Source organism: Vicia villosa, linkage group LG4 (genome assembly GCF_029867415.1).
Source record: "Vicia villosa cultivar HV-30 ecotype Madison, WI linkage group LG4, Vvil1.0, whole genome shotgun sequence".
Taxonomy (NCBI): Eukaryota; Viridiplantae; Streptophyta; class Magnoliopsida; order Fabales; family Fabaceae; genus Vicia; species Vicia villosa.
In genome coordinates this window covers 142,713,997-142,858,175 of record NC_081183.1, presented here as the reverse complement: position 1 = coordinate 142,858,175, position 144,179 = coordinate 142,713,997, and the positions used below count along the sequence as shown (strand labels likewise).

At 35.4% G+C, this 144,179-nt stretch overlaps 7 protein-coding genes across 10 annotated transcripts; 1 reads left to right on the top strand and 6 right to left on the bottom strand.

The window, feature by feature from the left end:
* Window positions 1-25,211: 25,211 nt before the first annotated feature.
* LOC131599822 (uncharacterized protein At3g52155, chloroplastic-like) lies at window positions 25,212-28,850 on the bottom strand. The gene is made up of 5 exons (XM_058872076.1): window positions 28,546-28,850; window positions 28,319-28,418; window positions 28,024-28,203; window positions 27,082-27,199; window positions 25,212-25,653 (listed from the first exon to the last, which is right to left on the bottom strand). The coding sequence occupies exons 1-5, from the start codon at window positions 28,778-28,780 to the stop codon at window positions 25,591-25,593; spliced, it is 696 nt and encodes a 231-aa protein (XP_058728059.1). The 5' UTR covers window positions 28,781-28,850; the 3' UTR covers window positions 25,212-25,590.
* Window positions 28,851-62,352: 33,502 nt separating this feature from the next.
* LOC131595351 (uncharacterized WD repeat-containing protein C2A9.03-like) lies at window positions 62,353-67,316 on the top strand. The gene is made up of 10 exons (XM_058867686.1): window positions 62,353-62,511; window positions 62,789-62,968; window positions 63,248-63,415; window positions 63,506-63,592; window positions 63,848-63,982; window positions 64,069-64,179; window positions 64,563-64,654; window positions 64,801-64,906; window positions 66,465-66,551; window positions 66,674-67,316. Exons 2-10 carry the CDS (start codon window positions 62,825-62,827, stop codon window positions 67,082-67,084), a joined length of 1,341 nt encoding a protein of 446 aa, XP_058723669.1. The 5' UTR covers window positions 62,353-62,511; window positions 62,789-62,824; the 3' UTR covers window positions 67,085-67,316.
* Window positions 67,317-67,462: 146 nt separating this feature from the next.
* Window positions 67,463-69,466, bottom strand: LOC131595352 (uncharacterized). Of its 3 annotated transcripts, none has more exons than XM_058867688.1 (4): window positions 69,238-69,466; window positions 69,000-69,030; window positions 68,329-68,814; window positions 67,463-68,172 (listed from the first exon to the last, which is right to left on the bottom strand). In XM_058867688.1, exons 3-4 carry the CDS (start codon window positions 68,782-68,784, stop codon window positions 67,729-67,731), a joined length of 900 nt encoding a protein of 299 aa, XP_058723671.1. In that variant the 5' UTR covers window positions 68,785-68,814; window positions 69,000-69,030; window positions 69,238-69,466; the 3' UTR covers window positions 67,463-67,728. The 3 variants fall into 3 exon arrangements, with proteins under 3 accessions (XP_058723671.1, XP_058723672.1, XP_058723670.1); XM_058867689.1 differs by having other exon boundaries at window positions 69,259-69,466; XM_058867687.1 differs by lacking the exon at window positions 69,238-69,466 and having other exon boundaries at window positions 67,464-68,172; window positions 69,000-69,220.
* A 6,580-nt stretch (window positions 69,467-76,046) lies between these two features.
* Window positions 76,047-77,941, bottom strand: LOC131595350 (aspartyl protease family protein At5g10770-like). The gene is made up of 2 exons (XM_058867685.1): window positions 77,781-77,941; window positions 76,047-77,594 (listed from the first exon to the last, which is right to left on the bottom strand). The coding sequence occupies exons 1-2, from the start codon at window positions 77,852-77,854 to the stop codon at window positions 76,295-76,297; spliced, it is 1,374 nt and encodes a 457-aa protein (XP_058723668.1). The 5' UTR covers window positions 77,855-77,941; the 3' UTR covers window positions 76,047-76,294.
* A 22,988-nt stretch (window positions 77,942-100,929) lies between these two features.
* Window positions 100,930-105,835, bottom strand: LOC131595349 (uncharacterized). Of its 2 annotated transcripts, none has more exons than XM_058867684.1 (4): window positions 105,517-105,835; window positions 105,249-105,378; window positions 104,988-105,152; window positions 100,930-102,314 (listed from the first exon to the last, which is right to left on the bottom strand). In XM_058867684.1, exons 1-4 carry the CDS (start codon window positions 105,702-105,704, stop codon window positions 101,151-101,153), a joined length of 1,647 nt encoding a protein of 548 aa, XP_058723667.1. In that variant the 5' UTR covers window positions 105,705-105,835; the 3' UTR covers window positions 100,930-101,150. The 2 variants fall into 2 exon arrangements, with proteins under 2 accessions (XP_058723667.1, XP_058723666.1); XM_058867683.1 differs by having other exon boundaries at window positions 104,988-105,155; window positions 105,517-105,833.
* Window positions 105,836-119,399: 13,564 nt separating this feature from the next.
* On the bottom strand, window positions 119,400-122,974 carry LOC131599820 (protein ENDOSPERM DEFECTIVE 1-like). The gene is made up of 6 exons (XM_058872075.1): window positions 121,909-122,974; window positions 121,102-121,221; window positions 120,710-120,826; window positions 120,522-120,611; window positions 120,280-120,387; window positions 119,400-120,182 (listed from the first exon to the last, which is right to left on the bottom strand). The coding sequence occupies exons 1-6, from the start codon at window positions 122,788-122,790 to the stop codon at window positions 120,108-120,110; spliced, it is 1,392 nt and encodes a 463-aa protein (XP_058728058.1). The 5' UTR covers window positions 122,791-122,974; the 3' UTR covers window positions 119,400-120,107.
* A 1,255-nt stretch (window positions 122,975-124,229) lies between these two features.
* Window positions 124,230-131,692, bottom strand: LOC131595348 (sodium/hydrogen exchanger 6). Its single transcript, XM_058867682.1, has 22 exons — window positions 131,318-131,692; window positions 131,168-131,219; window positions 131,029-131,088; window positions 130,866-130,890; window positions 130,686-130,771; window positions 130,451-130,562; window positions 129,507-129,569; window positions 129,339-129,358; window positions 129,156-129,250; window positions 128,948-128,976; window positions 128,815-128,846; window positions 128,671-128,718; window positions 128,508-128,568; window positions 128,327-128,424; window positions 128,166-128,241; window positions 128,041-128,060; window positions 127,500-127,597; window positions 127,260-127,369; window positions 126,594-126,698; window positions 125,192-125,292; window positions 124,973-125,052; window positions 124,230-124,753 (listed from the first exon to the last, which is right to left on the bottom strand). The coding sequence occupies exons 1-22, from the start codon at window positions 131,499-131,501 to the stop codon at window positions 124,674-124,676; spliced, it is 1,635 nt and encodes a 544-aa protein (XP_058723665.1). The 5' UTR covers window positions 131,502-131,692; the 3' UTR covers window positions 124,230-124,673.
* Between the last annotated feature and the right edge of the window lie 12,487 nt (window positions 131,693-144,179).

The window sequence follows — 144,179 nt, the reverse complement described above, 5'->3', positions numbered from 1 at the left end:
TTGCCATCTCTTCGACGTCAGATTCTTCACACTCCTCAACTTCAGTTTCTTGATTAAACTCGTGAGGGAGGACTGACACTACGTTGCATATCAAGTTGAGGGATGATACTCCATCCGAATCGAAATCATTTGTCATTCTATCTTATTCCTTCCAGGAATTGGACCACATCTTTTCTTCTTCTTCTAAAATATTTTCAGCTTCGAAGAGTCTGCGTTCTACCGGAGGTTTGCTTATCTTTGTCCCCTGGTGTTGGACTTGGTTGCTGCTAGACTCTCCAATCTCCCTTGGCTTGTATTCTCTTTGGGCCTTCTTCATTCTCTGGTGCCTCCTCCATTGGGATCTGGACATAGGATTTCTGCCTTTGTAATTCTCGAGCCTATGCATCTCTCGATTTGAGGTCTGGAATTGCTTCCTATAAGCCATTGCAGTTCTTCCTCCTTGTTCCCAACTTCGCCATTTATTGGTTCTTGCGCCAGCTTGCACCCATCTGTCCCTAGGTGTATCTGCAGGGACTTTGAATGTGACCCTTCGTGCTTTAGGGTGAGGACTGTCAGGCCTCTTATACGTAGTTCGATTGTCGAACATATATAAATTAGGACGGAGACCTTGGGTTTCCCGATTCATGATAAAATAACTCCTCTCGAGGGAACGCGCTAGGAGTTCATCATAGACAGCTCCACATCTGGGACATAACACCACTTCCGTATTTGCTTTGTGGCATCTGACCAAGAAACTCACCAAACTTTCCGCAGTTCTTGGGTATATCCTTAGCAGTAAGTTTCCACCTCTCCAAGGCTGTTCCAATCTCTCTCTTAAGGTCCTCTCGAAGTCAGCTTGGATTCTCCGATTCAGCATTATAGAACATCTTGGGCACATCAGCATTTTTCCTCCATTCTTCTCGTGGCAGTTCCAAAGGTAATCTTTCAAGGTTTCCCCCTTTGGCGAAATATCCACATTTCCCTGTTGCCTTGTCAACCATTCCTCCAACTCTTCGATTTCAGACAAAGGTCGTCTGGCATTTACCATGTTGACAACTGCTGGAGGGGCCTCAGAAATTTGAATCTGCTGGAGTTTCATCCTGAGGTCTTTAGTGGCCTCACTAGTTTTTTCTTCCGGATTGTCGATCATTTCTTGATTGAGGGACCTTTCAACTTCAGTATTGAAAGCCGCGTCATCATTTAGGCTATCAGTAGCCTGCTTTCCCTTTGACCTTGTTTCTGGTTCAGCAAATTCGACTTCAGATACTTCCACCATGTTGATGTCACATGGCTCACACAGGTTGGTATCAGTAATGTTCAAAGGGTTGGTATCGACCTTCATATGGCTCTTAGCCTTGTCAGCGAACTTCAAACGACCATCCTTGAGAGCATTCTGAATTAGATCCCTGAAAAGAAAACATTGTGAGGTCTTATGGCCTAAAAAACCATGATATTTACAAAAACCTCGCTTCTTCCGTTGTTCTAACGGAGGAATTTTAGAGTTAGGAGGTACTATCATTTGGCCATCTTTTACTAACAAATTGAATATTTCGTCACACTTGGTGACATCAAATGTATAAGTTTTCTTAGGGAATCTATCGCTTTTATCATTTTCTATTGGATTCTTCCCGTTAGCAGGGGTAAGTAATTTGCAAGCATAAGGCGGCGCTTCTTTTAATTCAGCTAGGTCTATCTCGACCTCCTCTATGCCATATGGGTCATCAAAGTTTTCGCTATCAGTGTCTTCGACTTCAACGTAGGATATTCTTTCTTTTTTGTAACTTTTGTTTACTTTAGCCTTCTCTGCTTTCAGTCGTTCGACCTGTCGAACCCTATCTGCCAATTGGGCCATGTCTCTTAAATATTGGGTATCTAATTTCTTTCTAATCGAATAGTCTAAACCACCAGCGGCTATTTCGACTAATTCGTGTTCTGGGACGACTGTGAAACATCTCGATTTCAGCAAACGGAACCTGTTTAGGTAATCATCAATAGCTCTGTAAACTTCCTTTTAATACTAGCCAATTCTTTCAAACTTATCTTTGTTTGACCCATGTAAAATTGTTCGTGGAACAATCTTTCTAGTTGTGTCCATGTATCTATGGAATTTGGGGGTAGGGTAGTAAACCAGACGAAAGCGTTCTTGGTTAATGAACTAGGGAAATACTTGATCCTTAGATCCTCGTTTCCTGCTAACGTTCCTGCCTCCGTCAAATATCTGGCTATATGCTCCACCGTTGATTCATTAGTATCCCCTGCAAACTTGGTGAATTTGGGCACCTTAATGCCCCTTGGCAACTCACTTTGCATGATGTATTCAGGTATGGGAGATGTATAATTTGGACGTCGAAATCCAGTATTTAAACCGTTATTAGCCATTATTCTTTCTATCATGGCAGTAAGATTATTTTCTGTTGCCAAATCATTTCTCCTGACTCTGTGGATAACTGCGTCAGGATGTTCGTCTCTCCCTACGAAAACTACTCTGGGCTGTTGTCGAGGGATAGCCTGTTGGCCAGTCTCCGTTGTTTCGATTTGAGTTCCCATTTCGACCATTGGGTTCTGTCCCATTGGATTTGGCCTTGATGGGGGTTCTATATTTCGAATTTGTCGGACAATTGGATCTTCTTCTTGGTGGGTTGATTGGTTATTCCTTCGTCTTTCTTGTGGGACTCCCAAAAAATCCGCCATTCGTCCCAATTGCGATGATAACCTTTGGTATGTTTCTGCGCTATCCTGGCTAGATCTAGTAATGCTTGTTACTATTGGATCGAAGATGGTTCCTAATTCTCTAGCAAGGAGTCCTACCATGTCCTGGTTACTTGCATCCATTTCTTGTCGGAATGCTGCTTGAGTACTCGTGGTCATAGGGGGAATCTGAGTCGACGCACCAATATTGTGTGCGCTTCGACCTACTGAACCCACGTTCGGTGAAAACGCCGCTGGGTTGGTTGTAGTGTATGTAGGTCCTGCTCCTCGTAGTCCTGCCATATACGAATATGGCATCCCGTATTGCATATTTGGTCTCCAACCATCTACAGTGAATGAAGGCCCTGGGGTGGAAAAATGATTTGCAGCGTTCGTCGATACGGGTGGTATCTCGCTTGCACTTACAGACAGAGGAGCGGTAGTCGATACTGAAATGGGGATAGTCCCAGTTGATGTGGAAGTATTTCCGACCATGGTTTGCGAACTACCCGCTGGCTCAGATCCTGTCGAAACCGGTATGGCCTGCGCTCCTTGAGTGGATGTCGAAACATTTGTCGCGTTTGACGCTGCTGTTCCTGATCCTTGTGGGGGATTCTCTTCGCCCCCTGCACTGGTCGTTACGACCATTTTCTTGTTGTACCTTCGTTTAGGAACTGGTTTTGCACTGTTGGTTAATTTACCGTTCCTAAGGTTCATACAAGGTCTTGACAATTTCTAGACAAAACAAAACAATCAATTAATAACACTTAGTTTGACACCGTCCCACTGGGCGTGCCAATTTGTTTACGGTGATTTCCGGTAAACAACCGCTAGTCTTCCAAACTATAATAAATATGATTTGGTTACTCGCAGGATCGACTAGATTGATCCTAGGACATAGTCAAACAAAAGGTTTATTGATGTGATTTGGTTCATACCTGTTTGTTTTGATTTCAAGAAACTTATGTTCAAATGGTTAATCGTTCGATACAACGCTAATTGCATAAGTTAGTGTAATTTCGAAACATCAATCGTAATAAGAGAAAACATGTAAATTGCGAAATTGTAAATTGCAAGAAAATTAAAGTACATGGAAATTAAATGACTTTAAAAGTAAAGGCATAAACAGGGAAAGAGAAGTAAAGAAATTAAAAGACATTTGATAAAAGTAAATACACATGTATTCAAATTGATGGTGTCATACGTACATTTCTCAGCGAACTCTTTCTCTTAACACTTGATACTTGAGCGATATGTGAGTAATTTGTACAAAATGAACACACGAAATCCTATCATTAAGACTCCTATTTATACTAAATTCGACCCTAACGGTCGTACAATAATCTAATGCCACGTTATCCACGAGAACCCTGGGGACGCCATCTGTCGATGTGCAGTTTATGGAAACTGTTTCGCAATTCAAATCTTCCCGCTCGAGTCCTTTTCGACGCGTGGGAGTATAGCTATATTCGAAATTGATGCGGAAATACACTAAGCTTCAGTACTTCATGCAATTTTCCGCGAATTGTCTAAGTCTCGGCAAAAAGTGCCTCTTGTGCTAGCATTAACACTCCTCTCTTAAAACATGGCCGTCAGTAGCCATTCTTAAATCTTCAAAGATGGTCTTCAGTAACCATCATTCTTTGAACTCAAGCTTTCGAAGGTTAATCTTCCCAAATGAAATCTCCAGCCAACAGGTATAAGGGCCAAATTTTATTCTCCCAATTGATTTACAACATATCCCGATCGGGTTTGAATTTTTTGTTTCATGAAGCGAAGCGGTCGGAGACCACGGGGCCGGATAGTTCTTTATGTGGGTGTACCATTAGAAAGACATACGGCCTTCCATGTGCTTGTATACTTGTAAAAAAGAAGAAGTTGAATTCACCAATACGCATGGATGAGGTAGCCGACCATTGGAAGAAGCTTCGTTTTGATGATTTTGACCCACCGAAAGAAAATGACTCCAAAATCACCATCTCCGACAAGTTGGAAGTGATAATGGAGAAGTTTGCTAATGCGGATGACACAACGAAAATGCACATTAAAGAACAATTACGAAAAATTGCATTTCCGGAGACCACCGACTTGAAACCGCCATCTCAACCGGTTAAAACGAAAGGTGCACCGAAAAAGTCCAAAATTACACAAGATGACACGTCAACAAAACGGTCTCCTTCCTACTTTGAACATGTTGATGCATCGTTCCCGGATTCACCGACGCCGAAGTCCAAGTGTAGTGGTAACAAAGGAGCCCGTATTTCAAAGCCACCTCGCACACCACCGATCAAAAAATCACCCATTGTCTACATTGATGAAATGCCACTTTTTATGCACAAATATATCGATAACATCGTTGATGTTGGAGGCGACGGTAATTGTGGATATCGGGCCGTTGCGGGTTTGCTCGGTAAAGGGGAAAATAATCACACTTTAGTCCGACGGGAACTTATTGCGGAGTTGACTTCGTATCGGGACATCTACGGTCGACTATATGAAAATCAAGAAAAGTTTGCGAAAATTCATGATTCACTTGTTTCATCACTTACCGGTATCGCTCCGGTTTCGAAGTGGATGTCATTCCCCGATATGGGTCATCTAATAGCAAGTGCATATGATATGGTATGTGTCGATTTGACGAGGTTTGGACTAAGTGAGACTTTCTTTCCACTTCATTGTCGACCGCCATTGGACGCGTCGAGTCGGATCATATGCATCGGGTATCTACGATCGCGGCACTTCGTCCAAGTGTTTTTGAAACCGGGATGTCCTATACCGGCTACTTCTTGTCAATGGACGGCGCATCATTCAAATGAGGCGAAGACTTGGCCGGATCCTTTCGTTTCAAGAATGGCGGAGTTTGAAGAAATGATGCGCCAAGAGTGCGAGCAAAATAGAGAGCGGTCGAAGAACATACCTATTTTGGACTTAGGATCCACCGATTGGTTCGGTGAATTTTAGTTTGTTCCGGATCGTTTTTTGTTTGTAATGACCATTTTTGTATGTATTGTTGATTATCATGTAAAATCGGACCGATTCAATACATATATAATATAAGTATGTTTTATGTCATCATTGGCTAATTTATGTGTATTTTGAATTCCTTTTGTATTTCTTACACAAAACACTAAGCAATCAACAAAATGCAAAATTTAGTTCTGTTTTCTGCATAATTCAGAAATGAACTTCCGAAATATGCTAGTCTGCCTCCAATTTTCGGAAGTTCATTTCCGAGAAGTCCACTGAAGCAGGATAAGGTTTGTTGGGCCATCATTGCTCCAATAAGTCTATAAATACAACACACTCTTCTTCATCCTCTTCACACCACAAAACACAAATGACACAAACCTACCCACACCTAGCATTCGTCTACTTTGAAACCGGCTATCCGATGTCGTTCCAATTTCGCTTCTCGCGCGACACGCCGTTTGCGGAGTTGATAACGTCGCTCAACACGCTTTTGCACTATCCCGAGAATCGAAAGGTTGTCAAGCTCGAGTACCGCTCGCCATCGCTTAACGACGAGGGAGACATTAAGTTCACACCTTTTGAGATCAAGAACGACGAAGATTTAGCGGTTCTATGGACAACGTTCGACCGATTTTCTTCGAAGGGCCCGATCGAGTTGGACGCGAAACTTCAAAGATCGGGGGACGACGTTATCAAAATGTTGACTCATCCCCACCTACCCGTGTTTAACAATATGTAACTTTAATCTTATGTAATGTGATCGATGTAATCTTCATCCGATTAAATAAAGCTGTCATACCCCAAAATTTGCCTATACTATTTCTCCTATTCAAACTCAAATACACACTCTCCTAAGCAAAGATCAGAAAATTAGGGTTTTGCATAGGAAAAGTCAACTGAACTTTGACCAATCATAACTCTCACATGGAACATCCAAAATTTTCCATCCAAAGCTCATTTTGAAGGAAATTTGATTCTCTACAAAATTGTGTCTCACATGCCAAGTCTAAAAATGCTTCATTTGAGAGATATGGACCAAGACATTATAGGTCCTTTTCAAAAGTCAACAAAAAGACATTTTTTTCAAAAGGACATAAAATGAGCATGGAAAATAATTTTGACATGAGACCAAAGACACTGGTTAGAGGACTCTCTAAGGTTTCTAAAAAGTCCTAGAATTCCTCCATACCTCAAAAATTGAGGGAGGTAGGTCTTGTTAAAGTTGGACTATTTTGGAGGGAAAAATGTGAAAGAATTTGAATATTTTTGCAAATGGGCCCAAGATATTTTCATTCAAACTTGATCCACAAGTCATCTAAAGCCTCAAACCCAATTCCCACGAAATTTTGGCTTTTATTTGATTTTATATGAATTTTTTATCATTTAAATGTGATAAATAACTTATAAAAATCATGAAAATCAAAATATTCAATTAAAAGGCCAATTCCAATCAAATCTAATCATCATAATATCCCATAATCATATAAATTTCGTGCCAAGTGGAATTGGGATGATTGAATCATATATTGGCCAAAATTGGAAAGAGTGAAAATCATATTTTCTCAAAATTTCAATTATAGATTTAAAGAGATTTTGGCCAAGTTTGTTAACCTATTTCTCCTCTCTATAAGTACTTGAAGCAATCCTAAAGCCAGGGGACGATTTTTTTCGCAAGGTTTTGCAGCCAAAAGCATCAAGAATAAAGCTTGTTGTTCTTCATAAAAACTCACTTCGGTTTCAAATATTAGGGTGGATTCAACGAGTTTCAAGCATTGATATGTGTTCCTAAGGCAATTCAGAAGCTTCTCCAATCATTCTCAGAAGCCACACGCATCCAGAACCATCACTATCGCACTCACGGTTTGCAATTTCTTGATTAACTCGATTCCATCCGTTCAAGCGTTTTAAACATGATTTGATTATGCAATTGCTCTTGTATTGATGTTTAGAACATTCATGTATAATTTAATTTGAGTTTCGCTGCGAATTGAGGATGTTGCCATTGTTAGGGTTCATTAGTTTTTGAATTAGGGGCTCTGTGTTAGGGGCGAAATTGATTCCAATTGATGACCCCAACATGTTCATACGATCATCCCGAGTGCAACCATGCTTTTATCTTGAATTTATTCTGCGTTTTCGTGAGTGTGATATATGCAGGTGTTTGGCTACGCTCTGGACCGCAGCAAAACCGCACCTAATTCGTAGCAAAACGCCCAGGCTGAAGGAGGAAGATGACTCCCATTCTGGCGCGCGCGTCCCTTTTGAATTTTTGAGTTAAATTGAATTTATTTATTTTCAGTGTGAGGTGCATCATTGACAGCGAATGAAGCATGACCTGGTGGTTGGAACGAAGCGTTTCAGCCTTTAGAGAACATGTTCGATCCTTGGCTTCGACAGGTATTTTTACTATTTTATTTGAGATAACTTGCTACAAGATCCAGCACGTCTCGCCTCCGTACACCTACGATGTACCCTCACACAGCAGCGGCTAGATCTGGCTATAATGTTAATCCAAGAGCCAGAACTTGCTATTCCACCATGTGGCCTCAGTCATGCGCAGCATCGAAGCAAAAGCTAAGATTTTTACTTTTTTTTTAATTGCATAATGCTCCATTTAATTTATTTTCCTTTCTAGTTTTATTTATTAAATATCTATCTTTTAAAAAACCTTTTTTTATTTTACTAAAACTTTATATTTTTATATTATTGACTATTTTCTTTTTTTATCAAAAGTCCGTTTTTTTTAATAATTTTATTAATAATAGTTTTATTCGATTAAATGATTAAATTGATAATTCAAACATTTAATTAGGTTAAAATCTATTGATTAAAATATATATTAGGGTTAGATATTTAATCGAAACTTGGTTTTCACCAACTTAATTAATTAGGTTAAAAAAACTAATAATTAATTAATCTGGTTTTATTTATTTTATTAACCATGGTTAATTTGTGCCCTAATTAGAGTTTACGAGAACATACCCTACACTGATGAACTTTCCTTTTTCATGCTTTTTTTTTCCAGGGTCGACTCTTCAAAGATCTTCCGACTGTGCGCCTGATCAAATTCAAAGTTAAGTACACCCTTTTAATTTAAAGACTATTTTATTTGCCTTTTTGATATTTAGGGTTTGCCCTTATATTTCTGAACAGTGCATGCATTCACTTTCTATTATTTTGCCTTTGCCCTTGTTTCAGGGTTTACCTCCGAGGCAACCTCCGACTCTAACCATATCAGATCAAATCCGAAAGCTAAGTATTATTTCGTGTTTAGTTTAAATAATCATTTATATTTCATTTTGTTTTCTTAACAAATTAGGATTAAATTCAAATATCTATGAACTGCCTATACGCTCACGCCTCGTTGTTTCTTCTTTCAGTTCTCAATGGTCAGAGTCAACGCTTCTGGCAAACCCTTGCCCTCAACCCTGTCAGGCAAAGCTAAGTACTTTCTCTCTATTCTATTTTTAATTTATTATTCTATTTTCTTTTGTGGTTAGTGAAGTTTGCCCTCGAACTTGATAATGCACTCACTCTCTGCTTTTTGCCTCTTCTTTCTCCTTTTCAGGCTTTGTCAATTGCCAAAGCTACGTCATTGGTAACCCTAAACCTCATTTTATTTTATGCCTTTTATTATTATTACTTGTGTCAAACCCCATTGGGGATCCGCTGGTTTCATTGTCCCCTTCCTCTTTATTACTTTATAACTGCGTGGTTAGTAATCTTAGGGAGTGCAAGCCTTAAACTGAATTAGAATAACTAATTAAAAGATAAATATCTGAATATAATCACGTGATTGTTGCACACACGCACCCTTTGGGGTAACCCCTCTGTTGCCTTGTTGCCTTGTTGCCTTGTTGCCTTGTTGCATGTTGCCTTCGTGTTTTTGCAGAATAAGCCACGTCCCTCGAATTCGAAGATACCTCAGCCATGTTGCCTCGATCAAAAGGTCACGACCCTAAATGATGCTGCCTTCGATACACAAATGACCTCGACCCTCGGAAGTTGCCTACGGAAAAAGGCTGAGGTATCTTCTGGCTGCCTACGAAAATGGCTTATTCTGATCCTTGCCTTAGAATACCTGCCCTTCTATGGCATGGGACAGTCTTATGGCAAAGGATGCTTCGATGACCCTTCAACCTCCAAACGAAAGGCTTCCTGCCCTCTTATGGCAAGGATAGACCCTTTCATTCTGAAAGGCAAAAAGAGACCTAACATCTGAGTTTAAGGTAATTGCCCCTAATTGCCTTGCAATGCTCAAACCTTTTTTATATTCTTTCTCATAATTTTTCAAAAGGGCAACGCTTATTCACAAGCTAAAGTCCCTATCTCTTTCATCTACTTTTTTTTCTAAACAAACGAGCAAGCAAAGCAATTAAGAGCCCATGGAAAACCATGGATGCAAAGGGTGCCTTACACCTTCCCTTTGCATAAATTACCCCCCGAACTCAGATTTTCTTAAAAGGTTTTTTTCTGTTTCTTTTTGCCTTTCCGAATTTGTTTGGATAAAATAAAAGTCGGTGGCGACTCTTGCTTACCGCGACATTTCGATCGATAAAAAGTCAGTTCACCGTATTATAGAACTGGCGACTCTGCTGGGGATGAATTTCGATAAAAGAGGGGTTACCTTAAAAGCTTAGGATTCACTTAAATGTTTTCTATTGTTTGTTTTGTTTGTTTTATTTTTCAGGGGCGTTTTGGGAAAATTGAAGGACGAATCCTATTCCCGGATTCAAGAACACTTAAGATTAGGAGTGGCATAGTCATGGAGACCCCCCTTGTGCATGCTTGGGGTTGGTCAAAATGAAGTTCACACTTGAGTTAGGCCTCCACTGGTTATTGTGTACCTCTTTTGCATGAGAGAGGTTTATGCATGTATCTTTGGGTGCGTCGGAGCTCAAGGACCTTTAGTTACCCTTAACCCATCCTGGCTTTTAGGAACGTAGTGGGAGGGCTATTCTTGGTGCATGCCAAGTTATGGTCGCTACCCGATACTACAGCTCAGATAGGTTTCTTCCTAAAGTATCATTGCGTGGTATGCATTTACCATGTTCGAGGGTGCTTTAGAGGGGGCTGACAATTCTGAGTCACTTGGTAGAACCTGTTGCTAAAATCTCCTTATCCATAGAAATACCCTTGGGAAGGACACCTGATCAGACTCCATGCAAGCCTTAAGCCAAAAATTGTGTGACTTGTGTGACTTGTTTGTGTTTACTACTAACCTTCATTTCCTCGCAGGTTTTGTTGAAAGGATTTGTTTGTCCTTACCGTCTCGCACTAAGTCTAACGAATTGCATTCGCATAACATTCATGACATCATAAGCATAACATGTTTGCTAACCCTTTCAAGGATCTTAGGAATTTAGGGCGCACAATCCCAGGTGCTTTTATCAAGGACTGAACTCTTATCAAGGGGCGAGAGGGTTTACTTTCCTCTCGCCACATACCTTCCAATTCAGAGACGCTGTACCTATCAAGGGGCAAGAGGATTTATTTTCCTCTAGCCATGTACCTTCAAATTCAGAAGTTCTCGAATCAGAGGCGATGACCCACTCGATATGGTGAGCTTGATTCTCAAAGAAAGACGTTCAAAGACAAAGTTCAGATTTCTTCAGACAAAGACGCGACAAAATCATTTTCTAATGTTGCTAACTAAAAGCCTAAAGATCCTTGAAAAGATTGCATTTGCATTCATAACATCACATAAAACTAATCTCACCTTTCAGGTCGACCAACCGGTCATGCAACTATCATCAACAAAATTAAATGCACCCTAAAGTATGTCTCTTTCAGATATGGTCTAATATATGACTCGTTCTGACATCCTTCATCAGATATGGTCTAACGTATGGCTCGTTCTGATTGTTCTCCTTCAGATATGGTTTAATGAATAGCTCGTTCTGATTTCCTACTTCCAGATATGGTCTAATGTACGACTCGTTCTGGTATCCTTCATCAAATATGGTCTAATGTATGGCTCGTTCTGATTGTTCTCCTTCAGATATGGTTTAATGAATAGCTCGTTCTGATTTCCTACTTCCAGATATGGTCTAATGTACGACTCGTTCTGGTATCCTTCATCAAATATGGTCTAATATATGGTTTAATGAATAACTCGTTCTGATGTCCTACGCCAGATACATTCCGGAAGCTCGAACCCCGGACATTCTGAAACACTCTTATCAGACGCACATTCCGGAAGCTTGAACCCCAGATACTCTGAATCTCTACAACGACGCAAGCCAGATGCACATAAGCGTCAATTCACCAAAATCAATATGTCGTCGGCTCAAACATTACAACATCTGTTGAAGATCAGATTGATTACTCCGAGGGATGCTCCTAAGAATTCTAACACCTCTAGCTATCAACCCAATGCGAGGTGCGCGTACCTTTCCAACATTCCTGAACATTACACCAACGATTGCTGGACATTGAAGAATAAGATTCAAGATCTGATCAATGACGGAGAAACAAAATTCAATCCTCTTGAAACTCTTGTGGTGATCGCCAATCATATGCCTATTCATGCCAAGACTGATTGATGTCTAGACGGACGAACTTTTGGATCATTAGATCTACTTTCATTTGCATGTTTCTTTTCTGTTTGTTTAAACACTCAAATTATGATAGACATTATCTGTTTTAATAATCATCATCAGTACATTGCATATGTTTGTCTTGAATAAATTATTTCGCTATCACTCATCTAAAATGCATCTTTACTTTGCATATGTTTTATGATACTCAACTCCTGCTAAAGCTGTATACCTTTTGAGGGAGGATGACGAAAACGATACCGCAACCTCATACGGTATGCTTTTGAGCGGACTATGCTGACGATGTACAGGCATTGTTTCAATTCCTAAACAGTGGAGATATAAGGATGTTAATCCCTAGTCAACCCCTTTGAGCCTAAGAAGTAGAAGTTTCTTTCTTATACTGATTAAAACCCTTGATCATAACCTGGGGCAGGGTAGTTCTCAGTTAATTTGGCTGTGCATTCTATTTTAAGAGAATCATTCAGTACATCTTTCAACAAAGGTTTCAATCACAAGCGTTCATCCGCACACATCAAAGAAGTGTTGGAGATGTCAATCAAAAGCCAATGGTTCGTCAATCATTAAGCGAGGCAGTCAATATCTTTCAAAAAGAAAAAAAATGAAAAAAAACATATATACAAAGAAAAGCCTGCTAAGTCAAAAATAAAAAAGATGACTTAGGCAAAAATCAAGGCATCCCGCTGACTGTAAGCTCAAAAAAGACAGTTCAAGCAAAGTTAGGGATATCAAAAATATGAAAAAAGAGAAGTCAACAAATCCCTGAACAACACAATATTGTGACTACCAAAAGGAAGAAGTGACTGCCATCTCAAAAGTTCTCTTTGCTTGTGAACCGTCATCATTATCAAAGGTGCAAATCCAAAAGTCTCGTGGAACCTGAATGCACAAGTTGAATTAACCGAGCTTAGGATCGAAGATCATCATGAAGAGGGGTGGGTACAATTAAATTTTGAGCCTTTATCCCTTGTTTCTTAAACCGTGAACCAAGCCACATTACAACCCTTGAAAGTCCTAATTGAGGCATGGTTAGTTCGGAAGCATACTGTCACCAAAAAGGTATCCCGACTCCTTAAGGTTTACTACAAATGTTAAGTTGATATCCTGTTTTACAAACATCACATTTTTACAAATAGCATGTTTTTACAAATATCACGCTCTTACATCTTTTGTTTTAATGTTTTCCAAAAAAAAAAACTCAAGACAGACGTATGCATTGCATCTCATGAATTCATTATTAAACATATTCTGCTACATAATTTCAAATGTTAGCATCAGAAAGAACTTGCACAGGGTACAACTAATGACTGAAAGTTATCCCGACAGACAATATTACTCCAAGAAGCAATGTCTCCTACGTATCCAAGGGGCATGACACGTTTTTCCCAATCAATATGGGGCAATCAAGTCAAGATTCGAAGAACCTCTCAAAAGCCAAACAGTCAGGGGCATCATCCTAAGTTTACGATTACTAGGGGCATGTCACCTACAATATACATTTCATAAAGTCCTCGCGAGGCGAATCTTTCCAAAGTTCCTACTAACTGGGGCAAATCTATGCAAGTCCAGTTTGACATCTTGATCAACATTCAGTGGCGTGTCCTAATTAAATCCAGGAATGGTAGCTACTATAATACTGGGGGCAACTTTCACCCATGTCTCCCCACAGAGTCGGGTTCACAAGATCATATCCCCACAGAGTAATCCTTAAGAAGATATTTTCAAATCCTCTCAACAGAAGACATAGCTCCCCAACACAGAGGTACATCTTCAACAATACCGGTTCTCCAACACTTCGCTCTTCTCCAACACGGTTTGTTAATATCTCTAATCCCCAATCAGGGAACATCAAGTTACTGGTCATCCCCAAGCAGAAATTATAAACCCCCAGCTTGAGCATCTTCAAAACAAGATCAGATTTAGTTTCTCAATCAAGACAACATAAATCATAGTCATACGTCATAAATCATAAACATATTCATACATCGCATACATTACCTCATAATGAACTCATGCATAACATACAAAGTTTCTCATTTATTTTGAGGGACTCATTACATAACACATGCATCACGACATTATATAAATTGCTACACATATTGCAGAATACAGGTACAAATAAATGAACGAAATCTCCAACTTTCCAAGATCTAATTCATTCACCACGAACGGTGATGACACGATCATTCTCAAAGATCTAATTCAGCTACTACGAACAGTACTGACACGGTCATCTTCCAAGATCTAATTCATTTACCACGAACGGTAATGACACGATCATTTTCAAAGATTTAATTCAGTTACTACGAACGGTACTGACACGATCAACTATTTCCTAAGTCTAATTCAGTTATTACGAACGATACTGACACGACAAAAAGATCTAATTCAGTTACTACGAACGGTGCTGACACGATCAACCTTCAAAGATCTAATTCTATCATCACGAACGATGTAGACACGATCATCTTCCAAAGTCTAATTCAGCTACTACGAACGGTACTGACACGACAGAAGATCTAATTCAGATACTACGAACGGTACTGACACGGTCAACTCTCAGAGATCTAATTCTATCATCACGAACGGTGTAGACACGGTCACTGGCCTTCCCAGTCTAATTCAGTCACTACGAACGGTGCTGACACGACAAGAGAATCTAATTCTATCATCACGAACGATGAAGACACGATTATCTCCTCAGATCTAATTCTATCATCACGAACGATGAAGACACGATCATCTTTCCAAGATCTAATTCAAGTATCACGAACGATACTGACACGATCAATTCCAAAGGATCTAATTCATCTACCACGAACGGTAATGACACGGCCAACGCGCAAACAACATCTTCTCAAAATTCAACTACCAGATGGCATCCACAAGCCCATCTCCGACAAAAGTCCCTACTTCAAATAGGGCAAATTTCTTGGTATTCTTATGTTCAATCATCTTCCACCTTCAGATACCGACTGGCGCGCAGACCACTCTACATCTTCAGGTTTAAGATAATTGAACAGGGGCAGCTGTCATACCCCAAAATTTGCCTATACTATTTCTCCTATTCAAACTCAAATACACACTCTCCTAAGCAAAGATCAGAAAATTAGGGTTTTGCATAGGAAAAGTCAACTGAACTTTGACCAATCATAACTCTCACATGGAACATCCAAAATTTTCCATCCAAAGCTCATTTTGAAGGAAATTTGATTCTCTACAAAATTGTGTCTCACATGCCAAGTCTAAAAATGCTTCATTTGAGAGATATGGACCAAGACATTATAGGTCCTTTTCAAAAGTCAACAAAAAGACATTTTTTTCAAAAGGACATAAAATGAGCATGGAAAATAATTTTGACATGAGACCAAAGACACTGGTTAGAGGACTCTCTAAGGTTTCTAAAAAGTCCTAGAATTCCTCCATACCTCAAAAATTGAGGGAGGTAGGTCTTGTTAAAGTTGGACTATTTTGGAGGGAAAAATGTGAAAGAATTTGAATATTTTTGCAAATGGGCCCAAGATATTTTCATTCAAACTTGATCCACAAGTCATCTAAAGCCTCAAACCCAATTCCCACGAAATTTTGGCTTTTATTTGATTTTATATGAATTTTTTATCATTTAAATGTGATAAATAACTTATAAAAATCATGAAAATCAAAATATTCAATTAAAAGGCCAATTCCAATCAAATCTAATCATCATAATATCCCATAATCATATAAATTTCGTGCCAAGTGGAATTGGGATGATTGAATCATATATTGGCCAAAATTGGAAAGAGTGAAAATCATATTTTCTCAAAATTTCAATTATAGATTTAAAGAGATTTTGGCCAAGTTTGTTAACCTATTTCTCCTCTCTATAAGTACTTGAAGCAATCCTAAAGCCAGGGGACGATTTTTTTCGCAAGGTTTTGCAGCCAAAAGCATCAAGAATAAAGCTTGTTGTTCTTCATAAAAACTCACTTCGGTTTCAAATATTAGGGTGGATTCAACGAGTTTCAAGCATTGATATGTGTTCCTAAGGCAATTCAGAAGCTTCTCCAATCATTCTCAGAAGCCACACGCATCCAGAACCATCACTATCGCACTCACGGTTTGCAATTTCTTGATTAACTCGATTCCATCCGTTCAAGCGTTTTAAACATGATTTGATTATGCAATTGCTCTTGTATTGATGTTTAGAACATTCATGTATAATTTAATTTGAGTTTCGCTGCGAATTGAGGATGTTGCCATTGTTAGGGTTCATTAGTTTTTGAATTAGGGGCTCTGTGTTAGGGGCGAAATTGATTCCAATTGATGACCCCAACATGTTCATACGATCATCCCGAGTGCAACCATGCTTTTATCTTGAATTTATTCTGCGTTTTCGTGAGTGTGATATATGCAGGTGTTTGGCTACGCTCTGGACCGCAGCAAAACCGCACCTAATTCGTAGCAAAACGCCCAGGCTGAAGGAGGAAGATGACTCCCATTCTGGCGCGCGCGTCCCTTTTGAATTTTTGAGTTAAATTGAATTTATTTATTTTCAGTGTGAGGTGCATCATTGACAGCGAATGAAGCATGACCTGGTGGTTGGAACGAAGCGTTTCAGCCTTTAGAGAACATGTTCGATCCTTGGCTTCGACAGGTATTTTTACTATTTTATTTGAGATAACTTGCTACAAGATCCAGCACGTCTCGCCTCCGTACACCTACGATGTACCCTCACACAGCAGCGGCTAGATCTGGCTATAATGTTAATCCAAGAGCCAGAACTTGCTATTCCACCATGTGGCCTCAGTCATGCGCAGCATCGAAGCAAAAGCTAAGATTTTTACTTTTTTTTTAATTGCATAATGCTCCATTTAATTTATTTTCCTTTCTAGTTTTATTTATTAAATATCTATCTTTTAAAAAACCTTTTTTTATTTTACTAAAACTTTATATTTTTATATTATTGACTATTTTCTTTTTTTATCAAAAGTCCGTTTTTTTTAATAATTTTATTAATAATAGTTTTATTCGATTAAATGATTAAATTGATAATTCAAACATTTAATTAGGTTAAAATCTATTGATTAAAATATATATTAGGGTTAGATATTTAATCGAAACTTGGTTTTCACCAACTTAATTAATTAGGTTAAAAAAACTAATAATTAATTAATCTGGTTTTATTTATTTTATTAACCATGGTTAATTTGTGCCCTAATTAGAGTTTACGAGAACATACCCTACACTGATGAACTTTCCTTTTTCATGCTTTTTTTTTCCAGGGTCGACTCTTCAAAGATCTTCCGACTGTGCGCCTGATCAAATTCAAAGTTAAGTACACCCTTTTAATTTAAAGACTATTTTATTTGCCTTTTTGATATTTAGGGTTTGCCCTTATATTTCTGAACAGTGCATGCATTCACTTTCTATTATTTTGCCTTTGCCCTTGTTTCAGGGTTTACCTCCGAGGCAACCTCCGACTCTAACCATATCAGATCAAATCCGAAAGCTAAGTATTATTTCGTGTTTAGTTTAAATAATCATTTATATTTCATTTTGTTTTCTTAACAAATTAGGATTAAATTCAAATATCTATGAACTGCCTATACGCTCACGCCTCGTTGTTTCTTCTTTCAGTTCTCAATGGTCAGAGTCAACGCTTCTGGCAAACCCTTGCCCTCAACCCTGTCAGGCAAAGCTAAGTACTTTCTCTCTATTCTATTTTTAATTTATTATTCTATTTTCTTTTGTGGTTAGTGAAGTTTGCCCTCGAACTTGATAATGCACTCACTCTCTGCTTTTTGCCTCTTCTTTCTCCTTTTCAGGCTTTGTCAATTGCCAAAGCTACGTCATTGGTAACCCTAAACCTCATTTTATTTTATGCCTTTTATTATTATTACTTGTGTCAAACCCCATTGGGGATCCGCTGGTTTCATTGTCCCCTTCCTCTTTATTACTTTATAACTGCGTGGTTAGTAATCTTAGGGAGTGCAAGCCTTAAACTGAATTAGAATAACTAATTAAAAGATAAATATCTGAATATAATCACGTGATTGTTGCACACACGCACCCTTTGGGGTAACCCCTCTGTTGCCTTGTTGCCTTGTTGCCTTGTTGCCTGTTGCCTTCGTGTTTTTGCAGAATAAGCCACGTCCCTCGAATTCGAAGATACCTCAGCCATGTTGCCTCGATCAAAAGGTCACGACCCTAAATGATGCTGCCTTCGATACACAAATGACCTCGACCCTCGGAAGTTGCCTACGGAAAAAGGCTGAGGTATCTTCTGGCTGCCTACGAAAATGGCTTATTCTGATCCTTGCCTTAGAATACCTGCCCTTCTATGGCATGGGACAGTCTTATGGCAAAGGATGCTTCGATGACCCTTCAACCTCCAAACGAAAGGCTTCCTGCCCTCTTATGGCAAGGATAGACCCTTTCATTCTGAAAGGCAAAAAGAGACCTAACATCTGAGTTTAAGGTAATTGCCCCTAATTGCCTTGCAATGCTCAAACCTTTTTTATATTCTTTCTCATAATTTTTCAAAAGGGCAACGCTTATTCACAAGCTAAAGTCCCTATCTCTTTCATCTACTTTTTTTTCTAAACAAACGAGCAAGCAAAGCAATTAAGAGCCCATGGAAAACCATGGATGCAAAGGGTGCCTTACACCTTCCCTTTGCATAAATTACCCCCCGAACTCAGATTTTCTTAAAAGGTTTTTTTCTGTTTCTTTTTGCCTTTCCGAATTTGTTTGGATAAAATAAAAGTCGGTGGCGACTCTTGCTTACCGCGACATTTCGATCGATAAAAAGTCAGTTCACCGTATTACAAAAGCGAATCGTTATTGTTTGTTATTTTTCTTCTGTCCAAACCTTATTTCGGAAGTACATTTCCGAATTTCTCCAAGGGGGGTGAATTCGGAGATGAACTTCCGAATACACCAATTTTCTGAAAAACAACTTTATTTCGGAGATGCATCTCCGAAATCAATATTTTATAATAAAAAAACACCTTTTCGGAGATACATTTCCGAAAACACCTTTTTTTCAAAAAAAGTACGTTTTCGGAAATGAACTTCCAAAACTAGGGGTATTTTAATAAATTCACCGGAGGTGACCAAGAAAGTTAGGAGGTGGGTGGAGAAATTTCCTTTTTATTTTTCTACAAACACGCGGATTCATATCTAATTGGTTATATGATCTAAGCGTTTAGTAATCTCATTTAAAGTTTTGAATTGTCTCGATTTACCACTTATTTGCATATTTACTTTTCTTTGCTGAAAGAAAGTTCAACCATATGTATAGTTACATTTTATGTAAGACGGTGAGATTTCACCAAATTTTATACATAGTATTGTGTATGAGAGGGAAATTCAGCACATATCACATTAAATATTTGTAAGGTTAGAAAGTTCCTCATTGTTTATATTTAATATTTTTTGCATTGCAGAGAGATGTTCAACCATGTTGTATATTTAATTTTTTTTTCTTCATTGCTGTGAAATTGTGAAAGTTTAACCAAAATTCAACAAATAGTTCTAAGTAGTTATTTCTTTCTCAAAAAGTGATTACACTAATGAAAGGTATATGTCTCAACTTTGAACTCCTTAACTACTTCAAAGAACAGTAAATATAAGTTGAATTATTAGTCTAAATAACACATAAAAATAAAAATAAAATTCAAAGATAAAATGCGCAAAATAGTTTGATGATTGATTTAATTGAGAATAATTTACTAAGTGCGAGGAAACTATCAAAATGACTAGGGTATTTTGAGTTATAGAAAATATTGTCTCATTTGACTATTTACGTGGATATTGCATGAGTGTTCCATCCAATTCGAAATATCGAAATATGTGGCTTCCAACATTGAGTTTGTTGTCTTCTATTTCTCAACATGTTTTGTTGACTCTATTTATGTGTGTCTAACTTTCTTAAATCGTGATTCCATAACTTTTTTCAATTAGTGACACTATTTTAATATGAAAGATGCCCTTACATCACAATTTTCCAGTATTCTTGCGCTTTGATTAAGTCTATAGTCTAGACAACTATGATAGACCATAGTAAACTAGAGAAAAAATTGGTTAACTCATGCTCAGTAGTGTTTGTATTCTATTAACATTGTCTCGACTAAAACTAAATTAATTTTAGGTGTTAACAAATTCCCACATGTGTTGCATTATCGGTTAACCATGAGCATGAGATAATGCGGAGTAACCACTAATTATCTTGTGTTAATATTGTTATTACACTGTAAACAAAAAACTAGTTGTTAGAAAGCCTATCTCGACCTGCAAAATTGTCAAGTGCCTCTTTGATTCCTACCTATCTAGTTTTCCCAATAGTGGTTTTGTCATTCCAACTTCATGTATTGATTGTTCTGCTTGATTAGTTGGTTGTTTCATCAATAAATAATTATGATCCAATTGGTGAAATCTTATATATTATCTCATATCCATATTATTCTATGTTCATTCATATGAAACGTCTTTCTCTTACCATTGAGGAACATGTATTTTCGTTAAGCATTGTGGACTTCAAGTGTCTTCTTACTCTAAGTCCTTGTACTCCCACCAATGAAGGTTCTAGAAAGATAAAGAAAGGTTCTAGTAAGATAAAGAAAGTCCAGTTGTGGTTTTCTTCCTATTGGAAAACCCTAGAAGTTTATGCTCTATAGAATAGGAGATTGATTGTGAAGGTAGACCTTTTCTTAACTTGTTATAGGTCATCTATGGAGTTTTCAAGAAAGATTGTAAAAGATTAAATATCATCCATGGAGTTTTCAAGAAACTTCCATCAACTTCAAAGGACTATACCTTATTCATTTTTCAACATTTTTAAGTGCATCTTTTTGCTATAAACTCATCTTGATGTCTACTCCATATCATCTTCAAGGACCAAGAGCTAAATTATTATGGAAGGCATTGAAATTATGCAAGACATTATAAGTCATTTTGGAGCTCTATACTTAGAAATCTTTCTAAGTACAAAAAACAGTTGGTTTTTCCTGATTCCAAACTTGAATAACTTGAGTCAAACATCCAAGGAGAACCTTTCTCGGCACATTGTAAAGTTTGTGACCTCATCTATCCATTGCAAAAATAATGAGATCATAAAGCTTCCTACATTGCTTGCACCATGGTTGTAAAGTTGGCACCTTGAAAATGTGATTTTCACTTGAAGTCATAAGTGAATTTGATTAATATGACTTCTAATCACAAAATTGATGTGTGTTCTCCACTTAAACATGATTAGCAAAGTTACCTGAACTATTTAGAGCATAAAAACACATCATTTGGCTAAGTTTTAAGGAATGGAAAGTCACACTTTTAGCATTATGCAGGATGGCACGATTTCAATCAAAGTATCACCATCTCACATGCTTGGCACTCTATTACTCTCCCAATAAAAAGAGCAACCTATTTCATTCATTAGACAAACTTTCGAGAACCATAAAAGCCTGTCAAGATCCCATTTGAACTCTTTGACTTGTAATTCGATTTCTCTTTTTCTCACCCTAAATCACTAAAAGCTTCATTCAGTTAGCTTCACCAACATTCACTGAAGCTAACTAGATCAAAAACAAGAAGAATTATGCACTAAATCGAAAAAGTCAAGTCTGATTTCATAGCTTCTAAGGTGAACTTTGTTTAGGTGAAATTTTTAACCAAATTGGTTAAAATTTGTTGCTACAATGTAGTCTTTGGTTCACTAATGCTCATAGCATCATTAGTTTTCAACTGTATATGCATTTGGTTAACCTATTTTTGAGAATTTTAGTCTTAAACTTGTTTGGTTTTCTTCAAATTGAGTGAGTTACACTTTGAATAATTTTTTAGCGAGGATGTGGTTGAGATCATCCAGATGAGACGAATTCAATGATACCACTAGCATTTGATTTTGTTACTCTTTGATTGATCTTCGTATTTCTACATAAAGTCTTCGAGAATTTTGGTTGGAGATTGAAAATGACCTACGTGTTCATCTTCAACCAATGACATTGAGTTAATTGTTTTAATTTGATTGGTTTGGCTTTTATGCGCTTGGTGTGTTGCTTCAGTGAGGGTTCATGGTGTTCAGCGCTATCCAGATCGATTGGATTAACCACATCATTTAATGAAATGAGATCCAACGTGCCTTTTTTTTTATTATTTTATTTCTTTTCTATTTTATTTTCTTTATTTTATTTTAAAAATTCATAACTCCTTCATTTTAACTCCAAAAATTATAAGAAAGCACACAAAAATAATTTGAATTATTTCTGATTTTATAAATATTTTTCCATATTTTTATTTTATCATTCTATATTTTTATATTTTTTCGCATTTTCTTTGTGTTTTTATTGGTTAAAAAATGTTCTTAAGTGTCTTAAAATTCTGGAAAAATTTGGAGATGATCCTATGATCGTCATTGACCTATGGTAATATTTGGTTTGAATTTATTTCATATTTAGATATTTGATTTGAATTTTATTTCTTATTTTTCTTTTTTAAAGTCATTTTAAAAAAATTAATTTCTTTTTTTATGTGAGGCTTAATGATCCATTTGGTGAGAGTTCTTGTTCCATTCCCATCCCTCTTCATCTCAGTTATCTTCTTCTTTTGTTTTGTATCTTGACTTTGTCTTGATCAATCTTTTGTGTGTTTTACATGTGTTGCAAGTTTTAGGAGGGTGATTTTCTATATCATTTCTCTAACTTGTTCTTAAACACGTAGATTGTTATTGACCGGCCTCCGATAGGTGCAACTTATATATAAGTTCACTTACGACTACTTAACATAGCGCTAAATTTGTCTGTATGGTTGATTATTTAACTAATGGTCCAACACCTATGAAACTTGTTGTTAGGAAGCACTGCTTTTATCATTCCTCCAATGAGTTTTCATTAATTTTGTCCTAAGTTCATGATTCAACCATCATTGATCATTCATTCTAATCATTAACTTCTAATCACTAACTTCTAACTTCTAACTTTATCTTTATGTTTCTTTTATTACCTTATGCTCTATTTTATCTTATGCTTTATTTTTCATCTTTAGCATTCATTCTCATATTTTGATTGTGCTATTTTCTTTTTGTCCACTTGGACATTTACTTATGCTTGTACTTTCCTTTGTCTATTTGGACTTTTATTTTGCTCTTAAGACATTAATAATCAATTTGAACATTAAAAGACTTAAGGCTCTATATGGACTATGGTTACTATCCCTTGACATTTTGGAGTTTTGGACTTTTTGGACTTTTTAGACCTAGCATTAGGAGTCTTGTTATCTTGAGACCTCTGGACCCTGTGTTACCTTGTTGTGATTTGAGTGGCGCTCTCCGGGTTGCAAAGAAGGAGTCTAGGATCCTCGTCGGATGTGCCTTCGTGAGGGAGATCTTGAATGGCGTACTCTTTCCAACACCTCATTCTCTCGCTTTGTTGGAGGATCAAGGAGTTTGTCTTATTGAGTGTCTCGACCAAGACTGTTAGGATATGGTCAACCTTGACCGGCTCAGGAATCTGCTAGGAGGTTTCATGGGCATTCTCTGAAACTTTCTTGATCTTTCCAGTGTCAGCGTACTAGGCGCCAAGGTCGTGCGCATCGTCCAAGGAGGGAGATGTGGTGGCTCCGTCCGTTTTTCGGGAGACTACGTCCTCTAGAAAGGGATTCATGCTGCCGAGACTGGTCTTGTGCTTGGGTGAGATAACACTAGGTTGAACATTGTTGGCGTCGTCGTGACTGACAATGATAGGATTCTTAAAAGTCATCTTGATCTTTGGTCCCTAGGGAGAGAAAGACGGGGAGAACATAGTTTACCACAAACAGTGTCACTGATCTTACCGGTTGATCAGAACCTGAAGTGGGCCAGAGACTTCGCGTTGATGATGAGGAGGAGGGGGTGTACCTGCAAGGCACTCTGAAGATGAAGTCAATAAGGGTGCAGAGATACGTGAGTGTTTAGGATAAGATTGAATACCTGACTCTCTCAAATGAGAGGGTATTTATAATATCTCCAATGCATGTCCATTGGTCCCTATTTTGGGCTGGGCGTTAGTGACCAAGGCCCAAAATAGGTGGCTGCCAAGAATTTCTGCGTGAAAGCAATGTCAGGCAGGTAGTGTCGGACGTCTTGGATGAGCTGCCCGGGCAGGGAGAAACTAATCGTTTGTGCAGGCAGGAGAGGAGTTTTGAGGGCAATGGCAACCTGGGCGTCCAGGTGAGGCAACCAACGACGTGTTCCATGCGGAGGGGCAAAGGGAGAAATGCCTTCTACTGCCCCTTGCTGATTAGGCCAACTCTATTAGAGTGTTTTGAACTCAGTGGTGGATTGGGCCATGCCCAGCCATTAAATCAGTCCAGAACATATATCTGTTTAGCATTCAAAAAATACATATTTTTTAAAATGGATATCTCTTAAAAACAATTTTTTTTGAAAAATTAATTGAAATAGTTACTATTTTAAATATTTTTTGAAATTTTAGCATCTAAAACAAGTCATAGCAAAAAAAAAGAATAAATATTTGAAATAATTATTAATGAGCAGCAACTTAATCTAATTGTTTAGTTTAAAGTTTCTTAAAAAGTCTGGCTGTCCCTGGCTGATTGGGCCAACTATGTTGGAGTGTTTTGAACTCAGTGGTTGATTGGGTCATGCTCAGCCATTGGACCAGTCCAAAACATAAATTTTTAACATTCAAAAACTACATATTTTTTAAAATAGGTATCTCTTAAAAACAATATTTTTTGAAAAATTAATTGAAATAGTTACTATTTAAAATATTTTTTGAAATTTTAGCATCTAAAACAAGTCATAGCAAAAAAAAGAAGAAATATTTGAAATAATTATTAATGAGCAGCAACTTAAACTAATTTTTTACTTTTTTAAAAAGTCTCCTTCAAAAAGTTTTAACAAAAAGATTTTATACTTTAAAAAATAAAATAAAAAAAACTCCTTTTTTTAAAGCAGCAAACGTGCATATTATCATGGAGAAGAGAAGGGTTAAATGGAGTAAAGTAGCAAATAACAACATCTACATGATTTACATATGCAAAAAAAAAAAATTCTTTTGAAACATGAAGTTGTGTTTGTTAAACAGCAACAACTGAGCAGAGCATGAGTTCAATTCAATGAACTAATATGCTTGATATACTATACTACGCAGTAAATGAAGGATTGTACTACACATTATCCTCAGCAATTCTTCCTATTGAATATCAAATAGAAACAATCATAGAGCTCTTCCAAATCAAGCCTTTTTGCATCAGGTTTCCTTCGTCCATCAAGTATTTTTTTTCCTTGTCATCAGCTCTGTAGCCATCATCCCTTGACCGGCGTTTTGGATTCTTAAAATAAGCAATGATGCTGCCAACTTTATCTTTTGAGCAAACATTAGCAAGATTACCTAGCATGGAAAATCTTGACTAGCTAGCTACTTGGTTTTAATATGCCTTGAAGCCTCCACCCACCGAATCCTGCTGCGGCAAATGCCTGTAAGATAGATACTGTTAGATACATATTTTTCTTGGATGAAAATCAAATATTTTTCCTTTTGGAAGCTAACATATTAATAGCAAATGAAAACCTTGTAATGCTTCAAAAGGTTTTCTTTTTCCTTACAACATTACTCAATCACTGGAGTGACGTGCAACTATTAAGTTTCAAATCTTATTTCAAAATAGGTGAACACAATCATAAAAATATGTATCATCGGCAATCATAGCAGCTACTTGTTTATGAATCTAATTTATGGAGGTTCCTGCCAGCAATAATTAACTGTCTAAGGCTCCAGTTACACTAATAAGGATTTATTTTAGACTTACAAGAGTAGTTTTGAGCAAAAGATGACCACGAGCAAAAGGCATTCCCTACTGTAATTGAAGCTACTGAAACTAAGTTTTACAAGAAAGTTGCTAAAAATGATAATGAATGCAGGTACTGACGAATAGTGACTACATAAAGCTAGAGGTCACAAGGTGATTCCTAGACCATTATAGCATTTCTGGTGGAAATAGAATTCTATAACCGAGTTTCCCAATCATTAACCGACAAGAGTCATTTAACATTGAAAAAACAACTTAAGCTGTTAAAAGAAAAAATTTATGTAAGTGAACTTCCATCCTTTTCTCTATTGAATATCTGAACAGAATTAATAAACAATACATGATGCTTAATCAAATACATGCAAATCTATAAATCAACGAATATAAACATTTCATCCATGTAAAAGCTATTAGAAACCGTGAAAGACAAACTCTTCTAAAGTTGAAACAATTAGGTAAGGATCATGAATGGATTATTTATATTTATAGTAAACAAATTAATTCAGAGTAGAAATACAAATGGTGTCATATTACCATTTCCTCATCTACTATGAATTTTCCAATTATGATGTGGAATTTGAGATAATGTAGAATGTTCAAATATTATGCATCCTGCTACTAGTAAATTTTGGTTGACTCGACTCGAGCCAAAAATAATATGCTCACTGCTAACACAATTTTTTTAAGGGGATAATTGGTTGAGTCGATTCGAGCCAAAAATAATATGCTCACTGTTAACACAATTTTTTTAGGGGGATAAGAACTTTTTTTACCGGTCATGCACAAAGACAAACCCTTCAAAAACATGTTCTGCAGAAAACTTTTTGACACTAAATATATAATCTTGTCGGAAAATATCAAAAGATATTCCTATAATTAGAAGATAATTTGTTTGTGCATAAAATAGTTTGCAGAAGATATTCCTATCTGTGTGTGATCTCTGGTGTGGTGAATTAGTTACTAGAAAAACATAACTACATAGAAGTACAAACAGAGTTTATCATTATGATATAGCACACAAGACATAATAAGTGACGCTGAATTGATTTGAAAGAAGATATTACTCTACACTTTGTGCAAGGAAATGAAATGAAACCTCGTTCCAAGATTTCCCAGCAGTCTCAAGCAGTGCAGCATTGCATGTCTTTAATTCTACAGATGCCCCGCAAAGCATTGAAGCTGCCTCCTCCCACCCCCTGTTATGCCCCATGCACCTGTATACCATCAAATATCAAATATCAAATATCAATCAAATCTTACTGATGTAGTTTCAAGTATCAAATCTTGTTTTTCAAAAGAGAATAAAAATATATACAACAACAAAGCTTTATCCGACTAAGTGGGGTCGGCTAGATGGATCAACTTTCGCCATAATATTCTATCCAGGACCATGCAAGCATGCTTCTATCCAAATCGTTAATCTCAAGATTTATTTTAATAACTTCTCTTATAGTTTTTCTAGGTCTTCCTCTACCTCTAGTTGTTTGACTTCTCTCCATTTAATCTAACTCTCCTCCTTACCACAGAATCTACGTGTTTCTCTCTACATGCCCAAACCATCTAAGTCTATTTTCCACCATCTTTTCTACTATAGGTGCTACTCCAACACTCTCTCTACTATTGTCATTTTTAATCTTATTCTAAAAATTGAAGGGCTTCTGGAGAAATATTGAAATTGAGCAGACAATTGCTTCATGTACTGTGGATACCGGTGACCAACATTGGGTATTCTTCATGTTAGATTCAACCAACAACTGAGTTAATCACTATGCATTTCAATCCATAGGGTTGAAAAAAGTAAAAATATCAAACGTAACCCCACTGGATTTCCATATTTGATCTCTTATTTCTCAGCTGTATCAAATCTATTCGGCAAATATAGCATTAACTTAAAGTATTGATTTTAGTCACATTTTTTGTATCCATAAGCCGTTTGGGTTCTAGACAAGGGGCCACATTCAACCTCCGCCATCAAACACATACAAAAATGAATGGACAAATCACCATAAAAGGCTAGATACAATCTTTAGATACTCACATGACAGTTAATATCTCGTCCCTTGAATATTTACAAATAACCTTTTGAAGGTGATCTGCAGTTTGCCCATCCATAGCCGCAATCGAATAGAAACTAGAAACAAAATGAACCTCGGCTTCCAGTAGTTCCTGCACTTGCTCCTGCATTATCTTAAGCGTCTCCTTTGTACGCACCGCATCGCTGCAGCAAGCAACAGAAATCAACAAATAATATCATCGGCAAACTCATCCTATTCTAATAAGCCTTCCAAAAAAACAGCAAACCCAAATCAATGTAACACTACAAAATTCCCAACCTAGACAGTATAAGTTCAGGAATCCAACCCAACTGTTGGAGCTTGAGAGAAACTTTCACAGCATCTTCCTTCCCTGACTTACTCAGTGGCCGGTCATGGTCTGCACAACAAAAACAAAAAAACAACATAGGCATGTTTCAATTTCCACTGCAATTCCTTAAACTCAGAGTTCATAATTGAATAAAATTTGATAGTTAAATTCCCAAAAAGGAAGGGTTTTGTTTTACCGCGGAGAGCAGTTTGGTCCCAAGAGCTATCGGCATGGCGAAGAAGGATGAGGCGTCGAGATGAGGAGTCTGATAAGGGATCCTTTAGTTTGGAGTCCTGTTTGGGAATGAGGATTGAGGATTTGGCGCGCAATATGCTAGGGTTCCGAATGTTTCTCCGGCGATTAAGGTGGTGGAACGGTGAAATGACGGTGGTGCACGTGGTGGAATGCATTTCACACATGACCACATTCATGCCACAATTCACTTTAATATGTTTCAATGGAAAGATTATTAAGAACAAGAATATGTGTTTGGTTCTACAAATAGATAGTAGTACAGTAGATTGTAATTTTGTAATTTATTTAGAATAAAAATAAGTAAGAATATCAACTATCTACCCAATTATTAATGGAGTGGCCAAATCTATAATCTACTCTCTAAAGTGTTTTTCTCTCTAAAATAATTTATACTATAAATCGAACATTTTGTTAACTAACAAAATAACTCTTTACTTACCAATAGTTAGATGGTCCAGTGGTGATTGGCGCTGGACTTGGTAGGGAGAACCACGGTTCGATCCCCCAACTGCGATCGGGAGGGGGGTGAAACCACTTGATGCAAGAACTCGCCCCCGAACCGGACTAAACCGGTGGTATAAAGCCAAAAAAAAAAATTGAAAAACTCATTTCCCTCCAAAGACATTACTCCCCCACACACCTTTTACCCGGTTAAAATATTCCCTTCATCTATTCATTACCTTTTTCTAAAATTTCTGATATAATACATTGTCGAAGGACATCAACGGTCTCTCTCATCTGTAACACACTTTCTCATCCATTTTCCTCCTTGCTCTCTCATATGAGTCTCTCTCATACATTTTCAGTTCCCTCCTTGCTCTTTCATCAGTTTCTCATCAGTGCTCTATCATCAATTTTTGGCCGATTTCTTCTTTCCCTTCATCCAGATCGAAGATCTTCCGATATCATCTCAAGTAAATTGATCTCCTAAATTTTAATGTACAGTTCACAAACCTCAATATTTGTTGAATGTTCTTTACCCAATTTGGATCAGTTGTTTTAGAATGTTTCACATTTTTGAAAATTTGATTCCAGTATTTTGCATCTATGAAAATATGCATAGATTTTTTTAGATCTAAAACATGAATACTTGGAAACATTTTTAGCACATCAGGCATTTTTTGAGTATTTTTTGTATGGTTTCTTTGAGTTTTTCACATTTGCATATGTTTTTTTTCTTCTTTCTTCATACATGAGTATTTCACATTTGCATCTGGTTTCTTATCTGTTTTCATCTGGTTTTTTGTCAGTTTCCTCATGGTTTTATCGGAATCAACAGTTTTTATGGAAGAATGGTGTGAGAATATGGAAGCTTTAATATCTTTTTTTGAAACGGGGAGATAAGAATTGTTGGAGCAATATTTTTCTACTTGGTGGATAAATTATTTGAGTATTTGAAAGAAGGATTGTATGCTGATATTCAGGATAGGGTCATGACGAACAGAGAGATGCAAAGGTACATGCAAAATATAGGTACGAAATTGATTCATCGAAATTATGAATTTCCAGTCACCGACACTCGTCATCGAAATATAGGTATTTGAAAGTGTTTGACAAAACACTTTTCTCAAAACGCTATTAATATTATACACAAAGATAGCACTTTTAACAAAACGCTATTAATATTATACACAAAGATAGCACTTTTGACAAAACGCTATTACCTTTATTCACTAAGACATAATATTAAACTATGTTATGTTAGCGTTTATATGAAAAGCGCTATTATTTTTATAATATACAATTAATAAAATTAAAAAAACAAAACATGTTTCTGAGTTAGCATCCAGATGAAATCACTATTTTTTATATAATACATAATTAATTAAATAATTAACAAAATAAAATAAAACCAACACATGTTTTTTGGCGTATACTTTTCAGATTGGCGCACAATTTTGGTTATTCACCACCAAAAAGCCCTAATCTTCTTCATCGTAAAAACAATTTTGGTCATTCACCACCAAAAAGCCCTAATTCTTCTTCATCTTCGACGCCATGTTCCAATAACCCCACCATCGATTCACCACGGTCAGCCATCGATACATCACTGTATCGTCGATTCTCCCTCGCTAGCCATCGATTCTTCATTAACATCTATCGATTCTCCACCAGAAATAAAGAACAAACCCAACAACGTACTCTTCTCCATTGGTCGACCTAGAGCTCACGTACTTTTTACCAAGATTCATCACCGGAAAAAGAGGAAACTACCTGAGACCGTACCGAAGTTGAAGTCTTCGTCGGAATCTTCGAAGGTAGGTATACAATTTCTTCTTTATTTTGAGCTTTTTTCACTTATTTATTCTGTTTGAATCAGAAGTTTAGAAACATAGGGATTTTGGACTGAGATTTCTTCTATCCATGCTTGCGGTAGCAATAGCAGCGTGTTTTGTTTACATCGGTGTCGACAATTTTGGTCCTCTGCTCCGATTTGTTTCTTTGTTTTCTTTTGCTTTCGACCTTTTGATTTTGATGTTGTATTTGTTGTGGAATTGATGGTTATAAGTGATAAAATTTGTGTTTTATGTAAATTTGAAACGTTTGATAGTGATATTGTTGTTGTTAGAATGAAAGTGTAATGGTTATGTTGTATACTTACAGCTTTGGATTTGTTTTGATTAGCAAAGTCAGTTCATTGAAAAGCTCAATATATGCTTTTAATAGCAGCTGTGTCACTTGTGCATGGCTGGTATATCAGAGTATCTTGGACAACAACTACCACTTTAGCTTGGCTTTCATATCAGGCTTAACTGACACCAATTTAAGTTGATTTTTCTGGTTTATTGCTATGTTCTGTTTGCTGTGATTCTTAAGTTTTCTAAGTGCAATTTTGTTGTCACTTGAAGAAGGAGCTGTTGGGTCTTCATTCTTCTTCTCAAGGCAGATTCATCATTCAAGTTCTGAATGTGTTATGCTTAATCTTATAGGTATTGGCTGCACAAGGGCTTGTCTAGTTAGTCTCATTTTTCTTGTAATTATATGAGTGGTTCTTTTTACCCCTTTCTGTTTTGGAAGTGGGGTTTTTTATCGATTGTAATGGGCGGAGTATCCCTTATAATCCTGTTTATTATAATATTTGCCTATTAAAAAAATATTTTGCAGGATACTGCTAGTTCTTTTAAAGCTCAAACTTGATCACCAAAAGAGTGTTGTGGACAACTTTATCTCAAATACACGCGTAAGCTAAATCGTTTACTTGTTTTATTTTTTATTTAGAATGTGCACATCTCTTGTTTGTTGAAATGCCTAATTGATTATTATCTTAAACCAACCAAATTGTTATAAGAGAAATCCAATGGCTTATGGCATATTAAGTAGATAATATGAGATTTGAGTAACCTACACATTAGTTATGTTGCATGTAGATACTTTTTGTCCCAAAGGCTCACAAAGAGATGCTTTGAATTATAGATAAGTGTATAAATTCTAGTAAGTTAGTAATTGTTCATTTTGTCTTCGACTATAGACTTTCTATGAGTGACTGTTTATACGATCCTGAGACAGGGTGTTTGTTGAGTGGATACTTGGTTAGTATCATATTTGTGTTTTTTGTAGTTTGTGATTGAAGTTATATTGGCTTTTGTTGCAATTATGATGGTTTAGTATCAAATAATCTAATTAATATCAACCCATGCTAATGAAGGAAGAGGTCCCTGGTGTAGTATTTAAATTGTTGCGTGACTGTGCGGTACCACTTACAAAGGTATGTGTTATATTGAGTGGGTACTTTGATGGTGTCATATTTGTGTTTTTACAGTTTGTGGCTTTAGTTATGATGGTTTAATATCTAATTGGCCAATTATTATTAACCAGTTCTAATGAATGAAGAGCTTTCAACGGCAGTATTTGGAGGCAGTCGGTGTACCTCCTGATCCTTCTTTACTCACATGCCAAAGGTTTGCATTTTTTGCTTTCTCTCAATGTTAATTTAGATATTCTTGTGTTGATGTGAATATTGAAGCATTTATTTTTGAATTATTTGTTAATAGTACAATAATTTGATAGAATCAAAGCAAGTATGTGAGACAATGATTATCTATATGATAAAATACATGGGGGTTGTATCCAATTGAGAGTAAAATTGAACTTTATAATGAATCTTATCTAATATAAAATTAAAATGTTGACGAGTGAAGATAATATAAGCATTTTGACCTTATGTACTACTCATGCAAGAATTATTGTGTACCAAAATATAATTAGAAATAGAATCATTAGAGAGAAAGTTGGCATACATATTTAGTTGTAGAAAAGATGATTAGTGTTGTTTTAGGTGGTTTTTGCGCGCAGCACTAAAACCACATGGCACATAGTCAAATGGATACCAAGAAAAGTTATAGTTACAACCATTAACAAATATTTTGATTAAAATATTTATCAATAGACTTGATTTATGATAACATAATTTTGATATGATGTAGCCAATTAAACTTAGTTGGAGAAATTTTGATTGTTCTTTACTTGATTTATTAGTAGAGCTTACTAGATCTTTATGGGTCATGCATCTTGTAATAATTCATTATAAGATTTGATTCATGCACTAGTGCAGGAAACACATTTTACATCGGGCAAAAAACACATTTTACATCGGGTCTGGGTTCGATGTAAATCCAAGTGATGTAGTAAACCAAAGACATTTTACATCGGGCTGTAGCCCGATGTGAAAAATTCACCTACCACATCGGTTGATAGCAACGTCTGATGTGAAAAAAAAACAATTTTACTTTTTTTATAAATAAATGATGGTTTTAATATCAGGTGTGTATAAGAACCGATGTAATAATGTACTTTTTAACATCGGTTATTTACTTGGACCGATGTAACATGATTGTTTTTATTAAAAAAATTAGACTATTTTTTAGAATGGTTTAGCTGAACTCTCTTTGAGAACACTAGAAGTTCCATGTGCAGAAATTTTTGGATATGTTATATTTACAACAAATAAAGAATTACATTTTTGGAGATTTTCTTCTTTATCTTCTCCATTAGAAATATCCTGGTGCAAGGTTAATGCAAGTGAACTTCCAGATAAATCATTTCCATTATTCATTCTATTACTTCTTGAATTATTGTGCAATTATCTTTAATACTTATAGTATCCTTACTTTGTTCTCCACTTTTTCCAATTCGAAGATTCGGAAGGACTCTAGCTGCCTGAAATTATTTAACCATACAAATAAAGTATCACTAGCAAGGACTTCAACTTGAAGTTTTAGATGAAGTATCACTTAACAAACCAAAACAAAAATTAAGATAAAACTGCATATCTAAATAAACATAATAAAGAGAGAAAAATTCCTAATTTTTTCTTTCATTATCCTTCAAGCCGGACAATTGCACAAGTTTGCTGCTAATTTCAGAAAGTTGGTAGAACAAAGAAAGTACAATATTGAATATTCTTATCAAAATTAATGATTCTCCTAACCGTTTTGTCATGTCCACCGCTTGCAAGTAATTTTCCATCAGATGAGAAATGGCAGCAGACAACTTTGCTTTAGCTTGCGCATACAGTTGTAAACTAAAGAATTTCACTATACTTTATAGAATGCTTTCTTGATTTGGAAGTTCATTTTGAAGAGACTTTCCATTAAAAAAAGTCTGAATCATCTTCAAAGCTCTCTTTCATTGAGAAGAAGGAACTGAGTAACCAACTCCTTTAACAATTGTGAATGTGAGGATGTCCTCATACTTTACAGTCGTTCCAGCAACCTAAACAATAAAATTAAAGAGCTTATTTAAAACACAAATGATAAAAGATTGAGAGGAGTATAAAATTAGATTAATTGATTTATAGTTCAACAGTCAACATGATGAAGATGTTATACATTCCAAATATTTACCTGTCCTCCCTCAAACCAGTTTCTAAAGGGCTTTGTTGTGTTAAATCTAAAATCCTTCTTATTCATGTATGTGTTGGTTTCATCTCCCATAAATACATGTATCTTTTCTCCAGCTTGCTAAACAAAAGATGAATCAATTGAAAGAACATGAACATAAAAATAAAAAATAAAGCCAGAATCAGATTGAGAGAATGGTTGAAATGCATATACCAGTTTAGTACACATGTCTGCTTTGTATTCTGATGGTGGACAAATATCAGCATTCACGGTGAAAGGATCCACAGCTACCTGAACATGAAATGCCATCTCAATTTGTAAAAGTGTAATCTTATAATATCATTTTAAAAAAACAGAACCCGATAAACAAATGCTAACCACTAATTGACAATTGAAAATTCACTTTAGAACAATCGGTACTAAAATTCCTAGATTGAAATTGTCTCTTTAAGGTTGCCATGTTGCATACATTATTCAATGTGTTTTCTGATATCTGTCTATGCCACTTCAAAAATTCAGTAGCCGAGTTAAAATCGGTACCAAATTCGAGAAGGGGATTTCCTATCTGCAAATATCAACAAATAAACGAGGTTATCTCTCGCTGTAAATGATATTAAGTAAATGACAATTAATATGTTATATCATAGATAGAATTCAAAACTACAAGTAAATGACAGTTATTATACCAACTTTGAATTCCAGGTTAGTCCTTCGCACGAGATTGACAAGTTCTTCGTTCTTTGAAACCCTTAGAGTTAAATACAGATGCATCACTAGAAACACTAATAACATCAACAAGCTCGCCGCCTTCGTAAAAAGGAGTTTTTGTTACCATTACCATAAATATTTCACCAGACCTCTTCTTAAAAGGAAACTGGCCAGACCATGGCACTCCTGTGATCAAGTGTTCTATAATTTTTCGTAGAGATGCGTAATATTCCTCAGCAACTAGGAAAATATGCCAGCACTGGATTCCCTTCCTTCAAACCATTACTCGATTCACGCGAGAAAGTAGTTGTAGAACCAATCTGAGCCTTCTTAACAGAACCTGCATTGTTGTTACTGTTGTTGTCGTTAATCTGTTCTTCTAGATTCGCTCCTCCTTCACTAGCTCTCTTTCTAGGAAGCATAGATAATATCAACGCAACGTAACAAAAAAAGATAAAAACAAATTAATCAAGCTAGAATCGAGATCGAGAAAACAATAAAATCCAAAAACCCTAACTGAAACGTGATTTGAGTAATAAACAACGAAGTGATGAAATTGAAAACCTAAAAAGATGAATCTGAGAAACGAGATGGAATTGAAGATAGGGAACGTACCGATTGGAACTCCGGCGAAGGAAGGAATGGAATCTGATCGGAAAGTGAGAATCGGAGATGAAATGAGAGAGAAAGTTTGGTATTCTTTTGGTTGGGTTTAGAATTACGAAGAGTCACAGTGAGGTTTGGTTTGATTTGGTAATAAAAGAACACTTGAGTTTTGTTGTTAAAGGAGAACGAAGAATTACGGTGAGGCGCTCGAAGAAGAAGAAGTTAAAAGATTTGCCACAGTAAAGAAGGATTAGGGTTTTTAGAAGAAATTCTTTTAACATTCCCATCGGTTTTATATTGGACCGATGTAAAGGCCCACTATGTTATATTTTCCATCGGTTAATATTAAGAACCGATGTAAAGGCCACAATGAGTTATACATTTCTCCCCTCGGTTAATATATATAACCGATGTAAAATCCCTTATAAAAGAATTTCATTTTATTTACAATTTTGCCACCGTTTATTTTTTTTTCATTTTATTTACAATACTGCCACTGTGTTATATATTTTTCATTTTGTTATATCATTGTAAAAAATACCTGATGTAAAAACTTTTTTCAAATATTTTTCACATCATATATTTTAATACCTGATGTAAAATACTTTAAGCAAATGTCATATTTTTAGTAGTGATGATTCGGAATATACATATTTTGATATATGATTTAAATTTCGATTAGATAATCATGATCAGTTCCTATAGTTTTAAATATTTAGACTTTAAATTTTAACAGTTCCAATAGTTCCTTAATACATATATAATTTGTAAACTTTTCTTCACTGTGGACTTTTAATATCCAGGCTTCATTTGACGAGAATATCAGAAAAAGGTAATGAATAGAAGGAGGGAATATTTTAACGGGTAAAAGGTGTGTCTCAAATATTTTAATGGAGGAGTGATGTCTTTGGAGGGAAATAAGTTTTTCAATTTATACTAATAAAAGTGGAACACTTGGTGCAAGAAATCAAAACAGATGAAAATGTGAAGGGTTATTTTGTTAGTTACCAAAATGTCCAATTTGTAGTGTAAATTATTTTTGAGAGAAGGGAACTTTAGAGAGTTTGGCCAATCTATTAGTAATGGGTAGATAGTTGAAAACCGACCCGATCTGATCCAATTTAATGAGGTTTAATTTGGATCGGTTTTTGAATATCAAAATTACAAATTATATTTTTATTAATATTATAAAAATACTAATAAATCATAGGTTTGATATAATATATAACATATAGGATATTAAAAGTTAATATTATAAAATAAGAGTGATCGATTATGGATGTAATAATAAAAATAAATAGATTAAATCAAGTTAATAAAATTATTAAAAAATAGTTATCATCTAATAATAAATTCACGTCACATACCATACTAATAAAAAAATATGTATAAAAATATATACACGCAGTTCGATTCGGTTTGGATCAGTTTTAAAAAAACAACTTGAAACCCAATTTGAAACCTAATCTGAACCGAGTGGTTTTCACAAAATGAAATCCAATAAATTTTAGTTTTTTGCGGTTTTCAATTTTTTGGACGGTTTTGATTTGGATTGGTTTTAATTTGAACACCTCTATCTTAGATATTTTGTCGTGTTAAGTAATTTTATTTATTGTCTCTGTTATTGTTTTAGTATTGTTTGTAACGCCCGGAAAATAAGTATATACTTGATTTGGACGTTTGTGACGTTTATTGGAATTTTACCGTTTTTGGAGTTGTTTCAGTCGGTATTAGTTCGGGATGGAGGACTAATATTTAATTGAAGGTTTTCATATTTTTGGTACCGGAAACATTATTAAGGTAATATTCCGCGTTTTGGGGCGTTTGAACGATATTTGAGCGTAGGGGCATTTTGGTCATTTCCGCGGGATAGATATTTTCTTTATAAGAAAGAAATATTGTGAGAAGGAAAGAGAATGGAAAGAAAAAGAAGAGAAAGAAAGAGAAGAGAGAAAGGAGAAGAAGGAAAAGAGAAGGAAAAAGTGTAGATTGGTGGATTCTCGACCGATTCGAGTTCCGATCGTTGCTATAGCAAGGTAAGGGGGTGAATCTAATTTATCTTGGATGTATGATTCTTATAGTCTTGTTCTTGTTCTTGTTCTTGTTCTTGTTCATTTCTATGCTTGGACAACAATGGTGGATTGTGAGTTTTGTGAGTTTAGAAGTTATAAACATTATTTTGTGGTGTGTATGTGTAGTATGATGATAGATACCTTCATTGATCATGCTTTCTTTTCCATTTCTATGGCTTGATTGAGTTTGGATAAAATGTTAGGTTTTGAGATAGATTGATGAATCAACCATGAAAAGTTTGATGTTATGTTGTTTATATGGTATGTATGTGTTGTATTGGTGTTATAATGATGTTTTGGAGTGGTTTTGGTGGGTATAAGGGGCTTGAGACAGTTCTGTTCGTGTTGGGATTTTTCTGGTTTTTCTCAGGTCCGCTAAGCGGCCTCAGGTTCGCTGAGCGGAGTTTTCGTTGGTCCGTTTCTGGAATTTCCGCTTAGCGGCCCGCTGAGCCCGCTGAGCGGCCAACAGCATTTTCGGTTTCTCCAAAACTTCGTAACTCTTGAACCGTAACTCCGATTTTGTCGCCGTTCGAAGCGTTGGAAAGCTAATGCAATAACCTATATTATTATCTAATTAAATGATTCATAGGATGAAGTATCCCATTATTTTTATTAGGATCAAGTGATGAGTTGTGTAGTATATTTAATTATCCAAACTTTGAAACCTTGTAACTTTTGATCCGTAGCTCCGTTTCGTACGCCGTTCGAAGTGTTAGGAAGCTAGTTGGATGTTTTATATGATAGCATAGGCTTGGTTAGCTTGTTATGAATTGGTTATGAGGTGTTGTTGATGAAAACACATAATTGTTTATATGCGCGATATGTTTGGTAAATAATCATAGTGCTTGGTTGCAATTGTTAATGATGTAGGATGTAGTAGTGGTTGGTTGATTTTCATAAATGGTTTTGTGAACTAGTACATGATAAATCATGATGATGTGTTGTGTGAATGTTATCGTATTGGTATGAGGTATGTGATTAATTATCGATAACATGAGATCATGTTCATATGTGTTATGTATTAATGAATGTTCATTCTTGATATGTGACGATGTTTGGTTGTTTGTTGTTAACATGTCGTGTGGCCTTATGGCAAGTAATTGTTGTTATGAGAATGATGTATTGATGGAGTTGTGGGCCAATGTCCAATATTAATTTGATGTGATGCAATTATGCGATCATTTATGCCGATGTGGCTAGTATGTTTTGACGGTGAATGTGTGCTGTGTGCTTATTAATGCCTGTGTGGTAATTATGGTGTGATGTGATTGATAACGATGTTATTAATTGGTGATGTATCCTTTTGGATAGAATATAAACGGTGTAACGTGGGTATGTGACCGTGTTATATTGTTGATGATGTTGTTGTCGTGTAATAGAGTCATATATTTGCACAGCATAACATTTCATTACGTTAATGGCGGAATGCTATTAGCAGGTGGCCTGTATTGGCAATTATTACCAGTGGGGGCTTAATGCTCGGTAAAAAGGTGTATTTGCCCTAGTGGCAAGAGGTCATCAGTGGGGGCTAAATGCTCGATGACGTTTAGTCGTAGCTTGATGCTCGACAAAGGTGTATTTTCCTTAGGGAAAGAAGTCCCAGCATAATGCTCGGCAAAGGTGTATTTGTCATAATGACAAGGGAGTTTTACTCCGGATTTGGTACCACATGCATATGCATAGTCGAGTCTCATTCATCATTGTCTGTCTTTATAATTTATGTTATCATTCATGTGTCAAATTACTTATATATTGATTGTGGTTGAATGAGTGGATTACTTTGTTGTATGATTCTTGATGATACTTGTTGGCATTACTATAATTGTCATGCTTTCATTATGAATTATATTCTCACCCTTCTGCTGATTTGATGCTTGAGTGGCATCCTGCAGATTAGCCACTTTGGAAGTCTTTTGGAAGAGGTAGTTCTCCAGTCGGTCTTGTCGGTTGCTCTGATACGTAACACCGGGGAGTCGGGAGTCTGTTGTTATTTATTTATATATGACTCTTTGAACATGTATATGTGATAATGTGTTGATGTGTATTGTAAACACTTTATTTTGGAAAACTCCTCTTTGAGAGTGAGAGATATATGTATATATATATATGTTCATATCTTCCGTGTGTTATGTATCATTTTATTGGCAGGTGTGTATGCTTTTGGCATCGTTGATGTCCGTTTATTTTCTAGGTGTTTGTTTGGTTACTTAGTGTAACATCCTAATTGTGTTGTATGAAATTTTAAATACTCTGATATTTTCTTGCCTAAATGCTTTGGGTAGAATTGGGGTGTTAAATTAGTGGTATCAGAGCAGGTCGGTCTGTCCGGCCAGTGTTGTCTAATGTTGTTTAATTCCTCAGTACGTGATAAGTGTGTGGAGCACTGTCAGTACTTGTTGTGCCTCTAGTCGGATGTATGCAGGAGTGGTTTGCAGCTAAGTGGGGGAGAACATATGCTTCTCGGATATGTTTCAGTTGCAAGATGTTAGTATGCTACTGAGGGCAGCAGTACTAGTGTTGTTGGACTTTGTTATTTTCTGAAGTGAAGGCGACTTGGACTTAAGACTTTGGTTGTTAATCAAGTTGGAGTGTCACGGAGTAGATGTTGGTTAATTCTAAGGAATGGAATTTAGAGAGTTGTGATGCTCTAACGCTACTGATGGACTATGAAGTTGTTGTTTGAGTAGCCTTGTGTGAGTTGACGTTGTTAGAAACGTTTTGGAACTCGAGTGAGAATTAGGAGTATGAAGAGTTGAGTAGAATCTCAGGAATTTTATTCTTAGGATTTGTTAGAAGTGTTTTGGTACGTAGCTACCGGACGTCGGTGTTAGCTGGTTCAGATGATCTTGAGAGATTTATGAATTATGGAATCATAGTGCTTCTATGCTATGAGCAAAAGTTGGAAAAGAATATTATTAATGTTAGTACTGATAGTTTATACTCTATTATGATTATCGGCTACCTATTGACAAATTGAGGACTTGATCACCCTTAATCTCTTGTTGATAGTAGACGGAATCGTATTGGATGTGATAGGCTTATCTGGCTAGTTTGATAATATTGGAAGTGAATGAGTCGGTGCAAGGTGGTACGACGTTGTTTATGTTGTCGACGACTTTGGATGTCCTTGAGAAAGAGCAATTGTGGGAATTGCGGATAGTTGCGCATTTGTATAAGTGTTTCTTGAAGGTTTCATTGATTCATCGTCGAAAAGAGGAATTTTGTCTTGGAGTTCTGTTTTGACGGATTTAGTTCCTAGAGATATTGTTGTGTCGAGGGTTCCGTATCGGATGCCATCTTTTGAGTTGAAAGAGTTGAGGAGTCAACTTAAGGATTTTCTTGAGAAGAGGTTTGTTCGTTCGAGTGTGTCGCCGTAAGGTGCATGTGTTTTGTTGGTTAAGAAGGAAGGTTATATGAGGCTTTGTGTCGATTTTAGACAATTGAGAAAAGTGACAATTAAGGAAAAGTATCCACTTTTGAGGATTGATATTTTGATGGATCAAATTGGTTTGAGCTTGTTTGTTTTGCAAGTTTGATTTGAGGTATGGGTATCATCAGTGTGAAGATGGTCATGCTAAGTACTTGAGAATTGTTTTATCCGTGTTGGGAGGAAGAAGTTGTTTGCTAAGTTTCCTTATGTGAGTTTTTGGTTGAGTGAAGTGAATGTTCAAGGGGTAAGTGGTGGTTTATGCTTTTATGCGAGTTAAGATTTTTGAAAGGATTTATCTGTCACAAGATTTAGAGTTGGCAGTTGTTATTTCTGTTTGGGAAATTTGAAGGCACTAATTATTCGGATCGAGATTTGTGTGTGTAAGTGACTACAAGAGTTTGAAGCATTCGTTTGATCAGAACGAGTTGAATATGAGAAACCATTGCATATGTCTATGTGGATGATTCGAGTATTGTGATTGTTGAACAGTTGTGAGATTTGATTTTGGTTCGTAAAGTGACTTCTTCAAGTGTTGAGCTTTATATGTGAAAGCTTACTTAAGGTATTCTTGATGAGATTAGAAAAGGTCAGGAATCGGATTTGAATGGATTAACTGATGGAAGTACTGGCGAGTGGTGTGTTGATAAAGATGTTTGTTGGATTGTTTGTTTGCATGGTGTTTCGGAAGGTATTGTTCAGATTGAGATCCGAGGTTTATTTCTGAAATTTTGATAGGGTTCACAAAGTACTTTGGGTACGAAGTTGCGTTTGAGTTTGGCGTATCATCCTCAAACGGATGGTCAGACTGAGAGGACGGTTTGGTCACTTAAGGATCTATGAGGGCTTGTGTTGTGAAACAAGGATGTGTTTGGATTAGCTTTTTGTCTTTGATTGGATAATACAAAGACTTTTGTCTGGTGTGCAAGCTGACACAGCAGATTAAGAGGTTGAGTATGTTAAGAGAGAACAATGAGTTTCTGGTGAATACTAGAAAAGAGCTGGAAGTTGGTTATGAAATTGGTAAATCTGTTTGTTGTGGGAAATCAGAGTGCGCATCGGAAGCGTGAAATGACACGGTTCGTATGTGTATGAATTGTTAGAGTTCAAATTTTGGACAATGGACGTGGTAGGAATGAAAAGACCACCAGATGTTTTGGTTACATGTTTGACTGCTATGTCTTGGCATGGTTGTTTGGATGTTGTGCGACCGGGTTGTTGTCTGTGTCTTGGTTATTTCTTGTGTTTTGGTGTTAGTCGATGAGTGCATTGTACGGGCATTGCATCTCGTTGTCGTTGTTGTGTTTTGGTTGTTTGGCTTTTAGCTAGAGTGATTCTTTGTTGGTGTTGATTGTGTCATTGCTTTCGTGGCTTGATAGTTGGTTAGTCGGAGGCGAGAGCGTATCCAAGTTCGTTTGTGTTTGGGATATTTCCGAGGACGGAAATCTTCTAAGTGGGGGAGAGTTGTAACGCCCGGAAAATAAGTATATACTTGATTTGGACGTTTGTGACGTTTATTGGAATTTTACCGTTTTTGGAGTTGTTTCAGTCGGTATTAGTTCGGGATGGAGGACTAATATTTAATTGAAGGTTTTCATATTTTTGGTACCGGAAACATTATTAAGGTAATATTCCGCGTTTTGGGGCGTTTGAACGATATTTGAGCGTAGGGGCATTTTGGTCATTTCCGCGGGATAGATATTTTCTTTATAAGAAAGAAATATTGTGAGAAGGAAAGAGAATGGAAAGAAAAAGAAGAGAAAGAAAGAGAAGAGAGAAAGGAGAAGAAGGAAAAGAGAAGGAAAAAGTGTAGATTGGTGGATTCTCGACCGATTCGAGTTCCGATCGTTGCTATAGCAAGGTAAGGGGGTGAATCTAATTTATCTTGGATGTATGATTCTTATAGTCTTGTTCTTGTTCTTGTTCTTGTTCTTGTTCATTTCTATGCTTGGACAACAATGGTGGATTGTGAGTTTTGTGAGTTTAGAAGTTATAAACATTATTTTGTGGTGTGTATGTGTAGTATGATGATAGATACCTTCATTGATCATGCTTTCTTTTCCATTTCTATGGCTTGATTGAGTTTGGATAAAATGTTAGGTTTTGAGATAGATTGATGAATCAACCATGAAAAGTTTGATGTTATGTTGTTTATATGGTATGTATGTGTTGTATTGGTGTTATAATGATGTTTTGGAGTGGTTTTGGTGGGTATAAGGGGCTTGAGACAGTTCTGTTCGTGTTGGGATTTTTCTGGTTTTTCTCAGGTCCGCTAAGCGGCCTCAGGTTCGCTGAGCGGAGTTTTCGTTGGTCCGTTTCTGGAATTTCCGCTTAGCGGCCCGCTGAGCCCGCTGAGCGGCCAACAGCATTTTCGGTTTTTCCAAAACTTCGTAACTCTTGAACCGTAACTCCGATTTTGTCGCCGTTCGAAGCGTTGGAAAGCTAACGCAATAACCTATATTATTATCTAATTAAATGATTCATAGGATGAAGTATCCCATTATTTTTATTAGGATCAAGTGATGAGTTGTGTAGTATATTTAATTATCCAAACTTTGAAACCTTGTAACTTTTGATCCGTAGCTCCGTTTCGTACGCCGTTCGAAGTGTTAGGAAGCTAGTTGGATGTTTTATATGATAGCATAGGCTTGGTTAGCTTGTTATGAATTGGTTATGAGGTGTTGTTGATGAAAACACATAATTGTTTATATGCGCGATATGTTTGGTAAATAATCATAGTGCTTGGTTGCAATTGTTAATGATGTAGGATGTAGTAGTGGTTGGTTGATTTTCATAAATGGTTTTGTGAACTAGTACATGATAAATCATGATGATGTGTTGTGTGAATGTTATCGTATTGGTATGAGGTATGTGATTAATTATCGATAACATGAGATCATGTTCATATGTGTTATGTATTAATGAATGTTCATTCTTGATATGTGACGATGTTTGGTTGTTTGTTGTTAACATGTCGTGTGGCCTTATGGCAAGTAATTGTTGTTATGAGAATGATGTATTGATGGAGTTGTGGGCCAATGTCCAATATTAATTTGATGTGATGCAATTATGCGATCATTTATGCCGATGTGGCTAGTATGTTTTGACGGTGAATGTGTGCTGTGTGCTTATTAATGCCTGTGTGGTAATTATGGTGTGATGTGATTGATAACGATGTTATTAATTGGTGATGTATCCTTTTGGATAGAATATAAACGGTGTAACGTGGGTATGTGACCGTGTTATATTGTTGATGATGTTGTTGTCGTGTAATAGAGTCATATATTTGCACAGCATAACATTTCATTACGTTAATGGCGGAATGCTATTAGCAGGTGGCCTGTATTGGCAATTATTACCAGTGGGGGCTTAATGCTCGGTAAAAAGGTGTATTTGCCCTAGTGGCAAGAGGTCATCAGTGGGGGCTAAATGCTCGATGACGTTTAGTCGTAGCTTGATGCTCGACAAAGGTGTATTTTCCTTAGGGAAAGAAGTCCCAGCATAATGCTCGGCAAAGGTGTATTTGTCATAATGACAAGGGAGTTTTACTCCGGATTTGGTACCACATGCATATGCATAGTCGAGTCTCATTCATCATTGTCTGTCTTTATAATTTATGTTATCATTCATGTGTCAAATTACTTATATATTGATTGTGGTTGAATGAGTGGATTACTTTGTTGTATGATTCTTGATGATACTTGTTGGCATTACTATAATTGTCATGCTTTCATTATGAATTATATTCTCACCCTTCTGCTGATTTGATGCTTGAGTGGCATCCTGCAGATTAGCCACTTTGGAAGTCTTTTGGAAGAGGTAGTTCTCCAGTCGGTCTTGTCGGTTGCTCTGATACGTAACACCGGGGAGTCGGGAGTCTGTTGTTATTTATTTATATATGACTCTTTGAACATGTATATGTGATAATGTGTTGATGTGTATTGTAAACACTTTATTTTGGAAAACTCCTCTTTGAGAGTGAGAGATATATGTATATATATATATATATATGTTCATATCTTCCGTGTGTTATGTATCATTTTATTGGCAGGTGTGTATGCTTTTGGCATCGTTGATGTCCGTTTATTTTCTAGGTGTTTGTTTGGTTACTTAGTGTAACATCCTAATTGTGTTGTATGAAATTTTAAATACTCTGATATTTTCTTGCCTAAATGCTTTGGGTAGAATTGGGGTGTTACATTGTTTGCGTTTGTGTAGTTGTAACAAATATGTTTAAGGAATAAATAATGTTCAGTTGATTTCTAAAAATATTACAAAGAGTGCATACAATTATAAGGTTGTTGAACTTGTTTCACAATTGGGACAATAATTTTGATTGTGTCCAACCTGACGACATATAATACACTTCCTTTTCATTTAGTCAGCCCCGTCCATTTCGATTCTAATACACATGCTATTGGGGCGACCCTTTTTCTTCCTTCGCATTTTGTCTTTGTGCCAAACTACTTTCCATTCATACGCAGGTCAGTAATCCTCTTTTGCTATCACTTTAAAGGCATTATTGTATATGTCGAGCAAGGTTTCGACCTTCTAAATGGGAGATAGCGATGTTAAGGCAACTCGGTGAGCATATGAATATGCCGCTATGACATGGGAGCAAGGCATTCAAAATATTTGAAACTTTCCGTAGTCGCATCAACCATCTAGTAGTATGACTCAATACTCTTGTCTTAGCAGCCTCTCATTGTGGTCAAGTCAATTGTTTCTTTGACACGTTAAAGTACGGTCAAAACGGTTGAAACCTGTAACCTAATGGATGTTGGCTTTTGTAGTTTCTTCCTTCATAATTTAATACAACTTTCACTGAACAATAACCCTGATTGTAACACTGCACTCCACTTTTCACCTCTTTTCACAAACAATGAAGCCATCCTAAAATAGGTTGATCTCGCCAAAGCGATTATAGGAACATTTTTTATGCCTTTGAAAACATCGTTCATCAATTCCATAAGATTTGTTGTCATGTGGCCCCATCGTTGTCCATTGTCGTATGCACTTGTCCACTTCTCTTTGGTAAGATAATCAACCCACCTGCCCACATCAGGATTGGACAATCTGATCTTGCGACGATAATGTTAGAATGATGGTTGAGTTAATGCATACCCCACATTCACAAGAGCTTTCCAAAGAATATAGTCTTTGATCTCCCCCATGAAATTTTGTGTAATATGTCTAATGCAGTAGATATGAGTAAAAGGGGGGCCTCGCCAACCGTTATCCATATTTTTGTATGCATTATCGATAGAAGCATGCCTATAAAAAATTAAACAGATACCAGGTTGGGGAGCAACATGTGTTCAGAGATTCTTGAGAAAAAACTCCAACCACCAGCAATTTCTACTTCGACTAGAGCGAAGGCAATCAGAAAACTATTATTGTTTCCATCTTGTGCAACTGCCATCATTAACGTTCCTTTGTATTTCTCGTACAACCAAGTTCCATCTATTTGAATAATCGGTTTGCATAATGCAAATCCTCTGATGCAAGGTTGAAATGCCTAGAATAGTCAATGGAATATACCATTTCCATGGACACACGTGCCATCTGAGGCATACACCGACAGTGTCTCCATAATAGAAACAATTCTAGGAGCATAAGTGTGAAGCACAACCAAGAAGTGCAGAAGTTATTTGTATGAATCCTCCGAGTTTCCGTATACAAGTTCAATTGCCTTTGCCCTTGCTAACCACGCCTTTCTGTACGAGGAAGTATAATTGTATGTTCTAACGATATGAGAGATTATCGTACTCACCTTCAAATACGGATCATTGCTTACCAAAGACAATATTTCTTGGCATATAAGATCATAACTTAGTTTACAACGATCTTGGGACAAATTGATTGTAAACGCAAGTGTGGTCTTGAGAAATATAACCTATCACCCAAGAATTACTTCCCTTCATGAATGATGCTTCCAGCTTAAACATACACTCCATATATGTACACAAAATTTTGTACCTCTTCGCATTTGTGCGATCTATTTTAAAGTCCACAAAGTTTACCATGTGAAACTTTTTTATAGCTCGCACACAGTCTTCTTATGAACAGAAGTTGTCTCCCACATTTAACTGATCATCAGACTGCATATATGTAGAGCTGTCAAAATGGGCCGAAGCCCATGGGCCGGCCCATCAGGCCCGAAAATAGTTAGGGCTTGGGCCTTATTTTTCAAGCCCATTTACATCCGGGCCTTTTTAAGCCCGGCCCTAAAAAGCCCAAAAAAATATGGGCCGACTCATATGGGCCATGGGTAGCCCGCAAGCCCAAAAATATTAAAATGCTTAATATAACTAGAAATTATCCTTTCCTAATTCATAAGGGTATGCTATAAACAATTTGCGTATTATGTATTTTAATTAGTTTTTGGTATTATAAATGTATAAATATTAAACAAAAGTTGATTGTTTAACTTAATTTCAAACTATAAGGTTTCATCCTACTATAATTATGTAGATAGTATAGAAAAGACACCATGACGTAAATAAGATTGAAATGAGATTTAAAAAGTTATTATGTAATTTTTTATGGTAGGATAGAGTTAGTACAAATGATATATATATATATATATATATATATATATATATATATATATATATATATATATATATATGTATATAACAATTTGCTATAAAATAATATCCCATCAATCTAATTATAATTGTTATAAATTTTTTTAACAATTTATTGTTATTATTGTTATAAAATTATAATTGTCAAATATTTATATCTTAAAATTTGTTGGAACAAGTTATTTAATTTTGTGTGCTATATTAGATAATTTCATATGTATTTTGAATAGTTGAAATTAAGTTAATATGTTGTTTTACATTTTAATTCTAACTTATACTAGTATAGATTATTTAGAAATCGTAATTTTAGATATGAAAATCAATATATAAGTATTATTGCATGCAATTGCATGGTTATTAAAAAATAAGGTGAAAATTATGTTTTTTTTTTAAATAGGCCCGTTTAGGGCCTGGGCCCATTTAGGGTCGGGTAGCCCGCAGCCCAGACAGGGCTGGGCCTGGGTAGTAAAAATGGAGCCCATTTAAAAATGGGCTTTTTTGGCCCGACCCTGAAAAGCCCGAGGCCCGCATGGGCCGACCCGTTTAGGGCCGGGTAGCCCATTTTGACAGCTCTACATATATGGGTTATAGAAAATATCGGATGATGGCTCATCCTCGTCCAAGATCAAGTTTGTTATGTGTGCAGGTGGTGTTTACACATGAGCTAAAGATAATGGACCTTGTTCATCGTCTTCCGGATCATCGTTCACCATGTGATCAACTTCCAGCTCTGGTTGTTTTTCTTTTTCATTAACGACGTCAACCTCGGCTTGTTCGTCGACAACGGGAACAATAACTTGTGACTCAATTATCCGTGATAGTTGAGGTTGTTAGAGGGTAACGTACGACTCTATACAATCGTACCCAAAATATTCATGACTACAAAATATATTTTGAAGATCCTGTTCATCTTGAACCTTAACTTGGAAAAACTTAATTGTGTTGTTCTAAAAAAAAGCAGGATGTTGGTAGAAAATTTGTGACACATGGTTACGTTCAAGCTTCGCCTCTAATCTTTGTTTGAAATAGGAGAAATTTACTTTTCCATTTAAATAAAAACGAGTATTTCTAGTGTTTTGAAATAGAAATCCGGCCATATCACAGTGGTATATCTCACCATTGATATGAACATTGATAACATATTATGGTGCAGAGGCCATTTTGTGTGTATTTTGCTGAGTGAATTCTTAGTTGTTTTGAGATTTGATGTGTATGCAAAACCATTTTAGTTAAAGTATATGAAAACATATATTGAGACACTAGATGAGACACATGCATGCAGGCTACATAGGGTGGCGCCTAGGTAAAATGTTCACAAATTGGCGCCATATGGGGTGGCACGCATATGTAGAAAGTTCACATGCACACGCCACATGGGGTGACGCTAATGTGCAGGCCTATTAGCCTATGCTGCATGCCTACACCTGCCACCTACCTGCCACAGATACCTACCAGCCCATATGCATGCACGTCTACACCTGCCACCTATCCCTATCAATCCAAGAATGCACGCCTACACCTGCCACATATACTTATCAGCCCATGCATGCACGCCTACACTTACCACATATCCCTATCAGCCCATGCATGCATATGTAACACCCGTATAATTCTAATATTAATTTAATTGGAATATTGAATTAATAATTAGAATTATAAAGATTTTGTGGAAATAATAGAAAATAATGGTTTATGGCATTTGGGCCATGTGAGTAAATAGTAAAAGAAGGGGGGGTGATTTTATAATCCTTTTACTAATTTTATTATTATTTTCATAAAACAATTGGGATTTGGGAAGGAAGAAAGAACGTGAAAGAACAGAGGTTTGGAACGAGGAACGTGAAGGAGAACTGTAGAGGGAGAGATCAAGGATAAAGAACAATTGTCTAAGGTAAGGGGAGACTCTCCATTTAATCTCTATTATCGTGTTATGGATAGTGATGTCGATTAGGAGTATTGTTTGGATAATTGATTCTGTATTCTGGATTTATGTTGTGTTCATCATTTAGATTGGATCTGTGGCTATTAAATCCCTAATAACTGAATAGATTTAGGGTATGATGAATGAATTCGATTATAGAATCATTCACTGTGATTGTTGGGTGAACTGTGTGATGTTATTATGTGAAATTTTCTGGTTTTGAGACCCAAATCGCAGGCTGTACAGGTGAAATCGCGAGGAAGACGAATGGGTAAGTTGCAGGTTTCTGTGAACTGCTGCCCATTTGCGTATGATACGCGTACGGTACGCGTATGGAGGGGGACGATACGCGTATGATACGCTCCCCAAGTGTGCATCAGGTTGCACCATCTGCTCATACGCGTATGGTACGCGTATGGTAACTGGCAGGTATGCGTATGGCAGGCTGATATGCGTATGCTTGTGTTTTGTGTGGAAATGTGGTTCTGCCCATACGCGTATGATACGCGTATGGTGTGTGTGTTTTGTGAAATTCTGACTCTGCTGGTACGCGTATGGTACGCGTATGGCCAGCGTGACTTGCAAAGTTTTGCTGTTTTGTGATTTTAAGAGTTCGGTAATGAGTGACTTTTAAAATGCTGATCTGTTTGGAATAATGTTTGATTTATGATGATTAAGATGAGATAAATCGTATGGTTGATGAATATATGATTTTATTTGAATGATGCAAATTGTACATATATTTGAACATACTTGATGATGATGATGTATGATGATGTATGAGTAAAGATGATGCTACTCATAGTGAGATGATGATGTTGGTATGTTATATATATATGTATGTGGTTGCATGCATTCATAATCATTGTTGTAGGCTGTATCCTAAGGATGAGGGGATTCAGTGAAGGGCAAGATTCCCATTGTGTGGAATCTGTGCTGGCATGGCCGTATCTGGATGATGATAGATCGGTCGGTGGATGATTTCCACTGGTGATGTTTGGTACCACATGCATAGTGTCAGTTTCATACATGTGCATGATTGTTTGTAACATGGTTATATATGTTATGTGATGATTATCTGTTATCTGTGGATGTTTAGTGATGATTATCTGAATAAGAACAATTGGGTGAATGATATAACTATGAAATGTTATTATTTATGATGCAATAACATTGGTTAACTGTGATGAGACTCACCCTTACTTGTTGTCATTTTCAGATTGAGGATAGCGGCGCGACTTGGTGTGGATTAGCCCATAAGTCGGTTTTTAGTAATAGTGTCGGTGTCATGCTCTGGTAGATGTAACACTGGGAACGCGTTGTTTTGGAGTTTGATTATAACCCTATTTTGTTTTGTTATTTGAAGTCTTATACATTAATGATGGATGTTTGACTTGATGAAGTATTTCCGCTGCGTAAAACATGAATTGATTAATGAGTTATGATATCAGGTGTTTTCAGTGAATGCATGATCTATACTGACGTGTGTTTTATTATTTATGTAATTGTGATGCCTCTCTGCATGTTTACTCTGATTAATAATTGTTTAAATGTCGCGGGTTATTAGATGGGTGTTACAATAGTGGTATCAGAGCATAGTCGGTCGTTGTGACCAGAGTCTTAGTGTCAGTGTCAGTCTTTCTGTGTATGCGACTAATACGAGTTATTTGTCGATACTTTTGTTCTGACTGGGTTGTTTGTGTTAAGCAGAACAATGGCTGGAAGAGGAGGAAGAAACGATGATGCTATCGCTGAGGCTCTGGGCATGATTGCTGGTGTGTTGGGAGGGAATGCCAATGGAGCTGCGATTGGTGCTGACAGGCAGCTGAACAGTTTTCAGAGGAACAATCCTCCATTGTTCAAGGGCACGCATGATCCTGAAGGTGCTCAGAAATGGCTTAAGGAGATCGAGAGGATTTTCAGAGTCATTGACTGTGCTGAAGATCTCAAAGTGAGATATGGCACCCACATGTTATCTGAGGAAGCTGATGATTGGTGGATGTCAACCAGAACTGAGCTGGATGCTGGTGGTACAGCAATTACCTGGACTGTATTCAGGAGGGAATTTCTCAGGAGGTATTTTCCTGAAGATGTCAGGGGAAGAAAGGAAGTTGAATTTCTGGCACTGGTTCAAGGCAATATGTCAGTACCGGAGTATGCGGCCAAGTTTGTGGAACTGGCAAGGTACTATGTGCACTATAATGATGATGAAGCCAGTGAGTTCTCAAAATGTGTCAAATTTGAGAATGGTCTTCGTGATGAGATCAAGCAGGGTATCAGGTACCAGAGAATCCGGAGGTTTGTTGATCTGGTAGATTGTAGCAGGATTTTTGAGGAAGATAACATCAAGCTGAGGTCATCTCACTCTCGCGAGTTGGTTGACAGAAAAGGGAAGAAACATATGGATAGAGGTAAGCCATATGGTAGAGGTAAACCTGCTGATTGGAAGAAACCCAGTGGGGGAGATTCCAGTGCTCGTATCAGATGTTACAATTGTGGTGAGATGGGACATCGTAGGAACGAGTGTAAGCTTGATCAGAAGAAGTGTTACAAGTGTGACCAAGTGGGTCATATTGCTGCTGACTGCAAGAAGAGGGTTGTGACTTGTTACAACTGTGGTGAAGAGGGTCACATCAGTCCTAATTGCCCTAAGCCAAAGAAGAACCAATCGGGAGGAAAGGTTTTTGCCTTGACCGGGTCAGAGACTACTCCAGAGGACAGGATGATTAAAGGTACGTGTTTCATTCATGGCACACCTTTAGTTGCGATTATTGATACTGGAGCAACTCACTCTTTTATTTCTTTGGATTGTGCTGAGAGGTTAAATCTTGAGATATCTGACATAAATGGAAGTATGGTTATTGACACTCCTGCGTCGGGTTCAGTAACTACTTCGTCTGCATGCTTGAATTGTCCAGTTGATATTTTTGGTAGAGAATTTGGGATGGACTTAGTGTGCCTTCCGTTGAAACAACTCGATGTAATCCTGGGAATGAACTGGTTGGAATTCAACCGTGTTCATATCAACTGTTTTGCGAAGACGGTGATTTTTCCTGAAGAGGTTAGTTCTGATAGTCTGGAAATGACAGCTAGACAGGTGAATGAGGCTATCGGAGATGGTGCAACAGTGTTTATGTTGTTTGCATTGATGAATGTGAAGGAGAAAATGGCGAGTAGCGAATTGCCTGTGGTGTGTGAGTTCCCAGAAGTTTTTCCAGAAGAGGTGAATGAATTGCCACCGGAAAGAGAAGTGGAGTTTTCTATTGATTTGGTTCCGGGAACTAGTCCAGTGTCGATGGCGCCGTATCGTATGTCGCCGTCTGAATTGGCTGAACTGAAGAAGCAGTTAGAGGAATTGCTTGAGAAGAAATTTATTCGTCCTAGTGTTTCGCCGTGGGGTGCGCCAGTGTTGTTGGTAAAGAAGAAAGAGGGTTCAATGAGGCTGTGTGTAGATTACAGACAATTGAACAAGGTTACTATCAAGAATCGGTATCCATTGCCGAGGATTGATGATTTGATGGATCAGTTGGTTGGGGCATGTGTATTTAGTAAAATTGATCTGAGGTCTGGGTATCATCAGATTCGTGTGAAAGACGACGATATTCAGAAGACTGCTTTTAGAACGAGGTATGGACATTATGAGTATTCTGTAATGCCGTTTGGAGTTACTAATGCACCTGGTGTTTTTATGGAATATCTGAACAGGATTTTTCATCCGTATCTCGACAAGTTTGTGGTGGTATTTATAGATGATATCCTGATATATTCTAAGAGTGAGAAAGAACATGCGGAACATCTCAGAACTGTGTTGGCGCTGTTGAAAGAGAAGCAACTTTTTGCCAAACTGTCGAAGTGTGAATTCTGGTTGGAAGAAGTCAGTTTTCTTGGACATGTGATTTCTAAGAATGGTATTGCTGTTGATCCTACAAAGATAGAAGCTGTGTCTCAGTGGGAAGCTCCGAAGTCAGTGTCAGAGATTCGTAGTTTTCTTGGTCTCGCAGGTTACTACAGAAAATTCATTGAAGGGTTTTCAAAGTTAGCATTACCGTTAACTAAATTAACCAGGAAGGGACAAGCTTTTATTTGGGATGCAAAGTGTGAAGAAGGATTCCAAGAGCTGAAGAGGAGATTGACTAGTGCTCCTATCTTGATTTTGCCGAATCCGACAGAATCATTTGTGGTTTATTGTGATGCGTCACTGATGGGTTTAGATGGTGTATTGATGCAGAATCAACAAGTGGTCGCTTATGCGTCGAGACAACTCAAAGTGCATGAAAGGAATTATCCGACTCATGATTTGGAGTTGGCAGCTGTGGTTTTTGTGTTGAAGTTGCGGCGACACTATTTGTATGGTTCGAGATTTGAGGTGTTCAGTGATCATAAGAGCCTGAAGTATCTCTTTGATCAGAAAGAGTTGAACATGAGGCAGAGAAGGTGGTTAGAATTTCTGAAGGATTATGATTTTGGTTTGAATTACCATCCGGGTAAGGCAAACGTGGTTGCTGATGCTTTGAGTAGGAAGACCTTGCATATGTCTATGCTAATGGTGAAGGAATTGGATTTGATTGAACAATTCAGAGACTTGAGTCTAGTGTGTGAAGGTACTCCTATTAGTGTCAAATTAGGTATGCTGAAGCTGACTAGTGGTATTCTTGAAGAAATCAGAGAAGGTCAGAAAGTTGATGTGGAATTGATTGATAAGTTGACTTTGGTTAATCAAGGCAAGAGTAGTGAATTCAGAGTCGACGAGAATAGTATACTGAGGTTTGGTGACCGAGTTTGTGTTCCTGATATTGATGAACTCCGAAAGCGTATTTTGGAAGAAGGACACCGTAGTGGATTGAGCATTCATCCTGGTGCTACCAAGATGTACCATGATTTGAGGAAGTTGTTTTGGTGGCCGGGAATGAAGAAGGAAATTGCGGAGTTTGTGTATTCTTGTTTGACTTGCCAGAAGTCAAAGATTGAGCATCAGAAACCGTCTGGGTTGATGCAACCGATGTTTATTCCTGAGTGGAAGTGGGATAGCATCTCAATGGATTTTGTGTCGGGTTTGCCAAGAACTGTCAGAAATTGTGAAGCTATCTGGGTCGTGGTAGACAGGTTGACGAAGTCTGCACATTTTATACCGGTGAGAATGGATTATCCGATGGAGAAGCTGGCTCAATTGTATATTGAGAAGATAGTGAGTCTGCATGGTATTCCTTCAAGTATCGTGTCAGACAGAGATCCGAGGTTTACATCTAAGTTCTGGGAAGGTTTGCAGAAAGCTTTGGGTACTAAGCTAAGATTGAGTTCTGCTTATCATCCGCAGACTGATGGACAGACTGAGAGGACAATTCAGTCATTAGAGGATTTGTTGCGGGCTTGTGTGTTGGAAAAAGGAGGTACTTGGGATAGTTATCTGCCTTTGATTGAGTTTACCTACAACAACAGTTATCATTCGAGTATCAGTATGGCTCCGTTTGAGGCTTTGTATGGTAGGAGGTGTAGGACGCCGTTGTGTTGGTACGAATCTGGTGAGAGTGCTGTGATTGGTCCAGAAATTGTACAACAGACTACAGGGAAGATTAAAATGATTCAGGAGAAGATGAAGGCTTCTCAGAGTCTTCAGAAGAGTTATCACGACAAAAGGAGGAAAACACTTGAGTTTCAAGAGGGAGATCATGTGTTTATGAGAGTTACTCCTATGACGGGGATTGGTCGAGCATTGAAGTCAAAGAAGTTGACTCTGTGTTTTATTGGACCATTTCAAATTTCTGAAAGAGTGGGAGAAGTGGCTTATCGTATCGCTCTACCGCCGATGCTTGCAAATTTACATGATGTGTTTCATGTGTCTCAGTTGAGGAAATACATTTCGGATCCGTCCCATGTGATCCAAGTAGATGATGTACAGGTGAAAGATAACTTGACGGTTGAGACTTTACCTGTGAGGATTGAAGATAGAAGACTGAAGCAATTGCGAGGCAAGGAAATAGCTTTGGTCAGAGTAGCTTGGGGAGGACCAGCTGAAGGCAATGTTACCTGGGAGTTAGAGAGTCAGATGAAGGACTCTTATCCAGAACTTTTTACATGAGGTATGTTTTCGAGGACGAAAACTCTTTTAGTGGGGGAGAGTTGTAACACCCGTATAATTCTAATATTAATTTAATTGGAATATTGAATTAATAATTAGAATTATAAAGATTTTGTGGAAATAATAGAAAATAATGGTTTATGGCATTTGGGCCATGTGAGTAAATAGTAAAAGAAGGGGGGGTGATTTTATAATCCTTTTACTAATTTTATTATTATTTTCATAAAACAATTGGGATTTGGGAAGGAAGAAAGAACGTGAAAGAACAGAGGTTTGGAACGAGGAACGTGAAGGAGAACTGTAGAGGGAGAGATCAAGGATCAAGAACAATTGTCTAAGGTAAGGGGGGACTCTCCATTTAATCTCTATTATCGTGTTATGGATAGTGATGTCGATTAGGAGTATTGTTTGGATAATTGATTCTGTATTCTGGATTTCTGTTGTGTTCATCATTTAGATTGGATCTGTGGCTATTAAATCCCTAATAACTGAATAGATTTAGGGTATGATGAATGAATTCGATTATAGAATCATTCACTGTGATTGTTGGGTGAACTGTGTGATGTTATTATGTGAAATTTTCTGGTTTTGAGACCTAAATCGCAGGCTGTACAGGTGAAATCGCGAGGAAGACGAATGGGTAAGTTGCAGGTTTCTGTGAACTGCTGCCCATTTGCGTATGATACGCGTATGGTACGCGTATGGAGGGGGACGATACGCGTATGATACGCTCCCCAAGTGTGCATCAGGTTGCACCATCTGCTCATACGCGTATGGTACGCGTATGGTAACTGGCAGGTACGCGTATGGCAGGCTGATACGCGTATGCTTGTGTTTTGTGTGGAAATGTGGTTCTGCCCATACGCGTATGATACGCGTATGGTGTGTGTGTTTTGTGAAATTCTGACTCTCCTGGTACGCGTATGGTACGCGTATGGCCAGCGTGACTAGCAAAGTTTTGCTGTTTTGTGATTTTAAGAGTTCGGTAATGAGTGACTTTTAAAATGCTGATCTGTTTGGAATAATGTTTGATTTATGATGATTAAGATGAGATAAATCGTATGGTTGATGAATATATGATTTTATTTGAATGATGCAAATTGTACATATATTTGAACATACTTGATGATGATGATGTATGATGATGTATGAGTAAAGATGATGCTACTCATAGTGAGATGATGATGTTGGTATGTTATATATATATGTATGTGGTTGCATGCATTCATAATCATTGTTGTAGGCTGTATCCTAAGGATGAGGGGATTCAGTGAAGGGCAAGATTCCCATTGTGTGGAATCTGTGCTGGCAGGGCCGTATCTGGATGATGATAGATCGGTCGGTGGATGATTTCCACTGGTGATGTTTGGTACCACATGCATAGTGTCAGTTTCATACATGTGCATGATTGTTTGTAACATGGTTATATATGTTATGTGATGATTATCTGTTATCTGTGGATGTTTAGTGATGATTATCTGAATAAGAACAATTGGGTGAATGATATAACTATGAAATGTTATTATTTATGATGCAATAACATTGGTTAACTGTGATGAGACTCACCATTACTTGTTGTCATTTTCAGATTGAGGATAGCGGCACGACTTGGTGAGGATTAGCCCATAAGTCGGTTTTTAGTAATAGTGTCGGTGTCATGCTCTGGTAGATGTAACACTGGGAACGCGTTGTTTTGGAGTTTGATTATAACCCTATTTTGTTTTGTTATTTGAAGTCTTATACATTAATGATGGATGTTTGACTTGATGAAGTATTTCCGCTGCGTAAAACATGAATTGATTAATGAGTTATGATATCAGGTGTTTTCAGTGAATGCATGATCTATACTGACGTGTGTTTTATTATTTATGTAATTGTGATGCCTCTCTGCATGTTTACTCTGATTAATAATTGTTTAAATGCCGCGGGTTATTAGAGGGGTGTTACAGCATACACCTGCCACATATCCCTCCACATGTGTGCATCAAGAAATCCCAAGTATCCCAAGGTGTTTGGTCCAATGGCATCTACGTAGAGTCAACCACCAATGAAATGTAGAAATTGGAAAGACTTTGCTCCAGAATAGCGTCAGATGTGGAAGAAGCGACACCAACATGTCCTACAATACCCTGTCGTGTCATTCGAAATGAAACCAACTCAAGAATATATGATTTGGTATATATTGGTTACCACGCGAGATTCCTTTTTGTCCGACCCATACTATTTGATTGACTCACGCCAACATACCTGCAATCAACAACCAACCCAACGATGACAACAAGCCGCTAACACCCAACCCCAATACCAGGACCCATACAAATACCAACCACGTACTCAAACTCAATACCAAGAACAAAGACGGTACAACTAACACTCCGATGCGGGCCCCTCCAAATCCCAACCTACCCCCGACTTGGGCCAACTGGCAGGTATGCGTATGGCAGGCTGATATGCGTATGCTTGTGTTTTGTGTGGAAATGTGGTTCTGCCCATACGCGTATGATACGCGTATGGTGTGTGTGTTTTGTGAAATTCTGACTCTGCTGGTACGCGTATGGTACGCGTATGGCCAGCGTGACTTGCAAAGTTTTGCTGTTTTGTGATTTTAAGAGTTCGGTAATGAGTGACTTTTAAAATGCTGATCTGTTTGGAATAATGTTTGATTTATGATGATTAAGATGAGATAAATCGTATGGTTGATGAATATATGATTTTATTTGAATGATGCAAATTGTACATATATTTGAACATACTTGATGATGATGATGTATGATGATGTATGAGTAAAGATGATGCTACTCATAGTGAGATGATGATGTTGGTATGTTATATATATATGTATGTGGTTGCATGCATTCATAATCATTGTTGTAGGCTGTATCCTAAGGATGAGGGGATTCAGTGAAGGGCAAGATTCCCATTGTGTGGAATCTGTGCTGGCAGGGCCGTATCTGGATGATGATAGATCGGTCGGTGGATGATTTCCACTGGTGATGTTTGGTACCACATGCATAGTGTCAGTTTCATACATGTGCATGATTGTTTGTAACATGGTTATATATGTTATGTGATGATTATCTGTTATCTGTGGATGTTTAGTGATGATTATCTGAATAAGAACAATTGGGTGAATGATATAACTATGAAATGTTATTATTTATGATGCAATAACATTGGTTAACTGTGATGAGACTCACCATTACTTGTTGTCATTTTCAGATTGAGGATAGCGGCACGACTTGGTGAGGATTAGCCCATAAGTCGGTTTTTAGTAATAGTGTCGGTGTCATGCTCTGGTAGATGTAACACTGGGAACGCGTTGTTTTGGAGTTTGATTATAACCCTATTTTGTTTTGTTATTTGAAGTCTTATACATTAATGATGGATGTTTGACTTGATGAAGTATTTCCGCTGCGTAAAACATGAATTGATTAATGAGTTATGATATCAGGTGTTTTCAGTGAATGCATGATCTATACTGACGTGTGTTTTATTATTTATGTAATTGTGATGCCTCTCTGCATGTTTACTCTGATTAATAATTGTTTAAATGCCGCGGGTTATTAGAGGGGTGTTACAGCATACACCTGCCACATATCCCTCCACATGTGTGCATCAAGAAATCCCAAGTATCCCAAGGTGTTTGGTCCAATGGCATCTACGTAGAGTCAACCACCAATGAAATGTAGAAATTGGAAAGACTTTGCTCCAGAATAGCGTCAGATGTGGAAGAAGCGACACCAACATGTCCTACAATACCCTGTCGTGTCATTCGAAATGAAACCAACTCAAGAATATATGATTTGGTATATATTGGTTACCACGCGAGATTCCTTTTTGTCCGACCCATACTATTTGATTGACTCACGCCAACATACCTGCAATCAACAACCAACCCAACGATGACAACAAGCCGCTAACACCTAACCCCAATACCAGGACCCATACAAATACCAACCACGTACTCAAACTCAATACCAAGAACAAAGACGGTACAACTAACACTCCGATGCGGGCCCCTCCAAATCCCAACCTACCCCCGACTTGGGCCAACTTGACGAATATAATCCTAACGACCCACTCATCCTACAAACGTCACATCACCGTAGTACCCACAAAACATATGGCTTCAACACACCACAAGAAACATTGTCTTTTTTCCAAGCCGATTCAACTTCTAGTGCTACCGACCAACCATCGATTCCCCATCCCCCACCACGACAAAACCTTGACGACACGGGCAACCAACTTTTTGACAGTGGATATTCGGGATAATTTGGTGATCTGACGGATTACATGGACGCTAAGCGCATTGAGGATGTACTATGAGGATCATCGACCCAAACACAATAGGAACCTCAAAGGGTTAGGGGTCAACGACTTATGAGAGCGCCTCGATGCAGAACCCATGACCGTTACAGTGATCCGGAACATTAAAATATATGTATTTCTTATTCCCCAAATGTAATGGTTTTTTTATAATTCAATAGTAATACCTTTTTTTTAAAATATTAAATATTTTATATTAATTCAATAAAATCAAAAAAATTAATTATACACATAGACGCCATATGAAATGGCGCGTCCTAAAGTCATTGCACTTATGCGCCATCTCATATGGCTTGTACACATAATGCCATACACGTAGGCGCCATCCTACATGACGTGTACACATATTTTCAAACCCAAACTTGGTTATTTGGGTAATTTTTTTTTGAAAAATTGATTATTTGGGTAATTAATTTGAAAAAACAATCGTGGTTTTACTATTTTTCAATGAAAATATGATAAGTGTATAACTTCCTCTTACACATATGTAATTTCTTTTTCGTGTTTTCACTCCCAAAATAATATTTAAGAACACTTGTCATATTTTCATTGAAAAATAGTACATAAAGAATTCTATCTAAGTTCTCTCCTATCTTTTTATTCTTCTAAAAATTGATCAAAATAAGCACTAAAAAGATGAAATTCTTCTAAAATTAATTCATAAAACACTCATTAATCTAATAAGGCAAAATACTCTTTTTGGTCCCGTATGTTAACCTTGGGCTTCATTTTGATCTCTTAACTTCAAAAAGTTCCATATTGGTCCTTTAACTCTTCAAAATGTGTTATTTTAGTCCTTTTTGTCATATTAGCGACGAAAAAACTCAAATCGATCGCTAAAGCAGTCGCTAATATGACAAAAAGGACTAAATTGACACCTTTTGAAGAGTTAAGGGACCAATATGAAACTTTTTGAAGTTAAGGGACCAAAATGAACCCCGAGGTTAACATACGGGACCAAAAAAGGTATTTTTCCATCTAATAATAAGCAATGTGCTCATGTATCTTTACATTCCCTCATGCATTGATCCCACATTTCTTTTCTCTCTTCTGCATTTTTGGGTTTCAAAATGTTTTCGTCGCTGTCACTTTTGTATGACTACCATTTCTTAAGGAATGTATAAGGAAAAAAAACAAAAGAAATAAGTGAAAGAGATAAAGAAGATACATGAGAAGGTTAAAGCCATGAGAAAATTAAGGGTTTTATTATGGGGAAACAGAGGAACACTTTGGATGAACAAGGTGATTTGAAATGAAAGAAGGAAAACCTTTAAATAAAGGGACCATTTGAATAGTCGTGTGGAAGTGGAACGATTAGTGGGGTCAAATTCCCATAAAAATCATCATTACTTGAGGAAATAGAAAGTATGTCCGTAAAGCCACGTCTCTTCACATGCAACGCTAGTCCACGTCACATGATCCGGGTTGATTATGAAGTGTGTTAGATAGATGAGTTCACAACCCGGACTCGGGATAAAAAGTTTCAGATTTCTTTTGTCCAAACACTTCACTCCTTTGGACTTCGTGCCCAGGGGGCTTATGTACATCTCAAAATATTTTATCAGGGTCAGGATGTGAATTCGAACAGAGAATGGAATATAGGCCAATATACAAGACTGTTCTTAATGACCAGATCCAACCACTCATCTAGGTCTTAGCCAGGTATAAAGTCGGATGGGGTTAGCCTATCGCAGACGTGTCAAGGTGTAGTCTTGGGCCTGTTAAGCTAAATAGGATGCCGAGTATGAGATTGGCCTGCTAATGTGATTTACATGAAATCGTATCAGATGGGAGCAAGAGTCGTAACTGTAGGTTGATGACAAGACAAACTTTACATAACTTTGATTACGTGTGTTTATGGCTACGACGACCCTTACAGACCCATGAATGAAAGAGAGATACAAAGAGACAATGGTAAGCTATCAGAGGCCTATATAAGAACACTTGCATTAATAAAAACGACATGGAAATAACATCCAGAACAAACACATGGAGACATATATTGTCATACATTTGAGGCTCTTCTTGACCATATAACAGAAGAAGCAAGAACGGAATCAATTATTTTTTAATAGTTGGAATTTATTTTCTAAAAAAACCGAATTAAACCGGTCCTTACTTTCCTAGAGCAAACCGGTCCAGACATAGGTCGGTCCACTTAAAAAAAACACTTCTATCTTATTCAGATTACACATCGCAAATTAAAAACACCGCATAATTCCCAAATCTGCTTCGTTTGCATACGCAGATTAGCTCTAGATTCCGGTCCTTATCCCCGAGATCCACAACAAACCCTAACTTCAACCACCACGTTCACCAACCCAGAATCAAAATTCAGGTCACCATTTTCTGAATCCGTTATTCTATTTTTCATAGATTCCTTTTCATTTCTTAATTCAATTTAGTTTTTTCTCCTCTAAAGTTGATTAGGATTATGATTTTTACTCTTTTAGAGTTTTTTTTATGTATATTATTGAAGGTTTGTTCGAATTTAGGTTTAGTAATTGCATTTTTTAGGCTAAAGTGGCTAGGTTTTAGAATTTTTGATGTTTTTATTTTTTTAAAATTTAATGAATTTAATAAACTTATTTTGGGAATTTTGTTTAATGGAATAGATATCAAGTATCAATTGGTGAAAGGAAGCAGGGAAGATGGCTCAATATCATTGGGATGGAATGGAGTATGTTGTAGATGATAATGAAATGACAGAGGTGGAAGATGATATGTATTTCCGTGGGAGAGCACTCGGTGAATCTGATTCTGATGAAGATGACGATGATGAATATGACCCTTTGGTTTGTTTTTTTGAGTCTTTTTTAGCTATAAGTCTTTGTTAACATTTGAATTTGAGATTTTTCATTTTGGTGGGATGTTTGTTCTTTTCCACCGGGAAGCGTTTTTAGGATGTTATGTGTAAATTACTGTTTTTGAATGGCATTTGTATTAGTATTATTGCTGCTTTCTAGTTTGACTCCTTATTCATATGCTGATATTTACTACCATGTGGAAATTGACATTCTCTTTCCTGCTGCCTGTACTTTTTTTGGATGGGGGCTTTACGTTCTTTATAACAGGAAAACAAAATAACAGATACAACTGCAGCTGAAGCTAGGAGGGGAAAGGATATCCAAGGTATACCTTGGGATAGACTGAGTATTAGTCGTGAGAAATATAGACAAACAAGACTAGAGCAGTACAAAAACTATGAAAATATACCACAATCAGGGGAGCTATCAGAGAAGGTAAATATGTCTTGCTTAGAGCTTGGAGTTATATGAGTATTGTTTTTGAGAATATATTTTGACCCTATACCTTTTTTCTTCGATCTACAGGAATGCAAAGTAACCCATAAAGGGGGAATGTATTATGATTTCTGGCAAAACACGAGATCTGTGAAGTCAACTATACTTCATTTCCAAGTAAGTTAGTTCTAAGTTATTTGCCTTTGATTTAAATTGTATGAGGATCAGTGTGTTAAGGTTTGTTTTGTCTATGTTCCATGTTATCTTGCCTCTTGTGGATAGATATGTACCTGCATTTATACCTGTGCAATGTTGTTTTGTCATGTGGGAAGAAAGCTAACGTCTTTCAATTTACATCTAACACTGGATAATGCAGTTGCTGTCACTAATTTAATTAATATTAGTTTGAAACTTTTAATTTATCAATTGCAGTTGAGAAACTTAGTTTGGTCGACATCTAAACATGATGTATATCTTGTTGCACATTACTCAATTGTTCACTGGTCTTCATTAAGTTCTAAGAGAACTGAAGTTTTGAATGTATCCGGGCATGTTGCTCCATGTGAGGTAATAATTTTTGCCTTTGGATTGTTTTTGCTGTTAAAGTATCACTTAGGAAAAACTATGAATTTTGAAAAGTGTGTTGCTGACAGAAACATCCAGGAAGCCTCTTGGAGGGTTTTACTCAGACACAAATTAGTACCCTGGCTGTACGAGATAACTTGTTGATTGCTGGAGGTTTTCAAGGAGAGCTTATTTGCAAGGTACATCCTATTTACTTATATAGAGGTATCATTACATTTTTCTTATTATTTAATGGATTTACTTAAGCTACAACTCTACGTCTCTACCACTTTCCGTTTTGATATGTTTACTGAGATATATAAAATAACAATTTTCCCTACTTTAATTGCACAAATTGGTGTTTTGATATTGTTCTAACATATTATGTGATATCGTATAGATGCTCACCTTTGTTTTTTAGACAGGGTTGAGCTAACTTTTTAATATGATTAGTTAAGATTATAGGGATTAAAAGTGGAAATAATTTGAGGATATCTTTATTTTGTTTATTTATCTTTGATCTTCCAAATTGACGTGTTTGTCTATATTTTCCTATTATTTGATGACACATTATGCCTTGCAGTACTTAGATCGACCCGGGGTTAGCTTTTGTTCCCGAACTACATATGAGGACAATGCAATCACAAACGCAGTTGACATTTATGAGCATCCTAGGTCTTTATTTTCATGCATATCCTTCCATTCCCTCCTTTTATTTTATATATAAATATTTTGGGCTATTAAATTGTTGATATGGTGATAGTAATCACTAGCACGACTCTTAATGATGACTACGTAATAACAATCAATTCATCTGTCAGTGGAGCTGTTCATTTCATGGCTTCCAACAATGACGGCGGAATCAGAGACTTTGATATGGAGAAATTTCAGCTTACAAAACACTCATGTTTTCCTTGGCCAGTAAATGTAAGTTGTCTTTCTACTTGACTTTCCATGGTTGAAATAATAGATATAGTCATAGTTGTCAATATCAGTAAATAGCCCGTAGGAGACAGTATTTTTTTGATATCTTCTCATCAGTTTGTAGCTGGAATCTGTTCCCGTAAACTATTTTTTACTCCAGGTATTTGATTGTTGAATATCCTTTTTGGTTAATTTGGGAGGAGGGAAAGTGAGTGTGTTCATATGTGCCGATATGTCTCTTGAAACTTAGAAGTACTAAGTTATAGATTAGATAAGCTAAGACAATGTGTGGGAGTTTGAGGAGGGGGATTTGGGAAGAAGGACGGATGAAACTCATGAAAGGAAAAAAGAAGGAAGGTTTCTCTCTCTTTTCCTCTCCTTCCCCCAAAGCCTTCCCCTCCCCTCCCCTCCAAACTTCTAATCAGATTCAGGTTTAAGTTTTGGTACTGACCAAGGAATTAATATTAATCCCTTAGTTGGTGTTATTTCTCATCTTTCTTGAAACCTTAGATCCATCTATTTTTCGCTATTGAAGATGGGTACATAAAAGAAGAAATTCCAGGGTAAGTTTGGTTTAAGGTTTTCATTTCTTGTTTTCACTTTTAATTATAATTATAAAAATGAGATAGAATTAGAAAGGACAATATTAGAGAGAGTTGAGGTAGCATTATCGTAGAAAAGATGGTAGACACTTGACTTAGGTGGTTTGGACCCATAGAAAGAGAAGACTTGACGTTTCTGCAGTAGTGAATGTAGCTTAGATTAAGAAGTCCAAACATGAGAGGCAAAGGAAGACTTAGAAAAACTAAAAGGGAAACTATTAAGAAAGATTGAAAAATTAATGAATTGGATAAAAACACGTTATATGATAAACCATTTTGATGTCGTTTGATATATGTAACAAACTCCATTTAGTGGGATAAAGCTTGGTGGTTTAAAACAGGAAAAAAATAATTTCTATACAGTGAAGGTGTAATTTTTTTACGCACACATTCGTCAAATCATGCCTAGTAGATATTTGTAGAGATATTTTAGGAATTAGTCTAAAAAAAGTGGCATCATACAGTGATTTGATCTGATGCATGTGTAAAAAAGGTTTTACACTGTCATGTATACAACTTAAATCATCAAAACAAACCTTCAAAACATTTCTGTAAGACAAGAAAACAGGAACAGACTGGAGAGGGCAAGGGATACATGTATATGAACGGAGAACGAGGAATGTTTTAAGGAAGAAATGAAGAGAGTGCAGTAGAATGTATGCGTGGTCATAAAGGCTTTGAAATGAATATTATGCATTGTTGATTGTAAAAGAAAATTAGAAAACATTAGTGTACATAATTTTGTGTTGGTGTACATATGTTTTATCATTGCATAGGAAAGTTTCTTATTCAACTTTGTCTTGTCTTAATTGAAGTATAATTTCAATCCTCATCAGAGTTTAAAAATATATATTATATATATTTAAACATAATATATTCTTAATTTTCTCTTGACTCGTGGTTCCCACTCTGCTAGTACTCAAAGGTGTTATATTAATTTTTGTCCATTGTAACTGCAGCATACTTCATTGAGCCCTAATGGGAAACTACTCGCAATTGTTGGAGACAACCCGGAAGGGTTACTGGTGGATTCTCAAACCGGAAAGGTTTACATATTTATTTTGTATATTCATCAAACACTCTATATATGATGTGTAAGAGTGCCGGTCTATTTGTCAATTGTCGACGAGCTATTAATATCAAACTTCAATTTTGATTGTGTATGTAGACTATCGCAACTCTATGCGGACACTTGGATTATTCATTTGCATCTGCATGGCATCCTGATGGTTGCATTTTTGCCACTGGGAACCAAGATAAAACTTGTCGCATTTGGGATGTTCGGAATCTATCAAAGTCTGTTGCTGTTCTCAAGGGAAACCTCGGAGCTATACGCTCAATACGCTTCACATCTGATGGACGGTACATGGCAATGGCTGAGCCGGCCGACTTCGTGCATGTCTATGATGCAAAACAGGGATTTGAAAAGGAGCAACAAATAGACTTTTTTGGAGAGGTCTCAGGTGTATCTTTTAGCCCAGACACAGAATCACTTTTTATTGGCGTTTGGGATCGTACCTATGGAAGTCTCCTTCAGTTCAATCGACGCAGAAACTATATGTATCTTGACTACCTGTAAATTTGTAACTTTGTGAATACATTCAACTCATGTATTTGTCTAGTATTTAGGAGTCTGAGTGTTTTGGCAGTATCTGTAATACCAAGGGGAGTAAAAAGAAGAAAGGTGAACTGACATGGCTCATCATATAGTGTAAAACATGGCTTGAGGATGTTACGGTGTTTGTTGTTGTACAACCATGTTAAATAATTATTAAAGAAAGTGACGGAATTATGAACACCGTGCTTATACATGTTTTTGGTTTTGGTTGGTTACATCTTTATACAATTTGTGTTCTGTTGTTATTCCATTGTTAGAATGAGACCCATTGGCTTATATTGTTAGAATTAGATTTTTTTTAGCAAATAAAAATTAGATATTAAGTTGCATATATCGTTAAAAAATATATAACTTTGATGGCATCAAATTGCAGCAACACTTCGGAAGTTATGCATTAACATAAATTTCTCTCACAATCTAATTCTCGACTTTTTTCATTAAAATCAATTTCAAAAAAGAACACTCACCTAAAAATTGTTCACGGTAAATTCAATACATACAAACATTGGAGATGCAAATCAAATTTTCTTTCTTATATGTTAACAAAACTCATCTAAAAGTATGAATTTAACCCTTTATACATGATGGAGTACTCGTGTTCTTTCTTAGGTCTGCATGATTCCTTCATCAATTTCTTCTTCTTCCACAGTCTCTAGAATTTGTTTCAAAATGTTTTCTTCCTCTGCTTCAAGCTTTTGCATACACTGTTCAAAAGCAGAAACTAACTCTGGACTAAATATAGAATCCTCATTAGATTCATTTTCATTCCTAATGTTTGTTGAAGGATAGCTTCCGAATTTCGGTGTAACATAGGATCCAGGAGAGTAGATTCCATCTGCAGGAAGCCATTCTTTAAGACTACCAATGGCTGGAGATTCACCAATGGCTGGAGCTTCAACATCGGATGGAATTCTAAGAGATTCTAGTCTATTTGCTATAGCCTTTCTCTTATTTCCCTTCTCAAGCATTCTTGTTTTATGACTTTGAAACACTTCTTCATTCTTGTTTAACCATAATGGTTGCATTTTCTCAATGCAAGAATCTTGATCCTGGGATAACCAAATTTAGATACAAATGTCAGTTCAGTGGTAAGAGTTTGATCTTGTAATTTCAAGAGATAGAATTCAAATCCTCTCGAAAAAAACCATAAAAACGGCCGTACTCGTTAGTGTCACTTTAATTAATAATAGTTTTCCGTATCATACCTGAATTTCCATTTTGATTATCGAGGCATCATCATCATCTTCTTCGTTATGAAACTCAATTGGTTGAACAATTTGAGATTCCTTCAACCAAATTCTATTAACCATATCATCATATTCCTCAACTGTGTGAAAACTCCTATTACCAACAACATCCTTAGATCCCAAGTCATCTTTTTCTTCAAAACCAGATAGATTCTCCTGTTCCAACTTGTCAATAACCTCAGAACTTTCATCCTCAATAGAAAATTTTGAAGTAGTGTTGGAACTTAAGCTCTTAGAATGCAATTTATTGGATACTTTGTTTGCTGTGCAGAGAAGAGAAAGGTAGCGGTCACTATTACCACTAGTTGAGATGATTAAATCTTCAAGCAAAGGAATACTATTGGATCTTTGATTTCTCTCTTCATGGTAACTGATTGATCTTGCTATAATAAGTTTTGAAGAAAGGCACCCCATGGTATAAATATCTAAGGAACACTTTCACACCTGATCACAAGATTGAAAGAAAAAATATATATAAACAAGAAGGCTTGCCGTAAAACCTTAGGATGCTTTTCGAGTTAAATTGATTTTGGCTTCAGAATTGATTATAACGTAAAGTTGTAATTTATATTTAATGTTCAAAAGCAGAAAATAAACAAACTCATGAGTCTAGAGGATTGAATACTTACCAGTAATTGATGACAAAGCTCAAATCCACACCTGCAAAAGGATCAAAAGAGGGTTTAAGGATCCATGAATATTTATCGGCTTTGACTTATGGCAATAAAAGCTTAATGGTATGAACATGAAACCAAAAAAACTTTTCAGATGAAAGCAAAATCCAGCAAGGCACCTTTAAGACACTTTTTACTTTTCAGCTCTATGCTTTAAATGTAAAGCCAAGCTTTAAAAGCTTAATTTTATTACCTGATATATATATTTTAGTACCTCATGACCATGTAGCTAGAATGAATGATGAACATGCCATGAAATTTTTAGATTAAACAATATTGTGTTGAACTATGTTTTCTTCTTTAGACTAAACTAGTGGAGTTGTTTGATTTGAAAATCTGAGTGGTTTATGAAATTGGTATAACATACACCAACGAGGACAAATGGTTTTAATTTTTTATTTTTTTTACATAAAGAGCTTTAGATGATTTGGATTTTGGAAACTTGTCAAGCTCAACGAATCTTAGACGAGTGTTTACTGATTACCTACATATTATCCATTAAAGATGTTCTCATATTGACATCGGCAATTGAGTTAATTATAAGACCCACGACTTCTTATCGTGTGAGCCAAGTTTTTTATATTCTTCAAGTTCTGATTGATTGATTAAAATAAAAATGATTTTGATATAAATATTAAATTATTTTTTAGATTTAAAAGAAAACATGAACTATAATTATAAAATCTTAGATACTATAAACTATATATTTTTATTAGAAATTATTTTCTTCAAAAGTTAATTAAAATACCTTTACAGTTAAACACATTTTTTTGACAAATAATTTGAAAAAAACTTGCACATTTTAAAAAAATCTTAAGCAACTGAGTCTTAGGTAAGCCTAAAAAATGATTTTGGTGGCATCTGTTTCTTTCTAGTATAAATTTGTTAATTGCGCAGTGCTCAATGTAAACTGCATAATAAACAATTTCATTTTTTAATCCAGAATTTGTGTACATAAATATTTTCTCGCTAAGGATTAACTAACCCTGTACACCGGTTTTTCGGCCAACATTAATTGACCAGCTTGTGGAATAATTAGAATAACAAAGAATGTGCCTGTGTTATATGAGTGGAGGTGCACTATTTGTAATAAATTTTTTAAATAAAAGATAAGAGGATTAAATATGGATCATAATAAATAATTTTGATGAAGTCACGTTTAAACAATGATAATAAATATTTATCAAGATTAATATCATAATTTTGATAAAGTCACGTTTAAACAATGATAATAAATAGTATTCATCAGGATTAAATATTAAATTTAATTGTTAACATTATACACAAAAAATTACACCACAAATTACACTGGCTCAATAATTTTATTTTAAATATTTTTTTAAAAAATCAACTATTGGATTGAAATATAATATCATATATATGATACTTATAAAATTTATAACGTTAATTTTGATGGTACATATAATATTATCAATACAATATTAATGTTTTTTTTTTTAAAAATATTCTCTATTATTTATTTCTCCCACTTTTTTAATAATTTTTTTAATTTCTTTTTTATATGTCATTAATGATAAACAAATTCGTAAAAATATGCATTTATTTTTCAAATAAAATTATTACACATCTTAAATTACGTGAAATGACATCATATAATTTAAGATAATATTAATAATTTTTTGTGATAAGATAATTTTCTATCCTTTATTAGGAGATTTTTTTTGAAAATCGATTTGATTTGTCTAATTTTATATTTGTTTGGCTGCTCGAAATCTTCTCATATCTTATATACTTTTTCTATTATTATTATTATTATTATTATTATTATAATTTGTCTTTTAATAATTTTCTATTATCTTTCAAAATTAATAGTTATATAATTTGAAACGAAAATATTATTTTAAGTGAGTCAAATATGTTTTATTAGACTTAAAAAAAAGAAGGCAATTTTACTATTAATTTTGAGTACATAAAAGTCCAGTCAGCATAAGGAGGCTGCCTGAGACAACATAACATATTTTGATAATCAAATCAAACATGGTTCGGTCCCACGACTAATTACAAATTTGAAATTTGAAATTAAAGTAATGCATTAAATAATGTACACTAACCTTTGTAAATGATATGCTGGCTAACCCAAAATGTATGTTACATCATCGGCAAGAAAAATATGAATTGTGTACAGCAAATAATGATATTTAACCGTGATCAAACAATTATGTATTATTGCTCAAAAAAAAAAAAACAATTATGTATTAACTCTGAAGTAATTATGTTTGAGATGATCTATACTGAATGTAAATATCTTTTAGATAATGTCATATTGTCTTCTTTATAAAAAAAAATTATTTTTTAAGTTAGTTGAATAATAATTAATATATACTAAATAAATCGATTATTCAATAAATTTAAAAGTCAACTTTCTCTTATAAATAGGACTAGAGGAAATAATATTTAAATTTTGATTTGTCACATATTTTGAGGATTAGTTTTATCTTTGAGATGATTGATCTTAATATTTTTGATTTTATTAAAAATATTGATATTTTGAAAAGTCTACACTCAATTCATAATTATTCTTTTTTAAATTAATAACTTATTTTGAGTCATGAAGTGTAGCGTTTATTCAGTTTGAAAGTAAAAACAAAATTTTTAAGGGGTGAATATGTTTTGGACTTACTAAAGGCCCAGTAAAAACGAATTAATTTATAAGTTTAGTTTAAATAAGACAAACAAGGCGTTCTACTAGCTGACAAACATGTGGACCTCCGCTCATGTGCAATGCATCAAAGTATGACTCATGTTCTCATATCAACTATACGTCAAACGGTTCTTCGTTGTTCACACTTGATTAACTGAGACGATTCTAACCGCCTCCCTTATATAAGCGCAACTTAGGGTCATGACTAGGTATTCTTATACACATGTTTGCATAGTTTCACCTCATTCAAACACTTACTTGAGCGTTGAAGTGCTAACATTTCAGGCATCCCTCCCTCTCACCCCGAAATACCATAACCATTGTACCATAAATTGTTTCATGGGTCATCTTCAACCTTTCATCAACTTTTGTTCTAGTACAGAATAGTGGCGGCGTCTGTGGGAATCATCTTTTGATCCTCTCAAATTTTCCATTAACTTCTCCTAGTTGTGTCGTTGCACCACCACAAATGTTTCTATGTTACCTCTTCGTCAATTATAACCATTGTAACTATTTTTTTACACTATGTTCTCTGGTAGTTGCTTTGAAAACAATATGTACTCGCAGTATGACTAATGACGTTCATTCACACCTAAGACAATAATGCACAAATAATCTATTTGTGCTATGAAGATCTCCCTCAACAACTAGATACCCAAGCTTTTACCGTGATTCTTCATCAAGTGATTCAAGAAACACATGTGATTCCATCCTTCCAACTTTAAGTCTGGCCTATTTAGTTCATGGTTCCTTCTTATTAGTTTTTGGTTCTATCACCGCAACATCAACTTCCTCCACTACAACATCAATGCCACCTTTGAAAACTCAAGAGTTGCTTATGAGGAATAATCGTCACCGTGGTAACAACTCTCTTCCATGTGATTTTTGGGATGAGACATTAACCACACTCCATCAGATAATGATCGTCCAAGAAGGTCATTTTCTCACCATTCTCAAAGAAGACATGATCTGGATCACCCTACTGACCAATTTGTCTCTTGCCATCGACAGACCTGTTCATCAAACACATTGTTAACCGTCGTATCCCTAAGTCTTTAGAAAAGTCCAAAAAGCTGAAAACTTACTGAAAACTTATGATGCCTATAGAGATCCTAAAGAGCATTTAAAGCACATCGATACCATTTTGGACTACCATAAAGTTAGGAGTGGAGTGAAGTGCAAGATTTTCATCATGGCTTTCAAGGGATTCTCCATGACTTGGGTCAAAGCTCTAGAAAATGATTCAATCAAGTCTTAGAGTTAAATGTGTGATACATTCACTTCCCATTTCATAACACGTAGAAGCCATTCAAAGATAATGGTCGTGCTCAACACCATATACCAAAGGAAAAAGGAAAACCTAATAGGGTACATTAACAAGTTTTCTGAGAAAGCGGTGAAGGTCAAAGGAGATGATGATAAATTGAATTGTTGGATTTTTAAAAAAAAGTCTAAGGTGAGACTGTATGTTTAGAGAAAAGTTGGGTAGAAATAACTCAAAAACATGAACAACATACTTATTAGGGCTTAACCTTATATTAACTAGGAAGAGAAGCTAATAGCTAAAGACTTAAAGAAGAATAAAGCATCTGACAATGGAAGACAATACAACAAGCGTCGTGAAATACCTCCACACCATAAAAGAGCCACCATACACTGCCAAAAAAGTACGAAAAATTTCACATAACATGAAACTGATGATTGCATCTACCTAAAGGATGTTATAGAAGGCTTGATCAAGAAAGGAACATTATACCATGGTGGACAAAATAAGAGGGGGACAATAAGAGACACATGGATTTTCTATGAAAAGTTGTCAAGAAGAGTGAATCCTCGCATAGAAATAATTTCCCTTGCCAGGGTGGTACACCACCCAGAAAGACCGTAGACACAGTTATATGAATCATCCGGGGGAGAGACAACAACACTAAAAAGGATAACAAAAAAAGGAAACGACCATTAATATCCTCCATTTTAGAGGGATATCACTTCATTTCATCAATCATTTGAGGGTTCCCAATGACAAAGATGCCATCAAGAGGAAAATTGTATAACTATTTTTCTATTGATCAAAATTAGGAACCTCCTTTAGGAAAGATACTTGAACGACCAATTTTTGGATTTAGAGAGAATGAGAAAGTATGAGGAATTCCTAACTATATATTTTCATTAGTCATAATGGCCACTATGGTTAACTTTGACGTCTCACGAAACCTCAATGAGGAGGAGAGTTCGTATGATATCATGTACACAAAATTATTTGACAAGCTAAGCCAGGGGAAGGAAGCTTTTTTCTCCTTACATGGGAACAAATCTACAAGGCTTCAATAGAGAGGTGATTTGTCTTTGGGGATAAATTGAAATTTTGGTTACCTTTGAAGAGGGGAATAACACTAGAACAATAGACATCCAATTCCTAGTGGTTCACTACAAAATAATTTACAATTATATTTTAAATAGACCCTTCATGGAGGCCTTGGATGAATTACCATCCATTGTAAATTTAAAGGTGAAGTACCACAATGTCAATTCCAAAGTTTTAACCATATTTGCAGACTTGGAAGGAGCACAATGCAATCATAAACTTCTAAAAAGGAACCTGAGTGTGACTAGTGTTTAGACACAAAAGAAAGGGAAAGTTAAGGATGAAAGTCCATCCGGACAATACCCTCAAGACATCAATGTAGTGGACTTTGACACACATATATATGAAGCCACTTATGATGATGACCACTTACAAAGTAGACCCATTATAACCGATACAAAACTTAGAATTCCAAAGTTAGTCTTAGATGGATCGTATTTGTTCAACTCGAGAAAAACTAGCACATACCATGAAGATTGAATATAATCTTCCAAGTCAATGGAGGAAGGACTCGTTAGGTTCCTTAAATATAATAATGATTTGTTTTCAATTTTCTCTAAGGAGATGTCGAACATTGAACCAACATCACTTTCCATCAGTTAAACAATGATCCTATAACCCGGTATGTCGCTTAAAAAATGAGGTGCCCATCACAAGAGAAATTTAAGGCTACCAGAAGCACCATTGGCGGTCTTATACAAGCTACTTTCATTTTTTAGCTGAAATATACAAAATTCCTATCTAACATGGTGTTAGCCAAGAAGACAAGTGGTAAATGGTACATGTGCGTTGACTACGCCAACCTCAACAAAGTTTGCCCAAGAGTCTCTTATCCTCTCACGAACATTGGTAAACTGGTGGATAACTCAGAGGGATACAAACTCTTATAATTCATGGACGTTTACTCCGATTACATTGAGATTCCAATGCAAGAGAAGGACCGAGATATGACAACCTTTATAATGGAACACACAAACTACATGTATAACATAATACCCTTTGGTCTGAAAAATGTAGGAGGCACGTGCCAGAGGGTGATGAATACAATATTTGAACAAGAGATTGACGACATATTTAAGGTGTATATGGATGACATGATGGTCAAGTCTAGAGAGGAAAAAACTAGATTAAGGTCATCTAACCTTTGTATTCAAGCGTGTGAGTCAGTACAACACAAGACTAAACCCCTAGAAATGCACCTTCGAGGTCAAGGCCAACAAGTTTCTAGGATTCTACTTGAGAGAGAGAGAGAGAGAGAGAGAGAGAGAGAGAGAGAGAGAGATGGGTTGAAGCGAACCCAAATAAGTTCGATACCATCATCAATGGAGACTCCATCTACAAAAGTGTATATGACAATTACATCGAAGATGTTCTAATATCAATACATTCATAAGTCATAACTATTACTCCCTACGTCTCACAATATGTGTTTTCTTTCCTATTTTTATTTGTCTCAAATTATTTGTCCATTTAGAATACCAATGTGATATTTATTATTTCTTTCCACTAACTTACCCTTATTTATTATATTTTAATTCATTTAAGTACGCCACTACCTATTATTAATAAGGTTATTTTAGTAAATGAGACTTATTTTATCAATTAAATCAACATAATTAATTATTTTCTTAAAAAGTGTGAAAATCTCAAAGAGAACACCTATTGTGAGACGGAGGGAGTATGTATTATTATTTTATTTTATTTTATTTTAAGAATTTTTTTTAATGTACCTCAACATTAAACATCTATAAAAAAGAAATGGAAGGAATAATAAGTTCATTATTTATAAAAAAAAAAAGTAATTTCAAAAGAATAATAAAATAATTAGTGTGAATATCTAAATTTCATATAGTATACTTTTTAAAATACTATGTAACATTCACATAAAAATATTACTAATATCATGTACAGTTTTTATCCCTTTAAACACTTGTCAAATGATAGAATTAGGACATGATCAATGCTTCATAGACTATGGTCACAATAATTAACTAATTCATAAAACTTTCCATAATGTGTAGCTATATACATGCCACTATACAAATACCAATTTTCCAAGTAAATATTCCCCTTAAAAATCTACCATAAGTATTTACTTATCATTTTTCTTGTTTTCACATTATACATCACATACACATTTATTGTAACATAAAAATTTGCATACAACATATTTGATAAATTGTCACAGAGAGCTTTGTGAACTGAAACTGTTTTGGTTAGGAATCACTGGCAGCCACCAGGTGCAAACCCAAGTTTGGAATTGGCAACATCATAAGTCACCTTAAATGTTTGCTGTTGATAATTCCCAATAATGGCAATAGAACTAGTTTCAGAATTTCCAGCTATAGCCAAACAAGTAACTCCCTTCTCAAGTTCTAAGAGGGTATTATGACCTGTAAGTGGTAACTCGGCACCTCCTCCGAAAATAAGCGCGATCACAGGCACGGCTTGTGAGATTTCCTTAACGCTACCTGTAAAACAAGTATCCAATAAAGAAATTCCTGGTGCTGGTTTATATTTCTTGGACAAGATTGCCACTAAAGCATTTTTCAGCGCAGTATAAACAGGCGTGGGTAGCCTTGTAATAACTGTGCCAGAATCGATGATAGTAGGAACCTTATAACTTGATGCTGCAATTGCTAGTGGCTTTCCTCCCACTGTGATTGTATTCAAATCTATAAAATATAAGCTAGGAACTTTTGGATTCTTAAGTAAAGGCGTGAATTTGTACGACGAAGGTGTCAACGATGAGGTTCCGATTGACAAGAAACCTTCCTTGGTAGAGTTTGGGGCTGAAAAAGATGTAGGAAGACAGTAGGAAAACGCGTTTCCGTATCTTCCAGACAATTGCGCAAGCATGGAGAGTTTGTCGTTGGCCATACCGATTATACCCGAAGACCTTCCAAACAAACCTTGATTATCCTGTCCACATCCGTACACAAAATTCGGAAGTCTCTCTGTTGGTGTTACGGTTAACACATCTTGACTCAAGTAACCGAGCGAGAGAGATGAATCGCCATAGCTTGCTTTGTAGACACAGGCATTAGATACTTTTGAACAACTTGGTTCATTGAGTGTGGAAGATTTGAGAGAAGAACATTGAGGGGATGAACACGGTAACGTTTTATAGGTATTCGACGACGAAGGATTGAAAATAGGATCATCTTGTGCATGACAGTATATAGTACAAGGTTGACATTGGAGCCATGAAAAGGAACTACCTGTGTCTACAAGCATGCTATAGTACTTTGTAGGGCTACCAAGTCCTATTTTGGTAACATAATTTCCTGAACCAATTGATAAACCTGATTTCAACGGCATGTTGACAAGTTTCGGTTTTGGTACTCCGACTTTATTTTTGGAATCAGAATTGGTGGACAATCTGGAATGAAGGTACATGACACGCTCTTGATCTTTCGCGAGCATGTCAGAGAATAAAAATGATTTGGATTTTGCAGATGACTTGACACTTGTGATATGATACAATTTGAGATGCACGCCGCCATGCTTGTGAGTCAACAAACTATCTGCAGAATCAACACTTTGTAAGTTTAGTATATACATACATATACATATATGGTTACAAAAAATCTAAAACTTAATCATTCTAATATCAGAAAATGAAACCTCAAAAGGTTGGTTTCTATAATTAGGTGTAACACTTAATATATTTAAAACTGCTATACAAAATATGAAGCTTTTGAGCTACATGCCTTCAATTTCCACAAGAGAAGATGCTATTGCAAGAAGTGCAGAGAAGAGTAGAAACCAAAAGAGACTCATCTTGCACACTACTTGGACAACTCTGCTAAATTTGGTTTATGTTTAGTTTCTTACTCTTAGCAAATATATATCACACTACAACTCTATTTGTAAGCAAACCGACACCTTTTTTTTTCTTCCAAAAATTGGATAAGGAAAAAATTATTATTAGTTAACGTGATAGTAATGACTATTTTACAACTATTCTCAAAGAGATTTAAACTCCATCATTTTAAACTCCGTCATTTTAAGTTATAAGTACAAACTCTTACGACTGAAATTAAAAAAGCGTGTATGTAAAATTATTTGTCGTATGTGACCAAAGTTGAAATAAGTTTCATTCATTTGCTGCATTAGGTAGTGAGTGCTTTAAATACCCTTCAACCTATTTCATCCTCAACTGACCCAAGGTGTTTGATGAATGGTGATGGGGTAGCTAAATGGTCTATTGTGACCCTCTAGTATAAACTACCTTGAATAGACTATGGTTGTTACAACAACATTTTAAATACTAAGTCCTACACGTCCTTTGGCAATAATAGCAACATTAATCACATGTACAACCACACAAAAGTGAATGAAAAAGAAAAGAAAGAGTGATTATTTGCCAAATATTAATTTGACAGTCTCCTTTCAATGGCTCTTGTGGTTCTCTAGCTCATTAGTGAATAAGGAAACAAATGAAGTAGGCATAAATGTTACCAAGTTATTCTGTATGTACTTGTGGCATGAGAGTTATGTCACGGCAAGTTTTTTGATGGGCGCCGTAGATCAGCATCTAAAAATGATCTAATACTCTAAAGATGATTAATGACGCCTGTCAGTAGAAGTATGGAATTATTGTTGTAAATATTAGACTGAAAATAGCAAATTATAATATTAGTTGAGATGAATTAAGTAAAGTATACTAGATTTATTTTTCATAATAAAAGACTGAAGACTCATTTTAGTCTCTTTAACCGGATCATATTAGTCCTTCTGTTAATATTTTTTTCCAAATCGAAGCATAAATTATTTTGTATATGGAATTGAACCCAGAACCTTTAACCAATATCTTAAGTTTTTACCACTAGTCCAATGTACATTCATGACAAATAATTTCTATAATTCTAGTAATATTAAATAATTTTGAATTTAAAAAAAAAGTTAAAATTTAAAAAAAATAACTTTTATGATTTCTAGTAATATTAAATAATTCAAGTTAAATGATAATCACTTTACAACTAGACAAATCAATTTATATTGTTAATATTCTTAATAATGAATATTTAACTTAATAATTTAGAACAAACATTTACTTATTTCAAATAAAAAACAAATAAATATTTACTAATTTTAAATAATAAAAAATATAAAAATAAAATTAATAAAATATAAATCCTAAATATAATTAATCAAATAAAAATAAATTAATTAATATTTAATTGAATTACTATTAAACTAATTGATAACTATTTAGTTTGAATTAAACTAAATAATTTTAAAAATTAATTGATTATTTAATTTAAATTGAGTAAATATTTTAACAATTAGTTGAATTACTATGAAATTAATTAATTATTATTTAATTTGATTAGTTTGAAATAAGTAAAAAAGCAGTTGTGTGTTATTTAATTTCAATTACATATAATTTAATTTATTTTTAATCGATTAAATATATTGAACATTTATATTTTACAAAAATTTATTTTTAATTGGTGTATCATTTGAAATTAGAAATATTTATTTGTGTGTAAAAATAAGTAAATGTTTGTTATAAATTATTAAGCTAAATATTTATCATTAAGAATATTAATAATATAAATTGATTTGTCTAATTGTAACATGATTATGATTTATCGGACTTAGGTTCGAGACCCATTTGTATAAATTTTGTAATTTTTTTTAAATTCAGAATTATTTAATATTATTAAAAAATTTGGGAATTATTTGTCATGAATGCTATTGGCCTGCCTAGTAGTAAAGACTTAAGATATTGTTTAAAAGTCTTGGGTTCGATTCCTTATAAGAAATAATTTTAGCTTTTTGGATATTATTAAATCAAAATTGTTTAAAAATGAAATTATAATTAAAAATTAATTTAGTATTTAAAAAATGAAAAATAAAAAATAAAAGCCAACGCGGCAGTCCAGTCACGGCTTAAAAGTATAAAAAAAACCGGTTTGATAAGTTTTGTAAGGGATTAAATCGGGTCCTTTTTTTTGTAAGGGACTAATTTGGGTTGTATAATTTTTTTGAGAGACCAAAATGGGTCTTCACTCTATATGAAATTATAAATTATTCCAGCATTGTAATTACAACTTTCATATATGAAATTATAAATTATTTCAGCATCGTAATTACTACTTTCATATATGAAATACCTAGTTATCAACATGAACATAGTATCATGAAGCTTCCAATTTTTGGAACTCGATTCCGCATAAATCCTAGTTTTTTTTACTATTCTTAGGGTTCTTCAACTATTCTTTTAGATCTAAACAAAACTAAGAAGATAAGAAAAATATAAAATTCTAAATAAATCTCTCCCATTGATTAAGCCAAGAGTTTGTTTAAAGACAATTTTTTTATAGATCCTCATGGGGGAAGTCTAAGATAAAAAGTGGGGGGGACCCAATTTCGCCATACTTATTTGTATTGTGTATGGATAAGCTCTCACATCTCATTGAAGGGGCAGTTGAAGATAAAAAATGGAAGAGTTTGAAGCTTGGGAAGAATGGCGTGAAAATTTCGCATTTAATGTTCGCAGATGACCTATTATTATTTGGGGAGGCTACAGAGCAGCAAATTAAGTGTGTCATGCAAACTCTAGAGATCTTTTCTAAGCTATCAGGGCAGGAGGTTAGTGAAGAAAAGACTAGCATCTTATTCTCAAAGAATGTGGCAAGAAGTATGCAGTTGAAGATTCTTCAAATTTCGAAGTTTCGACAAACAAGATGCTTTAGAAAATATCTGGGAGTGCCGCTCAATGGTAAGAGATTACGGCGAGCTGATTTCCAGTATATTATTGAGCAATTGGAGGGCAAACTGAACAGCTGGAAAAGAGATAATTTTTCTCTAGCAGGTAGATTAACTCTTGCCAAAAGTGTGATTGAGGCAATACCCTTGTATCCAATGATGACTAACAGATTACCTAGGACGTGTCTAGATGAAATTCAGCGACTACAAAGGAGATTCATTTGGGGGGACTCTGAAGAAAAAAAAGAATGCATGATATAGCATGGGACACGGTGACGAAACCCAAGCAGCAAGGTGGGGTGGGGCTGAGAAAACTTGATACTCTTAATGATGTGTGTTTGATGAAACTAGGGTGGAAATTGTTAAGTAGCGATACAGATTTGTGGTGCCAAGTGTTGTGTAAAAAATATGGTGTTATGGATAATCAGGTTTGTATGTCAACCAGGCCCACTGATTCAAGTTTATGGAAGGATATAATTACGACTATGCCTGGTATGATGAACAAAGGGAAATGAATTGTGGGAGATGGCAATCATATTAGGGCCTGGGAAGACAACTGGTTAGGAGAAGAGTTCTGTTTGAGCAATTTAGACATTACTATTCCTGAAAACCTTAAAGGAGCTACAGTGCGTGACTTACTCAATGAGAATGGAGAGTGGAATTTTAGCTTGCTTACTACGTGGCTTCCGTCACAGTGGACAAACAAGCTACTTTCGTGTGCGCCTCCAAGCACAAATTTTATTGCTGACCAATTTTGTTTTGCAGGTACTTCACAAGATACTTTTTCTATTAAAATCATGTATCAAGAGATTGAGGACAACGATGGTGAGATTGAGGATGCGGATTGGATAAAAATTTGGAAGGCCGCTGTTCCTGAAAGATGCAAAACTTTTATCTGGTTGTTAAAACATGATAGGCTCCTTACAAATATGAGTAAGCATAAGAAAGGCCTTAGGAATGCTGGATGTTTGTTATGTGGTAATGTTTGTGAGACAACCCTCCATGCCCTTCGAGACTGCACGAAGTGTTTTCAGATTTGGAAGAGCTTGGTTCCAAGTACATTAATGGTGGAATTCTTCACCGTGGACATCAATGAGTGGATTACCCTGAATCTTAACTATAAGAGTGCGCGAAATAAAGGGTGGAAAGAGTTATGGATCATAACATGCCATACATTATGGTTTTGGAGGAATTTAGAGGAGCATGATCATAATTTTGTTAGACCCCATAATCCCATTTGTCATATCCTGAAGAAGAAGAAAGACTATGAGAATGCTATAATGTCGACGAAGGATTGGTTGGGTGAAGGAAGTAGCAATGCTTACATGGGGTGGAAACCACCTACAGTTGGAATGTGGAAACTTAATACAGATGGAGCCAGTAAAAGAGGTCAGGAGGCTGGTTGTGGAGGAATTGTTCGAGATCAGAATGAAGATTGGAGAGGAAGCTTTTCTAAATACTTAGGTAGATGTAGTGCATTGACTGCTGAATTTTGGGGGGTCCTTGAGGGCTTGAAGCTGACTCTTGCTTTGGGCATTAGGAAGGTGGAGTTAAATGTTGACTCCATGGTGGTAGTTAACGCAATTGAGGAAGGTGTTACGGTGCAGTTGGATTGTATCTCTCTTTTGAGACAGATTAAAGAGAGGATAGTTGCTCATGAGTTGGTTGTTATTTCGTATGCTCCTAGATCTACGAATATGTGTGCTGACGCACTTGCTAGTAAAGGTTGTATGGACAAAAGTGACTTAGTTCATCCCATTGCTCCGGAGTTTCTCTGGCCGCTCATAGCGGCAGATTCATTAGGCATTAGTAGTTTCTTTGTTGATCCGTTGTAGTTTTCTTCTTTTTTTTTTTCCGGGCGTATGCCCTCTATTATATCAAAAAAAAAATCCAAAATACCCATAGATTTCGGAGATGCATCTCCAAAATCATAAATTTTCACATTTTCAATTATTTCGGAGATCCATCTCCGAAAATACCTATTTTTGAGTGTTTTCGAATATGCATATCCGAAAAACACTTATATTTTAGACCTTTTTCCTTCATCCTCTTTTTCACTCTATCAACATTTTCCCACTCTCATTCCTCTGCATAAATATTTGAGAGCAGAACATGATATTCTGCCATTCTTTTCTCCCTACCCATGTTCAAAAAAAAATTGGCAACAACTTTTCCCAATTCAAAATGTCCATGATTTTTTCAAGACCCAAGAATAGATCCCCAGATTTCCATTTTGTTACCATCCTCACCCAGTCCCTTAACAAACTCTTAGGCTTCAACAACCCTCCCAACCCTCCCTAATATGTCGGTAACACAACAAAAAAGTTCCATTGAAGGCTTTGTCGATTATTTATGATAAATCGAAGCTTTGTTGGTTTGTTTTTTGTTTTCTGCATCAGACAATATTTCGGATGTGCATCTCCGAAATATCCTAAGGGGTGATTTCGGATGTGCACATCCGAAGTCACTTTATTTTTAAAAAAAAAATGTCTTCGGAAGTGCATCTTCGAATACACATTTATTTCAAAAAAATGGTATTTTCGGATGTGCACATCCAAAATCACTTTTTTTTTTCCAAAAAAAGTGCGTTCGGAGATGTACTTCCGAAATATAGGGGCATTTATGGAATTTCGCCACGGGTTCTTAAGAAGCCATAGAGGTCTATAAAAAAATTGTCTTGTTTAAATACAAACATCCTAAAGGATTGGACTAATGGGCCAAGCCCACTTTGAAGAAAAATTAAAACAGCAAACAATAATAATAATTGAATTTCTTTATGCACCCATATACATACTCACAGACCTGCGGTGAAAATCCTAAAATACCTCTATATTTCGGATATGCATTTTCAAAGACACTTTTAAAAAAAAAAAAGTTATTTCGGATATGCATATCCGAAGTCACCTTATTTTTTTAGAAAAAAGGTGTCTTCGGAAATGCATATCCGAAACAACCCCTTTTTTTTAGAAATAAGGTATCTTCGGATATGCATCTTCGAAATAACCCATTTTTTTAAGAAAAAAGTGTCATCGGAAATGCATATCCGAAATTATGTCTGAATAATAATGCATTACAACAAAGCAACAAAGCTTCGATTTATCATAAATAATCGAAATTACACAGATAGTTCAATAGAAAATTAAAGTTACATATTGTAAAACACAGGTAGTTGAGGACGGCACAACATTTTGATAACGTCTTCTACCAATCTTTGAAGTTTCGCATCCAACTGGATCGGACCCTTCGAAGAATATCGTTCAAAAGTTGTCCACATAACCTTTAAATCGTCGTCGTTCTTGGGGTGAACTTGATATTTCCTTTGGCGTCAAGTGACGGTGAACGGTACTGAAGCTTGACCACCTTCCTATTTTTTGGATATTGCAAGAGAGAGTTCAGTGTCAGAATCAGCTCCGCAAATGGCGTGTCGCACGAGAACCTAAATTGAATAGGCATCTCATAACCATTGTTGAAGTAGACAAGGGCAAGGTGAGGGTAGGTTTGAGTCATTTTTTATTGTGGCTTGAGATGTTGACGAAAATACATTATTGATAGACTTTTTGGATGAATGTGGACTCAAGAAATCTTATCTGACCATCAGTGGAAGTTTCAGATATGCATATCCGAAATAAACCTTGAAGCTTAAAAATTTCGGATATGCATATCCGAATTATGCAGAAACAGAAACACACCTGTCTATTTTATGCAGGTTCAAAACCAAACCAATTAAATGACTAAACCGACACGAATAAACGTTGACTACATTAAATATAGATATATTATATTTGTACTGAATCATATTGGTTACATTTGTCACAACAATACGTATAAAAAGTTACACACACCCGTTCAATACTTAAAAAAAATGATCCTGTAAAATCTAAAATACGCCGAACGAATCTTCACCGTTTAATTCTAAAACCGATAAATTCTTCGACTTCTCCCTATTTTCTTCCCTCTCTTGCTTCATCATTTCTTCGAACTCAACCATTCTTTAAAAAAAAATTTCCGGCAGAGTGTTCGCCTCTTTTGTATGATGCACTGTCCACTCACACGACGTAGCCGGTATAGGACAACTCGGTTTCAAAAAACTTGTACAAACTGGCGCGATCTTAGCTACCCGATACAAATGATGTGGCTAGACGCGTCTAAAGGTGGGCGACTATGAAGTGGAAAAAATGTCTCTGAAAATCCAAATCTCTTCAAATCGACACGCACCCGGTCGTACGCACTTGCTATAAGATGACTCATCTCAGGGAAGGACATCCACTTTGAAACTAGTGTGTGAGAGGTAAGGGATGGAACAAGCGCATCATGAATTTTATCAAACTTTTCTTTATTCTCATAAAGTCGTGTGTAGAGGTCCCTATGCGAAGTCAACTCCCAAATAAGTGCTCGGCGAATAAGAGTGTGATTCTCTTCTCCTTTACCGAGTAAACCCGCAATAACCCGATACCCACAATTACCAGTGGTCCCCACATCAACTATATTTTCAATATGTTTGTGCATAAATAGAGGCATCTAATCAATGTAAATCATCAATGGTTTTTAATTGGAGGTGTGCGAGGCGATTTGGAAATGTTCGCTTCCTTGTTAGCACTACACTTGGATTTTGGTGTAGGTGAATTCGGGATCAAAGAATCAACATATTCATGATAAGAAGGAGTCCGTTTAGTTGATGTTTCATCTTGGGTACTTTTCGTCTTCTCAGGCGCACCCTTGATTTTAACCGGTTGAGATAGAGGTTTCAAATCAGTTGTTTCCAGACACGCGAGTTTTTGCAATTCTTCTTTTATGTGTAATTTCATGGTGTCATCCGCTTTAGAAAATTTATCCATGATCTCTTCCAACTCGGCGGTGATGGTTATATTGGATTCACCCTCTTGTGCCGGTTTGTAATCATCAAAACGGAGTTTTTTTCCAATGATCGATTACTTCATCCATGTGTATTGGGGAATTCAACTTCATCTTTCTATAAATTAGAAAAGCATATGGAAGCCTGTAAATTTTCCTTATTGTACACCCACACTTCGAACTATGTGGACTCGTCGTATCCGCCCGCTTCGCTTCATGAAAAATAAAATTCAATCCCTCCCGGAATATGTTGAAAATCAATTGCGAGTAGAGATTTTTTCCTCTTAAACCGGTGTTCCGCAAGCGTCTTGCTCTGACCAAACGATGTTTGAAGTTCATTATGTTGATTTTGTAGCATTTGGTTCACCGTGTCCCATCCCCTACAAAAATACCCCTTGCTATCATCCAACTATTTCTTCAATGCCGCATGTGCAGATTCAACTTGATTGGATGTTGTGCAATCCAAATGTCTAAATCGGTCCGTCCAAGCATAAATAACTTTCTCTTTTACTATTTCAAGGATAGTAGATTCGATGTATGTATGAAAATTGGGATATCCGACACACAATGTCCGGAAGTGTACCACATTCTTGGTATACAACTCTTCGGAACATGAATTTAAAATATCCGTCAATGCACCCATTATCTTCTCGACCACAACACCGGGGTTTATTATGTTTGTGTTGTCATCAATTTTCTCTTTCGTGCCAACCGCGAGTTTGAGCTTAGACCTCATATTTTTTGTTTTATGATACCGATAAAGTATTGTGGTTGATGTCAGAAAGACGCTACCGACCACATTCATAAGGGAATCATCTCGATCGATAATGATGACACTAGGCATATTGTTTGGATCAACCAATAAAGACTTGCAAATTCCCAAAGCCCATGTAACATTATCTTCTTTCTCACATTCCAAAGAAGCGAATCCCACCGTAAATGTCATGTCCGTAGAGGTCACACCAACAATTTAATACATTCGGGATGAGTCCAAAATATGTCACGAATAGTAACGTTGTCCTTGTAAGCTCTGTACCTTGAAACGTATTGGTTATCACCCAAGAGTTTCAAAAGTTATTGCATTTCTGACCTCAAACCTGTTTGATATTTGAAACACTATCTGGTCTTCTTTGCTTCAAATTGGGAAATATGTTTCTCGGCACAACTATAGTTATCGATAATTCTGAAATCACATCCTTCTCTTTGTGATTTAGCTGACACACAATTGGATGCCCGTGTAGCTTGATCTCTAATGCGTGATTATGAATTCCACATATGACGCTAAACGCCCGTGTCATAATGTTTTAACTTCTGATTTGTTGGAACATGTTTCCCACCCCTCTCATATTTCATCACAATAAATGCTTGCCTTATACTAGTGCCATGGCCGGACCTTGCTATCGCAACGCCAAATCCAAGTTTACTATCTTCATTTGTAAATTATGGTCGAACATCCACCGCAACGACAATCAACTCTTTAGGCTTAGCATATTAGTTGACCTCTTCCGGTACTTCTAAATTAACTATGGCAATGTTGTCGGGAGCACCATACCTAACATGTGCGTAAAATATACATACTGTCAAAACTATTTTTCCAAATATGTAACAGGCCTTATTCCGGATATGCATTTCCGAAATAAGTTTGGTGGATTTCAGAAATGCATATCTGAAGGCACGCAGTTTCTTCTTCAACAAATCATTACCAATGCAATGAAATGAGAGATGGAATGAGAAAAATTTACCTCAAATTGTAGCTTTCTATGCTCTCCTTAATATGATGAACCATTTAAAATTTAGTTTGGAAACGAAAAGTTGGTTCAAAATGAAGGTGGTTTTGGAGAGGGTTTTGGTTTTGTATGGAAGAAAATGTATGAAATATTGAAGGAGGGAAAAATGTATATGAAAGGTTTATTCAGATATCCATATCCGAAAAAATACCTGACATTTTAAATCCAACGTTAAAATGAAAATAGTTTAGAGAAGGGTTATTTCGAATATGCATTTCCGAAATAATGTGATATGGGTATTTTCGGAGATGCATATCCGAAGGATATTTTGGGGTTTTCTGGGGTGTTTTTCACCCCATAAGGGTGTACGAAGAAATTCCTTAATAATAATTCCTACTATTTTGGAATAAAGCCTTGCATCCACTTGGGTTGCTTTTTAATTCTTATAGGCCTACTAACATTACTATCCGGCCCAAAAACCTCATTGTCCTCAAGGTTGGGTTTCAGATTGTGAGTTGGGCTTAAGCTTGAGGCCCAATCCGGTTGGCCATTTCCAATTCGGTTGGATCATGCTGGTGATGAGGGAATGGAACTATATGGAGAATGGAAGACAGGCTGGGGAATCACGTGGGTATGCATGGGGAAGTGGGAATCATAATGGGAGTAGGTAAATGTGCAATGGGAGAGATAAACAATTTATCAGAAAAAGTATTTTTGGAAAAAGGAATTAAGGCCGGTGCATGTGCAGCTGTGCTGGGAAGGGAAAAATCTCGTGAAGAATCCGCCGGAAGTGGGTCTTGGAAACTGTTTCCAACGAATAGACGTGTGGGCACAAGAAACGAGGAGCCGCGTGGGAGACTAGGGTCAACTGTATCCGTTGAGGTCTTGGCATTTGTACATATTTTGAGTGATTAAGCCGATCAGGCAAGCCGACCCAAAGCAGAAGGACAGGGCAGATTCATAAAAGGTATCAGTGTGGTATCACCCATAGGCACAAAGGGATTCCACAAGTCGGCTCGGACACTCAGCCAAGCCCAGGATATCCATAACTGTTGCCTTCACGATAAAGGTCTTCACCGTTATGGAAGTTACGGTTCTTTAAAGACTAAAACGGTGGGAATTACGGTAGTTCACTCATTATGGAGGGAATCCAAGGTTCCTCCATCAATGAGAGCAATAATAGCTCCAGCAACTATAAATAGGGCTCCCAACTGAGGGATAAGCAAGACGCGTATTTTCTTGAGCTCGCATCAGCTGAGCTGCTCAAATCCGTATAGTTACAAATCACAAACTCATGTGTGACCTCGCCGGAATCTTCTTCCAGGAGATAATTAAAAGTGTTTTATAGGAACATTTGGCGTCCGCCGTGGGGCCTAGGTAAAACTTTCCCAGGCCACACACACACACATACACAAACTTACTTACCTTTGACACCGAAGAAAACCAAACATTTTACCATGGAAGAAAGCACCCATTTCTAGCATTTCCCATTTGATGACCATGCCAGAAGCCTTGAAACAGCAGAATGTGTTGTTGTTGGGTTTCGTGCAATTCCTTCAGTTGCAGATGCCCAAGGAGAAAAATCTCACGCACGAGTCACCCTACTTCCAGCCTCTTTCTTATGCGGTGTGGGCATAGGGGATCCCAGAAGACTTCAGACTCCCCCTATTGCCTACTTTTGCGGCCATGACGGATCCCGAGCAACATGTCCGGGCCATCGACAATCAGGCCACTACACTTAAGGCCATAGACACCCTCAAATGCATTCTGATGCCGGGGACGTTCAAGGATGAGGCGCTGGTTGGTACATGAATCTCCCGAGAGCCTCCGTCTCGGGATATCCCGATCTAGTGTGGAAAATGAGTCAATCTTTTCCAATACGCATACAGAGGGAATCACTTGAGAACACCCCGTTCAACAATCACCCGGGGCTTGCTGGACACACCCAGAAAAATCGAGCCTCTTTTGGCGAGAGGACACCACATACTGCAAGGGCTTCCGATGATGACGCACAGTTTCACGGTCTGAAGGGACCATCAATTCAAGTGCAAAACGCTGTCAGGAAGGATTCAATAGACCTTTTCTGTTACACCGCACTGGAAGGAGCAAGTAACAGGTAAAAATACCATCCATGCGTTCCAAGGGATATCCCTAAACAAAATAAAGACAGTCCTTCAATTCTAGAAGAACAAACATTCTGCGAGAAGTATATCGTCTGGGTCTCGTGATTAGACCACCTCGGGCCAACAAGAAGGCGGCGACCAGCGGGAAGGAGCCGTGGTGCTCGTTCCATCGATTGGGTGGCCATCACACCGAAGACTGCGTACAACTCAAGAAAGAAATAGAGGCCTTAATATAACATGGTAAAGCTATCGACTTATGTAAGCGATGCTTTTTATTCATCTGTGGGAAAAGGAAGCCCGACACACTCCAGGGCAACAAAAAGAAGGTCGTGCCCGAAGGAATCCAGGAAATTTCGTGAAGGATGTGTTGGGAGCTCACCCTCCGACCCACCTTAGACTGAATTTTTACCTGTGTTTTAGGGTTTTGGTTGTAAAATAGGTTATTACAGTGCCATGGGGGATGCGCTCTTTTTCTTGGTTAGATTTTTTAATGAGGCACCTCAAACCTGCTAACAAAAAACAATAATTTGTCAAATAAAGAAATTAAAATAGCAAACAATAGTGGGGAGACAGGAGGATGAAAGATTGGTCGGGACGGGAAGACGGCAAGGCCATTGGTGACCTTGCTGCAATGTCAAAGTGAATGTCATCGCAACTGCTTTGATCAAGGAGTCTGGGCCATCGTGGACCCTTTCGCAATGTCGGAGTGAATGTCATCGCGACTGCTTCAATCAAGATGGCAAGGCCATCGGAGACCTTGTCGCAATGTGAAAGTGAATGTCATCGCGACTGCTTTCATCAAGACGTCTGGGCCATCGCGGATCCTTTTGTAACACCCGTAATTTCGTAAATTAATTTAATTGAATTTTAATTTAATTATTTGAATTTATTTAATTATTCGGGGATTGAATTAAAATTTGGAAGAATTATGGGAATAAGATTATTGGGCCAGAGTTGTAGTTAGTAAAGAGGGGGTGTCAATTGTTGAGCCTTTTACTAAAGTTGGTCTATTTTTCATAAAAGAAGAAAAATAGAGGGAATTGGAAAATAGAAGAGAAAGAGCATTTTGGAGAAAAGAGAAGAACGTGAAAGAGCTGAAAAGCATAGAAAGGGGAAGAACCAAACCAAACTCTAAGGTAAGGGGGGACTCTTCCGATTAATCTCTTTTATCGATTCATGAGTAATAGGATTGATTGTATGTTGTTTGATTCGATTGAGATATGTTAGGTTTTGGGGAATTTTGGGGTTTTGGGAAGATTTGATGAATTGGAATGATAGTGATTGCATATGGTGTTAATTGGTTCCTCATACATGTTAATATTGTGTGATAATATGAATTTTGGTGTTGTTTGTGTGTTTGAATCGTTTGGATACGAATTGGGTGGAAATAGAAATGATTGGGTGCTGTAAAACAGTGTTTTAGGGACTGCAGGTACGAAGTAACCGATTACCTGGAGAGTGGTAACCGATTATCTGAGTTACGTCAACAAGGAATTTCTATTCGTTGTGAAGTAACCGGTTACTTGGGGTAAGATAATCGGTTACCGCTGTTTGAAAATGTGTTATTGTTATTGTCTGGGAGGAAGTAACTTGTTACTTGGATTGAGGTAACTGGTTGTCGTTGTTACGATTAGGATTCTGGATTACTCCGTCAGACAGTAACCGGTTAATTGAAGTGAGGTAACCGGCTACCACTGTTCGTTTTTAAAAAATAAAGTATTTTATAAAATTCATATCTTTTAAACCATTTATCTGTTTTGAGTACCGTCTTGAGCATCGTGAAGCTAATAAAATATTTTATAATACTGAATGATGTGTTGGAATAGTAGTTGACTTTATTTTAAATTCCTCGATTTAAATTCTTGGTATTGTATCGTACATTGTGTGCATAAACTGATTAATGTGACAATGTGGATGTGTTGTGACAATATGTGTGACGAAATATTGTACCTGGTGTGAACTATATACTGTGGTCGTTTGGATTATGTTGAGGTGTGAATACATTATCCATAATTGTTGTCGGTGTTGATGATTAGCATGCGATAGGTGATGCATGCATACATAATCATAATTGTGGTTGTATCCTGGTGGTGTTGGATCAGCGGTAGCTAATTCCCATTGTGTGGAATTTGTGAGTGGAGGTAGTCGTATCCTTGATGATGGTGGATCGGTGAGATGGGTTAATTCCATGGATTGATACCACATGCATGTAGTTGCATTGCATTAGGTTGTATGTATGATTATAACATGAATGGAAGATGTTCGATGTTATAATGTGTTGTAATTGACTTAATTGGTGTGTTTGATGTATCATTGTTGAATACCTGAATATGTTCGATTGGGTGAATAATATGCATGATGTCTTGTTATTTATGGATTTATAACATTGATTAATTGTGAATGAGACTCACCCTTACTGTTGATATTTTTCAGATTAAGGAGTAGCGACTTGTGCTTGGTGAGGATAACTCGTAGAGTTACTTCGTTTAGTTTGGTTGTGTCGATGTCATGCTCTGGTCTTGTAACACTGGGGGACGTTTAATTTAGTATTGTTTGATGGATTATTTCTTATGTTAGAATAATGTTTTGTTGGTTTTGTATCGGTGAACTTTGATGTGAATCTCAATTGTTCTATGTTATTCAGTTTCGAAGTATTTTCTGCTGTGTTAACATAATCACTGAATAATATGTTTCGACGTTCCTTTAATGCATGACACGGTTTATTGTTTTTAATATTATGAAGCTATAATACCCTTTTTATGTTTTACTCTGAATTTTATTTGATATTCCGCAGGATTTTAGAAGGGTGTTACACCTTTCGCAATGTCACAGTGAACGTCATCGTGACTGCTTTGATCAAGACGGCAAGGTCATCGCGTACCTTGCTGCAATGTCAAAGTGAACGTCATCGTGACTGCTTTGATCAAGACGTCTAGGCCATCGCGGAACCTTTCGTAATGTCGGAGTGAACGTCATCGTGACTGCTTCGATCAAATCGGCAAGGCCATCGTGGACCTTGTCGCATTGTCAAAGTGAATGTCATCGTGACTGCTTTGATCAAGACTTCTGGGCCATCACGGACCCTTTCGCAATGTCGGAGTGAACTTCATCGCGACTGCTTTGATCTAGACGGCAAGCCCATCACGAACCTTGTCGCAATGTCAAAGTGAACATCATCGCGACTGCTTTGATCAAGACGTTTGCGCCATCGCGGTCCCTTTCAGAATGTTGCAGTGAACATCATCGCGACTAATTCGATCAAGACGACAAGGCCATCGGGGATCTTGTTGCAATGTCGGAGTGAACATCACCGTAACTGCTTCGACAAAGACAGCAAGGCCATCACAGGCTCTTGTCGCAATGTCAGAGTAAACGTTATCACGACCATTTTGATCAAAATGGTATGGCTATCCTGGTCCTCGCCGCAGCAACCACGACATACGTCGTCGCGAAGGTTTTAACCAAGGCGACGGAGAACCAAGCCGGTCAATTGCACGTCGACACTCTAGTCACACGCATAATTCAGAGCCCGGAACGTTCCGGCATGTCGCACGAGTCTCCCGTCCGCAACGAAACCCCATAATGCGTAAACTCTTACCAAAGAAACCATTTGACATATGGAAAATTTATACAAAAATCATAACATGCATGATTTCAAGCTGAAAGGCTTTAACAAAAACCATAAGGAAACGTGAAAACTCTTTATTGATGGTTAAACGGAGCGAATACATAATGCAAACACAAGAACAATATTGTTTCTAGTAAATAAACATATGATCCTCCAAACGGAGGTATTCACGCCATTCTTCGTCCCACTCCTCATCAGCAACAGTATCAGAATAATGCTCTGTAACTGCCTCTTTGGCCTTCAAAGACTGTGACCTAGTCTTCAAGCCCTGAATCTTCTCAAAGCAAGTAACATCCTTAGTAGAATTTTTTGGCTCCTTGGAGGATTTCGCGGCAACCCCTTTTTTTTTCTCGTATCCCGTGGCTTTTAGACGATTTTTTCACCTTTGGTTTTATCCATGGCTAAAAAGAGAGGAAGATCTGAGGAGTAGAAATTCCTTAACCTCCCCTTATATAGAAGTTTGAGAAAAAGGCGCAAACATATATAATATCTAAAAACATTTAATACCCTGGTTTTAGCAAGGACGATGCACAGAAATCCAGCCCCGAGTCGGGCTGTGGTTATTGACTACTCGGGTGAAACGTAAAACACGTGCGATGCAGTTAATTTAGCAAAATGAAAGAAAAGTATAAAACCAAATGCCACGAGGACCAGCATTATTGTATACGTCGCCAGGGGCTTCAAAAATAAACAAATATATTACATAAAACATCACTGGTCGGGCTGGTTCACGGGATTATCACCGGTGTGCAAGGCCGGAAACTCCCTCTCAAGAACTCCTTCATCATCCGATGTATCAAAGTCTGGGTCGACCAACTTAACTTCCCGGATAACCTTGAATAAATCCATCTCAGCCACATTTAGGTCGGGCTGCAGAAACAGGGCTTGCTCTTTAGCTCTATCAAAAGCCTCGTCACCAGCAGATAGGATCTCAAGTCGAGCTTCCTTCAGTGAAGCCTTGAGTTCCCCGTTATCTCTACTCAAGTTTTCATTACCTTTATTCAACTTCTCCACCTTCTCGGTAAGTTTCCAGTTTGCCTCGTCAAACATTTTCGCCTGGTGTAACACCCTTCTAAACCCCGCGGCAATTAAACAATTTAAAATCAGAGTAACATACACAAGGGCGTCACAATTCATAATAAATTAAACATCATCGGTCATATGTCATGCATTCACTGAAGAAACATCTTAACATAACTCAAAAATCAAATATCTCGTGTTTACACAGCGGAATAAATCATCAAAACTAGCATCACGTCATCAATGCTTTTAATACTCAAAATAAATTAAACAAAACATAGTTTATTGTCTTAAACTTAAAACAACGTTCCCTCAGTGTTACATCTATCAAAGCATGACCCGACGCTAAATAAACACATTGACTCATGAGCTAATCCTCATCAAGTCGAAGCCGCTATCCTCAATCTGAAAAATATAGTGTAAGGGTGAGTCTCATTCGCAATTAACAAATATTATTGCATTATAAATAACAATACATCAATAGTTACATTATTCACCCAATCCATCTATGTTCAGATAATCCATCATCACACAAAACACACAATACCAATCATAATAATAATGAAGCACATTCAATCATATTATCCAATTCATGCATATGAATGTAACTGACTCTATGCATGTGGTACCAAACATCATCAATGGGAATAACCCACCGACCGATCTACCATCGTCCAGATACGGCCCTGACAGCATAAAATTCCACACGATGGGAATTATGCCCTTCACTGAATCCACTCATCATTAGGAATTCAGCCCTCATCAAATGACTATAAAATGAATGCAACATACACAACATACTTATATCATCATCATCATCATTATCATCATCATCATCATCATCATTAAGCATGTTCACATGTATATTAGCAATCATTCAATACAATTCAAATCATCATCAATAACACAAGATCATATCACAAGGTTCATCATCCTCAAACGGCACACAAAACAGGCCTACAGATCAAAAGTTACGCATCATTGAACTTTCAAAGAAAATCACAAAACAGGATTTTTAACACACAGCGACCATACGCGTATCACTAAGCCTATACGCGTATCGCTCTTTACCATGCGCGTATCATACGTGTTTCACCAGAGTCAAAATTTCCCAAAAAACATCTCATACGCGTATCAGCCTCTCATACGCGTATCATCATAACCAAAATCCTCTTTAAATTTTCTCATACGCGTATGACCACTCTCATACGCTCCTCATACGCAAATCACCAGCACATGGTCTTTGGGACAGGTCAGCTGTGTATCATACGCGTATTTCCCCCGGGGATTGTCCCTCATACGCGTATGGCCTCATCCCATACGTGATGACACTGTTCCATATGCGAAACACCAGTAAATTTTCCAGAATCTGCAATTTCGCACCAGTCCAATTCTCACTTGTTTCTACTCATATCAGTCCACGATTTTGAGTCTAAAACAGTCCAATTGCACACTTTCATTCATAGGATTCATTCATACTTATTAGACTATCATCCTATATCAATCCATACATCAAAAACCCAATTCCCAAATCAATTCTTAGAACCCCAAAAACCTAACTCTGACATACAAATCAAATTGACTCAACAACACAACCAATCATGCATTATCACTCATAATTACAATAAGAGATGGTAATTGGAAGAGTCCCCCCTTACCTTAACCAAATCTCTTGATCTTTGGTCTCTTCCTCTTTGTTCCTCTTTCACGTTCTTCGTGTTCCAAACCTTCAATCTTTCACGTTCTATTCTTTTCCCAATTTCCTTCTTGTTTTATGAAAAATAACTTTAATTAGAAAAGGCTTTTTACTAACTCACACCTCCCTCCTTGCTAACATCATACATTGGTCCAATGCCTTAAACCTTTTATTTTCTAAATTTATTTCCCATAAATCAACATAATTCTAATATTAATTAAATTTCCAATTTAAATTTAAATTAAAATCATACGGGTGTTACACCTGGACTTTCAAAGCCTCCTTCAGTTTGATCACCTCCTGGGATAAACAGCGTTCAGCTTCCTCGGAATCATCACCAGCTTTGAACAAAGCACGTACCATCATGGCACTCCGTATCAAATAATTCCCCAGGTTGGCGGTCAACTGTTGAGGGCCAAACGACTTCGCCTTTGCGACATCCCTGTCGGTATTTAGGTGATCATATAGAAACCTCACCCCGTCAAATCTGTTCTCCCAAAACCTGAACTCAGGAGTCGGTCGAGATTTCCCGGGTTCCTGCATAGCATTAGTAACAACCTGATCAATTCTACTTCCCATCTCGGTCAAAATCTTTTGTTTCTTGACAAGAGGAGGCACAGAGGAAGAAGGAGTTCCAGAGCCGACAATTGTCGCCGCCACCCTATCAGTCTCAGGTCGCTTCCTACGCACAATCTGGGCCTAAAGACCGGAAGGATCTGACTGCAGCGTAGACTAGGTAGCGACATGCTTCACCCTAGCTTCAGCCATCAACTTCCGCTGCTCCTTGATGTTGGCGGATGTCATTTTTGCTGCATAAAAAGAAAACCAATTTAAGCTATGAGGTACAAAGAAAGTCCACAAAGTTGAGCATATATAACAACAATACCCAAAAAAGACAGGAGAGTCACTGAGTCGTCCGACTTCTCCATGATGTCCTTGGTTTTCATCAAGGAAAAGGAATCCAAAAAAGAAAGAGCTTGGACCTCATCAGCGCTCAATTTGTTGTAATCATAACCGATGATAGGGACAGGGTCCTTGGTCTAATAAAGAGGAAAGTGTCGCCCGCCATCAAAAGGGCACAAGACTTCGGGATTTCTTACCCCCTTTTATACAAACAAATTGGTTCTTAAAATCTTTGTAGTTTAAAGTGAAAGCCCGGAGGAAATTCCTACCCCGGGACCCATTAATGCTTATCCAGCTCCCATTATCAACCCCTTTTGAATCAAAGAGGGAAAAGAAGATACCCAGGGTTGGGTCAATAAGCAGAGCATCACATATGAATTCAAAGGCCTTGATGAAACCCCATTTGTTAGGAAGGATTTGAACCAGGGATGCGTTCAGGGCAGATAGAAACTCGACCTCAAAGTCGGTAAACGGAAGTTGAATCCGATAATCATCCAAGAGACTCAAATAAAAATAGAAAAACTCGTTATCAACACCTTTCGGACGGAATAGGCACACAACTTTTCCCTCCTCACACAACTCCAAAACCACATCCTCTTCATCGCAAGTGGACGAAATGTCTCTCTTGGCCCGAATTTTACGTATGTCTTCACGAGTCACTAAACCCTTCTTACACTTTAGCACCTCTGTATCAATAAAGGATCTTCCCATCTCCGTAAGAACTTCTACTGAACCTGACGACCCAGAATTTGAGTCAGTATCGCTAAAGGATTCATAGAGGTCTCCATACAACTCATGTATGATTTGATTAAAGTGAACCCTACTCATATGGTCTTTGCACGATTCCATACATTGCTTCCAGAGAGCCTTTCTCTCTTTGGCAGTATGGTGAACGACGACATTCCACGACTCATCACATTCCCTAATAATGATGACCATGCTAAAGAACAGAAGAATAAGAGAAAGGAGGTTACCTGATGAGGAGAGTTGAAGACAAAAATGTTCCTGCACAAATCTACGTTGGAACCTTACAGCCGTGAAAATGGAAGAAAAGAAGAGCGAACGCTTATGTTTTGAAATGATCAAACTGGGCTAATAAAGTAGGCTTATGTTCCCCATAAATTCTCATCATTAGGGGCACATTCGGATTCAATTAGGCAAGTAGAAGAGGAAACTTACTAACACGTGCTAAGAGAAAACGTTTCGACCGTTGGATGAACAAAGGGAGGCCGACTTGCCAATCCGACCCAAAACAGACTCTTCGAACCGAACTATGCATCCCTACGGAACTTTAGCTCGGGGGGCTTGTACATATTTAGAGTGATGAGCCGATCAGGCAAGCCAACCCAAAGCAAAAGGACAGGGCAGATTCAGAAAAGGTATCAGTCCGATATCACTCATCGGCTCCGAAGTTGGACTCTTCTTGTTGGACATTTGGACAACTTAAAACAATTTTATTGGGTAAAATCATAGGATAAGTCTTGAGGAGGAAAATGATAAAGTTGACAAAAGTCACTATCAAAGATTAGTAGGAAAGTTGATTCACTTGACACATAATAGGATGAACTTGACATATGTAGTTTGTGTGCTCAATCAATTCATGTATTATCTAAAGGAAAGACAATTGCAAGTTGTAGAATGTATTCTACAATAACTCAAAGTCACTCCAAAGAGAGGACTCTTGTTTAAAAAAGATGGAAATTTAACTATGAAAGCTTACACTGATGTTGATTATGCAGGCTCATGAGTGATGGAAGATCTACTTCAAACTAATGTCCCTTTTGTATGAGAACCTAATTGCATGGAGAAGAAATAAAATGTGGTTGCTCTATCAAATGTTGAAGTTGAATTTAGAGTCATGGCACAAGAAATTTGTGAATTATTATGTATCAAACAAATGTTAGAAGACTTGAGGATACAGTGTGGATGGTCCCGTGCAATTGTTTTGTGATAATAAATCGGTTACTAATATTGCATATAATCATGTTTAACATGATAGAGAAAAACATTTTGATATTGATTAGTGTGGATATCCCGTGCAATTGTTTTGTGATAATAAACTAGTAAGATACTCGTGCTTCCGCACGGGTAAATTTATTTAATATTGTATAAAATTTAATTTGATACGTATAAACTAAAAATGATTGGTTTAATTATAAATGAAAAATGATCATATAAATTCAATTATATTAAATAATCATATAAAAAAAGATACTATAAGATGGAGATAATAAAAATGAAATATTAACATTTAAAAATAAAAATTATCTCTCAATTAATAGTAATTGTTGATTAAAATAAAATAGCTACTATGTTGATGATGACCCGTGAAATAAAAAATTATTTGATGTGATATAAAATATATTTAAAAACAAATATAAAATAAACAATAATCGTGGAAATTTAATTGTATTAAATAATAATAAAAAATCGTGAGATGGAGAAAAAAATATAAATAAAGATATTATCTCTCAAATAAAGACAACGATTGATTAAAATAAAATAGACATTATGTTGATAGTGACCCGTGAGATAATAAATAAATAGAGAAAAAAATTAAAATGAAAGTAAGGAAGTGTGAAAAAAATGTGAGAGAAATTTGAAATTTTAATTAAGATGGAGAAAATGTGTAATGATCGATTAAAAAAATTAAATATTGAGTTGATAGTGACCCGTGAAATAATTAAATATTTTTGGGGATAATAATTAAATGATCGGTTATTAATATTTTTTGTGATAATAGATAAATGTAAAAAAATTAAAATGAAAGTAAGAAAGTATGAAAAAATGAAATGTGAAAGAAATTTGAAAATTTTAGTAAGATTAAAATTTAAAAATAGATTATTAATATTTTTGTGATAATAAATAAATTAAGAAAAATTAAAATGAAAGTAAAAAAGTGTTGGAAAATGAAATATAAAAGAAATTTAAAATTTTAAGTAAGAGAGAGAAGATGTGTGTTACTAATATTGCATATAATCATGTTTAACATGATAGAGAAAAACATTTTGATATTGATTAGTGTGGATATCCCGTGCAATTGTTTTGTGATAATAAATCAGTTACTAATATTGCAAATAATCATGTTTAACATGATGGAGAAAAACACTTTGATATTGATCGACATTTCATCAAAAAATAATTATATAGTGAATTGATAACTACAACCTACTTTTCTTTTTTTAATAAGAGTTGGGGGTGAATGACTTTCATGCAGTAAATTGAGATGCCAATAAACCATAATGTTATTGATAATATTAGTAAGTAATTGATTTATTGATATTACAAAGTGACAAATATTTTTGCAGGAAATGCATTTAACTTGTCTAATCACAATTATGGTTTATTGGCATCACAAGGGTAATGAGTTGAGTGATGATTTGGCTTTGGTGTTCGTCCTAGAAAACATATGATAAAGACATGCAACTATAATGAGCATCATCATGTTCTATTAATCAATGAGGAAGCTTTACATAACTATCAGTAGCCAGATTAAGAACAATAGTGTTTCCTTTGATAGTAAACCAGCAACCTAATCTTTTTCCCTGCTGTATATCCATTCTGGGCATAGATAAGATGCATTGCCAGCTTGTTAGTTCCAGTGTCACATTTCATTAATGCTTTTATTAAAATGAATCACCATGATAAACTTCTTCTTTTTTGGGGAAAGAACAAGTAATATTTTAAATACACTAAGCTACAAAATTTAATTTTCATTTTGAATAAATATGATTAGGCTCAAATTGGTAATAAAGGAGTGAGGACACAATAATAGATGAAAAATTAATATAAAATCATATTAATTTTGATGAATCAGATATTGTAATTATTATATCTATCTAAGTTGATTGCTACTTTGACCGGTTTGATAGATTGATAATAAAAATAAAATTTAATGAACATGATTTCAAATTAGAAACTAAAACTGATGAGAAATTAATGTTACTTGAATGTGTAAATGTTTATAAACCAGGCTAACGAAAAGATAAAGAATGGATATATAAAAATAAATAAGAGTAATTGAAGCTAAAGAACCATTCTAGTATATAAAATGAAGTAGCCATACAGAACCCCTTTATGATACACATCATACATACATTCATTACCCAAAAAGAAATAAAGAGTATGATAGCGAGTACATCAAAACAGTAATGTCAGATCAAACATGAATACTTCAAAATCAAGGAATATTGAAAATTGAGTCATGAAGGATAAACTATATTAAAATGATCTCACTGCTACACCTTTAACATTATCATGTTTATAAATTTAGAGGACCCATTCCCTTATGATACATAGAATTAATCGAATGTTGATACAACGTCATGGACAAAGACCAGAAAACGTGTTTTAGAGAGCTCCGGGGACAGCTGGAATAACTAAAATCAAGTGATAAAACACAGCAAAAATTTCACCGCCTAAATGCATTGCCTTCACCTCCAGATTTGCCTTGGGAATAATGTGTCCGCCGTCGAACACTCTCGGCTATTGATGAGCTCCCCCCTTCTGCAGCACCATATATACTTTTTTGAGCATTATCCAAGAAATTCTTGCCACCAGAACTAGTGTTCTGGATTGCTTCCTTTGCATCAGTCTCCTCAGCCTTCTTTATACGTTTCCATCTCTCCCCTTCATGCAACTCAGCAGCAAGTTCCATCTGTCTAAGTTTAGCAGCCCTCTCTTCTTCTGAAAGCTTAGGTGCCACATTCCTCCGCTTATAGCGCGACTGTTGCTCAAGCGAAGTAGCAGAAGATCTAGTAGAGCTTGGTTCTCGAAAACCCCCGTTCCCCCTTTTAGAAACATCAAAATTGGACTGACCTTCTGGAGCATATCTTCCTGACTTTGACTTGCTATCGTTTCTGTCCTCAGCGTCTTCTTTATAGTCTTTGGCTTTGCTTTGACTCTGGTGGTGACTGGGTGATCTTTCTCTGTATTTTCTGTCTTCATAGTGATTCTTCTTTCTGTCCTCGGCGTCTTCTTTATAGTCATTGACTTTTCTTTGACTCTGGTGGTGACTGGGTGATCTTTCTCTGTATTTTCTGTCTTCATAGTGATTCTTCTTTCTGTCATCAGCATCTTCTTTATAGTCATTGACTTTTCTTTGACTCTGGTGGTGATTGGGTGATCTTTCTCTGTATTTTCTGTCTTCATAGTGATTCTTCTTTCGGTCATCAGCATCTTCTTTGTAGTCATTGACTTTTCTTTGACTCCGGTGGTGACTGGGTGATCCTTCTCTGTATTTTCTGTCTTCATATTGATTCTTCTTTCTGTCATCAACATCTTTATAGTCATTGACTTTGCTTTGACTCCGGTGGTAACTGGGTGATTCTTCTCTGTATTTTTTGTCTTCATAATGAACCCTCCTTCTCATCCTTTCTCCTTCACTTGATTCATTCTCTGAATCTGAGTGAGCCTTGTGATGTTTCTTGTCAAAGTCTTCATCACTGGCCCTTCTTTTTCTCCTTTCAGTAATGTCATCTTCTGAATCAGACTGTGTTTTGTGCTTTGATTTGGATCGATGCTTCTTTTTTTCCTTCTTACTGTGGTCTTTCTTCTTGTGTTCCTTTCCTTCAACCTGACATTGTTAACAAAGACAGATCCATAAATTAGAAACAACGTCAAATACAATTTCTCGGTGAAAGTAAACCATTACAGTTGTTTGTTGTTTTTGTCATCCTGTTTAATATATTTTAAAGTTTCTTCGGGATTTGTTTGAGTGTTAGGAGGGGAGGGGAATTGAGGGCTTCTGGGAAGCAGATTTGGACAAAAAATAGAGAAACTTTTAACATTTTTTAAAAGAATGATTTTGCATAGAATGATAAATGGTTATTATCAATATATTTAAATTTTCAGAATATTATAACAACATAAATTATAATTGAAGAATTTATGTAAGCTCTCCAAACCCCTCATCCAATACAATTTTAGAGTTCCCCTAAATTAAGGGGGTTTTGTATTATGAATAAAATGAAACCCCCAAAACCCTCTTGACCTAAATCCCTCGATTGTTTTTACTCCATCCTTCCATTTTTTCAAAGTCCTCCCCTCTCCTCCTCTCCAAACTCAAACAAAGTCTTAAGTGCAAGTGGTGAATTACAAATTAAAGCCCAATACATACGTCTTAAATCAACATAATTTCATAAAGTTATACATCATTTAAGCCAGCATGAATAAGAATATGAAAGGTTCAACTGGCACAAGGGAAGAACGTGAGAATTCTCAAGGAATTCAGGGTATGCAATAAACTGGCTGATTCCTGAAAGCCACTCTCCAATTACAGTTGAGTTCCAATTAAAATTCTGTTCTACGAACAGAATTTGTTACAGTTCCAATTACTATAACTAATTATGTTTTACATACACAATTAGTTACTCACGTGTTACAATTCCAATTACTGTAACTAACTCTGTTTTACTAACATAATTAGTTACTCATCAGTTACAATTGTAATAATTCTAGTTACAAGCTTAATTCCCATTTTCATCCTTCCTAATATACACCCTACCATGGTAGACAGAATCGCGATCCAACTCGTAGGATCGGACGATTCTGCGATCTTGCATCACTATCCCGTGCCAGAGTACAGCCAAAATCGTTTTTTTGTGGTCTCGGCCAAGATCGACGCTAAAACACGTGGAATCGCTGGAATCGGCGCTTCTGGGCGCCTCTGTTCAACAGCCCCATGAATTCGGGTCCGCGGGTCGGGTCTGGGACCCGGTTCAGAAAGAAAAAAACCTAAAAACAAAAAAAACGCTTAAGTATTTTTTTTCTTCTTAAAAGCTTGCTTGTGTCAGTAATAAATAGGCTCAGGCTATTAGAGTAATAATATCTCTTATTAATTTCTCTCACACGTTAAATATTTATAACTTACCAAATATAATCCATCATTAGTGTGATTTAATTTCCCTCCTATTCCCTCAATATTTCCCCTAATTCACTCCACCTCTCTCATTAATCTTTAATTCTCTCATTAATCTCAATAACTATATCAATTCTCCTTTCTCTTTCTTTAATGCTCTCATAACTACAGTACATCAATTTCTCTTCTCACGTTGAAACAAAAAAACAACTCTGAGAAACCTTTTTCAAACATGGCTTCAAGTTCTGGTGTTGAAACTTTAGTCCTTGGTGCTCTCATAATTTCTGTTTTTTTAAAGTAATTTTATTGTTATTTGAAGTTTTTTTTTATATTATGTTGTATCATATATATATATATATATATATATATATATATATATATATATATATATATATATATATATATATATATATATATATATATATATATATATATATATATATATATATATTTTTAAATTTGGTAGGATCTTACGATCCGTGTTACGATCCTCCGATTTACGATCTTATTACCCCTACCCGATCTTGCGTAGAATCTCGAGTTTGACTACCTTGCACCCTACTAACAGAATGGTAGCCACAAATAGCATGATCACTCCTTAGGAGGTCGCCGTGGACACGGGGCTGCATGGCATGGATGGTCCTAAACATAAGTTGATTTCATCAACGAGGAGGAGGAGGAGGTAAGGGAGAATTCACCGAAATTGTGGAGACTGGGAAATGTATTTGCAAAAGCAGAGCGGCAGTCAAAATCAAATCACAATTTTTTGGGAAATTCCTACAAATCAGAATGTTTATAGCAGCATAGTGCATTGGAAATTTGAATTACAAGGTTTTGGCTGGTTATAACAGTTTCTTCAATATGTTACTCAATATATATTCCATCCCCGGCAAATTAAAACACAAAGCACACACTGGCAAATTCAAACAATTTATAAGTGTCTTCAAAGTTATAATACGACCCATGTAATTCATCTTAGGTTTTGAACGAATGGTAATTCCAGATAGGTATTCCAGTATCTACATAAGTAGTCCAGATAAGTTACTTAGAGAATGGTAACACCTGCCTTGTAATCCTCTACCTCTATCAATCTAAAACAGACAGAACAACTAGTATAATTTTCTAAGGCTTTGAATTCATCATATCTCATTTACATTAAGATTTATGTCAATGAGAAAATGAGAGAAATTTAGATAAAGTGAGTGAAAATTGAAACCTGATTATGATCAGAGATTGAGACTACAATCAAGAACAAGGGCAAGGCTAGCAATTAGCGCAGTAAACCAAAGCTAAAGTACGAAATACTGTAGTAACCAAACAAAAAATACACAACTATGATTACTGCTAATATTTACAAGGCCACAACAACAAAAAGAGATAGATGCTTACTGATTTTCTAATCATGGCCATCTTGACAGGGTTGTTTTTAATCTTAGCAAGTGCTTCCTGTTCACGCTGGCGAATCATCAGTAAGGGATCAGAATGGAGCTTTCTCCAAGCATCATTAGCAGACTGAGGCTTGTCCTCAAATAAAGCTCCAGGAACACCTGCATCCTGCTGCAACACAAAAATCAAGTATCAATTCACAACAATCAAAACAAACCTAAATTCAGATTCAATCAACAATAAAGAGAATTAAAAAATGCATACTTTAGAAGCTGATGAGGAAGGTACATCTGTTGCATCGGCTTTGGGTACAGTTTCAAGCGCCTTGAACCCTTCAGAAGTCTTACCAACGGACAATCCCGAATCATACAAAAACTCCAACCTCTCCTGGTGCCTACAATCAAAATCAGTATAAAAAATAAATTCAATTAGCGATTTCCAATAAACCCTAACCCTAAAAATAAATTTGCGATTTCCAACCAAAATTGAGAATTGAATTGGGGGAAAGAGAGAGAAGGGGCAGAAAAATTACGGCACGAGACCAGCTTTTTCCTGAAGCTGACGAAACTCGCTACGTTCACGTTCCTCTTGAATCTGCTTACGAAGTTCATCGAGTTTCTTCTCCTCAGCGTTATGCTTCTGCTCCGCTTTCCAAACGTTTTCGATGTTTCTGAGACTTCCCGTGTGCCATCCTTTCTTGTTCAGAAACTTCAACGCCATTTTTTTGTAATCTCTTCGGATTTGATTGATTTCAGAGGCGAAATAGAACGCTGTTTTTTGAACGTTGCTTGCAACTTGAAGAAGAAAAACCGAAAAAGAGAACCGATGAATTGCAATTGGGTTTTGTTGGTTCAAGACGGGTCGGGTCGGGTATCCTTTCGATTTTTTTCTCTGGATTGTTTTGCTTTTATAAGTGTTTTTTATTTAAAGATAAAATATTTGATTTTTTTTAAAGTTAAAATGTTATTTTGTTTAAATTTTTTTTTATTTTTAGATTTTTTTTTTAACTCTTCTTTGGAGTACAAGTTAATCAATCCAAAAATACCAAAAAAATATATAGCATCTCTCCAAGACTCTTTTAAATTATTTTTTATTTGTATATTTCTAATTTTTTATTCTAACACAACTATTAAATAAATATCTTTCTTAAAAATAAATGTTTAAAATTATATAAGTAATAAAAAAATGTATTATTTCAATCATATTTTTAATTACTTTGACTTATCTTATAATTTAAAACAGAGATAACATCTTATAAAATTATAATATTCAAAAAGTCATTCGTCATATAAAATTTAGGGTTAATGAACTTTTTGGTCCCTCTAAATATTGCAGATTTCGTTTTTAGTCCCTCCAAAATTTTTCTTTAAGAAATCGTCCCTTCAAAATTTTTCCTCTAAACTATTGGTCCCTAACGTCAAATTTGCTAGAAATTAGCTACGACTTTAGCCCCCGATTAGCTACGAAATTTGACGTTAGGGACCAATAGTTCGGAAGAAAAATTTTGAAGGGACGATTTCTTGAAGAAAAATTTTGGAGGGACTAAAAACGAAATTTGAAATATTTAAAGGGACAAAAAAGTTCATTAACCCTAAAATTTAAATGTAAAATACCATTTTAAAAATAAAATAAAAAATACAATAAAAAATATTATTAAAAAGGGATTAAAAGAAACGAACAACTCATAATGTAAACTTAGTATAAGAGAAAATTGTTATAGTTAGACAATACTTCTCCTTATGTTTTTCACCATTTAAGTTGTCACCGTCGTTTAGTAGTTTATGTCTCATTGTGTTTTCTATCTTCATTATCTTTGTTGTGGTTGTTGTCGCCTTTGTTACAATTTTTCGTCTTCGTGTCTTTCCCTTATTTGTCCTCTTTGTTGTGGTTGTCCTCTCCATTGATGCAATTGCCGTCGTCGTTGTAGAGGTTATTTCATTGTGGGTTTCGTGCATCGTTGTTATGTTCCCTGTCGTTATTTTTCACCGTCTCTTTCTTTTTCTTATTCTCACTTTTATTTGGGTTTTCCTCCTATACACAAAACAATATTATTTTCATTTTCCATGTGCGTGAAAGAAATCAATTGCTCAACCAATACATAAAATACACTCAATTTGTTATTATTTTTAAAGTAAAATGGAAAGATTTGGTTATTGGTTAATGAGTCATTCACGTGATACTAAAGTTGGTTAGTTCCAGGTGGTTTCCAAGAAGAGATTATGCAATTCAAATGTGGTTAATTGTATTTTAGATAGCGGTACTTGCAAGCACTCTGACACCTAAGTAAGTTTTGTATGGTTTCAAGTTGAGGGTGTTATACATTATTATCACCTTTAGAATAACTTATGACATTTGCATAACATTCGATGCAGTATTCTCATGGTGGGTCGATACAATATAAATATTACCCTTAATATTCATACTTATGTGAAGACATGATAACTCTTTATTTATGATCCATGAGAAGTGATCATCGGTCTATCTACATAATAATCTCAATGCTTTAATATTATCCTACTTCACAATAAAGTTATACTATTGATACTTTAAGAGTATTGTCTTTATGTTTAATGGGATCTCATGATTAAGTCACACTTAATGTTTTAATAAACTAACTAGCTATTCTAAGAAATTTATTACTTTGGAAAAACAATCATAATAAAGAAGTGTCTTATTATTATTAATACATAGTTCGATACAAGTATTAAGTTCAATATAAAACTATTGACTTCTAGGGCTTACACTAACACATACGACCTTCAACATTTGTTTACAGATACCTAGCCAAAAGTGTTTATCATGGGCCAGACGTGTTGTTAGGCCATGAAATATTTTTCGACTGATATGGGAATAGTTTCCCCCCAAGCATAGCTTGATGTAGCAAGGGTGTGGCTTGTGATCTTGGATCATCTTTTTATGCATCCACATAGTCTTTGTGTCATTGACTTCTAGTGGCCCTGTTGATCTGTATTTAACTTATTTGATTTTTAACTACACTTTTTTTCTTTGTTGGGATTTAAAGGGATGCCTACTGATACTTTGTCATGGGAAGTTGGTTTGGCCTAACATTATATGAATGTGATCTTGATGTCGTGGATGTGCTTCAACCTTTAATGTCAGAATTTACTTACTGAATAAGGTTCGTCTTTTAGACTTGCTGGTTCTCAGTCAATGTAGAGTTATAGTGTCAAAATCTTCGCACAGTTGTGGGCTATTTTGGGTTATTCCCTAATTACTATTGGCTTTTAGTATGACGTAACGTACCCTTTAGATCTTCCCTTATAGGGATTATACGTAAAGCGTAATTAATGGAAACATGTTTCCCTATGCTTTAGATGTGATCATTAAGGCGTATGAAAATGTAGTTATAATGTTTTGTTTGTGCCAAATGTCTACATATAATTGTCCCATCAGGCTTGAGGCTCTTCTATAAATAAAGTTTCTTCATTCATTTAAACTTTTAGATTCTCTAGCTCTTGGTGGTTAAATGTTTCTGGTGCTTCTTTTTTTATTGTGTTTTCTTGATTTCTCTTATTTACTCCTTGTGGCATATTACTTTGCTATATTTAGTGAGTTTTTTGCTTCTTTATGTATGCCATACTTTAAGATTGTTGGTAGTTTCGATTCCCACTTTCACTTATTTTATTTTGAGGGCTTTCTTCAATTGATCTTCTCTCTTTGGGCTTGTTCTTATCTTGGTGGACAAATCTTAATAACCTCTCTTTCCTGATAACATTCTTAGATATTGTGGTTGTTGCTTTTGTGGAAACAATAATACCGAGACTTATTGATTATGGGGTAATCATGAATCTATTTTGGTGCTCCATCTTGCTCTTATAGGAATTATGTATTGATGAATTCTTTAAGGTTTCATTCTCTCGAAGTGTTCAGGTAATTGTAATCTTGGTAGCTAGATGGTCGTATTTTTATATTCTCTCGAAACAATGAAGGTTTTTTCTTGCCCTAACTTCTTCAACCCATACATTGCTCCGTCTCCTTAGTTCCCCTATTACTTGTCTCGACCTTCTCTAAATCTCCTTCATATATTGTCTTAACTGCGACCAATTTTTCCATGTATTGTATGTACTTCTCAAATGTTTTCCTCAGGGTGTTAAAAGTTTTTTTAGGCCCTAACCTCAATACTTTATGTGAATTTTAACGCGATTAGAGTTTAAGAGCTAACAAATATTTTTTCATCTCATCGACAACACTTTTGACTAGGACTTCCTCCCTATTTAACCTTATATGTATGATTTTAAGGATTATTATTCTCTTGCTTGATTTTGTTAAATGAGCAACCAAAAAAAACCCCATATTAAGCTTTCCTTGTAAACTAATTGATTTGTTTCTTAACTACATAAACCAAGCCATGGCCATTGCCTTCAGGATGAGGGCGGAAAACTTCCATTTCTCAGAGCCTCTAGCTCCATGAAAATTTAAGAGACCTTCGATGAATTCCTTATGTTTGTCGGGACCGATCGTCCCGTTGAAGGTTCCCATCATTCATATCTTTGGAATTCCCCCTTCTATAGGATACTCGTTGATTCTTCTATTGGAAGCATTTCAGAAGGATATGTCTTTGTCCCTTTTAGAAACGTCGGAGGATGATAAACATGATACGAGTTAGCAATAGAGATAACGGTGTCTTAGATAGTGGCCTTAGGGTTCTAATCCATGTGGGGGATGCCTTCGATAGAACAGGGAACATGTCATGTGCCTCTAGTGATCTCAGGGTCATAAGTGTGGAAAGACTCTACCGTATCTTCATTACAACTTGTTAACACGTCATCGTGGAGTCTAGGTAGGAGGAATTGGTTGGGATTAATGGGCTTGGCCCCTCAAAGTTGCTCATTCCAATAATACTCTAGAGTTGTTGACTTTTGGTTGACCTTCATGTGCAAATCCTTCTTATGGATGTTAGTTTTAATATATGTCATATGGGTCACTAGAATGGTGAGTTGAGGTGAGTCGTGGTCTTTCTCTTAAGTTTGTGCCAAGTTTTCTTCAATTGTTGGTAGAAGTTAGATCAGATCCTCTTCTCGAAGGGATGTTTTGTGAGCTCTTGAGATTGTGGTTTCAGCTTGCAACCTCTCTAGCAAAAAATTATGGACGATTGGAATTTGTGTGGCCCTTTGTCAGCGGTTTTCCATTCTAATGTTTGAGAAAGTGTTTGAGCGTTAATGATAGTTCATACACACTATGCTAATGATCCTTCTAAAAAATGAGTACCTCGTGTGATTGTGAATTTGGTTTGGTTTGGGTGGTTTTGGGGAAGAGATTATGCACTCCAAATATGGTTTGTCATCTTGTAGAGGTGGTACCTGCAAGAATTGTGACGCCTAAGAAATTTTATATCGGATGCAAAAGTCATTTTTATTCAAAAAGTGTTGGTACCTGTATTTGACGTTTTTTCAATCTTTTATATGGGTTTTTATAGATTTTTGAGGACCTAGAACCTTCTAGTGTAATATAGTTGTCAAAATGGACAGATGCTAGGGTATTATATTTTATATCATATGACAGTCATCCTTCAATCATTTTCCTAGATCAGGTGTTTTCCTAAAGTATGTCCACACTTGTTTTCAAAATCATGTAAGCTTATTTGGGTCCATAGTTGGTGTAATGGTGCCTCCATTTGATGTCACTTACCTTACATCATGGTAATGTCTCTTATCTTTGATCAAAAGGCCCTTTGTCATTTGTTGATAAGTATTGAGCCAAACTTGTTTGTCATAGATGAGACACGTTGTTAAGTCATGAAATATCTCTCAGCTCGGGTGGGAACACATATTTTAAAATCGGATGGCCTTTTAAATTTTGAATGGTTTATGTATGCTAAACAAAAATTATTGCACTCCCTAGTAATAAGTTTTGCCTCATAAAAATACTTTGTAGGTGAACGAACAATATGTCTTACGTTAGAGGATAAGTCTTCGGACTGGTAACCCTAACACATAGATCAACTGTTGATTATTCGAATAATTAATATTTGGGTTATTACCCACCTTGATCTACTAACCTAAAAAGACATCCCCGGGGACCATGTGTGATAGTTCCAACCTTGGTGGTTCTAATTTACCAAGATCTAATGGTGAATGCATGGATTACAAATCCATGTTACCAATATAAAGCATCAATGTTACTACAAAAACCCTGTTGAAATGAAGTAAGAGCACCAATGGGGAAATACTCCATCAACAAGATTTTAAAAATATTCTATAAAATATATGGCGCTAACCTTAGTGAATTCATCCATGACAATCTGCTTAGCCCTTTTCCATTTCATCGATTTAAAAGATACTCATAATCAAATGACTTTCTTGCATCTTCACAATAAAAAATTGAGAATGAATTGTTGATCGCCTCAACCTTGCAAATATCTCAATAATCTCTTTGCAACTTTTCAAAGATCCATCCAGGGATTACTTTTGTATCTACCCAACATATCAATTGCAAATATATCTAGTCTCAATACATGTTTCACATGCATCAAACTCCCAACAACAGATGCAAAAGAAATATTTTCAATTTGTTTATGTTCCAATTTACTCTTTAGACATTGCATGAAACTAAATTTTTCTTTTTTCTGTATTAGAAAGAGAGATGTTGAATATTTATCCATTTTAAATCTCTCTAAAAATTTATTGATATATGCTTTTTATACAAGCCTAAAGATCATTTTGATCTATCATTAAATATTTTTCTTACAATCACATAACTTCCCTCACCTGTATATTTCATTACAAAGTTGTTAGAGAGAAACTTCTTAGTCTCGTGTAATAAATTGATATTATTAGTTGCGAGAAAAACATCATCAACATATAGACCTTGCCATCGGTTGGAATGTGGTTTGTTCTTTTTAAGACAATGGATCTAGATTTCTTCTTGATCTGTTGAACTAAAGCGCGACTTCAATTATAACCAGTAGGAACGTGATTTAGAAGTTATCATACAATGGTCTTAACTTTCTTATGGATGAGAGGAATTATATCTAGACTTCAATTGCGATGTTTCGTGCAAAGGATAGTTTGTTTTACGACAATGGTCCTACATTTTATTTGTATTGAATGAACTACAAGACGACTTCACTAAGGATAATTTTAACCCTAGTTTGTTATTTTTCCAAACATGGTACGATCTATTTTCAGGTTGAGATGAGTTAATGCCAAGGTTTACTTGCTACAAGTTGGAATGTGGTTTGTTCTTTTTATGATAATGGATCAATATGGTAAATGCATTAAAAAATTATACACATAATTTTCTATTTACATCATATAAACGCGTCGGGTAGCATATAGAGCGTATATGGGTAGCATATTTATTAAATGCGGCGGATAGCGGGAGACTAGTGCACGTGTTCATGGATAACCACTGTCATCTTTATGAAATCATTCGAGAGATTGTTCTAATGACTCTCTAAATGTCAATTTATCTCTTTCTCTTTAATTGTTTTTAATAAAAATAATATGGTAGAAACAAAACATTTTGTTTAACTTAATTAGTTCGTAGTTCTAAAAAAATCATAAATATTTACAAAAATTTATTTACACTGTTATCATCATTTTACTACCAATGCCATAATTTAATTTAAATTATTTCATTATCTTACATATCAATCACTAGAAAAAATCATATTACTAACTCTTTCGGGATAATATTGATTAGTAAAAAAATATTTTCTAAAACAATTAATACTGTAATATATACTTTTTGTTTATCCCCTCTAATATTATTTTTTTTGGTTTACCCCTCATATATTAATTTTTTTATTCTCTCAAAGTCAATTGTAAGTTTCAAAATGACTATTGTAATATTTTCTTTCTTTTCTTGTTGTTTTAATTTTTATCTTTTTTTAGTAAAATTTACATTCACATATATAATGTATAAATAAAACTCATTGTTTATATTATTTACTCATTAGTTAATTTTAGGGTTAATACCTATTTTACCCCCTGCCATATGGGGCGTAGTTGAAAAAACCCCCTGCCAAAAAAAAAGTTTCAAAACATGCCTCATAAATTTTCAAAAGTTTGCATTTGAACCTTTATCACGCCACATCATTAAAAAATCTGATGTGGCATTATTTTCTGTAATTTTTTAATAAACTTATATGCCACATCACTAAGTCATGAAATGTAAAGACCTAAATACCCTTAGTCTTTTTAACTTCATAAACCCTTGACCTTGTAGACCTAATTCACATTCGTGAAGCATCTTCTTGTTCATCCAAGCTTTCTTCTTTTTCTTGTTTCGTTGTTGCGTTTTGCGTTTTGAGTCAACAAATTTCATCTATTTTCTACTCTTTTCTTCATGAGTCAACAAATTTCATCTAACTCAAGCTTATCTTCAAATGGAAGAGTAACTCCCAAATGTGGCCATAATGTCTCCATGAAGTTATTTGTTTCAAGATCGGTTTCAAATCCAGGAAGAAAATACTGGAAGTGTAAGCTGTGGGGTAAAGAAGACGACTGCAACGCATTTATTTGGGATGATGAATTTTGCGGTGTAAGAGAATTTGGGCATCTTGATGTAGGAGTTGTAACACCCCTCTAATACCCCACGGCCATTAACAAAATTAAATCAGAGTAAACATGCAAAGGGTGTCACAATTCAAAAATAAAAGAAAACACACGTTCGGCATATGTCATGCATTCACTGAAACATCTGAAATTATAACTCATAGATAAAAATCATGTTTACACAGCGGAATCAAATCATCAAGTCAACGTTACATCGTTAATGTATCAGACTTCAAATAAAATAAACAATAGAGTTATAATTCGAAACTCAAAACATCGCGTCCCCAGTGTTACATCTATCAGAGCATGACACTGACACAACAACTAAACCGACTTATGAGCTAATCCTCACCAAGTCGAAAGCAGCTATCCTCAATCTGAAAATTGTCAACAAGTAAGGGTGAGTCTCATTCTCAATTAATCAATGTTATGCATTCATAAGCAACAAAACATCATAATATATCATTCACCCAATTTGTCATATATTCAGATTCACATCTATTATTCATCAATTCACACAATAATAGATTACAACACAAACACAGAAATCTATACAATCATGTTATGACAAAATGCATATGACACAACTGACACTATGCATGTGGTACCAAAATTCGTGAATCACATTCACAGGACTTCTCTCTGCGATACTGCCATTCAAGTCGCTTACACCCCACCTGGGCACACGACTAACCTCATCGCTCACACCCCCATGGGCACACGATGACTGCTTACTAATCTCCGCACAATGGGAATTAGCCACCAACGATCCACTCATCAACGGGATCCAATGTAAATGATTTATGAATGAATGCACACATATCACATACTTATATCATCACCGATCCGATGCTTAACATCGTCTCATTTCATCTCACCAATATCATCACAAACAAGTATGTACATGTCCAAGCATCATTCAATCATTCACATACATTCACCACAATCAACATATTAATATTAACAGCATATTAATATTCACAAATCATCAATTATCATCATATAATTCTCAACAATCATACATCGTAATGTTTTCAAAACAACATCTTATATTGTCACATTTCATCATATATGTCAACAATACATCATCCAATTACACAAATCGTCACATGATTAATATTTCAACATAGCATGTATTTAACACATCTCATCACATATATGTACAATACATCATTCACCAAGAAATAAAATCATATTTAAAAATAATTGGATTCACACCTCATTTCATCATTTAAACACGTAGGCTATCTCGTAAGATTCATCGTACTCGAAACGACACTAAAAACAGACCTACGGTTCGAAAGTTACACATCATTTAATTTTCCCAAGAAATAACTAACGCTACAGCACGCGGCGCAACCAACGTTCGCGGCGCGACCTGAACCACACAAACACGTTCACGGCGCCAACTCATGCACGCGACGCGATACGAGAAAATAAGTACGCCTTCGCGGCGCCAACACATGGACGCGGCGCGACCTGAGCGTATCACAACTTCCTGGTTTTCTGCCCAACGGTTCGCGGCGCAAACAGAGGTTCGCGGCGCGACCTGGCGATTTTGCAGAATTACGGGTCTGCGTTTAGACTCTGCGATTTCACATCCTTTTCACCCAAAAACGATTCCAGACAACGCAGACAGACATATAATCATCGAATTTCTCATCATACATCATTATACATCAAAACAACACATCAATAACCAACAATCTATACAATTTCATCAATTATCCCAAATCATAACATACCTAACAATATCAAATCCCAATATACCCAATCGAATCGAATCATACGTTAATCCATCCTATTACCCATAATCACATAATAGAAATTAACCGGAAGAGTCCCCCCTTACCTTAGCCAAGAGTTCTTGATTGGTCTCTCCCTCCATTGCTCCTCTTTCACGTTCTTCGTGTTCCAAACTCTTTTCACATTCCTTTCTCTTATTCTCAATTCCTTATTATTTTATAAAATAACCTTTTAATTAGAATAGGGCCTTTACTAACATAACACCCCCTCATTCCTTAACATCACACACGGCCCAACACCATAAACCATCCTTTTCCAATTAAATCCCACAAACCACATATAATTCTAATTATTAATTAAATTTCCATTTAAATTAAAAATTAAAATATACGGGTGTTACAGGAGTTGTAGAACGAATGAGCAAAATTGAAAGAGACTTTTCACTAAAGATGGAAGCCATAGAGAAAAAGATTGATGTGCTAACAAAGAAGATGAATTACCTTTTAGTTGTGTTAATTTGTCTATGGGTTTTCTTTCTCAGTTCATGTAACAAATAATTTGTCTATGTGTTAATTTGTAAGACTTCTGTTATTGAATTTTGTCCAAGTTATGTTATGTTGGTTCATGTTAACTCATGTTGGTTTATGTGACAATTAATTTGTCTGTGTTGTAATGGCTTTATGAAGGTGTATGGTTGTATTGAAATAGATTACAATGGAAATGACATTTGTTATGTTTTTCAATTCTTATGTGTTTTATTATACCAAAATATGAAATTCTCATGTGTTTTAGTTAAGCCAATACCAAGTGAACTTGGATTGATTCCAAAATATTGACAATAACAAGTACATAAATAACAACTTGGAATGGTACCAAAATGGAACATAATTAACAACTTGGATGGGTACCAAAATGTCACATAATTAAAAGCTTGGATTGATACCAATATGTTCTGATAAGTAGGAGTTACAAAATGGCACATAATGTGCTTAACATAAGTTCAATAACACAGTACATTTGAAATCACCAAAATGGCACTTAATGTGCATAACATAAAGACATTAAAACAGTCAAATTGAAACAATAACACAGCTACTGAGTCATTCTCCTAGCAATTCCCTTCCACTTCTGCTTTGAGATTTTCTTTGATGCACTCCAACCAGATCCTTCAGGTTCATCAATTGTCAATGGTGCATCAGATGTTGATCCAGGCCCACCATGTCGTTTGGCATTTCTCACCTCCTTCAACCTCTCACTGACCCTTTTTCTTGTTGGCTTCACAGGCAAGACCTTTTTCTTTTTCTTTGTAGGAGGTTTTTTGACACTTGCTGAAGCTGGCCCTGGTTCAGTCATTGCAGCAGGCTCTGAAACAGCTAAAGGAACACTTGTTGCAGCAGCAGGTTGCATAACAGCAGGTTGTGTGGGATTATCAACTTGTGATGTTTGTTCTTCAAAGAGAGCCATCATATCATTAAGCAATGCAACCAACTCTGGATCTTCAACCACAGATGGAGCTGCCTCAGTTTGAGCTTCCATATTTCCACCAGATTGAGCCTGTTCAGTAGAAGCCTCAGTTGGAGCTGCCTCAGTTGGAGCTGGCTCTTGTACATGTTTTCTTGATACTTTGGTCCTGGGTGTCTTCCTCTGCATTCAGTATCAAATATGAGAACATATAATTTGTCAAATATAAGAACATATAAAGACATGAATTGTGAGGGAATACCTTTCTCTTGAATGCATTAGGATTTTGCTCAGTAGCTTGACACTTCCTAGAATTGTGGCCCAATTTGTGACACTTTGTGCATCTATAGGATACACCTACCCTTCTCATCCTTGATCCACTCTCATCCAACTCTCTAAACCTCAGTTTCTTAGGCCTTCCAGGTCCCTTCTTGTATTGTGGTGGCAACAAATTTTCAGCATCCACAGTGGGCCACATGTCCATGCCAAAGGATAATATTGGTCATTTGGGTCCCTTGCTACAGCAATTAACAGTTGACCTCCATATTGTGTCTTAAGATGACACCCATCTACACCTATAAATGGTCTACAACCATGGGTAAACCCTTTCTTGCAGCCATCCAAACAGAAATAAAACCTCCCAAATCTTGGTGGTAGTGTTGGATGTGGTCTCTCAGTGTTTATCTTGACAGTATTACCAGCACAATGGTTTCTCACTCAGCTGCATAACTCCACAACATATTATACTGTTCCTTTGCATCACCTTCAATTATTTCATCAGCAATAGCTTTTGCTCTCCAAGCTTTTCCTTTGGTGATGCCTACTGAATATTTCTGTCTAAGCTCAGCCATAATTTTAGACAACTTTACTTTCCCTTGTGATTTCCTTTTTTCAACCACTAACTTAGAAACCCACTTAGAATTGGCAGACTTGTTATTTAATACCCTTGCACATGTGTGGGTCCCCACCCAAGTCTTTATCTGGTATGTGTGACTGTCTCCCACTTTACTACATAATGCCAAAAAGCCACATTTACCCTTGCACTCAACCCTAACCCTATAACTCTCATTCTTAACAAAACTTATCTCTCTACCATTTAATACAGACCACTCCCTAATAGCATCTTTAAATTCAGAGAGAGATTTGAACTCCATACCTAATTTGAATTGAAAGTCTTTGTTGAGCAGCTCTGATCTGAACTTGTCATACTTTGGCTTGGAAGGTTTCTCACCCATGTCACTTTCATCAGCATCTGAACTATCAAGTTCCTCACTAGCATAATCCACATCTTCATCATTGGTTGTATTCCTCTTTGAACTAGATCCTAAGACACTCTTGGGCACCAATAGATTAACCTTCTTTACCATGCTTTTGGCTTTCATGTTTTTGGGATCCTTGGATGCACAACGCTTGAATCTCAAAGATTTCCCATGGACATTCACCCTATTCCCACTCTCGGGCAGAACTACCTCCACTTGATCGAATTGTTCATCTTCTACTTCAATCACTCTTTCCTCTTCACTATCATTGAAACATTCTCCTGCATCAGTATCAGAACCACTGCTCTCAGTTTCACTAGATGTGCTGAAGTCATCCACATTAGGATGAACCACCTTGGTCATCATGTCCTTGACACCATGCTCCACCCAAATATGGCCATCAACCTTACAAGCCATACAATGCTTAGCAATTTCTACACAAGCTGCATCATCAACAACATTCATAAAGCCTTCATCTAGTTGCGGTATCTTTCGCCATAGCCTAAAACCTTCATATCCCCAATCCCTAACCAAACTAACAGCTTCAAAAAAACTCCATTTATCTTCATCCTGACCTTCAACAATAGTGTCGCTACCCCCTCTGTAATATATATGACCCTCTTGCACGAAGTGTCCCCCATGGTGAAATACTACACTAAAAACACCCATACCTGCAGAAAAGAGACAATATTCCATCCAATATTTCAGAAAGATTTTCACTTGGGACCACAATCAGAAGAAGACAATACGTGCGAGAATAGAAATCACAAGAAGACAATACGTACCTTTTTAACTTCGAATTTAGAGCGTATTCAGAGTGTGCGAAATCGTATTCAGAGAGTGCAAATTCGTATTCAAGTGTTGCTTTGTTACAGTGAAGTGTTGACAACAGTGGAAGATGAAAATGAAGAACCCTAATTGTAGGGTCTGAAACGATAAGAAAATCAAATGCACATCAGAAATGAAGTTAAAAAGACTAAGGGTATTTAGGTCTTTCCATTTCATGACTTAGTGATGTGGCATATAAGTTTATTAAAAAATTACAGAAAATAATGCCACATCAGATTTTTTAATGATGTGGCGTGATAAAGGTTCAAATGCAAACTTTTGAAATTTTATGAGGCATGTTTTGAAACTTTTTTTTTGGCAGGGGGTTTTTCAACTACGCCCCATATGGCAGGGGGTAAAATAGGTATTAACCCTTAATTTTAATATATAAATTCTAAACAATTACAAAAAATCAAACCAAACACTATTCAATAGGGTCTTCTCTATTCACAACAATTACTAAAAATCAAACCAAACACTATTGTTTAAAAGAGTCTCTTTCAATCAACTCATATTAGTGGTATTAGATTTTGCTCTTTATGAGAATATAAAGTGAGAAAAATTAAGTAAACTATATTCCTAAAAAAACATTAATATCTAGAAGTATATTTTTATTACAATTTGTTCTGAGTTTGAAAATGTTATAATTGTTATACAAATACTACCTGGAAAATTTTGAGTTTATAATATGAACTTTTGTATATTGAGTTAGGAAAGCAAATACTAGTAGCTTTGTTTATCACAAAAAAATTATGATAAAATGCTAAAACCATAACGTATTAATCAAACCTCTTGGTTGGTCAGTTAGACTTAGATTTTTCTACTTATTGTGTATTTGTTTGGGTCACATATTTTATATACAAGAACAATGGTCCAGAGTAGTTTGAAATTTCAAATTTCTATTTATTGTATAAATATGATTTACATACATGAAATCACAAGAACAAAAGTTCAGAAGATTCACTACCAATTAGTCTTATTTGAGTTGAAGCAAACATTCCATTCATGCAAGGACAAAGTGTCCTATTACTTTTTTCTATTGACATCAAGTGAGTGAAACAGGGAGAGAGATCATATTGATAAGAATTCGCGGTGAAACTTCCTGAGATAGCAAAAATTGAAATTTTGTATACTGGTCAATCACATCCTCTCCTCTCCCCCTTCATTTATCAACAAATGGATAAAGAATGTGAAAAAGAAATGAATCGGCGGTGGGTCATGTATAGTTGATGCTCAGCAAATCTATCAACACCATCAAATATGTGTGGTATTCCAACAGTTGACATCCAATTGAATTATGAGTTGCTTTTCTATTCTTTATTCTTATTCTTATGCCAGATTGAAATTAGTTGAATTAGCTGAGCCCTTAAGCTACACTCCTCCACCTGAAAATGCAACACTTCCAGATTAATATGAACTGCTGGAGTGGAGATAAACAAGATTTTCTATAATAACAATGTAAGAATTGTTTGCAAGACTAACCTGTGACCTATGTGTCTTTGACAATAAACCTCCGCACTCGTCAATAAGAGCTCTTTCTCCTCCAACAACTCGGGCTAATTCTGAAATAGAAGTATCTATTTCTTCTGCCTAGTGTTTGAAAAACATTAATTAGTGCAGTACCGAAAAGTAAATCTAAAATGTATGCAATACCACCAAGTTGATGGTTTGAAGTAAAGTAAGCGCATTTCAATTCTTTAGATCCCTTCTTTCATCTGTCTTACCTTTGGCATTAATTTCTGGGTATTGGAAATAATTGTTTCCATCGTCTTTAGTGCTGCATTCAGAGACTCCCCCAACTCTTTTACATCAACCTGTGACATTATACATTTCGTGAATTAGTAATTGCAAAATATCCAAATGAATAAGCATGGAGGAAAGAGAGTAGTGTTAGTTGGATTTTTAGTCATACCCGAACATTCCCACCAGTTGGAAGTTGCGTTGAGGCATTCAACAAAGCCTGAATTGCTTCAGTGAGGGAAACAGAATAGCCTTCTTCCATAACAGACCACTCATCCAGATATGGAGTCTGCAATAGCATCCAAATTTATTACTGATGCATATGTTTCTAGGCATTTACAAATAAAATTATACTTGATGGCAAAGAACGCAGAGTCTTCTTAATTCCACCTCAAGATATGTTAGTTGCAAGAGGTGGTTATGTTGAAAAAAGGGTAACATAGACTTAAACATTCATGCCACAAAAGTCATCCAGCAATAAAAAAAATTGTATCACAACCGAGACCCAGGAAACAAGTATTTAAAAAATATAAAAGAAACGTTCAAAATCATTGGCGGCCTTACTTGAGCTTCAAGAACTCTTGATAGGGTCTGTAATCTCTGCAAACGCTCCAATTCTATGCGTTTCTTGTTCACAGAATCACGCATTTCTGATATTTTCATTGCACGAGATAATAGTGCCTTCTGTGAGGATAAAGAAGAGACACAAAAAGCAACAAAAGAGCATAAGGTGGTGAAATTGTACAGCATAGCTCAATATAATAAAAACTGTCACAGAACTGAATTAAAGTGGATGTAAATGTGCAAAAGAAAGTTCTGAATAACAAAAGTGCAATAACACGTGCGAACCTAAGTTTTGTACTTCCCTTAAAAAACACTTACACTTTAATGAAGGGTATTTGAAATAAACTAGAACATAATGACCAATATAAATTACGACTCTGAGGCCACCGTGGCTATAATCGATGTCATTTTAGCATTTTATCCAAGTTACTTATACATTGTAATAGAGATCCCCTTCATGCTAAGATGGTTCAACTCCAAGGCCACCGTGGCAACTAATTTCCAAGTAACAGTACTATTAGTTTAGTTAGGAACATAGGAAATTGTCACAAATTCTGGTTTTTTCTTTTCACCAATTCCGTTATTTAGTATCTATCAGTAGAGTTGCTGGTTCATATATCAGTCCCAATAAACAACTCTTTGGTTGTTAACAATAATTGAAAAACAAATGCGATATGTTTCAAACTTGTCTACTGTAAAATTCAAACTTATCTATATACTCACAATCAGCAATACAAGATAATATACACCAAATATTACTACTAAAAACTTGTAATTTAATTGGTAAACCAAGTGTAGGCAACAGACCTCGCATTCTTTTTGCTGAACTTTCATTGCATGTTCCACCTTTGCATTGGCAAATCTCCATTGAAGATACCGATTATGAAGCAATTTGAGATTAGTCACATCATCCTGATGACTACCTTTCTTCCCTTTCCTTGCATCTGCCGCAGATTTCGTTGCATACTGAGGAGGAACCGGCGGCAGTCCTCCAACCTTAACCCGATCAATGCCAGACGAAGACAAACTAACCGAACGAGACAAATTGTTACCAAATTTCTCAGCCACAGATCCAGTAGGCACCTTAGGTTGCTGCATCAAAACATCCCCGGTTTCAGAACGCAATTCAGGAAGTGATTGTGTACTGCAATGAATATCAATATCATCACGTGAAGTTCTGGATGATGAGACGCCACTAGATTGAAACAATTTCGCAGCAGCTGAAGAACGGGCGTTTATAGGCCTATGAGGTTGGTGGTGCGGTGTTTGTCGATATCTTGAAGAGACGGACATCGTATGGATTGGAGTATCAGGTCTAGAAGGACAAGGTGTGGCACATCTAGAAGATGGTTGTTTCGAAGGGTGATGAGAACTGGAACTAGGGTTTGGATTTGGGTTAGGGATATTATCGAAAACTCTGTTTGTTGTTTCTTTGAAAAGCTTCACAGATCTTTGTTGTTGCTGTTGTAGTTTCTTTTGAAAAGAGTATCCGATCGGGAACGAGGATTCGGAATTCTCGTCGTCGGAATCGTCTCGCTGTTGCCGTCTTTGAGTGGAGGAGATGGAGGGAGACATGAATCGGGAGCTGACTTCACGTGTTTTTGGTCGGCGGTTGTGTTGTTGTGGTTGTGGCGGATGCGGATGGGGAGTGGGGTTTTCGGAAACGACGTCGTTGTTGTTTTCTTGCATCGTGTTTGGTTGAAGAAAGTTGCAGTTGAAGTTGAGAAAGAATTTGAGTAACAGAGAAAGAAGGACGAAGAAGAAAGAAAGAAGAAAAAATGGCCGTTGGGGTTTGAGGGTAACGATGCTAGTGATGTGTTTGGTGAGTGGTTTACTTTGCAACGGTTCTAGTTTCGAAAATCGATAAAAATACAAACGGGTTTTTTTGGTTTGTTTATGTTACATTTTACACTGCGCTCTCGTCACATCAAATACATGACAATTGTTTATTATTAGTGGGACTTGATTTTGAGAACTAAGTACAAAGGAAATTTTAAAAATACCTCAATGAGAAAATTCTAACATTATATACATTATATTTTGTGAAAAAAATAATTTTGTTAAAAATTATTGTGTTTTTTATTTTTGATTTATCGCATTGACCAATCTTTGATTAATCACTTTAAAACTTAATTTAGTTGATAAAAAGTTTTTAATAAATAACAACAATAATTTAAATATTATTTGCAAAACCTAACAATAATTTAAATATTATTTGCAAAACCCATTGCATCCAATATTCAATCAAAAAAAAAAACTAAATGAGTTTGACTTCTATCCACTAAAAAAAGTTATATTGTAGATCACATTCATAGGTATGCTTTTAAAAATAATTATATTTTAAAGCAAATCTATCTAATGATATAATAATTTTGATTGACATACACTAGATATTTTTTATGCTAAAAATGTATATAAATAAAATGTTTGATTAACAAACATAAAAATTAAGAATAATTTTTTTTCGAAGTTTTGACAATTTATATGGTTTAATATGGATAATTTTGTAAGAAAATTCTTGAGAAAATTAGCAAAATTATTTGTTTGTTAATGACAAAAAAATGTTAAAAGAATAAGAAAAAGATATAGTAATAAATAATTTTAAAAAAATGCTCACTCGTGCATGTTAAAGAATTTATAAATGAAAAGTTAGTCTTAAAACACAGTAAAAAAATTGATTATAAATTTTCAATAAAATTAATACTCAATTTTCAAAACACTTAGAAAAACTAATATTAATGTTTCATTAAAATTGTAAAATAATATATAAAACTAATATTAATGTTTCATTAAAATTGTAAAATAATTTATAATTTAAAATAAATACTTTTTGCATAATAAAATATTAATTTGATTTAATATGAAAATTCTAGATAATCTTAATACGATTAAATTGAGTATAATATAATTGAGTTTGTCAAAAAAACTGCTGTAAAGACTTCTATGAAAAAAGTGAGTAAAAAAGAAGTTATCAAGTTAATGCTAATTATAAATCCAACAATACAATTATAAAATCATCAAATACCATCTTGATGTTGAAGAACTTAAAATTAATTTACCCAAACGCACTGCTAAAAAAACCAACCTGAAACCGAAAGTGCCAAACAGCACCATGAAAGGTTTAAATATGATGAAAAATACTGTATTCAGTGAAATGTGAATGTACTAACTACTTTCTGTCTTCCTATTAATTTAATGCATAATGAAAACTCATCCATACAAAATAACTGTATTAATTGTCTCAATGGTGAACTAAAATTTTCAGAACTCACTAGAACTAATCCTAGGCCTAAACCTGTAAAGACGTATACATAAAAATAAATGTGGTCGACTCTGAATTGTGAACCTCCATTTTTCATGGCAGGAGCGTAGTCAATAACTTGCGTGAAAAGCCAATTTCGCAGAAATGTCCTCGTCCAACCTGATAGACTGACTTCCCATGAGATCTCGGTGGTACAACTTGGAGTGCAGGAGATAAATTAGATTCTTGTATTATGCCAATTCCTACTCTATAAATTGTATGGCTGATATGTACAGAGGAGATTTTGAGAGCATTATTTTGTTTAAAAGAATCATGATGGTGAATATGGGCTCTGGCCGTGAAATCCTGATCTTGAAGAAGTAAAAGAACTTCTGGAAGTAAAAGGCTGGGCTGTTGAGAGCAAGAAAAACAACTTATGGTAAAATGATGCCAAAACAAAATTAATTTTATGACACAATCAAATAAATACAAGAAAAAAAAACTCATGACTAATGCTCAAGTATAATACATACATGACCATAAATGGAAAATAATTAGCAGAAATACAACTATAAATAATCCATTAAAATTGCATGAGAGGGAAAAACAATTTTAAATGGTCAAACTTGCCTTCTTCATCGTCTTCTCCATTATTGCTTGTAAAGAATGGGGTAAGGTAGTTTCTATCTAATGCTGTAAAAGATGCAGCACTGCAATAAAGTGAATAGAAATTAGAAATGGCAACATCGTTTGCGGAACATGACATGTGTCAGCTCTACGATTGATTCATTTAAAGAACACTCATACGCTCAAGCACACATACTTAACAATGTAATAGTTTTGTTATACCTCTTGTGGAATTCTTTTAGCTTCATCTTTATTTTGTTCCCAGATGACGATGATTCGTCATCATATGAAGGAGCAATATAACCATTGTCCTCCTCATAATTCTTGCAAACGAAACAACAAACATTAGTAGAAATAGACAAGAGATGCATGAAGTAGATTCATTGAGTTAAATATTATCCAGAGTGTCCGGAATCGGGATCAATGTGTCAGTCGAAATTGAGTTTTTCAAAGTTGAAGTTAACAAAAAAAAATTGAGAATAAAAACTTATTACATGATATGGGTTCATATAGTTCAAAAACCACAATACTGTGTTGATTGTAGAAGTGAGTTTACCACAGTCATCAGGTGAGGGACGGGATAATCATATCAAATACTTAATTCAGAGTCGGGATTTTTTATACCTAGAAGTCTATTTAAGCTAGGGGGCAGTCATCAGCATCTATTTCATAGGCTAGGACTTTTTGAATGTTTCTCTAATGGATAGGTAGAAAACATTTTTAAATACAGTTCAAAAAGATAAGTATAAGCTCAATCACATGCTTCAACCTTGTCCGCACGTATAAGGAAATGCTATTTCTATACAACCTAGTCCCACACATACATACGCACAACCCTTATTGCATGCTTCCATTATTTAAGAAAGCAAAGCAAACTCATCTTGCAGGCTAAGAGCTATCACTGAAGTGACTACAGATGTTTAAATTATAATTAAATTATAATATTACTGAGCTACTACAGATGTTTCCCGGTAAAAAAACAGAGAGGAAGATGGAGGGTAGTCAAACCGCTAGAGGTAGAGGAAGACTTAGAAAAATTATAAGAGAAACTATTGAGAGAGATCTTGAAGTAAATGAGTTGGATAGAATCATGATTTTTATAGAACAATTAAGGCGTAGTTTGAGCCATGTAGATGTAGCCAACCCCACTTAGTAGGAAAAGGCTTGGTGGTTATTGTTGTAATGCTTCCAATAAAATAAGAATAGAATAAATCAAAGGGTCTTGCTAACCAGTGCCCTCAGGGCAATGGGTAAGCATTCCAAAAAAGTATTCCACTCGAGCACCGGCAATGTTATTTTCTTAACTTCAATAAATTGACAACACATGTTTGTTTCTTACAATTTTTCACTTCTTTCGAAGATCCAACATGACCACCATAAGTATCAATATCTCTTCAACAAGAAAAACTATATTGTATGAAATGAATTTGAGATATAGCATCTTAGAGTAAGCCCAGATTATGTTGTATTTGGCAGTTCGTCTTTCAAAAACATTAATGATGGGTGTCGCTTCCAAATGCAATTTCAATGTAAAAGTCGTAAACAAGAAACATAGTAGAGATAGATTACACACACAAAATAAACAAAAGCAAGTCTTAGCTGTGTTATTTCTTGCAAAACTTACTGTGATGGGACCAACTGCAGCCAAAGAGTTATCATTGTGATCTTCACCACCGACGACATCTAGAGCTTCCAGCATGGTACCTGTTGAACCACCAATCAGCAATACCTGAAACAAATAAATAAATTTTCATATTTATATTCTAGATCAGCAATGGTTATTAAACGAAATGTTTACCCATTAATCAATGACACTTCAATATTCTGTCACAACATGTAACATAATTTCCTTCGTTCATGATTAAATCATTATATACAACCCCAATCCTCTCTCTATCTCTATCTCTCTGTCAAACCAGAGCTCAAGCAGCTCACTATATCGTGAGGTAATTGCTTAAAATTGGATTCGGAGATCCTGCACTCTTTGTAAGGTTTTCAAAAAGAAGTCAAGAATATACAGTTTAACAATTAGTTTTCCAATAGGTGTTAATATAACCTTCTGCCGAACAAATCCACTTATCCAATATTTCCTTGTATGTCCACTTATCTATCTCAATATTGTCATCTTCATTATACCCAGTTTCTCCAGTTTACACTTGTTGGCATGTTGTGAGCCAAAATAACATTCAATTAACATGCAATGTACAGCAAGGCAGTGTCTATTATAATACCCTTATAGTGATATTTTATACCGATTAGTTTAATTAAAGGACAGCGAGAGTGTTCCTACCGTCAAAACAACGATTGCTGTAGTTGCAGTGAAGATGGTCTGTCCATGTCCTTCTGGAAGATCATGAACTGATTGCAGAGCAAGGGCAAAGGCCATTGCCCCTCGAAGTCCTGTTCATGTTGCAAAACTTAGACACCACAATAAAGAAAAAGCCAAAGAAAAGAAGCAGTTTCTTTCAATAGCACAACTAATTAAACTTTACAAGGTAAAGTCAACGGCTTGCGTTGATTATTTCCTTACCACTATACCAAAGTGCTTTTTGGTATTTTGGAGGTATCTGTTGATGTGCAGGTCTCACAAGATTGACCAGGTAAGCACAAGAAAAGACATTTGCAGCTCTGCATGAAATCACGCAAAAAATTTGCTGTCAATTTCGATGGGAAATGTGAGAGCAAAACATAAAATTGTCGAGTACTACTCCGGTCTCAAATATAAACAAAAAAGAAGTCATATTTGGTGGTCCAAAATATAAGCAAAATCGAACTACTTTCATCTTATTTAATAGTATTATTCTTAAAATACCCATTAATGGAACAAACTCCCAAACAAAATTAAATGAAAAGAAAGGATAATTTGTAAAATGTAATTAGTTTTTTCATTACAACAAAAGAAAATAAGATGAGGTTAACCAACATTCTTAATATGTATGTAGTTACTAGTTAGTAAGTTTAGCTTATATTTGAGACCGCAGCAAACAAGTGCTATCTTTAACAAGAAAGCCTTAAAATAGATGTGTCACTATAATCATAGACTAGTAATGAGAGAAATCAGTACAAAATACCTTGCAACTATAATGAATATCTGAAGTAATTATCGAGAAGTTAAGGAAAAGTACCAAGAAGAATGTGAAATGCTTAGCTAATGGAAATCACAGCACTTGACTATTAAGGGAAAAAGAAAGGATACAATGGAGAAGAATATAAATCCAACATGAGACCAGCTATGTTGTTCCATAGCAATGTCAAAGCCCATATATATAAATCTGTAAGAGACAAAAGCAGTCCACACATCATTTAGAAGTAATGTTTGAACTTGAGGGAAAATACTGTAAATGAAATCATCCTTACATAAATGTTTCTGCTAATGATGATATCAATTCAAAAAATGCAGAGACAAATCTTTGAGAACTTCGTGACAAATTTGAATACGCATAGTGCTTCATGACCTAAAACAAAACACCAAAGTAGTCACCACAATGTTTTGATACAGACATGAAAATAACCCAGGAAAAATGCCATATGCACTTACAATTCCTGTGAATAATATTGATACGATACCAGACAGACCAAGGCCTTCAGCCAGCATGTACCTAAAAAATTTAAGAGTTTACACTGATTTGCACCATGAGTGGAAGAATATAAGAAAACCTGGTGAAACCGCTATCAAGAAATGGTCCGTGAAGATTGCTTACGAGAAATATGGGAAGAGAACAAAAAGACAGCTCTCCAAATTCTGAAGGCTGGATAGAATCATAAAAAATAAAAAATTATCAGTATTTTGTAACATGAATCATTAAACAACAAATATCTAAAGAAAACTGATGTTTGATACTTACTTGTCAACATCCAAGCCTGCATACTTAAATAGGTTCTGGCAGTCAAGGTTTTACGAAAAAAAAATCTTGATTTTTAAATTTCTAAAGATGTATACAGTTGATATAAAGGACAATAATGGATTTTAAAGGATATTAAAGCAGATGTAAACCCAACTCCAACCCCTGCAGAGACAGCAAGCGAATCACAATTATAACTTATGAATACTGAAAATATTAATACTAATTCACTACAATACACAAGCATTTAAGACTATAAGTTCATAAGGTAAACAAATTTTCCAGTGTGGTTCTCCCTTTCTTCACCCTATTACAGCCAAAACAAAACACAGCTAAAAACTGACCTGCAGACATAGACCCAACAAAAGTCTCCAAGAATCTAACAACCACCATGAAGAAATTCTGTCCAGTTGGATTATTTTTAACCAATGACATTGTCCTGCAAAATAAGTACTTGGGTTAAAATCGACTTCAATGATACTTGGGCTATTTCAGATAAGCATATGATACTTCGGAAGTTTAGGTACCTGTACAGAGATATTGCCATCTGCCATAGTGCAAGAGAGAGGTCAGGACAAAAGAAATAACATATAACGGGCAAGAATAAAAAACGAGAACGGCCTTTAGCACCGTCTATCTTCAGATCACAGCTGAAATCAAATTTTTAAAAAAACGACTGTAGCAAAGAAACTTACTGCATCATTCAAAACAGATTCTCCAAAAACCAAAGCATATAGATTGACATCAGTGCCTAGCTCCTGCAAAGAGGGCAGGTTAATTTTCAAATTCAGTGTGAATTGAACCAGATGCAAGCATATAGATTGACATCTGTGCCCAGCTCCTGCAAAGAGGGCAGGTTAATTTTCAAATTCAGTATGAATTGAACCAGATGCAAGCATATAGATTGACATCTGTGCCCAGCTCCTGCAAAGAGGGCAGGTTAATTTTCAAATTGAGTATGAATTGAACCAGATGCTATATATTTACTATACACATAAGACTCAGAACTGAAGCAGGGCCTTCAACCTTGACGCAATCATTGGAGTTGTTGTCATGTGGCCAAGATGCCACAGGTTAGAATATTTAATTCAAGTTAATCAATCTCTTGCAAATGGAAGGTAAGGCTGTGTACAATATATCGGTTTGACTCTTCCTAGTGGGACCTTGCCATAGCAGGGAGATTAACGCACCAGGTTGTCCTTTTTTGTTCTTAGAATGTATGGGCTGGGTCTAACTCATCCGTACAAAACCGGTTTGTAGGATGAGGATTGCCCCCAATTATAATATTCAGGCCGCCATATATTGTCCGATGTGAGACTCTTGACATTTGTAATACTCAAAATTACCATGAAAGCTATATCAGTTCTTCCTTTTCACATGCTTCTAACCCACACATGTATATCATGTTCTCGACTGATACACTCTATTTGTGTGTGGGGGATATGCTTTAGATTTTGGGAAGGTAGTGAGTCCTGCCTAGTGCCTAGTAAGTATGTGGCCTTTGTTTTAAACATGTATTTTGAGTTCCGAGAATTATAAATTGTAACCTAGGAAGTCAGAACATCAATACTTTATGGACTAACAGAGTAGATGTAAAAATGGATGAATTAAAAAAATAAAAGAAAAAGTGGTATGTCACCTGAAATATGGACAAAACCGTAACAGGATCGGTTGCCGATATAAGGGCGCCAAACATCAGGCACTCAACAAAAGGTAGTTTATACATAAGGAAGAGCAACCCACCAAGATAACTACAGCACATATGGAGGAAAAAAAACATAAGCATTAGATTGAAACCATACCACCCTAATGTGCTATGCATTCTAAACTTAAAAATGATCACTTAAAAAAGAAGGATGCAAACAAAAACTTACACCAAGACACCCGTCACAACTGAAGCAAGAAAGGTACCAAATATAGCAAATGTCACAATTGCACCAAAATTTGAGAAAAATGGTTTCTGCAAAAACACACATTACCACAGTCAAAACATACATCTAATAGAACAAAAAACTACAACTCAATACAACAGAAAAAACTAAGGAGGAACTTACAGGTGCAAGACTGAAACCAGACTGAGTAAAGAGCAGAATCAAGGAAAGAAACAATGTTGAAATAAATTGCTACATAAACTAACCAACCAATATACATAAATTAAATAACTAAAAACTCAACAGAAAATAATAATTTTATCATTAACAGTGTTAATAAGGATATAATATGATCGGAGGTAACAGGAACAGGAAAAAAAACTCCTCATGAAAATTGAACCAAGCCCTATGAAAAAACGGGAAAAAAAATTAGAAACACAAATATAAGAAACAGAGAAAACAAAAAATTAAAGAAAATAAATAACCTGATATTAGTTTCAGTATCTGAAATGTTAGCTAAAACACCAACAATTAACCCTAGAGAGTGAAACAAAAGAATTTAGGTTAGAAACTGAAATTGAAATTGAAATTGAAGAAGAGACAAAAGAGGCAACAAAGAGAGAACGAAATGGAACCTATGAGAAGAGAAGCACTGGCTTCAGGAATGATGTAAATCTTCTTACGACGGAGAACGTGACCGAGAACGAAGGACAAGACCAACATCATGATCTGAAGAAGAATTCCGACGCCGGCGGCTTGTTGTTCCTTGCCGGGAGCCTTACGAGCATCGGCCGGAGAAATTTCATTCTCCGAGCCCATTGTGAATCACGGAAGAACTCGATTCGATTCGATTGTTGTGTTGTTCAATCACAGAATGGTGAGTTTTGTTCTCTCCCTTAACTGTGATTCAAAATTGTTCTCTCGTACTTCAACACGGAACTCTTCTAGCTCTTATGTATTATTATAATTATAAGTAATTAATTACTGTTAATTACTATTATGATTATCGTAATTAATATAACCTTTGATCCATTCATATGTTCTTCCAAACTTCGGTTACGTTTTGGGATAGTAATTTTAGAGATTACTAATCAAATTATATTTTAGTATCATATTCCCTCTTTAAATAAAATATTATATTTTACTAATTTTTAAGATATTATTTTTAGGGTCGGCCTTGTGCATGTGCATGAAGTGTTACAGCACAGGCCCCAAATTTTAGGAGGCCCCAAATTTTAAAAAGTTCAAATGTTTTTTATAAATATTATTCAAAATAAATAAAATGTTATAAAAAAAATCTAATAAATAAAAATATGTTATGATAAAAATTCAGTATATACAAAAATTGAGATAGATCAAAATTCAAAATGGTTATAATTAAATATATTATTGATTAATACATAATTGTATTTTTTATGTGTCTTTTTTAATTATTATTATTGAATTTATATTTTAAATTTGGGTCCATTTTTAAAATTAGAACGGGCCCTCTATGTTAATTGGACCGGCCCTGATTATTTTACATATTATATATGTATATGGTGATTTGATATTTATGTAAAAAAAGTATATTTTTTTAATAAAGAGGAAATGTGGTTATTAAACTTTATTGATTTTCTAAAATTTTCTTTTTCATATTCATTTTGTTTTTCATGTATATAATATTGGTTGTAATTTATTTTCATCAAAAAGAAACTTCATAGTATTTTTTTAAATGTTTTATAGTATACTAGTTGTTTTGATTAAAATAAATGAAACAAATGTGTCTTTTTAAGGATTAATGTGCCTCTACAGTAAACAATGAGCCACTTTGTGTGTTTTGGTCATTTCGAACAGTGGGAAAGCCATACACTTTTCCACTTTCTTAATGAGAAAAGTGCATTTTTGACTTTTTATTAACTATATTTTCATGTTAATATATATTATATACTTTTGACCACCTCAAAATTTAAAATATTAATAATAGTGGGTTGGTTTTTTTTATAAGGCTACTATATAAAGAAAAGTTATATAATCTTAAAGAATAAATTTCATGCAATTTGTCGTAAATATGTTATTCAATTCTAGAGGAGGAGAAACATGAATTAGAAGATTAACGTAATCAGATGTATCGAGTTTGATCATGTAATCAACACTTTGATTGTGTTTACGGAGGGTGTAACAATTTTTTTCATGTAAAATATCTTAATTATTTTGATCAACATCTCATATTTATGATACTTGTTCAAGGAAGTTTAATTAAATTATGGAATGAGTATGTATAACATGTTTAATCATTGATGCTCATATATTTGGCTAGCAACAGGCCTTTATGAATAGCATGAAATATATCAGTAGAGTTTGAAATAAGACCAGAGAAGTCGCACGATAATGTTCCATATGAGGTGTGAAAGGTATTGTCAAAGGAAATACAAGTTGGCGTGCCAATATAGCTTTCATTGACATTAATAATAATGCAGGAGAAGTTGAAGAAGTTCCACTTGATGAAACGGTTTTTTGTGTTATATAATGTTTATAGAAAACAAGTGTGAAAGGAGATTGTCATGGCGTGAGCAACCAAGGAGGGTGATGCATGGGGATGATTTCTTAGAATAAACATGTAGAGTTGTGGTTTCTCCAAATTCACATAATCCCTACGAAAAAGAGGTTATAATGGGTGTCATTAATCTCATTTTTTCGCCAAAATTTCCCATCATGGATACAATAAAAATCCGATTGAGTAAAATTAATATACAACCAAAGGTTTCTAGAGTCCCTACAACCTTGAACGAAATGAAGGAACGACTCCTCTTATATGACACATCTAGAGCATATAGACGAGGCGACCATGTTGCAGTGATGAAGAAGAAAGAGCGTAGGAACAAAGTTATGACATGCAAGCCAAAAGAGAAACTTAATCTTTTTTTGGTATGTAGAGTTTCCAAATTCATTGCCATAGTTGAGTTTGCATACTAACCAGGATTGTGTAAATCTTCTTTGTTGTGGAGTATCCATGACTAATCGTTCCTTGTACTTTAAGTGTCAATTATTAAATTCGACCAAATAAACACATTTTTTATATTGGGTTGAATCTTAGACTTTTGTTGGTGAGCTAAGTGATAATATTAAGAGGGAGCATAGTAGACAAGTGAATAATGTACGGAGGCATTGTAAAGTAAAAATCATTGATTGTTAGAGTAAGGCTATGAGTGTGTACAAACTCGACCAGAGTAGTCAGAGGACCAAGGGAATAATGGTTGTACCAAAAAGAAAAGGAATCCAACTCGAGCCTCCAAATAATTTTGAGAGAGCAGACATGCCCAAAGTTTATCAATCTTTTAAAGCATGTCTCGAACAAGCTTTTCAAATAAGGTTGTATTGGCATATGCAGTTGATTAAACCCTCTGGCCACCACACTTCTTTAAGCTTTTTTTAGCCAACCAAATGAACATTTGTTGTAGTAGTTCCTTTTCAAATAAATTTTCGAGTCATAAGATCAATTGAGTCAAAATACTTTGAGGGAACCAAGTGGTTTACAAGTAGTACCGGGGGGTGAAAGTGAGAATCAGTGTAGCAAAGCCTAATTAACCAAGCTAGTTGAGTAGTTTCTTTTTCCCGAAAGTCATGTGGGTTTACATTTTTACATAATGAAATTAAAATCATATCATGTAGCTCGACCTCTAAGAATAAAGTAACCAAAACAATTAACCAAATAAGTATTAATTTGAATGCGTGAGATTTTAGTTAGTTGATTTATTTTGATATAGGAAATTTTAGAGGACTAAAATGTAAGAGACTTAACAAGGTTGATCTTCAAACCTAAAGTGTTTGATGTATAACTAAATTTGTCAAAAATAAAGGTAGTAGCTATGATTTGAGACTTTTTTTGCTTTTGCGAACAGGAGAACATCGTCAGCAAAAATAAGGTGGGACAAAGTGCAGCGCAGTCTGAAAGGTTAAGCCATCATCATCACTACTCTCGGTCTTGGTGATTTTTTTAGTGTTTCACACTACGAGATTGTTTAAGAAATGTGGGACACCCTTCAATATATCCATGAAGATATTATCCATGCAAAGAGAGCAAGAATGAATACATTAACTTGTGAATATGAGTTCTTCAGAATGAAACTGAAGAGAATATTTATGATATGCAAAAATTCTTTATCCACATAGTTAATCACATGAGAACCCTTGGAAAAGTTTTTCAAGATGAAGACTTTGTTGTAAAAGTCCTTAGATGCCTAAATCGCAGTTGGCAACCTAAAGTCACTACGAATTTTGAATATAGGAATTTGTCATCCATGGACTTGGATACTATCTTTGGTAATGGCAGGAACACGAAATGAAGCTGAAAAGACTTGTTGATGATGAAGAATGTGACAAGAAGAAAAAAAATGGGTGCTTGAAACTGAAGAAAAACTCCTGAATCTATTGATTATGAGATGATATTGATCATTCAAAACTTCAAAAGATTCATGAAACCCGAAAAATAACAAGAGCAAAATAATGAAGGAAAGTCATCTTTCACTCTAACATGCTTCCAATGCAGAGATAAGAAGCACATAAGACTAAATTTCCCTCAGAACCAGAAAAAGAATCTTAATCAAAAGAAGTTCAATAAACTCATAAAAGAAGTAAAGAAAGCTTACATTGTCTGGAATGACAATGACATAAATTCCTCAGATGATGAATAAGTCAACATATGTCTCATGGTAGATCATGAATATAACGAGATAACTTCTCATTTTTCCTATCATGACTTGTTTTGTATTTGTAAGAAGTTAAATAAAGAAACAAGTAAGTTAAAACAACTTGCCTTTGTGTCTAAATAAACTATTTCTTCCTTTGAATTTGAAAATAAAAACCTTTTGGAAAAAAAATAGAAAATATTAAAGAAAGACAACGTGTTTTAACTCATATCTTTTTCCCTTCTTACGAATTATAAGGTAAATTTATTAAGTGTGATCAATGTGATATTTTGAAAACTGAGAAAGAGGATGTATAAAATAAACTTGAAAGATTCACTAAATGAAGGGATAACTTGAATCTTTTCTTGAAAATCAAATAGCAACTTATAATAAAGGTGACCTAGGTTATGATCCTTATACATTCCTTTGTGCAAGACATCATGTGAGAGAAATGTTTACTTTGATTTCAATTGTGGTCTCCTTAGATGTTGATGAATCACCCTCATTCTTTTTTACTATTTTCAACTTTGAGATTGGAAGTGTTTGTGTTTCTCCTTACTTGGACCTTTCTTTTGAGTTATTGTTCCACCTTAACAACTTGATGAACCAAGTCCCACATCTCTACATAATAATACATCTCGACGATGTCAGTTATATCACGATGTAACACATGAAGAAATCTAGTCATAGTTCCTCATTATCTTCCTTCGTATTGACTCTTATTGCTCCAACCTCCATTTTCTTATATTATTCATTTATATTTTTGAAACCTTGAGTGAGCATGTGTAATTTATTGTGCGAGTCTTTATAGTATAGAAAAACACAAATCTTCTTCTCGTAATTATTTTACTTTCTCTCAAGTATCAACAATTAGTTTTTCATATATTTTATTTTCTTTGGCTGTTTGATATCACCATACCAATGCATATTATGTAAATTCAAGGGCAGAAACATACACATTTGATTGAAATTATTATAAGTGTCTATTAATACTATAAGAAAATAATATACTACAAAAACAAAATTACCGTAATTAATTTCGTTTAACAGTCAAATTTTATACCCCTAAACGTCATTTCATCATAATAATCATTACTTACTTTAATTAATTAAAAAATTAAATATTACATTTACTTTTTTAGATTTTAAACTTTGGAGAATTTCAAAAGTCTCAAATATGCATTGGAAACATCCTGCTCTTTCCATTTTTTTGCAGGCTAATAAATTTTTTATTGAAGGCAATGCCTTTCACTTTATCTCCGCCTCAAAATCGTAGCACCTCTTATTCTCCTCTTTATCTCTGCCTCAACATCATCTTTTTCCTTCCATGTTCTTCCTGCATCATCTCTATACGTGGTATGTTTAAATCTTTATGTTAATTTGTTGTTTATGATATTTAAGTTGTTTAACGAGTTCATGTTTGACTACAACCATAAATCGCATCATTTCAACCTTCTATTCAATTACCTTTTCCTCTTTTTATCGTCTATTCATATCGATAGTCTTTCTTCATCTTTTATTCTATGCTTTGGCCATTTCCTGATCCGTATAACATCTCTTTTGTTTTCCTCTATTTTCAACATTCATTATCAACCTTTCAAATCTAAAGGTATGTTATTATTTTGTATTCATCTAACTATCGATTATGTTATCAAGTTGCAACTTTAAATTGGTGATTTTTTCTCTCCAATTTTTCATCTATAGGGTTATCCCTCTCTATCAAAACCCCCATCTTTGCAAATGGATTTCAATTTTATGTATTACAAATTTGATATCTGTTGCACCCCAATATTTGCCCTATTTATCTGTGCCATAAGTTATAAATGACATTTATTTCATCATTCAAAAATTGAAGAAAATTATTGAAGGGTTCGAGTAGTTTTGAGAAAATGCGTTACAAAACTCTATTATACGGTGAACAGTACAAAAATAGTAACTCTCGTCTGGAAGGTGATATGTGTTTGATTCCCTCGTTGTTGGGAGTTTTTTTGCCATTCTCTACATCTTTCGTGTTCGGGCCGAGGGCAAATTCATAAAGGAAAGTGACGAAGAGTATTGGTTTCCGACAGTTCGGGTTTATTGCACTGCAGTTTCCTGGACGCTCAAAAATTCATATCTCATGATCCGCTTGTCAGATTCACTCAAAATTTTAACTTCAGCTTCTTTCCATTATCCTCGACATTTTGTATATTTGGTTTTTCGACCAATTATGCACCGAAAATGCCCAACATTTCGAAGATCGTCATGATTTTACAAGGAAAAGTGTGTTTTCGGGTATGTCACGACAAGTTTGAAAATTTCTAACTTCTTCGATTTTTATCGTATGAAGTCCATTCCGGCGGCATTCTATGTGAAATTTCGTTAGCTTCGATTCGTCGTTAAATACTCAGGTTCAGGTTTCGAACCAAAGATGGAGTTTTATCGAGTTCTTAGAGCGGTACTCACAAAATTTTGCACGTTTGCGTCAGATGAACTAATAAAAATTCTCGCTGCTCAGACGCGCATAACTTTTTCACTGTTTATCGTATGAAGACGATTCTCGTGGCTATGAGTCACAAATTTAGTCATCTTCAAATTGGTGTTGGTCCCGTTCCCGATTTTTGTGCCGATTTGCGTTTACCAAGAAAAGCCCAAAAATTAAATAGTTAGGGGCGTTTTTGACTTTTCACCATCCACACTATATAAACCATTTTCCCTATTTTTCTCATAACTTCCATTCACCCAAAATTCTCAAAACACTTTCTCTCATTCTCTCTCAATTCTCTCAAAATAAAAACTACAAAAAAACTCACAAAAACTAAAAAAAAAACTCTATCACTCTTCTTTTTTTTCCCAAATCAAACTCACTTTCTCGCAAAGCCTTCAACCACAAAAATCTCAAGAAATCGTCAGGAATCTAAGAATCAAGAAAATCCAAGACCTCTCCTCTGATCTTATCTTGTCACAACACTATTCTCCACCGTGAACCATCGCCAGGTCACTCTTCTCCGCTGCAAATCTCCTCTATTCTGTTCTATTCGCACCGCGACCTCCCACACGTGTCGCATCCTGCGTTCGTTGCAGCAACTTCTCCTTTGGTTGCAGATCCGGCGATCGTTCCTCCTTACATCGTTTCTTTGATTCAAACTTCTCTCTGGTAATTTCCTTGATCCTTTACTCATGAACATGATTCTCGATTGCTTGTGATCATAATTGTGGATGAATTTGAGTGTGGATCTTGTTAATTGATAAATAATTGTGATGATGATGTTGATTATGGATATTGGATGAAGGTTGAGTGCTGTTAATAGATGAATGTTTGCTGATGTTGTTATTGAATTATATATTTGAGGATGAAGATTGTTGTTGTGTTTGATCGATCATGAATGGAAATTGAATTGTGGTGATCTCTGTGTCAATGATGAACACTAATCGTTGAGTGATAATGTTGGAAATTTTACTTGTGCCACGGATGTTTGAGTTTTGAATGTTAAAATTGTCTTGTTGATTGATAATACTCAGTGGTACTTGTTGAAATTTGTTGGAAGTTCTGTCGTTGATAATAATGAACAAATGTGGTGTTGGTTGATGTTTATGTTGCTACTTGATCATTGACACCTTTTAAAAATGTGATAATACTAGTTGGTTGAAGCTTGCTTCACGAGTAATTAAATTGTGTTTGGTGCTAATTTGTGGAGTGGTGTTTGGAATCGTTTCATAAAAATAAGTGGATAATTGCTCTTGGATGATACTAATGATTGGTGGCTTTCGAATTCATGTTTTGATGAGTTGTCTTGATGATACAAATTGGTTCACAAACTTGATATTAATGTGGAGAATTGTAGGTATTGTAGTCTTGAAAATTTAGTTTCGATGCTATCTTCTCACTTGCCAATTATATTATAGGCCTTAATTTGCCAATCACCATGAGCCATTACTTGGTGTCTAAGTGTGTTTTAATGACTTGTTAGGACTGTTTTAAGGGCTTTATAATGCAGTTTTTTCTAATTGACTTGATCGCATTGTGTTTCACTGCTTTTAAAAGGGCTATATTTGAATGGTCCATGAAGCTCTTGTTCCTTGGTTGGGCGCTTACGCACCGACATCAAAATGGATGAGATTCTCATAAATGGGACATCCTATTGCATGCGCATATGACATGGTATGCATTTACTTGACGCGTTATGGTTTTTCGAAAGCCTTTTTTCGCTCCGCACCACACCTCATACAAATCCAAATGATCGTATTATATGTGTTGGATGACTCGCAAAATCGAAACATTTTGTGCAAGTTTACTTGAAACTGGGATGCCCAATACCACCTACGTCACTAAAATGGACACTTCATCATACTGAAGCTGCCGATACGTGGTCGGATCGTTTTATGGATAGGATGCACGATTTCAAAAGGTTGAACAACATCGAAAGGAATTAATTGCCGAAAAGTCAATATTAGAACCTCCAATGATTTAGTCGGCGACAGTTCTTTTGATGTATTTTCTAGTTTCAAAGTGTAATATATGCACTCCATAATATTGCAATATAATCCTTTTTGTCAAGTATTAGTTTATGTGTTTATATGTGTTTGTGTCTTTTTCCTTCTACTACTACTACTACTGCTGCTGCTGCTGCATTGAGTTCTGTTAAAAAACTAACAGGGAAACTTCCGTTGATGTATCTACGGAAGGGTCTGATATTGAAAATTATGGGTGTTTACCGTAGATGCATCTACGGAACAGAGAAATCTATGACCCTTCCGTGGATATATCTACGAAACATTCTGTGACATAAATTGTGTGGTCCATATTCACCAACGACTTCTATAAAGTTGGGGTTTCTAGGGTTGCATTACAAACAAACACAAACACAAAAATGGCTCACTTAAGGCCTTGTTCATTGTAGCGAACATCATCCAAGCGTCCCGATTCTGAACCGGTTTATCTTCGAAGGGAAGAGCATGTTGTTTTCTCTCCCGTCAAACCCCCCATGCCGGTTAAATTTTGGAACATCCATTCCTTCGACCAACTCAAGAGGACTCTGATGTTTTATTTAGAGGGAGATTACAAACTCGGTGAAGTCATCATAAGGAACCAAACGCTTAGAATATGGACCTCGTCTGAGACCGAAGAAAAGGAACGTTGGTGGGATGAAGTGGAAGGCGACATTGATTCTGTTCTAATGATGCATGGATCATATGACATTGTTTTAACTGTTATGATTTCTTAGATCTCTTAATTTTCTGTTGGAAACTAGTGTTTTACCCGTGCGTTCGCACGGGTACCCGTCGTTTTCGCGCATTGTGATTGAGAAAAATAAAAGATATTAGTAAAAGATTAAGTTTTGGGTAAAATTGAAAATGTTATAAAAATATTAATATTTTATTTGACAAATAATAATGAAGGAAAAGTTTTAAAATTGCAAATTCACAAATTATAATGAAGAAATATTCAATCAAATTATATAATTCAATTAGTGATAACTATTTAATATAGTTGATTAAACTACAAACTATTAGCCCAACCTCAAACTATCAGTTAAGGAGAATCGATTATTTTTGGCTAGCTAAGGAGAAAATTAATTATTTTGGCTCAATTATAACTACAAACTATCAGCTCAATCTCAAACTATCAGCTCTCTCTTGTAGGCCAATGAGAAACCACTACAAACTCCATTTATAATAATGATTCATTCAAAATACATAATTAATAGAAAAATATTTTGGCTAGTAACTTCATGTTCCCGCTAATATTCATTATTTTGATAAGTAACTTCGTATTCCCGTTAATATTTCAAATTTCTTCCCGTTAATTTTCAATATTTTGATCATTAACTTCATGTTCTTGTTAATATTCATTATTTTGATTAGTAACTCCATGTTCCCGTTAATAACTTAATGTTTCTGTTAATATTAAAAAATTTATCAGTAACTTCGTGTTCCTGTTAATATTCAATATTTTGTCAATAACTCCGTGTTCCCGTCAACATTTATTATTTTGATCAGTAACTTCATGTTCCCGTTAATATTCAAAATTTGTCCCCGTTAATTTTTAAAATTTGGATCAGTAACTTAATGTTTCCGATAATATTCAAAATTTTGATCATTAACTTTGTGCTCCCGTTAATATTCAATATTTTAATCAATAACTCCGTGCTCCCGTTAATATTTAATATTTTGATCAGTAACTCCGTGTTCCCAGTAATATTCAATATTTTGATCAATAAACTTCATTTCCCGTTAATATTCAATATTTTGACCAGTAACTTCATGTTCCCCTTAATATTAAATATTTTGATCAGTAACTTCGTGTTCTCGTTGATATTCAATATTTTGTTCAGTAACTTTGTGTTCCCGTTAAAATTCAATATTTTGATCAATAACTTCATATTCCCGTTAATATTCATTATTTTAATCACTAACTTCGTATTTCCGTTAATATTCCAAATTTGTTCCTGTTAATATTCAATAGTTTGATTAATAACGTCATGTTCCAGTTAAAATTCAATATTTTGATCAATAACTTCATATTCCCGTTAATATTCATTATTTTAATCACTAACTTCGTATTTCCGTTAATATTCCAAATTTGTTCCTGTTAATATTCAATAGTTTGATTAATAACGCCATGTTTCCGTTATTATTCAATATTTTTAGCAGTAACTTCATGTTCTCGTTAATATTATATACTTTGCTCTGTAATTTAATACTCACGTTAATATTCAATATTTTGATTACTAACTTCATGTTCTCGTTAATATTCAATATTTTGATTAATAACTTCATGTTCCCGTTAATATTCAATATAAATTGATCAATAATTTCGTTTTCCCGTTAATATTCAATAGTTTGATCAATAACTTCGTGTTCTCGTTAATATTCAATATTTTGGTCAATAACTTTATGCTGTCGTTAACATTCCATTTTTTATGAGTAACTTCATGTTTCCGTTAATATTCAATACATTTAATATTTTGATCAGTAATTTAATATTGCCTTTAATATTCAATATTTTGATTACTAACTTCATGTACCTATTAATATTAAAAAAAAATATTAATATTCAATATTTTGATTAATAACTGCATGTTCCCGTTAATATTCAATTTTTTTTATCAGTAACTTCATGTTTCTGTTAATATTCAATATTTTGATGATATTTTTAAAACAAAATTAAATTAATTTTAACATTGTTTAAAAATATTTGATGATAATTAAAATATTTTATAATAACAAAAAACTTAAATTGACAAATTATAATGAAGAAATATTCTATCAAATTATATAATACAATTAATAATAATTATTTAATATAATTGATTAAACTCAATTTACAAATCAAATATATTTTTATTCCATATATAAAAATATTTGAATTAATAGTTAATTACTCCTATATATAAATATTTTTTTTGGAATTATTTATAAAACTATTTAAATCAATTGTAAATTTATTCTCGTTATTATTCAACATTTAATTACCAGTGTGTATCCGTAATATATTATTTTGTATTTGGATGGAATTGACCCCATTAATGTTTTAATGGTAATATTTCAATTATATTATATTATATATAGATAAATATATATTGATTATTGATGAACTTGTCCAGTTAAAATTTTAAATTTTATAAATGACAAACAAATTATATGATTAATAAAAAACATCATACAATTTTGATATTATTTATTCATATATTACTTATGTTTCATTCTATTACTATTTATTCATATATTACTTATGTTTCATTCTTTTACTATTTATTCATACAGTACTTATGTTTCATTCGATTACTTATGCTTATTAACACCCATAGTTATTTTTAAATATGTTTTTAAGAAAAATAGTCAATAGATCTAATATATATATATATATATATATATATATATATATATATATATATATATATATATATATATATATATATATATATATATATATATATATATATATATATATATATATATATATAACTTTCAGATTTTATATTTTAAATAATTTAGTAGTATTAGTAAGAAAACTTATTAAAGTGAAAATAGAAAATAGTAGTTAGTTTTTCTATATAGAGAATGACGATGGCACATGTTGTATGATATCTTATTTGAAATATGTAATTATTTATTTGTAATTTTATAATTATTTAAATTTCAATTAATGTTAATTATTATTTTATATAAAATATTCTTAATTATTTTGTAAAATTCACTACAATTATACTACAAAGAATAAATTGTTTGTTTGATGGAACCTCCTTACTTCGAATTTTACATCAGAATTATTCTTCACCATGTTATGAATTCTTACAATAAATACTTACAACTTACAACATAAGAGAAAGTATTATTGATGTAATTTAATTTAATACCAATACTAATAATGTGATAACTTTTTCATAATAGTAATTATGTATTTTTTTTATGAAGAAAATTCATACAATATATAAAGGCAATGATATGCCTAAAACACTTTATTAAAATATGTATCTAATAATATTTATCTTTTTGTTAAATGAGAGGTTAGAAATCTTCTAACCCTATAAAATTTGGTTTTAAAATTATGTTGATAAATTCATTATTTTGGAAAGTTTCTATTAAATAATTTTGAAGGAAATCAAGTGAGATAAATTATTTTTATTAATTTTTAATGATAATTTGATTCACTCAATTTTTGGTGATACAACATCAATATAATTGGAGTACTAAATATATTTGTTCTATATCAATTAAATTATTCCCAACGTAATGATTTTAACGTATGAGTTAAAAAGGCTTTTATTTCTTATAAAATTAGATAATTTTCTCAAATCTAATAATTTAAAAATACATAAATCTAACCATTGCTATAATATATGATGAA

What these genes read in the sequence shown, in the direction of transcription:
- LOC131599822 (XM_058872076.1), bottom strand. Translation starts at nt 28,780, where the DNA reads ATGAATGTGGTCATGTGTGAAATGCATTCCACCACGTGCACCACCGTC. An exon ending in GACGAGATATTAACTGTCAT is followed by an intron (nt 27,200 to 28,023) that starts GTGAGTATCTAA and finishes GATGGTATACAG; the next exon opens with GTGCATGGGGCATAACAGGG. An exon ending in CTGGGAAATCTTGGAACGAG is followed by an intron (nt 25,654 to 27,081) that starts GTTTCATTTCAT and finishes TCTATCTTACAG; the next exon opens with GCATTTGCCGCAGCAGGATT.
- LOC131595351 (XM_058867686.1), top strand. Translation starts at nt 62,825, where the DNA reads ATGGCTCAATATCATTGGGATGGAATGGAGTATGTTGTAGATGATAAT. An exon ending in AAGGAGAGCTTATTTGCAAG is followed by an intron (nt 64,180 to 64,562) that starts GTACATCCTATT and finishes TATGCCTTGCAG; the next exon opens with TACTTAGATCGACCCGGGGT. An exon ending in GACATTTATGAGCATCCTAG is followed by an intron (nt 64,655 to 64,800) that starts GTCTTTATTTTC and finishes TTCATCTGTCAG; the next exon opens with TGGAGCTGTTCATTTCATGG.
- LOC131595352 (XM_058867688.1), bottom strand. Translation starts at nt 68,784, where the DNA reads ATGGGGTGCCTTTCTTCAAAACTTATTATAGCAAGATCAATCAGTTAC. An exon ending in TAATCAAAATGGAAATTCAG is followed by an intron (nt 68,173 to 68,328) that starts GTATGATACGGA and finishes TGGTTATCCCAG; the next exon opens with GATCAAGATTCTTGCATTGA.
- LOC131595350 (XM_058867685.1), bottom strand. Translation starts at nt 77,854, where the DNA reads ATGAGTCTCTTTTGGTTTCTACTCTTCTCTGCACTTCTTGCAATAGCA. An exon ending in CTTGTGGAAATTGAAGGCAT is followed by an intron (nt 77,595 to 77,780) that starts GTAGCTCAAAAG and finishes TTCTGCAGATAG; the next exon opens with TTTGTTGACTCACAAGCATG.
- LOC131595349 (XM_058867683.1), bottom strand. Translation starts at nt 105,704, where the DNA reads ATGGCGTTGAAGTTTCTGAACAAGAAAGGATGGCACACGGGAAGTCTC. An exon ending in CTTCCTCATCAGCTTCTAAA is followed by an intron (nt 105,156 to 105,248) that starts GTATGCATTTTT and finishes TTTGTGTTGCAG; the next exon opens with CAGGATGCAGGTGTTCCTGG. An exon ending in TGGCCATGATTAGAAAATCA is followed by an intron (nt 102,315 to 104,987) that starts GTAAGCATCTAT and finishes TAACAATGTCAG; the next exon opens with GTTGAAGGAAAGGAACACAA.
- LOC131599820 (XM_058872075.1), bottom strand. Translation starts at nt 122,790, where the DNA reads ATGCAAGAAAACAACAACGACGTCGTTTCCGAAAACCCCACTCCCCAT. An exon ending in CAACTGGTGGGAATGTTCGG is followed by an intron (nt 120,612 to 120,709) that starts GTATGACTAAAA and finishes ATAATGTCACAG; the next exon opens with GTTGATGTAAAAGAGTTGGG. An exon ending in CAAAGACACATAGGTCACAG is followed by an intron (nt 120,183 to 120,279) that starts GTTAGTCTTGCA and finishes TTGCATTTTCAG; the next exon opens with GTGGAGGAGTGTAGCTTAAG.
- LOC131595348 (XM_058867682.1), bottom strand. Translation starts at nt 131,501, where the DNA reads ATGGGCTCGGAGAATGAAATTTCTCCGGCCGATGCTCGTAAGGCTCCC. An exon ending in ATGGCAATATCTCTGTACAG is followed by an intron (nt 129,251 to 129,338) that starts GTACCTAAACTT and finishes CTTATTTTGCAG; the next exon opens with GACAATGTCATTGGTTAAAA. An exon ending in TGGAGAAGACGATGAAGAAG is followed by an intron (nt 124,754 to 124,972) that starts GCAAGTTTGACC and finishes TGCTCTCAACAG; the next exon opens with CCCAGCCTTTTACTTCCAGA.